The sequence below is a fragment of the Sparus aurata genome, chromosome 15 (assembly GCF_900880675.1).
Source record: "Sparus aurata chromosome 15, fSpaAur1.1, whole genome shotgun sequence".
Classification (NCBI taxonomy): Eukaryota; Metazoa; Chordata; class Actinopteri; order Spariformes; family Sparidae; genus Sparus; species Sparus aurata.
In genome coordinates this window covers 18,435,262-18,566,482 of record NC_044201.1, presented here as the reverse complement: position 1 = coordinate 18,566,482, position 131,221 = coordinate 18,435,262, and the positions used below count along the sequence as shown (strand labels likewise).

Sequence of the window (131,221 nt, the reverse complement as noted above, 5' to 3'; positions counted from 1 at the left end):
TGTGTGTGTGTGTGTGTGTGTGTGTGTGTGTGTGTGTGTGTGTGTGTGCGCGCGCGCGCGTGAACAAAGTCTGTCGCATTCGGTGGCCACTGTTTCGGTGAGGAAGAAGAAAAAGCGCTCGGTGCCGGCCGCAAGTTCACCTGGACGCGCGGGTGTCCGTGTCTTTAAAGCGCGTGCGTGTAAAGGCTAGAGAGAGAGAGAGAGAGAGAGAGAGAGAGAGGCGCGCGCGTGTCGAAATGACACGGCGAGCGCGGAAAAAGTCTCCGGTCGCAGCGAACAGGGCGAACAGGTTGAACTGCCAACAGATACACAGGCACAGGCTATAACCTGGGTGGCTCCACATATGCTTTTTACATACACAGAGCGGTCTGTGGTGCTCTGCTTTCCAGGTGATAATCACATCCCGGCCCCGTGAAAACAAAGAATGATTTCTAGTATTGTGCTGGTTTATATTAGACATGTCATTTTTTTGTATAATAAAAAAGACGAAGACGAAAAAGTATAAAGACAGTTTACTATCAAAGCATGTATACGTTGTGTGTGGTGTGTAATGACCGTGATATAGACTGTACCACATAGTCGCGTATATTCATTCACTATTATTACGCTCATGACAGAATAAAAGGGGCTAGGAATTTGCTCTTAAACCATTAAATAGCTCACAATTCCACCAAACTCCATTTAAAAAAACAGAGATTTTGAATTCAACCTAAAGAAAAAGTTTCATTTGTTGATAATATTCATTTCATTTCAAGGAGCGAGAGAAATTCATATCGGAATGTGATGTCCGGGGTCACTTCAACGTGAGCGCTGGTGCCATAAATCAGAATGCATCCATTTTTACTGCGGAGCTGTCTGCGCCGTTGAAGATGTACAGTATGGGGTGTGTAAGTGAGAGGGGGCAGCTCAGGAGGGGCACTATAGGGTCCAGTGCCCCTCTGCCTGCTTGTCTCTATCTGTCTGCGTGTAATCCACACTGCAGCCCAGCGCAGACCGTGGGAGTGCGAGCGGGCACATAAGCGCCCCGTGTAATAACTTTCAGATGTGCCTCAGGTTCGAGCTGCATACGGCACAGGGGAGGGTGTGTGTTGGTGGAGCTGTTGGTGGTGGTGGTGGTGGTGAGGGGGGGTGGGGAGTGTGGAGAGGAGGAGAAGGAGGAGGAAGAAGAAGAAGAAGAGGAGGGGGAAGAGATTGTAAATACTCTTGTAATAAAGGGGGTTTGGTAATATAAGACGCGGGGCTTAAAACGGCGTAGGCGCCGCGCATCTCGTACGCGATGCGGGCTTTGGAAGACAACATACCAAAGCTGGGGGGGAAAGACACCGCGCGGCAACCAAAAAAAGAAATGAGAAGAAGTACAGCTCGATGCTGTTTTTGGACGCAATGGGAGAGAAGGATTGGATGGTACGGGAGGAGAGGACGGAGAGATTCGCTCTGAAAGCGGCGGCAGCGGAAAAAGAAGAAGAAGAAGAGGAAGAAGCGGCGGTGGTGTCTCCGGAGAAGAAGCCCCGGAGCGGGAGCAGCAGCGGCGGCAGGAGCGGCAGCGGCGACTCTAGTGGTGCTTCGGAGACCTGGAGCTACGCGCACTGACCGAAGAGGACGCGCACTTAATACCGAGGGGGTGGGGGTGGTGGAGGGAGGCAAGACAGTAAGAGGAGGAGGAGGAGGAGGAGGAGGGAGGAGGTGATGGGAGAGAGACAGCGAGAAAGACAAGGGAGAGAGAGAGAGAGAGAGAGAGAGAGAGAGAGAGAGAGGAGCCGGAGGAGAGGAGGAGGAGGAGGAGGAGGAGGTTCAACGTCAAGGTGGAAAAAAATGCATGACCAGTGAGTGAAATATTTTGCAGGTTGCAACTCGCTGCATGGCTTATTAGACGGACCGGTGTGTGAGTGCGTGTGTGCGTGTGCGTGTGTGTGTGCGCGCGCGACGATTATCCCGCACGGGGTGATTATCCCGACGTGGCCGTGCGTCTGAGTTCAGGCAGGTTTTAAAGCGCGCGGAGGAGATGTTTCTGATTGAATTATAATAACAATGTCATGTTAAACAAAAAAGAAAAAAGTGTGAGCTCTAAAGGAGGAGACACTCTAATACTCCATTCGTTCGATGTATGTTTAATCATGAAGCCAGTTTAGGACGATTCATCTGACAGATTTGTGGATTATTTCTTCTAATCTGTAGAATTTCCTATCTACAATAATAGTTTTATAATCGTCCCTCTTCATTCTTTTCTATTCAAAGAATCTATCCGAGGTATAGTGTGTGAGATTACAGAGAGTTTTTTTGAAACTGAATTATTGCGATATTGCTGACTCGGTCTTGAGTTTTTAGAGAATCGATCTTGAGTGTGATCTGTATTGTTCAGGTTCAAGGCGGATCAGAAAGGCACCGGCAGGTTTTTTTGGTGTCTTCCTCTTCAATCCCAAATGAGGAAAACACGGAAAAGAAAGTTATCGGAATTAGATTCAATTATTTTATTTTTTTTTTTCAAAATGCTTTCGTCAGGTGGATGTAAACCCCTTCAACCCGGACGCTACGAACTCAATGCTCTGTCGGTGATGGAGAGGCAACACTCCCCCTCCGCGTCCATGTGGCCTGATAAGGATTTAAAAAACAAACAAAACAAAAAACGTGTCAATTATGCCAAAAACAGAACCGTAACGCGCAGTTAATGTGAAGAGAAAAGGCTTCGGTTTCATAGCTGCACCTTTGAAAGATGATGCCTCAAATTAAAGAATTAAAGAATGTAATTGGGGATATACGGGAGGATTTTAGCTCTCTTTCCCGGGCATCGGGTGTCCGTGGTGGCCTTTTGCTGTCCGGATGGCGACAGGCGGCCATCGTGCCAGCTAAACCTGATCCTGTAACAGGAGAAGCCTTTACAGGCTGGGTGACACGGCGGAGTGTTCTGAGCGGAGCTTAAATTAAAAAAAAAAAAGAAAAAAACATGCAGGAAGATGCGCAGACTTCATATCTAGTGTTTGATATAAGGTTTTTATGACTAATCAGCTACTGGCAGCATGTGGAAGTGGCTTAATTTCAATCCTTTGCGTACTTTGGCACCGAAACTTCCTCTGCACCCTTCAGGAACCTTTTACGCACAAAGTGGAGCAACAACTGACGCCTCTCGACGCACAACGTGTGAGAGTCCGGGCCCCGCAGCTCATCTATCAGGCGAAAAAAAAAGAAAAAAAAAAAAAAAAAACTTGTCCTCCTGATTTTAATGGAGCCCGTGTTATCCCCAATTGGTGCCCACCCTTAAAAGGGGCCCTCGTTTCACACCCCCCACGCACACATCCGAGAGCACTAACCTTGACCTCTCCCTACACCCCGCTCCATCTGTTGGCAACAAAGAGTGTTTTTCCTTTTTCTCGTCCTCCCATCTCCTCCTCTCCCTCCTCCTCCTCCTCTTCTGACTTTAGACACACACACACATACACACACACACCGAGTCAAGGCGGGACATTGATCAAAGCCCGCAGAGCTGCTCGGACTGAGGCAGCGCGCGGGGGAATCTCTATATGTAAATGGCAGCGCGTCGCTGGTTCCGTCATACATCAGTCAGGCTGCATGCTTAATGCAGTGGAGGTGCGGCGGCACTCTACAGGGAGGGCCCTGCTGCATGTTCGTGTGTGTGCGCGCATGGATATGTATCTCACATTTAATCTTTTATTTCTTCATTTGAAGAAAAAAAAAACAGACTGGAGATTATAACCCGGAGTTAATGTGGAAAGCCGCGGGGCCGCATCCAGGTGTGTGTTCAGATAAAAGTGATACAGCAGTGTATTCCCCGCGCCATATGTAGGCCACACTGTGCCATCTTTAACTTTATTCCTCACATTCAGCACTTTTATTCGCTTGTTAAGGCGGTTACAACCTTCATCAGCCGATGTGTTCTTATGTGTGCGCGGAGTGAATGGACAGCGGCGCACTTTGATGCTGCTCCATGAAAAAAAAAAAGTAAAAAAAAAAAAAAAAACGAGGAGTTGGGAGAATTTCAGCTTTTGTAAAGAGCGTGAAAAAGAGCCGGAGAGGGGCTCGCATGGCATCAGAGCGCCGGTGGTCACATTGCGCGCCTTCCCCTGCACGCACGACAGCTCCGGGGAAATTGAGTGACTGGGGGCGCATTTCAATATATGGAAATGACCGGAGGAGGAGGAGGAGGAGGGGGGCTCCTGAGATAAATCAGCTCCAAACCTTGCGCACCCCCCACCCCGCACATACCACCACCACCACCACCCTCCCTCTCACACACGCTCCTCTTCATACCTTCATTTCTTCCTCTTTCTCTCAAGCCGCTGCTTTTGTCGCTGCTTGTCTCAATTTCACAAACCCGTGCGTAAAGAAGCGCGGCTGTAAGCCGACACACAACCGGCGTTGTTTTCAAAAACGAGAATTAAAAAAGCAACTACAAATACGTTCTAGGCGCAGTGGATGGGGCCCTCCTGATTTTTTTTGTTTGTTTGTTTGTTTTCTAATTAAAGGATCTGATCTCCGTTATGTGATCAACGCGAGCAGCTGACTTAAAAATCAGCTCCAAAAACAGGGGTCTTTAAATTTGCATTCGATTACGCACCAAAGACACACAACAAAACGCAGCGCTTTAAATTTATTTCCGGGCTGCTGGAGCGATCAGATCCAAACTTAATATTAGTTATACGCAATTTAGTGAATCCTCGATGGATTCAGCGCGATGCCAAGAAAATGCTATGATTAATTGTTGCCGTTCTACTCAGTTCACCCGCACCTGTTCGCTCCGCAATTAGACCGAAGTTATTAAACTGATAGTTTGTGGGCTTTTTTGCGATTTGAATGAGCCACAAATAAAGGCGTTTTTTCGCCGAACGCATCCGGCGTTGTGACAAAAATGCAGTGTTTCTAGGATTACGCTTTTCATGTGTTTTATTTCCGATGGGAGTCAACCTCCTCCCCCCAAAAGAAAAAATCCTTGTTAAATCTAGTCCCTGGATTTCTGCGGAGGAATTCCCCCCCAACACACACACACACACACACACACGCACCCTCCACCCCCCCACACACACGCCCGCCTCACCCCCATACATACGCACACATACGCTGCACACATACACCACCACCTCCTGCACCACCACCCTTCCACCCCCTAAAGCTTTTCGCAATAAAGGAGCGGGGCGGATTTCACAACGTGCCATTATCACATCGGGGGATGTGCGCGCACGTCGTTGCGTCGGGCCGGTGGTATTAGATGAAATCAGGCGGGATTACACGGCTATAGAGCAAATTATCACACACACAAACACACACACACACCACCACCACCACCAACCCGACCCGTCCCTCCTCTGTGGCGCTTGATGCGCTTGGTGAGTTTGAGGTCATTCCATCAAAACTTTGCAAATCAGACGGATGACCGTCTAAGAAACGAGTTGTGGGGATTGTTTACGTTCACACTGAAGTCGTCCAAGACTGTAGAGTCCAGTGACTGACACGACTGTACAATCTCTCACTCTGCTGCACTGGGACCAGTTGAAAAAAAAAAGAAGCCCAGAACCACAAACACCCCGCTGCAGACCACACAGCGGGTCCCCCCCAGCCCCTCTACTTCGACGCCACACAACCCGCATCCATCCATCTGCCCGTAATGCACGGACGTGTTTATGGGCGCCGTTGTTAAGTCGTTGTTAATTTTACACTAAACGGGTTGTTATGAAGATGAATGACGGGAGAGAAATGGTCCACTTGGGACGGCGGAGTGTTTTATTCCCCCCCTGCTCTGAGAGGAGCCTATAGCTATAGGGATCTATAAAGGAAAGGAAGATGAGGCAGTCTGGAGGGGCCCATTAGTGCTAGAGATGGTGAGGTGTTCTTAAACGCATCACGGTTAGAGGGTACTGGTGGTTGGAGCGTTGACTGACGCCGACAAATAATCCCAAAGTAATCTCTAATTAAAGGCCATTTCCTGATAGCAAACATTAAGATGTGTTATAAGTGATGACGCAGACTTATTTGGCTGGTCGGTGGTCAGTTACAAAGATCAGAATCCACCTGGGTTGCTCTCTGCACAAAGTTTCTCTGACCCTCTCCTGTGCTTCCTCCGCTCACAGTGAGTGAGTCAGGGGCCAGCTGGTTGGACTGTTGTCTTCTGGAGTGAATTAACTCATCTAATAGCCTTATAATCGCTAATCTCTAGTCCCCGCCCGTCAAATATCTAAAGCTCCACCGGTTCCGAGCGATCTAGAGATTTTGATGCTCCCAACAATCTCCAAACACGGACTCCAGCGCCCCCTAGTGTCCAAAAGCAGCCGGCGTAGGAGCGCATTGGAGTTGGAAGTGGGCCCCCCACACAGGCTGAAGCCGCCGACCGAGAGCCCCGCAGGATCCAGCTGAGCCTCGGGCTCGATATGAAGGATTTTGATTTTTTTTTAAATATATATATTAAAATATGATGAGCCGGTCCACGGTGTTACAAAAAAAAAAAAAAAAAAAAAAGTGTCAAACTTCAGGAGGTGGAAGATGACACGGAGCTGCTGGGAAAACTGGGGGCAGATTTGAAGGGGGAAAGCTCAAACTGTGGAGCATTTCCGTCGTTTTTTTATTGTTTGGATGATCGCTTGAGATGAGAATAATTCTCAATTCAAATGTAAGAGATTCGTGTCTCTGCTGCGGACACAGTTTTTAGGTTTATGAGGTTAAGAATTTGAACCTGAAATCCTTAACAACCATCAACGCGTTAGGTGCGTTTTCAATCGTTGTTGTCCATCTTAAGGGAATGAAATTGATGATTTAAATCAAAAGAAAATCAGATCTCGGGGTTGTTTCTCCAAAAAATTCGGTGGGAAGACTTTTATTCATCTTATATATTTGTTTCGGTCTCCATCTGGTCTGATCAGTGAAGCACAGATCTGTCAAAATACACTCAGCTCGTTCCCTTATTATTATAACATTCCTTACAATATTTAACGTATGTCTATTATTATTATTATTATTATTATTATTATTATTATTACATCCCTAATAATGCCAGTAAGGGGCAGCCGCTCTCTGGCTCTCCGTGAGATAATTGCTGTTACATTAAACAGTGTGTGACTGATTGAGATTATTAATGCGGTCCAATAATTCCTCCGCAGCGGCTCCGGATGAACTCAGATCCAGTAAATCTCCGCCGGTTTTCTTCGGGCCGCGGTGCGAGCGGGCCCGCACCTCAGAGGGGCTCAGTGATAAATCGTGTATTTTTAATGAATATCAATAGATGAAAATGAATCCCCCTCCGAACAAAAAAAAAAAAAAAGAAAGAAAGAAAAAAAGGGAGCCAGGAGCCCGGCCGGCTATCTAATTAGATTAAGCGGCGGTGCGGGGCGGTGCGGGGCCGGACGGGGGAATACTGCGGTAATGACTGCTGCTATGACGGCAGCGGCTTTCTAATGGGCTCTGAAGCGCTGCCACGCAGTCAAACCACGGGGCCTTTCAAACCATTAACACCGAGAGGGGGAACATAACAAATCTAATGTGACATGACACCCTTCTGTTTCAACGCGCCTGTTAACCAGCGGCGACACAAAGTACCGACCGAGCCGCGCGCAGCCCCGCGTCCCCAAAACTTCTGTCTTCACGCGCTGGATCTGCGGGGATACGGCGGGGCGGGGCGGGGACTTCACAGCATGTCATTACCCTTAGTGGTCCACTGTAAGGTGATATTGTCACCGTTTGATTTTCATTAACGACAATTAATCACAGGAGACGAACAGGACGCGGCACATCTCACTGGTGCCCTCCAGACCAGGGGGGCCCAAACTTTGTTTTTCCCTTAGAGGGCCAAAACTGAGACCTAACGGTGGACCAGGGTCCAAAAGCAAACACCTGCTGTATTGTATTGTTATAATAGGATCACAAAGTCCCCTAATCATCTGACTTCCTCCACAAACCCATGCTCAAATTATGACAAATAATTTATTGACCCTACATATCTATCGTAAAACAACAAAAACATTATTATAATGTTATAATTATAATAATAATGTTTGCTAGAAACATGTGGCGGGGCCAAATTGAATCTTTTTTGGCCCATCGGCCCGCTTTGGGCAGTCCTGCAACAGACAAACACGCTGCTGCTGCTGTAGCCTCCAGCTCATAAGTCTTCCATTCAAAAAGTCACCGGGAGGTTACAGTACTTAAGAATATATCAAATTACCGCAGCAAAAACGTGTGTTAATATTTGAAGGTCACCACTAATTCTAAACTTTGGCGCTCCTCGGTTGCGAAGTGGCTCACAGAGACATCACAAGGAAGCAGAATCAACGGCGAAACAATGAAATGATATACATATTTGAGTTGAAGCGAAGAAGAAGTTGAAATGAGATGAGATGAGATTTAAAGGAAGTCACTGAGAGCCTGAAGATTTTTTGGGGAATGGTGAGTTCAGGTACGTACTGCACGGACACAGAACGCTCACGTTTTTCTCTTCTGTCAGATCCGGGCTCATTTTCCTGCCACAGAAAGTTGACACGTTCCGTCCACGTTGACATGATTGGGGTTTTTTTTTTTTTTTTATCCACCTGGAACAACAGTCAGTCTGAAACATCACTGTGGGACATTAAACTGTCTACTGGAACTGAGAGTAATCTCATTCATTTTCATGTCAGGATTTTACAGGTTTTTTGTTTTCTTTGGGGTTTTTTTTTTTGCAGGAATCATTTATCAGTTCAGAGCCGGACAGCGCTGACACTTCTCATATGGGCACGAGATGGTGTGAGAGAGGAGATTAGAAATGAACATCATCTTTTCTTTTTTTTTTTGTTTCATGTTGTTCTTCTGTGGTTTCTAGCTATTTCATGATCAGTTCATATTGTCTGCGTCTAAGTGTGCAAGTGCGATTTCATTCTTTTTTTTTAATTATTTTGCATCCACTGTGCCTACTGAGGAGAAGCCTCATAAACGCTCATTAGCATATAATCTATTTGCATTCTGAACTTTTTGTGGCGTGCCCCCCGTCAGTCTGAAATAAAGTTACCACCCCCCCACCCCACAATCTCTATTAATCATTAACATTGAATGGGGACGACACTAGTTCACAAGTTGAATATAATGGCCATAAAGGTCAGCAGGACAGCTTCAGCAAATCCTCGTGTTTATATATCTTTATATAAATCATTTCACTTCTTACTTTCACCCCCCTGTAGAGGCTCTGTTGGCCCCCCAAGCCCCCAGTATGAGGGCCAATGTTTTGACAGAGGGCTTGAAGAATCACACACATAATCTTAACACTCCATTGCTGATCATTCTGCTGTTTTTTTTTAGACTTTAAGACTTTAATGCGAATAATTCATTTCTTTAATTTTACACTCCGAATGGTTTATCAACACAACCATCTATCTACTTATATATATATACATATTATACATATTTAAAGTAAGGTGACACTGAGAGGGAGGGAGGGGGGATCACAGTGATACTCATCGCTTCCATTGGTTTTACAACCTCAGTTCACTCAAGGCACCACAAGATGGAACTGAAGAGGTGAAAATGTTTCTGCACTATATGGAGGGTTGAAGGACCGGAGACCTGCTGTCTGACATACAGTACATTTTCAACGACTTCGTGTGGTTTGTTTTATCTTTATAACATTTTCTTCTTACATGTTTTATGTACCTTATGTTCATGTATGTGTGGTTCAACCGGCTGCAGGAGGATTTCCCCGTTTAGGGACAATAAAGTTGAAAGTTAAGGTTCGACTGTGTATGTTTTACAAAACACAATACAGCCCATGAATGTTAGAGAGGTAATATGTAATATTTCTACATAACTAGACCTCTGTTGTGTATTTAGTTGAGTTGTTGAATGTTTCCTACAATACAAAACCCAAGAAATCCATCATTTCTTTCAAGGCATTACATTTGGTCACCTGTTGCTGTGACTTGAGGGTAAACGTCAGAGAGAGAGGAAGAAAGTGTGATGTAGGTAAACATATCACAAATCAGATTCACATTTCTATCTGCCTTTTACCGTAAATAGATTTTCATCAGCAACGATCCTACATTAGTTAACATATTTTAGGCACTACCATTGATTGAGAGAACTTCAGTCTGAGAAATTATATATTGTTTATTTAAATTGTCCTATTTTTAAGGTTATGGTACATGACCTGTCAAATTTTACCAAGAGGTGATATTATGCTAATTTTCAGGTTCCTACTTTTACTTAAATTTTTCTACTTAATAGGTTCACATACTTTCATTTTCAAAAAATACATTATTTTTCTCATTTGCTGCATTGCTGCTGCACCCCTTTACACAGTGTGATGAACGCTCCATTTATTTTTCAGAGTGAGACATCTGGCCTCTGTTCAATCTTTGGTGAGAGTTGCACATGTGCATTGCTTAACGGCCAGGATGTAGCCAATCAGAGGCAGAGTAGGGCGGGTCATCCTGAGGAAGGTAGTGTGATCTAAAATAACACTGTGACAGCACTAGGAACTGTATATCTGCTGACTGTCTTGAATGTAATAAATATATAAAACATATATTTATATAATGCCTTTTACATAGTGACTCACATAAGTTTAAGTTCACTTTAAAGACCTTTAACATGCACAAAAATGCTCCATAACACCATAAAGGAAAGGCAAAAAACCCTGCAAGCATAATATGTTCTGATTCTGTGGATGGCTCCAACAGGACTCACCTGGTCCCTGCTGTGCACTGTTTGGCTCTGTGGTTCGTTCCCGACCTCTTCAAGTCAAGACCCTGAACCTCAGGTTGTTCCTGATGTGACTTGCTGTCATCGCTGAGTGAGTACGATGGTTGAATGAGAGCCGAAGTAGACAAGCACTAGCATTAAAAGCTTTATCACTGGGTTCATGGTTAATGCCCAAATATGGTGAAGTATCTGTATTAAGGAGAAGAACAATACAACTCCCTGAGGCTTAGAAATAAAAGTGACCCTTACATTTACCAGTTGTTGTTTTTTTTGTCAGGCAAGCAGTTCTAACAGCAGGTGACAACACTGGGAAGAAATGTTCTAATTTGGACTGCTAGACATTCAAATCACACATCATACAATTGCTGTTTTTTTTCCTGGATTGCATGACTAAATAATGATGTTTGATTAAATGATTAGGTCAAAAGTCTGATTCCTGACTTCCTGAGCTGATGATGCAGTAACTGATGAGCTTATTGTTACAATGTTGCTACACATTTAGTCCCGCCCAAATCAGCTACCCTTATGTTGAAATGACACTTTCCTGTTGACCTTATCTGCAGGAAGATAACATTCATCTGTTTATCCCTGCTTTAGCTGATTAGAGCACGGTAGAAAGAGACAATTGATCTTTGGACATTCGTATGAATACTCCTGCTAGTGCTACAGTACATGACCAAAACGCTTGAAACTTGTTTTGGTATAGCTCGGTACACCACAAGATACTTTCTGTTACACTCCTGTGTTTGTTTGCAACATATGTAAAGCTATGTTTATCTCAGTTTTGCTGGTTCTCATTTCCTGTTTTAAAGGACCTCCAACAGACAAAGAATGGAATTATTATTAACTATGGGTTAATTAATGGTGCTCACTACTGTGTACTGAACTATTGGAAAACATGGCTGAAAAGACAAAATAATGAAATAAACAGTTTGTCAGTGTATTCTAAACTACATGTTGTCCTTAGTCTCTCCACTGGGTGGCAGCAGTGGCGTGATATGAGGAGTACTAGGGTCAGGTTGAAATTAAAATGATCAAGGATTCATACATTGAAAAGAGCTAGTGTGGCAGTAATCATTACATTTCATATATCACTTATCATGATGGGTTCAATGTCAGTTGCTAAATTATGTTAAATTAATGCAAAAGTTGGCAAACACACGTGGTTACCGTACCTTCTGCACAGTCTATTGCCCATATAAAGATTTATCTTGTCTAAAACCATGTTACCCATATAATTAACATTCAGCTGTTGTTTTTTGCCAGACCATCAATAGAAAAACCCTGAGATATTTGGTTTGTGGTCAGAAAGTACTGTGAAAACCATCCAATACTGTAGTATGATTATTGTTGCTGATTCATTTTCTGTTGCAAGTTGGTGTCCAGTGGCTGGGGCCAGTAGGGGCCCAATAACAAGTATTTGCGCCCCCCCCCCCAGCAGGCTGATTCTATGGACCCAAGATGTAAAGACAGAGCTGTAAGAATGTTTTAACAGATTACATTATTATTATCATTTTTTGCAAACCTTCTCTCTACAGCAGCTCTTTTCTTATCTATCTTTTTGTGTTAGTCATGAAATAGATGGTTCCAGGAAAATATGGAATATTACAAGTGCATTTAATATAATGATAAAAGGTTTACTTTGTATTCAGCTTTCTGTGTGTGTGTGTGTGTGTGTGTGTGTGTGTGTGTGTGTGTGTGCACGTACCAGTGAAATATTAGTCATCACCGTGACATTCACCATGTGAAATGAGGCTCCTCAGAATAATTTGAGACCACTCGGTTCCAAAAGCCAGGATCTTCTTCCACACAGTCTTTTATTTGTAAATAATAAAAATGAACTCTTGAATATAAAACATACACATCAGTAGAGCCACATCTGTTATACAAACAAGAACTGTTGCAGTGAATACTTAGTCTTTCGTCTAAAATCGTGGTTTGGGAGTGGGGAGCCATGGGCTGTAAACAATCAGTATTCCTGGAGTAATACTGACAAAGGAAAGGGCAGTCGGCCACACCGCCAAGGGTTTCAACAGAAACATCCGCAAAATATGTCTGCAAAATCAGATTTCTCATTGGCTTTAGAAGTCCAGTCCAAACCAATAGTGATAAACAGGGGAGAGGGGATTTGAGGACAAGAAAGTAAACTTTGTTCCAATTGGTTCTGCGTGTTTTTCTGCAACTGGGACAAAAATAAAGGCCTATTAGCGCCCCCTTGTGGCTCAGTGCCGCTCAGCGGCTCGAGCACATCCACAGGACGCAAATTCCCTTCAACAAGACCAGGAATGTTTGTGTGTCAGCGATGTTTTTGTTTTGTTCATAACTTAAGTTCAAGCTGCTCATCCTGGTTTGTATGTACAAGGTGTGCATGTGTGTGTGTGTGTGTTGGCGACGGGTGTGCAGTCAGATACACTCTTTTTATATTCATATATCTATATCTTTATAATTTCTGTCAAACTCATAATGATACTTCATATACATTTAGCTGTTATACACACATTCTCTATCTCTGTCTCTAGCCCCGACTGTGTTAAACTACAGTTTAGACACCTACACCCTCAGATACGTCAGGGGCTTGAGTATGCTCAGTACTACAGAACAGCACTGTTGTTTCAAAGGGTTCAAAATAAACTGAAACGAAGAGACTTTTTTTCTTTTCTGGAGACTTCCTAATATGTATATTTAGACCCAGAGTGGTAGGCGTGGCCTGGGTGGAGTTTGATCCCCCCCTATTGGTCCGCTCCTGTTAGGGGGCGGGGATGGCTTGGCTTTTCTCGGTTTGTATTCATATTCAGTACGAGCAAACTGTACAAGAACATGCAACATACAAGCTGGCCTAAAAGTATGTGGAACTAACACACATAGTCTAGTCTTTTTTTCTGTTTTTGTTTTTTTGAGAATTGTTCGTTAATTTGTCTCGTCTTCTATCTTACAAAAAAGTAGAGAACAAAACAAAAAACGAAACAAACGGAAAAATGAAAGTAACGTGCATGCAGCTTGGGGCCGGGGCGTCCCCGAGTCATGCTGCTCCCTCCTACAGGGGGAGTTTGAGTGGAAGGAAAGGGGAGGAGACCGGGGGGTTGGGGGGGGCGAGGGCTGGGCTACGGGTGTTTCTCGCGAACGTGACCTGACCTTTTTATTGTCGGTGCACCAATCGCTTGAAAACCGAACATACTCGTACACAGAGGGAGTCTTGCACCTGATGGTACCATTCTGAACTCTGGGCAAAACAAAGACAGAAAAAATGAGTCCAAATGAAAAAAAAGAAAAAAAAAAAGAAGCAAATAGTCAATTTGGCCTCTATTTTCTTTCCTCCTCTTTTAGACCGAGAGCAAAGATTTCATTTGCCTCCGTCTGACTGAAGGAGTCGAGCCTCTCTTGTGCTTGCTTTCATACATCACAACAAGGCTAAGAATGTGCACGCGCATGTGCAGGTTCCCCTTCACCTGCAGAGGTTACCGGACCGTGCCAGACCGCTGCGCCTCATGCTCATTTATGACGATACTATTACCATGGTAACACCAGCAGAGACAGCAGCCAACCTCTATGTGACGGGACAGCCGCATGTAGCTGCCTCAGTTTGCTACTCACTAACTCGGACACATTGTTCACACCACTCCGTCCTTGTGGCCTAGCAGTAAGCTTCTACTCTGATTGGCTGGAGGGCTACGAGGTGGAGGACTCCACATTGATTGGGTGCTCTGATAGGGGCTGCAGGAGAAAGTGACTTAGAAAGGAAAGAAAGAAGATGAGAAGAGAGAGGTGAAGAATGTCAGACAGAGACCCTCCACTGCTGCAGCTCAGAGGAGAAAACAAAGAAAGCAAAGCTTAGAAAAAAAAAAAAAGGCTTACGGAGGAGGAAGAGGAAGGTGTGAGACGTGATTGTCAGACTCCAGCTAAGCTTTGATTGGCTAGTTCTGTCTCTCCCTCTCTCTCTTTCTCTCTCTTATTCCCTGTCGCTCCGTCTGGCTTTTCACTGGTTGACTGAGGGCTTGTCGTTGTTGTCCTCGGGGGCGTGTTCTCGCCCTCTGCTCAGTTCTGGTCCAGTAGCGGTGGTCCATTATTTTGTCGTTTAAGGGATATTGGGGGCTTTGCTGTCGCCAATCGGTCACTAGGACCGAACGCCCGGTGGCGGTCCTGAGCTGTCCAATGACGTCTGAGACGCAAGCCGCGTGAGCGGAGCTAATGTAGGGTCCACCAATGAGGATGGCGGAAACAGTTTGTACCAGCCAATCACCGTGCTTGAGAGGTCCAGGTCCTCCAATAGGATCTGTGCTACACCCATGAAACATTTGTGGTCCAGTCGTCCATAGTCGCCCCATACTATAACCTAGTGGAGAGAATAAGAGAGATAAGTTAAACTGGGTAAGAGAAGACACATTACCAATATGTTTGTGAATAGTTTCTGAAAGCAACGTTATGTAGAAATTGACATTTTGTGTGATCTGGTGCCCCCCTTCAGTTGACCACATGATGAAAAATTGTGGTAAATACAAATCCTGGGTATGCAAGAATTTGTCAGACATAATGTAGGTGCTAACTACAAATAAAACTAGGTCATAACAATGTTACATGCTATCTTGAAGTAAACATGTATGTAACACTGTGATCCTACCCTCTCGCTGAAGTTACATAGTGCAGAAACAAGTGATAGAGGGGGCGGAGATTAGGTGGTACAAGTAACTATGTACATCATGCTGCTACACACACTCCGGGATTACCTGAAGCACCTTGCCCTGGGGACTCTCATCAAAGAGCAGGTGCTGCTGGTAGAGTGGTTCCAGGGTCTTTCGTGCAATCTTGGTTTTCTTTTTGGCTTTACAAGTTCCATTATCCAGCAGGTACACCTTAACATAGGGAGCTAGTGATGGAGGGATGGGGTTAAGAGGGAGCAAAAAGAGAGACAGAGATAATGGTGGGAGGAGGAGGAAGAAGAAGAAGAAGCAGGAGGGAATAGGTTTGTTGGATTGTGCGTGTGTGTGTTTGGGATTGACACTCAAGCATCATCAGGCACAAGTGCTGTAATTAAGTGTGCATGTGTGTTACCTGGGAGGGATTTGGAGCCTGGTTTGGGGGTAAGGCCTCGTGCCCTGATCACCTCAACCTCCAGCTGGCCTTTCTTATCCATCAGACCGATCTGAACATCACCTGTATGGAAAGGAGACAAATGCAAAACACACGCACAAACCGCATTTAGACACATTGATGCAAAATCATCAGCTACTAACTTTTAGATTCTTCATTCTCCCCCTGAAGGTGAAATACACCGGTGTGCTTCTATTTTTAGATGTGACGAGGAACACAGAGCCTCATATTTGCAGTTTGTTTTATTTAAGAACAAGTATTTGGGGGTGTCTGATGTGCAGTGGATTCGATGGAGCCATCACTCACCCATGGCAGGTGTTGCCAGTGTTTGCCTGCCAACCAGCTGACCGGGGCCTAAACCATCCAGGAAGTCACTGAACTGACTGTCGGCACCCAGCCTCATACCTGAGAAGATCAGACTGATGCACACACACACACACAAATTAATCTACATCATCACTCAGAACTCAGACTGTAAGATGTAATTAGGGGTACAATTATACATTTGGGAAAACAAACATTACTTTCACCCTATATTACACTATTATAATAATAATTGTTTTATCATAGCAGTGTGTAGTCTGCTGCATGGGTCTCTTAAAAGCTAACAATTATAAGAGGAAACCAACGGAAGCCACTTGCATAAGTGACCCTTGGTTACAGTGCTCAGTTGTTAGGTCTTTGAATGTGCTGCTGTGATCTCCAGCAGGTAATTCACCTGCTTAAATTTTTACCTGTACGGAGCTAATGTGTGATCTGCAATCATCCCAAGACGCTTTCACTTTGACCTACACCGCATATACAGTCCACACAACATGCATCGTGCGTTCACATCCGTGTGTGAAGTGTGTACGTACTTCCCCTCAGAGCTGTAGCTGTTCATGCTGCCGTCAGTCGACTCTCTGCTGGCCTGTCGGTTCATGGCCGACCCTCCCCGAGGGTACTCCACGGCCATGCCCGTCTCCACGCTCCTCTGGATGCTGCTGCTCCCGGCCTTGCCCACCTTCTTACCTGCAGAAGCTTCCGACGCAAAGACAGAGAATTAGGTCTTCGACAACTGGACTTTTGCAGGCGTTATTTTAACCAAGGCTGTTTATCAGCTATCAGACATCTCATGTCATGCCGACCCAAAACACAAAACTGGACCTGCATTTGAATTGTATATTATACTAGGCAGGCTCTAGATGATGATTTTTCCTGTCATACCTTTTTTATCAGTTCAACTCAAGGTAGTAACTCTGACAAACCTGATAACTATAGGCTGAGGTTTATCAATTTACAGGCCATCCCATGCAAATAACTACACCACAGTAACCTCACCAACATCCCAAACCACAACTTCTGTACAGGATATATACATGGCAATCTTCAGCATGAATGAACAAGGTTTCACATAAGATTGTTGGAAAATATAAATGATCTATTTTTTTTTTTAGGTGATGAGGTCACTGCAGAAAGATAACCTGGCTTAGTCAGTCCGACCCAATCTTGAATGTTTGGCAAGGATGTGCAGGTAAAGGGAGGGTTGAAGAAATAATACATTCAGACTTAAAGGAGGGGTTCAGCTCTCTTTTTAAAAGCCTGCTGGTATCCACCAAAAAAATATAATACCTGTTTCAGGTAATGGCATAAAAATATCAGATCTATGTTTTTCTTGAAAGTTAAATGACAGATTTGGCATGTACAGTATTGTTGAGAACAATAATTTTGACTCAGCCAGGCTTCTTGTGGAGCCGAACCAGCCTTTACAACACAATGGTGACAGGAGAGGGTGGAGTAAGGAAGCGTGCCGGAGACAGAGCATAGGAAAGGCTGGAGGTGCATGGAGCCTGAGTCTGTCTAACAGAGCTACTCTACATCTCTCCCCTGCATCATTCTCTCTCTGTGACTCCCAGTCTGTCTGAGTTCGGCCTGTTATATTTGTCTGTCATAAAACTGTCATAAAACTTAACACTGATGCTTTATTGGTTATTATTCTTAAACATCCTTAACTGCAAATAAAAAACATCAGAGAGGTTATTCTCTACAGCTGCTACAGGCTGCATTAATCCTCTAAAGATACAATGCTATATTATATAATACCATGCAGTGCACATCTACCCGTTTTTTTTTTTAAAACTGTCCGTCTGTCTGTCTGTCTGTCTAACTACTGCTTTACCTTTCTGTCTGTCCGCCGCCTTACCCGCCGCCTCTGAAATAACACACACAACAACAACAAAGCCAATAAACAACAACAATATCAGAAACAACAGAAACACTGGATACACTGGTAGAGTTAAACAAATGTCTTACAGTGTTAGTCACCTAAAGGATGTCTATCTGCATAAAGTTACGAGTTAGTTAAGTGTGTGTTTGTGTGTGTGTGTGTGTGTGTGTGTGCAGTGTGTAAGTGCTGTTTGTTTCTGTACAGATAAAGACACATAAAATCCATAAATAAATGCACCCATGACAAACATTTGTTTACATTTCAACAGCATGCAACTGCACCGTCTCTGCAAGATTCAGGGAAGCTTTAGTTCTGTTGTCTTTGGAAATGAAACTGTGGCTGCAACTGGAATCAGGGCCTGAGCCTCAGTCCACATTTAGCTTTTAGAGAAATGACTATAAAACTGTAAAGGTACCCTGTGGAGTCACTGGGCGATGTTCGTTCCGAATGTCTAAGATGTCTTCTTATGGTCACATCATCAACATGTCACATTACACAGAGCCGTGTGATCATTCTGATCATTTGTAGGTTGAAATAGAGTCGATACTGAATAATGTGAAGGCATTTCTCCAAAGTCATAAAGCACTGCTCGGCGAAATGTCGTCTACATGAAGACTTAACTTACAGGCATTAAATGTTTCATATATTAATCACACATAAATCCGAGTGTCCGTTATGTTAAGAGCCAGGTGAACCATCTAGGTGTCCTGTAAACGGCAGGAAACAGGCTGCACCTTTAGCTTTAGAGCAGCTTTTTGTTGGTCGGTGGAGCCGACGCTTTCTGCTGCCTCGAGATAGCAATCAGTGCACCAGACAACACCCAATTTTACAAGCCCAAGTACTTTGCTATTTACACAACGTGGGTCCTGGGCGGGAAAATGACAACTGCGTCGGTCTCAATTTTTTTTGCCGAGTATGTTTCACATGCTATGCGGTGATGATGATTTAAAAAAATGTAATCTTATTTGCAAGTCGCACAGTGGCACCTAGTTTTTTATATTTTAGTTGCACTATTTCCAAAAATAGTTGCAAGATATGGCTCAATGGTTTCAGTCTGGAGCAATGCTGAATCCTGAAAGATTAGAAAATCCTTGTTTTGTATCATTTTGAAAGAATTTTGCCATCAGAATAGTTTGAAAGATGCTATATTCACAAATCATTCCACATATAGTGGTGTTAAGAAAACAAAAAAAATAGCTGCTTCAGCCTAACTAATAAATATTTAATATCAGCCTTTTAAGTTTGTCCATCATCTGCCAAAGACTCTGAATGATTTACCACACAATATAAAACAGATTACATGCCATTCGAGGCTGCCAATCTTCTTGGCGATGGTATTATTTATTTACAGTAATTAAACTAATGTCTTCAAAACATTGTGGAGGTGCTTCTTTGAAGAAATGAAACACACAGTAACATTAAAGGCCTTAGTGAGGAACAAGGAGGCTAGACAGAATAAGTGGGCCTGCTATCTGCTACTTGTCTGCAGACATCTGCGCGATGATTTCCCGTACTTTTTTTCTGACCTGTCTGGCTGAGTTGCGAGGTACTCCGGCTGCGTCTGGATGGCAGGATGGCGACAACACGTTGGCTGAGGCTCGAGCGCCGCTTTTTGATCCCGCTTCCGAGGCTCCCGAGCGCTGTGTCTGATTGGCTGCCGTCAGCGTGCTCCATGCCGTAGATCTCGCCGCTCACACTGGTGCTCTTCATCATGTGGCGGCCTGTCGCACGCATTGCCCTGCTAATCATCGCATTTTACAATGACAAGTTAATTTCATATGACTTAATAATACATTATGCTAAAAAGCAAACATGGGATATACTACACAAAAAAACCCCAAAGTTAGTGAGTGTGTGTGGGTACCTGAAGCGTCCCCTGGGTCTCTCTGATTGGATGGACATGTAGCTGGTGCTACTGATGCGAGAGGCACTGCTGGTTCGAGAGATGGCTGACACGTCGCTGACATCACTGTCTGAGGACCTATGGGAAACGTTTTCACTGTTCCTCCTCTGGTCCTTGTAGAGCTGCAGGAAACCACCAGATGTTACTCTTAGATCTTAGTTACAAAAAATCAACATGCAGTCAGCGATTTGTTCATTTTGGTACGGCCAAACAGGAGGCTCAGTAAGGATGATGGTATCTCACAGCCATTCTTGGTTTATTGTATTATTAGTTTCAAAGGAGAGTTAATTTAACTCTGTGATCACAAAGCTTTCACACTCACACATCTTAAAAAAGAAAATATTTCAACACACTAAGCATTAGCTTAAAGTTGAATTATGTATCAAAGCTTTTATTAGATAAACTCTTTCTTTTATGCAGATGTTAACTATTTAGATTTTGTAACAGAATATGAAAGCTACTGTAAATCTCAGAGGGGATCAAGCCTCGATCACCTTTACATCGCTCGTTTAGTCATTTCTTTATGCCCGATGCTACTTTTCTACACATTTTTGTCCATATACTTTATTATTAGTGCCATTTTTGTAAGATCACGTCAGCTTGTGCTGATGATCTATTCATTCTGATTTCCATCATTCACACTCTGTCAGATGACGGAAAAGTGCAATGCATCACGAGACTGCGCTGACACGATGCACATCGCAGAGTTGAACTACTGGCATGTAGACACGTGTGAAAGTCAGGCCATCGCCATTAAACTGTCAGTTTTCTGTAAGTTAGGATCGGAAAACCAGACAGTATGGATTAAACACTTCTGTATTGGAAGAGTTAGGTGCATTCTTGAGTGACTGCCCAGTTGGAACCAATTCATTTTATTGAGTGTTCCTCACCATTACGGTAACATAATTTATTACTTTCTTAGACAGTAAATGCAATTCATCACGATGCACTTCGGCAACATTATGGCTCATGCTCTCTGGCTGGAGCCCTTGTTGTCCCCCTCCATTCTCCTGATGAGTTTGTTTTAAAGTGAACTGTCAGGCTGAATGAAGCCAAAAAAAAAAGGATCCATGGCCCACCTCCCGTTTGTTCTTGAGGGAACGGTCCAGGTCCTGTTGGCTGGAGGTGGAGGCGGCTGACACCCGGTTGGAATGAACCCTCATCTGGAGCTGACGAACACACTCCTCTGCTACCAGGGCTACACACACACACACACACGAATGACACAACTCAGTAAACTCACACTTAATCAAGACACTGCACTATAAAACTTAGCAGCAAAAAAGGTTTTTTGGAGGTGAGAAAACTTTACGTCATGCTGGACACGAAAGACAAAATCAGGCGGAAAACTGAAGTGGAAGAAAAACATAAAATAGTCCCAGCTAGTAAATATTCAACAGGAAGTTTCAGCTTGTTTGAGTAACCAACTATTCTCACACTTAAAGAAATTCATCTAACACCATTATTATATGAATAATGTGGACCCCTGTAGATAGTCACTCTGAAATTCTATCTGCATCTGCACTCATTGTTCTGCCAGTGTGTAATATTTCAGTAAATGTAAAACCCCGGCAGCCTAGCCACAACAGTTATGTCTTGGTCCGGGTGAAAAGTTGACTAATTGACTAGTTGATTAATTCCAGATAAATGGATGCCTGTGGAACTGCTAAGTAGTACTGAAAATGTATTTTTTTTTACTGTTCTAAATGACTCAACTATAGCCTGTATCTAAAATAAGAAACACCAAGTGTAGTCTTTCAGTGCATCATCCTCTAAACACCACAGGGTGGCGCCTGTAACACACAAGCTGCAGGAAGTAGGCTGTAACTGTCCATCTGAGCACAAACCATCATCTCCGTCCTCTTCACCAGTGTTGCCAGATTGGGCGGTTTTCCGCCCAATTGGGCTACTTTTGTTGACGCATGGCGGGAAAAAAATACTTTGGTCGGGTGAATAAAATTTGGGCTGCTTTTGTCCACATTTGTCGAGTTTTTAATATTGTGAAAACAGCACTCTGAACTGCGGGAGCCCATCAGAAGCGCAGGAGGAGCAAGTTAAATAGAACAGAAAAGCGCCAACCCCACCCCCCGGCTAACTGCGAGAAGCATAACTCTCTCTCCCTCCCCCCCCACCACCACCACACACACACACACACACACACACACACACACACACACACAAGGGTGTCTGGCAACTTCGTGATTTGGGCTGGTTTTTAGTGGATTGGGCGGGTTCTAAGATCTGATTGGGCTGGAAACTGTCAATCCGATCTGGCAACACTGCTCTTCACCCCGCTGCTTCAGGCTGCAGCCGACCGTGCACATGGATCACAGATAGTGAAAAATTGTGATATTGATTTGGGGTCAGTAACAAGACTGGCTAACTAATCTTGTTGTTAAACATAACGTCATGTCTACAGTTTCTCAACCGTACTCAATGTTACTGCCTTTGTATCTTTCTAGGATAACTTTAGCTTTCTAGCTATTAAGCTGGTGGTTCAATGAGCTGAGCGGACTAGTTTATCTCCCACTGCCAATTCATCTCTAAGGTTTGTCCTATTTACCGGAGGGGTGAACAATATTTGCATTGCATGACAACCTTACGGGATTGGAATGACTTTCTCTGCTGTTAATCAAACCCTCAGAAGTTACCAGGGAAACACAGTTATTGCTTTTGAAAAACTTTATATCTAAATGCAAAACATATGACAATATAAATTAATGGTCCTTTTTTTTTTTAACTCTGGTATAAACGGGGAAATGCCCATCAAGGTGTCAACAATCTGGAATCAGAAACTACACAGAGTGATGATGGACTAATTGCTGCTGACTTTCAGCTGGTGTTTTTGAATCCCAGCGAGGATTCTCAGTTTCTTTTCTTGGCAGGGTTCTCCCCAGACGGTGGAACAACGGCGCTGCGCCGCTATACGGCTAGGTCAGCGCCGCTATACTCAACAATGTTGAGCTGCTTTATAGCGGGTGTTTGTGGGCTGCCGCGGTTGACGGTGACGAGCGTCCGTCCGTCCGTCGGTTGACGGCGACGAGCCCCCGGCTGACGGAGATGATCGATCGAGCGCCCCCCCCGGGACTGACAGTGACGAGCGTCTGCACCCCCCCCCCGACTGAAAAATTTCTGGGGAGAACCCTGCTTGGGTTTAGGATAACAATAATAACTGTCTTGGAACGACTCAGCATGGATACTTGTATGAATTATCTCTCACCTGGACAAATAAAAAGAGTCAGTTTCACACACCAACGCACATACATACCTTGTTCTACGGTGCTGCTCTTGGGGGGAAGCTGTGGGAGCTGCCTTACTCTGCGGGCTGAGGAGGATGTCACTGAGGAGGAAAGAGACGAACCACCTTGGAGGTGGCCCCTAACACAGAATAAAATGATAGTGAAGCAGACAGACAAAAAAAAAGAGTTGGAGAGAGGGTTGAAAAAGAGAGAGGGGAGAGGGAAATTGAACAAAAGCAAGAAGGAAAAGAATGGGGATAAAAAGAAAAAGGGGAAAATGGAATAGAAGTCAATATGTTAGTGATCCAGGATGTTTACAGCTGCACCGGTCACTTGCTGGTCAGAGTTTCTTGAGTTAATCCTTTTCACACATTATCATTTTGAACTTCACCTAAAGGAACACAAGGAACAGAAAACAGCTGCACTTCACCTGCTGTCATTTCCAAAATCCCTTTTCTTCAGATGTGTAACATCAAGTATAAAATGGCATCAAGAAGTGACAGAGCATGGCAATAGGAAAAGCATCAGTTGTGGAAAATGAAACAGCAACATTATTCCGGTGAAACAATCAGTGGCAACAACAATATTCACACAGTGAAGCGGAGTGAAGCTCGTTCAGGGGTCGGTAGTGGGGGGATCCTGTCGCAGGTAGGAGCAGCAAATAAAGATTCAGACGGTGAAAGAACACAGAGAGAAGGTGAAAGCCTTCAAGCACAAATCCCACCAGATCTGCACACATTCATTCACTGTAATCCATTCTCACAAGAAGAACCCAAAAAACAGGGCTTATTCATAAAACAGCTACATTCTTTGAATTTTGATTATTCTGTTGAGTATGACACATGTCACCAGTTGTACTATATATAAAGCAGGCCAATCGACTCATTTAACTCAGAGTAGGACAACAGAACAGAATAGCACTATTGATTATTAATCTGTCAATAACTGATGGTGCCTTTACCTTGTGTTTTAACCAAATACCCCATAAAAGATGGTGTCTGAAGCAGATATACATACGAGACTTAACACAACACTTTCACGTCCTCTTCATCTTATTCTGATAAACAATGACCTCAAGTGTCCAAGCATGCCCACGCAACACAAACACCATAAACACACAAACACAGAACAGCAGCAGCGTCTGAATTCGTGATGTGGCAAAGACAGGTCACAGAAACACACACACACATACACAAACAGGTAAGAATATGAAGGTGTGTGAGAGAGCAGCTCTGTCCTGTTCCTCTCCACCACAGTATCTACAGCGAACCAAAGGGAAGCCGCCTCAGTGTCAGTGGGTAAGAGGGGGGGGTGGGGGACACTCATTCAAAGGGAATTCCCTCACCAAAGGGCTGCAGCGGTGCCTTCTTTCCTCTGGAGCCCCTTAAGATTGAGGTGGGCTTGATACTGATACACACACACACACACACACACACACAATAGCGCACAGTCACACGAGTGCCATACAAACCCAAAGCCCGGCAATACAGTGTGTGAGCAGCGGCATGCAGGAACAAAAGATGGGAGGGGAGATGGAGGAGGGGGGGAAAGCAACATAACACAAATAAATAAAAGGTCAGACAAATCATGTGAGATGAAACATTGCCTAAACATCTTGCTAGCAAGGTGGCATTAACCTCAATTTGTATGACGCATGGTTAATAATCAAAACCGCGCAGTAAACTGCACATACTGTCTGAGGGCTGTGGAAATGGCTCCAGCTACTTTAAGGTTATTAATGGACCGATATCCAAACATCCAACCAGGTCTCCTCATATTTACATTTGTAAGCCCTCTGCAGTCTACTTGAATAGGTTCAAACTTTGATTTGTCAGTTGTCCTTCTGCCCTTTAAATTGTCAGTCTGGTTGAACCGTTGTATAGTGTTTCTATAGTGTGTCCATGTACAATAAACAGTACTTCATCAACAACTTCTGCATGAAGATCATTCAGAAATATAAATAAATAATAAGTAGTCCATCCAGTCATTTGACTGTACTGAAACAAGCTTTTGTGGCAGTGTAAAAGTGTCTCTGAGTAATTCTTCACCCCCAGCTCAGTCATGACTACAGGGCAAACTCACAAGCCCTCCTGTAATTCTCAATTTAAGTGAAGAGAACAGTCCCTGTGTTTGGAAGTATTTCAGATCTTTCTTTTTTTTTCAACATGAGCTGCTTGTCTTTCATTATATTTTCATTAGGTCAGTGTAAATGACCTTTGTGTGAAATGGAGTGGTACACTTTTTGGAGATATGCTAACACCAACAGATAGTCCTATTTGGGACAACAACAAAAAACATTAAGCCACTAGAAGGACAGAAGGACAACTTTTGTGTACGCATTGATGTTTATTTGTAATGGTCATCAGAGATAATGATATCCTCAGGCGTGTAAATCACAATGAACTATATCAGTATGTTCTAAGTGCTATATTGCTGGCAACACGTGTGAGCACTGAGTTTTAGAGTTGTCAGAAACAGCTTCCTCATGCAGTTTCATGTTTCAGGTCTCTCCCTCTGCGCCTCCCCTTAAACTCTTCCACTTCTGGCACTGTCCTGCTGATTGTCTATATTCATTACATCCATATACATTAACTTCACCATGGTTAAAAATGTGTCTAGGACAATAAATTAAATTGCAGAGGAGCACAGTGAAAATGTAATTCCTCACCTCCCCCTATAATGTTTAATCCCGTCCAATCATCCTGTAAGCGACCTTGTGCATTACTGTTTGACATGTGCTGAGCGTACAGTACATGCCTTACCTGCTACTGTCAGAGAGCTTCCTGCCAAGAGTGTGACACTCGGGTGTTGCCAGGGTCCGAGGCTGCCTGGAGAATGGTGGATGAGCAAAGGGAACAATACGTAAAAGTAAAAAAAAAAGAAGAAAAAAAGATGGATGGATGGATGGATGAGAGGATGAGAGGATGAGGGGATGAGAGGATGAGAGGATGAGAGAGCACGATGGAGGATATTTCATTTAGAGTCTGACTCTGTCACGAGGCTGTCACCGGCCTTATAAGTTTATGATCTGGAAAACAGGAAATAGGAGGCATGCAGTGATGGATGGTGTGACAGTGATATGAATAAAGGGTGTCACACACTCGTGCTTCATCTGTAACTGTGCCGTGTGTGTGTGTGTGTGTGTGTGTGTGTGTGTGTGTACAGGTAAGTGTGTGTACCTCTTCTTTGTACTGAGGTGAATTAAAGTCTCTTGCGTAGGAAGTAGCATCAATATTCTCCATTCATGGACATGAAGATGACAAGATGATACATGTGCCGCCAAACACACACACACACACACACACAAACACACAGATACACACACACAGTCACACATCTGATATGAATTATGTACATCATGAATTCTATGTCATTGCTGAGCTAGGAGACACTTCATAAGAGAAGGTGAGGCACACAGAAGCTGCAGATGCAAACCCCAGAACAGAAAGACCGCAGGAAGCAAACTCAACACAGCAAGATTTCACACCATAACCAGTGCAAACTACCATAGGTTCAGAGAAGCCACTAAAGACCATGAAGGAAGGGTTGAAAAAAGCAACAGGACAAAAGATTACGGCAACAACAACCACAACCAGGGACGAAAACTATCGCTACAACTCTCAGCAACAAATTGCAAACTCGAAAAAACACCACCAACAAGCTAAAAAACCATACTGGCAACCCCTTTACACAATGTGAGTGACAGCATATGAAACAAAGTAGAACTTGTCAAAGCCTGTGGGACTCTTCTGACAAGTTCTAAATTGTATGTCATGTTCACTCTCACTGTGTCAAGCTCATTGACCACAAAACCAGAAGTCAAGGGTTAACAATAGGAAGCTAAATAGCAGAGAGGTTACAGGAGTAGCTTGTCACTTTATCTTGCATTTGTTGAGCCAAACTGAAACCCCGCAGTTGCAACTGCAAGATAATAACACTTCCATTCATAAGCAAGTTAAAGTTATGGTTTGTCACTTTGGGAAACTGTTGAGATGTTTATTTTTTCAACCGTGTCGGGAGAAGATTGCTGCCACTCTCATTGCTATCTGTTAAATACGGAGCTAAAGCCACGAGACATTAGCATAGCTGAGCATAAAGATTTGTTATTGAGGGGACAGCTAGCCGCGATATGTTGCAGGTAACTTTATACACCTACCAACACATCTTCAGCTCACTAATTAACATCTAATAAACGTCTTGTTTGTTTATCTAACAAAGCCGTATCTGACAGAGCTAGGCTAGTTCTCGCACTCAAAGTCTTTAGGATAAGCTAAGCTAGCTGTCTCCTGGTTGTAACTTTATATTTAACAGTCAAAAATGGGAGAAGCATGGACCTTCTCATCTAACTCTCAGATAGCAAGTGAAAAAAGTGAATTTCCCAAAATGCTCAACTGTTTCTTTGAAGGAATTCTTTTTACTTTGAAAAACAAACACTTTTCTGTTATACTAAATCTGGCTCAAATACAGTAAATGTATAGTTTTTCTTATGATACAAGATAAAGTGTCTCACTACACATTTGATCAGATTAGAAGTTGGAAAAGTTCAGGTTGCAAATTTACTTCCAGCTTGTCAAAGAAATATCAGAACTCAGCAGAGATCATTGTTAACTAAAAACACGAGGTAGAGCTTGACATCTGCCTGCATCCAATGAGACCCAACTGAACCCAGTGGATTTCAGTCAGGTTTTGACAGTATGTGTTACATTACTGAAAAAGAAAAAAGAAAAGATCATGTGGGATTTGGCGACATATTAAGAGCTGATTTGCCTTTCATAAAAAAAACTTTGGGTCGTTGGGTTTGGGTTTGGGGTCATTATAGCGTTTATGGAGATTTTGAAGCATAAGTCAAGCTCTAAGACGAAGCGGTTGGAGTCCACAAAGGGGTACCTGTCATCTTCAGGGGAAGCATGTTGGATAAAAATCCTGGGACTCTCCGGACGTCTTCGGGGCAGGGAATGGGACAAAGATTTTCTATGTGTACACATACAAAATATATCACCCATATGATCAGCAAGCCATTACAAAATCAGAAAGTCTTGTGATTCCATAATTAGGTATGAAGAATTTGAAAAGCTGCCTGCATTTCTTTGTGCCTGCGATGGGTATTTTTTGGCCACTTGGCCAGACATGGAGCAACATTAGCAATCTGGTGTTGTGCTCCACAACCGTCAAATTAATGTCCGATATTTCCTCTGTTTTTAGCTCTGTTTTGCTGAGGGAAATATCTGGGAGTCATCCAAAATTAGAGTCTTTCACTACAAAATTCCCTTTTTTGTGTTTTCTCTTTGAGCAAGAAACAGTCAACAATGTCCTTGCAGTCACATGTAGATTTGTTGCAGCAAAGACACACCAACAATATACCAATGTGTGATTTCCAGGGTATATATACTTTATCTTTTACAGCGTATTCACATTACAGAGGTATCATTTGACAGCCTAGTATGGATGAGAATTAATACATTTACCCACAACTCTTTAAACAGTTATATAGCATGTGAGTACTGCAATAAAATTGAACTTATCCTTCAAGACATTTTGATCACATTGTGGGTGATGGTTGACCAAAGAAGCAGCCCTGGCACAGGGACTTACTGGAAGAGGTTATGCTTGTATTGGTAAGGGTTGAAGCTAACAATTGAGAGGCTTGAAAGGTAATCATACTCAAGACTAGACTGTGTGAGGCTTAGCAGTGTTTGGGTAGGCTGGTTGGTGAAGCGATTCATCTCAAGATACAGTAATTAAGGTCAGGTGTAAAAAGGTGCACCGATTTGGTGGTCAGGATGCCAATGCCCATGAGCTCATACTTTGATGGGTTAATGAAAGTGCCTAGATAGTGATCCATCAATGAAATAACATTTGGCAAAATGTTTCTATTGTTAAGTAAGTGCAATTGATACTTGCTAATGGATAATCAGTTTTAGAAAATCGTTGCACCTTCAAAAATGCAATTTGAGGATTGTGGCAAAATATGGAAGTTACTGGGTGGAGCAGCAGCGATAGAGTCAAGGGTAGAGTGAGGAGGTGGGAGGCTTAATCTTCAGCTAGTGTAGGACCATTCAGAGAAGAAAAGTACTGCAAAGACCAGGAAAGGTAAGACAAGATACTACTAGAGCACTACAGGAGGGGTGCTGGAGACAGAGGCTGGTACCTTTCAGTCTCTGGTGAGGGGGCATAATTGTCTGGTGTCAGACAATTGGCGCTAGCGCTCCTAACCCTGTCCAGAGAGGGCTGCAGATCACTAGAGGCACCACAGCACAACATGCCATCCAATGGAGGAGGTGGAGACAGAAGGAGAGGACAGAAACAAACACAAAGAGAAAACACAATGGACAAACAGAAAATATGCTTTAAAAAGAAAGTCTAGTTAGATTCCTAAAGTCATAATGCTAGTCTGAGAACTAAAACCAAGACTGGTTGGCTGTGGAAAGATGGATTATCCGTCTTGTCATGCCTGTCATGAAGATGGGGTGACGTGAAAATGTTCTTCGACTGTCATGGCACAGGATGAAATGCTCTCTGCACTACTCTCCCAACCGGTCACGACTGAAGACTCACACGGTTAACCATTAATGATATTCACGCATGTGTGTGTCTTACCTAACTGTCACCTCATCTGTGAACTTTACAACGCTGTGTGTGATGGAGCATCGCCTTGCCATGACCATGCGCGATCCCACGACAGAGCTTATCTTTCGGCATGCAGGCAGCGTGGAACTAGTCACAAGATGAAAGTTTCAAAAACAGCATGCAGTTGCAAAAAGGAAAAGAAAGCTCAGATTGGAAAAAAAAAGAATCTGTGAAGCCACTGCTGCTGTATAAAATACTCACATGAAAGGAAGTCCACAGGATTAAAAAAAATAATGCACGCTTGTGTGTCTTCTACTACAAATATGCACAGTTTGGCAGCTAACCTAACTCTTACATAGAAGATTATGAAGATTTACTGCAGGTGATAACATGCTTCTCCACTGGTTGAGAATATTCACACTGGCACCACGGAACGTCTAATGGTCTCAGTATGCTTCAGACGAAGGGGCTTGTCGCGGCGTCTAACAGTAACTTTTTCTGACATGGGCAACAGGAGCCGCGTCCAACAAGTTTTGTTCAAATCATAGGATAGTGTTTGAACTTCTGTCTCACGCATTCTTTGCACAACTACATTTGTCACTTTATATGAGATACCTATTGTCCTCCTTTGAGGAGAAACTGTCAGAAAATGTGCACTGTTATGCCCTCATGCTCGATCTTGTCAAGACTAAAAGACACAAATTCTCGGAGCGATTGGGGAGGCAGTGTGATACAGTCAAGAGGAGGCTGATGGCAGAGTTTTTAGGAGGGGCTATTTTGGGCTCCCCTGGTTCCTGAAGTAAAAGTTTTGTTATTTTCTCCATTGACAGTTTTAGGTCACCCAGCACTCTCGTGGTTTGAATGGTAATGAAAGTCTCTCAATTGAATGAATTGTTAAAAGATGACTGCATTACAGAAAACAGTATGAAGTACCTTGATAACTAGCGCCTGTGTACCTAAAATTTTACTAAAACTTACTAAATGAACATCATTCTCAATTGAGCATGACTTTGAACTAGCGATTGAGACTATAAGCTTATTAGGAAACTGTTTACTATGGTAACAAATCAAGTGATGGGTCGGGTCATTTTCTCATAAGCTTAAATAAAATTGAACTTCTTGAAACCTGTGGAATCCCCCCCTGCTGGCAATGAGACAGTGTTAAGGTTTAAAGCACGTCCACATTTGCTTCTCAGATCCGAAAGCTCTGTCCATATTATCCACAGACTGTCCACAGTCAATGGGTAGAAGTCCAAATGTGCTTTTCAGCACAGAAACACCTGATCGCCAACTTCAAACTGTGTTACATACTATGTGTTGGCAACAAAGCACAGAGGCAAAATATTAGGATAAATTGCAGTTTAAATGAATTCACCATGTCTGAAGAAGTGTTTTGAATTTGCAATGGGCTATAATTTGTCACTTTGACTGGATTCTTCCCGGCAGTAACAGCTGCAGAGGCTCTTGCCTATTTATAGCTGTCTGCCAAGTCAATCTGACAAACAAAACACAACATGACTGTTACATTATCCAGGAGAGCCCAGCGCTTGCATGTTCAGAAAACACTGAAGGGATTGTTTACAGAAAATGTTGAAGTATTCATACGGAATGAATTGAAGTATTCATACAGAATGGGTAACAATGTCTACGTACAAACGCTTTGTTCGTTTGAAGCATACTGGACCCTTCACTGTGGACTTACCTGTTTCTATGTTTGTGGATACCGTTGAACAAAAGTGGCATCTTAGGTGGCAGTGTGTTATTGTGCCTAGTAGACCTCCTGATGTTAGCATGCATGCAGCAGGCAGAGGTGGGATAATGGGAGGAATGGGTGGAGGAGAAAAAAACAGGTGTGTGGGATTGTTTGCACAGGACAAATTCAATAGGTAAAAAATAGTTACAGACTTATCCAGTGATTTTGTGCACCATGTAGTATGTTATTAAACTTATTTAAAGACATGTTCATCAAAGAAGTTAGCGGATTTCCATCTTCACATCAAAACATTAACTTATACTCGATAAGCAAGGTAAAAGTCTCATATTTCATGTGTCTTCACAACAGTCATATTGTCAACTGACATGTTCCTAAACAGTGCATTTCTTGAAAAAATCACTGGCTAAGCTTGTGAGCTTTTGCAGTGTAAGCAAGTAAGAACAGGAATGACAGGAATACAAGATTCAGAAGCCAGCTTTCAGCTCTACTGACACGCATAAAAACACCCCTTCTACCACACATCCATGTGTATATACAGTAAGGTACAAATTGAAAATGTTACTATGTTATTATGCTTAAATCAGAGTGGTATGCTTGTATACAGAGGTGTTCTCAAGCGTGTAACTTACCTTTTTTCAGCTTTACGCTCAAATAGCAATGTAAGACCCATGTGATGTTGATTACAGTATACACGTGAAGCAAATGTGAAATGTCTCGATGACTCAAACTGAATCAGGATATGATCATTGTAATCAAGAGGCGAAGACAGAAATGGTATATATTTACTAGTTTGATTTTGAGACGGCCGAGGGGGAATTCTTACGGGTCCTTTCATAAAACACCAGCTGAACAACTATTTTGTGTCGACTCTGGCCCTTGTAAGCCTCACTGTCAATGTGGCTGTGAGAGCAGCATGCTGTGAAGGCTCAGTCTAAATTCAAACATGGTCCTGCAGTGTCCTCTTGTGGATCTGAGGCAGCAGTGCAACTATACAACCAGCTCTTTAGTCTCCTTTCCTCAATCTGTTCAAACTGTAAATAATATTTTAAAATGAAAGTAAACTCAATACATTATGGCAAAAATAACAAGTTAAGTGAGTGGTCATAGTCTATATTTTTGGAACTGTCAACAAATCCCACGAAAAGACCAAAGCCAACACTCATATCAAGGGATCCAACTAAAATGGTATTTTGTGTGTATCTAAGACCTGACATGACATGTGGCATGCTCTTTCAGGTCCAGTGTCCATTGTCCAAAGTTCAATTTAAGTAATGTTTGTGTGTTTCTTGAGACATTTGTTGACAAAAGCAAAACTTTAGAGAACTCTATTATTCCCCTGTATATTTTAATTGATCTTTTCTGCATTACATTATGTAACTTTTACTTCCTACATACATTTAAAATGATGTGATTTACTTTTGTAACATGTATTCTACTTTTACAGCAAAGAAAAAGAGCCTCTATCTCGGCATTTTCAATGATTAAACTCTTTTAAAAAGATCAAATTAAGAGGATATCTGACTAAAACACTAGGCACATAAACTACAACTGATCTAGAAATCCACATGTGCACATCATGTTGACAATATTGGCCAGTTTACCTGGTGTGGAGGCACTCAGCACTTTTGCCTCGCATTGACTGGTGGATCATGATGACCTCACTGTGGTTACCATGGGGATGGATGACATATGAGGAAATCAACAACAGTCAAAAAAAACCACAAGAGCAGAGGGAGAAGAGGGTGAATAGGAAAGAAAGAGAAGCTGTTGCTGATTGCTATACATACACACCACGCACATACATACACATGAGCGCGCGCACACACACACCCTATCAAACCAAAGCCATTTCATCTCAACATTGTTATAAAGTCACTTTACACAAGACAACTACGGAGAGCTACTGCATTGAACTTGGTTCACGGCCCAAAGAAAACAGAGCCAAGAAAAAGGGAAATTCAGTAAAATGAAGGGCAGAAAAACTAAACAAGGGCAAATTTAAAAGAACAAAAAAAAAATTTAATTAAACGGTGACCAAAAGGATTGAACATAAAATAAAGTTTTAGAACAAGTAACAACAGAATCTCTCTGCGGCAGTCACAGTTCCTCACATTAAATTTGCTGTCTCAAATCCACTGCGCACAAAAACAAGCCAACACCAGTGCGTTTACATGACACTCAAGAAAACCGAATTACTGCGTTAGTCTGACTATGAACGGATCTTTAAGATGCATGTATACACCTTTGTCTGACTAAAATCGGACCGGATCGGATTTCTCATAGTCAAATTACACCACGTTGATTATTCGATTGATAGTCGCATTACTCCTGCATGTATACGTTTCCAGCAGATCGGATCGGATTTTGCGTTCTGCGCAGGCGCGAGATTTTTCCCCGGGGCCGTGAGCCGGAAGTAGACGGACGGCGATGGCGGTGGCGGCGGCGGCTTTCCTCCGAAATCACCGCAAGAAAGAGCGCCATTGTGCACCTAGTTTGTGTAATTATCATGTACACCATATACGAAGTGTACAAAGATGTAGCTTCGTCTCGCTCTTCGTACGCCATCCTTCTTGAATGCCGAGGCAGCTGGTGACGTCAAGAGGTCAGCCGGAGGTGTTTCTGTTAACACTAGTTGAAATGGGTACAGCGCCACCTAGCGTACCGGGGTATGACATGCTTTCGGCCAGTAATTCGATTTTCTCACTGGCATGTATACTCGGATAATTGCAGTTGTCCGATTGAGCAGCATAGTCGAACTATGGCTGTAATCTGACTAAGCTGTGCATGTAAACGCACTGAATGTCACACAGAAAAAAAGTTAACCATTTTGGGGGTTTTTTTGACAAACACTGGAAACAACTCAGATGTCTAACATGTATCGCTAGCGGTGCTCACGTGCAAACACACACACCTGTCATCGAGGTACTCCTCCTCCTGGCGGCGACCTCTGGCAGCGTCGTAGTGGCGGGTCGGAGAACGAGAACGACGATTGTGCGTAAGCTCATCATCCAGACTCCTGGAAGGAAGTTAGGAAGGGAGGAAGGAAGAAAGAAAGAAGACTTATGTGAGGTTAGTGGTCAGGCAGTTTTGCAGCAGACTCTTGGCGGGGCTCATTTGGCTCGGCCGGTAAAAGCAGAGCTGGCAGCACTGTGTGTTCTGCATCAGACAGACATTTCATTAGTAGATGGACTCTGTTTGCTGCCTTCCAACAAACTTTCATTCCTCCCATCTTGCGCTACCATGTTCCTTTTACCTCTTACGAGTGACCAATGTCTTATAACCAGGCTGACCTCTATTTGTATCAATTATCAGACACCAGGCCAAGTCACCCACCTCTGAAGACTAACTGAATAACTTTAAATCTTGTATGCCGTTCCTCTCAATCTTAACACACAGCTGTGTCACAGGAGTGAGATGAAGCAGTGTATTAATACATTTTGGCTAAAATATGACCATTTGGAGCATACTGAATATACAACGAGGAAGTGGATTAAGTCTGCATAAACTTGTCACTATTGTAATTCATTGCAGCCACTGTGAAGCTGACCATAAATGGTAAATTTACAAATGTTTTACAGTCTTTTTTTTTTTTTCCAAGCTTAATTTGAATTAAGGTTTCATACTCAAAAAGATTTATGAGTATCACTTTAAATATCCCCCAATCCCTTAATTAATGTACAACTGATTCATGTGAAATACTGTTATTGTTCTTGTCTCGTTCTTTAACCCTCACCTCTGGGCGTGAATGTTGGGTTGGCGTGATCGGATTCGTCCCTGCTCCTCGCGGTGCGGGGACACCGAACGGGAACGTATGTGATGGGCAGGCGTCCTCTGCTGGTCCGGTACCTCCAGGGTAGACGTGGACTCCCGTTGCCTCTCCCTGCCACGCCCATCCGCTGCTGGGTGGAAATGGCCCCCCCCCCCATGCACAAAACAGACCCTCATAAGTCAATGTGAATGAGTGCACAAAAATAAGCCAAAAAGTGGAAAAAAGTGTCAAGGAACTGTTTGGTAATTGCCAGTGTGGGCATTAACAGTGCTGATCCTCTGTCGATTCACGGTAAAATTCAAGCTACAACGAACATTTATGCCTACTGGTGATGGAATAAATGGTTTAGAATACCTGGAGATCATGCTAATGGCTTATAATACATGTACATCTGCTATGTTGAAGTATTAACACAATGTTTAGTACTCTAACATAGTGTACATGCTCAACATCTCAGCATGGAGCCTGATACCACTGAACATATTGTCTGGCAACCACAATAAGACAGGCTGTCTCAAGGATACAGACTATTTCAAGCTTAGCCTAATAATAGGACTGCAGCTGGCTTATTTTTCATTGCTGTGTCCTGTATTTTTAAAATGTAGTAAAAGAGAAAAATAAATAAATAAAACAACCCTCTCTTTCTTTGTGGGGCCATCTCTGAAGATAAAAATATAAATAGAGAGACTGATCAGCCTTGAAGGGATCGGGCGCTACTGTGTCAGGCTTTGTTGTGGTACCAAGGTCACCGGTTTCATTTCCAAGAGAACAGCACCTCAAAGCTCACAGTGGGGCCATTAGTTTTGTTTTGGAAAGTGTTACCAATGTCTTTCATGTATTCCTACCATGCATGGAAATTAAAACGAAAAGTTGTTCAAAGTGATGCGGTGTATTTTTTTCCGTCCCTTATGCCTTCTTTACTTGGGCGCTCATTAAACGATAAGCACAGGCACATGGTAGGGTTGGACTGTTTGTGTTTTTTAGCCAGGATTTTTACAGTCAGGGTACAAAATTAATAATACAGCCAATGTGAAACTATGAGGCATTAATATAATCAGAGAAATGAGTTTGTATTCATGTATTCACACCACATTTTACATGTCAGTGTGAATTCTGGAAGTCATTTTATAGCAGTAAGGGGAATTTATTATTCTTTCACAACTGCATGGCACGTGTTGTATGCTCAATTCAGATCAGAACGTATCATCAGAAAAATATCTAATCGATCAATCTGATTCCTAAAAACAGTCAATCTCACCTATATATCAGTCCAACTCTAACACATAGAGACAAACACTCAGACACAAACATTTACAGTATACATTTAGTGCACTTATACATACACACACAACAAATGAAAAGCTAAGTGATTCAACATACATGGTAGAAATGGATTTTTTTAGTTTCCTAATGGTTAGGACATTAAAGTCTTGAAACTATATTTTTGATGAGCCCCGTGTCAGGGCTTATCTGAGGCAGATCAATGGCTGAGTGGTGCAGGGAGCCTGGATGCAAACATGTATTCTCTGACATGACAGTGTTCCCCATACACATGATTTATTTGTGGCGGCCCATCACACCATCATGTTTAGGTTTTCAATTTCATTTCATTTCAATTTGCATAGAATGATAACACTGTTAAAAATAGAAAAAAAAAAAAATAGTACTGTCAGACCAGATTTTACAATAACAGGTCATTTAAAAGAGGAAAGGCCAGATGTCATGGAAAGAATTTAGAGTCACTTTTTATTTTTAAGTCATTATTAATAGAGTCTTGATTCATTTCAACACAATAACATGATTATCCAAATCTGAGCCTTTCTTCAGTTTTCTGTCAGCTGGTGAAACCTTGGCCATCCAGTGGAGGGCTGCTTGTCGTGCATGGAATATATTTCGGCACAAAATTATGGAACAGTGTTTCCCACAGAATGGCTTGAAATCAACATGATACCAAATGACATCAGAACAACCAGATGCACGTACAAGCTGTGCAACAGACACGGCTTGAGTAGGCCTACATTCAATAGTAGAGGCTGCATCACAATCTGTGTTTACAGGATCGTGGATGGCGTTGTTCTCTTGGACAGATTAAAAAGAATGAATGTAAAAAGTGGCCAAAGTTAAGTCTAGGTGTGGGAAACACTGTGGAGTAAATTTCGGCTCGAAATAATGGAATACACTTTTGGCACAAACCGTATTCCATACAACAAAAAAAAGGAAAAGTGATCCGAAACTTTGCTATTAACTAATACATACACGTGTAAACCAAGCCGACCCCAAAAAACAACACCATAAAATAAAAACAAAGTTTGTGGGAGACACTGAATGTATCACTAGGAAACAATCCCCACCCACCTTTAGACACTAATGTTGTACCCTCATCAAATTCAGGCTCTGTTACACGCTGAGAACCTGAACAGTCATAGACACACACACACACACACACACACACACAGTGTATATAGACCAGACAGACACACACACACACACACACACACACACACACACACACATATGCATGCATGTATACAGACACAAATGCAATATTGAGGAAAGGTAGTGAAAACAGACATTTATATTATGAAACATAATACATTTTGCTCAATGACTGTAAAACATACATGTCCCTTTTCTCTTACATAGTGTTGCATGTATGCTCACTCACACAAATATGACAGTGCACAGAAGAGCTCATAAAGAACACCATCAAATTAAGGCCATTCGAAGAACGAGACTTACGCTGCAGCTTCTTGCCAGGGGTGTCTGTGTGTCGTCGGGGCAGGTATGGGGATGGTCGGGGCAGCGGTATGGATGAGACATCGTGGGTTTGGAGTGGATACCAGTGAGGCTTGTCGTCCAGTAAGGCCGTCTCCAGCTCTATCAGGATCTGCTCAAGTACATAATCCACATAGTAGTTAAATAATTTGTTGTTTGTGAAAATACTGTATATCAGGAAAAGCTCTTATGTGTGCATCTATAAACATACACTTGCTGGTGTTTTGTGTCAAAGTACACAGAAGAAGCGATGCAAGTCATGTTTTGAAATACTTTGTGCACTTATTTTTTAGTTAAAGCTACATCGATTGATTCTTGGGGACAGCAGGACAAGCTGACAACACGATATAGTCGATGTAGCAAACAGGTTAGCAACCAAGTACAAGTCAAACAGACACGGAGCAGCATCGGCATTCATCTGTTTATGTGTGAGTGACATGAAAGATATTCCCTCTAGTTTGGTCTCCAAGAACTCTGAGTAGACATTTGAATCTTTAACTCCTAAATGCTCAGCAGCCACATCTGGCTGTAGTGTTCAGTGGGTTTGCAATGACCTAAGAAAAACAGCTCCTGTTGGAATTAGAGCCACACCTGCATCTCAAAAACAAGGTTTTTTTGGCCGGACCACAGTAAAACCGGAGCCGGCCCTCCAAACATGAAAGTCTATCCCTGATTGACTGGATGATTGATGAAGTTTCAATGTTGGCCGTTGCTCTTGTCAAAATGAATAGCCATGAACATTAGTTACTGTAACTCCAGATTCTATGAGTATAGAGATAGCACTCTAAGGCTATCGCTAGTGGACCCACCCCTCGTTTAAGCTGACAGCACTCACTTCATTTGTGGGCCAAACCTTGGTCTCACCTTGTGTATTAGTTGAACTGACAGCTGACAATCAGCTTCCAAAAACTTTTTTTTCTTCAGCTGAACCAGTATTGCCCACAGCATAGAGGACTGCAACTATACTAAGAATTTTGAGTTACCGTTTAATAATTTCATATCTCATATAGGCTTCATCCTTCTAACCTGAATCCTAACCCTCGTGGGTTGCACTAGAAATAAATGATCAGTCCATACCACGCCTATATGTCACAGTTAAATGTACATCATAGAGACTGTACAGTACCTGATACTCAACATGAAGAAATTAAAATAACGTGAAACCTAGGGCTGGGCGATATGGCCTCAAATCAATATCACGATATATTGAGCAACTCACCTCGATAACGATAAATGAACGATAAGTAACCCCCCCCCCGCACCAAAAAAGGGGAAAAAAATCCTGTGTATTTACAGAAATGCCACTTTAAAGGACTGTAAAACTACATTGTAGTTAAGATTTATATTATTTATTTAGTAGTTAAGAACAATTGATAAGCACACGATTGAACAGCAACTGAACAGGTTTAAAAGTATAAAATATACAGTCCCTTATAAACAAATTCTAAGCTTCTCGCTTCTCGCTTTTTTTATTTCTTCGAATTGAATCACGTGGTTGTACTGCAGGTGGTGGAAGAGGTTGGATGTAAATAAATAAACATTTTGAGGGCTTCAGAATCAGAATCTAAGACATGAGACAAAATAGTAGAGAAGTTGACATTGCTGCTTAATAATATGTTAACCTCTTGAGCATTAGAGAACTTTTTTTTACCATTATTTTCTTTATTATCATATATTTTTGATAGACACAGAATCTGTTTCAGAAGTCAGTGGGTCACATGACATGGAAGCTATTGAGAGAAAAAAACAAGATTTCTGCATATTAATATTCATATAAAATAGAGGAAGCACTAGAGTACAAAAAACATAACTGTCTCATTCGTCCAGTTTACTAATACAATCTGCTGCTGGAGTCACTGGGCCCCATGACATGGAAGATATTGAAAGAACTGCAATTATTTTGTATTAATATATTTATGCTAAGTAATTTGATGACGGTCCCTAAATCAGTTTCCAGTGATTCAGTGCCATGTTCTGGGAGGTGAGCTAACCGTCCTCCTGCTGCTCACACTGGGTGAACCTCAGTAAAGTCGCGGCTGGACCCGAGTAGAGCTTATAATCAAACCCGACCCGAGCCCGTGCACGTTGTGTCCGAGCCCGGCCCGACACACTGAATGTAATTATGAGCCCGAGACCGATTTAAACCCGACAACAGTTTAATACGTGGGCTGTTATAACTGACGTTCTCGACTACAATTGCGAGTTGTTTAAACTACAGAAATCTTAATGAATAATGCAACAAGTGCCGCACTTAATGCACTCGACAAAGCCGACAAATATTATTATCACGGCCCACGACTTGTTTAAAATGGGTCCACACCTCCGACTTTCTTCCAAACCTGCTCAAAGTTAATTCTACTGTTTTTATTTTTTTCTTTACATCTTCATGCTCCATGTTGCACTTAAGCTACACAATCAGTGATGCCGGTAACGCGTTACTAGTTTTGTTATTTCCTTAGTAAAAAATATATATTTTTGCTTTCTTCTTGCGTCTCGGGGAGTGACGTCACATACGCGAGAAGTCACGTTTTCCAGCATGAGGACACTCACGTGTCAGACCACGCAGAGACACAAATGCAAACAACAATGGAAGGAGGAGAGAGATGCGCGCTTTCTAGCTGGAAATACAGTCATTATTTTGAGTGAATAAAAAACAAAACACAAATGTTTGATCAATGGACCGGCCCGGCCGAAGACAGTGGCCTGTTGCAGCCTTTGAACGCAGCATCATTACACAAACTGTCCGCGACTCACAGCGAGAGTGGGTTCACTTGATTACTAACCTGGCATAGCTGGTGTTGCATCAGCGGGCGGAGTTTGCCATCAAATTAATATAAAATAAGCACATCGGTATATGCCGGGGTAGATTAATCAAGTGGACCTAACATGTCCCCTGTCCCTAGTGGATGTTATGCCTATGACACCGAATATACCTACATGGCCAAAATGACGTTGGTTATCGTCATAAATTTCGGTATAGGTAAATTTTCGGTTTATCGCCCAGGCCTAGTGAAACCTATTGCTACAAGAAGCAGAGATTATATCCATACACTGTAACAGTCCAGCAGAGAGCACAGCAGGTGAGAAAACAGCTCTTCTTGCACCGGGAGGCCTGAGGAAGAGCCCCCAAATACAACCGCTCTGACAATACACTCAGTGCAGACTGAGTCATAGAAAAATTTAATCAAACGAATGAAAGAGCAGCGGAGTTAACAATTAGAGAAGTTCTAATCATAATTAGAAAAAGTTCTCTTTCAAATGAAACATGTTAAGATCAGAGTGGAAGTATTGTTTTTGGGTGTGTGTGTGTGACATACTGCCAAGTGCAACTTTGTATGTATGGGTCCTGTCCGGTTTGTTAAGTGCTGTTCTGTCAATGTTTAAATTGTGAAAATTAGATTTAAAATAATTCTGGCAGAAAACATCAAATGCTGAATCACCAAAAAAAACACCTTGGTGTAAAGAAGCAGCGGAAAGTAATGTAGCCTTCATGTTTGTCTGTGTGTGTGTGTGTGTGTGTGTGTGTGTGTGTGTGTGTGTGTGTGTGCTTGTGTTCGCGTGAGAGAGTGGTACCTCTCCCATGAAGGTGCTGTCCTCCTCTGGTGACCTGGGTTGGTCCCATATAGTCAGCTCAAGCATGTGGTTGCGGAAATCCCTGCGATGGACATGAGTGTAGACGAACGTCTGGTTCCACTTGGGCTCACAGGTCTTCTTCACGGTTTTCGTCCTTCGTTTGCTCTTGTCGCTGTGTTAGAAAAATACAGATCTTAACCCGTTATTAAGTAGATAATAGCCAGCTGTGTTTGCTGCTTGCCTGTCTGAACTGGGCTTCTGCCTATTTGGATTTTATGGCGCGAAATAACTGAAAGAATATGGTAGCAGGCATTAAATCCAGAAACCTGTTGATGATGTCAAAAGACAGAGTGTTTGTGTTGTTTTTTTAAAACTGGAAATGTGATGAATTTACACTTCCTTAAGGGTTGTTCTGTGGTTCTGACTCATCTAAAAGACTCCCTGTGTAGGGGTGGTTGGCATACCTGCGGTCAGGGAGGAAGTACATTTTGACGTAGGGGCTCCTGGGCCGCCCATCGGGCCGAAGAGGAAGCTCTACAGCCTGCAGCACGTTGACTATTAGCTGATGGCCCACTTTGTCATACCACAGCTTCACCTTGGTGGTAAAAACACACACACACACAAACAAATCTGATTCTGCGTCTTAATTCTAACACACCGGCAGCCCTACACAGACAAAAGTGCGCTCACTCACTGAGAGTTTGCCAGGCATTAACTGCGGAGCATCTTGGAGCATCCCGGGACTGGAGGGAGACAGGACATTTAAGGATGGTCGCTCCATCTTCTGGGACTCAAAAGAACTGGAACCTGCTATGAAGACAAAAGTAGAAGAAATTTGTTTTGAAACTCCCAAGAAGAGAGTGCCGGCTCAGGATTCAGTGAAGAAATGTGGGAGAATGAGAGACAGCGTATTCTTGTCCAACTGTAAAATGTCAAGTGTAAGTGTGTTCATAGCTGCGTATTATACAGCATTAAGAGTTCCTTTACTTGGAAAATGTTATGCAAAAAGATTACAGATCATTCCACGGCTAACCTGTCAGGAAGACATGTTATGAAGCTTCTGTGCCACTTTTAGTCTGATGGGCTTTAATGTAAAAGTACTGCTGGCTCATATACCTTCAAAATCATCCTATGATAAAGTATCATTTAACCACCAACTAATGCCGACCCCTATTTCCACACTCTAGCCATACATTGTATGTAAGACATAATAAATTTCCTGCTAAAATAAAAGATAATAACATTACTGGTTAAAGTCACGAGTAATTAAAAGTCAATAATCCGTTGTTTTACCAAACCAGGGCCCTAAGTAGTGAGCTAGCTTTCAAAACCAGCCACTTTTTTTTTTTTTTCAAAATAAAGAAAAACATAAGGACAATTTGCTATTTCACATGAGTTACATGCTAAAACAATTTCTTGGCAGCACAAATAACTTTAGAGGAGTTGATAGACATAATTTTTAAACTTTGGACAAAGTCAAGCTAGCTGTTTTCCCTTGTATCTAGTCTTGATGCTAAGCTAGGCTAGTCGCCGCCTGGGTCCAGCTCTATGTTTTACATACTAATATTTTTCCCTCTTCAAAAATGAATGTTGAACATTTAATTGATTTTGAATTACATAATTATATTATATTGCATATTATAAAATATAAGCCTTTATAGCATTTAGCTCATTTTCCTCTTTTTCTTTTATTGTTTCTTTTTCTCTCTATGTTTATGTTGTTTTTTGCTCCTACAGTTGTATTTCTCTCCCTTCTTTTTTCTTGGTTTGTTTGATTCTAGTTCTCACTCTTGTCCTGTTTCAAATACACACTACGTCACTACACTCAAATACGTCACTTTTATTTCACTATGAATGAAATAAAACATATTATGAAAATCAGTCAACACAATGGTTTAGCATAAGATAAGTATTGTATATACATATGAAATATGTAAATTATCCACCTATTGTGTTCCAACATCCCACGGCAGATACTTAGATACTTACTAGATTCTAATGGAGGGTGGGACGTGTCGGGGATTCTTGGGATATCACTGGAAAAAGGAACAGCAAAGACCATTTGAGTCACTCATACTGGCATCTGACTGGTTCAAACAAAGTTAGTAGTACTCTTGATGCACAGGCACACATGCATATAAATGTAGTAGTAGTTTACTAGAAGTAAGTAGCACTGTAAATAAAGGTTATTTGAAGTTTTTAAAAAATTGTGTGGTTTAAAAAACATGGAGAAGCAAAGGGAGGGTGTGAGTAGAGCCAAGTTCTTCTCATGACTGCAGTGTTTCCCAGACTCATACAGACAATTTTCAATCAGTCAGCCAATGATCATCTGAAATAATAATAATAATGGATGAGAACCAATAGCTCAATTCTGTCCACACCATCATCTTTTCTTATCCATCACCACTACTGCAATTACAGTAAGGGTCCCATGGGAAACACCAGAATCCACTGCACCAGCTTCATGTCGTATAAAGAAAGCATGGTAGTCTGTGCAACACTTATCAGCGTAATTTACCATTTTAAATTTTAAAACGTGGTTAAATTTAGTTTGCAGCCCCGCCACTGATATTTGGAAGGGTTTTTGTTACTGTTCTTTGGACACAAGGTGGTTTTTAATTATCTAGCCACCAACATGTCAACAAATTGATATTCTACAATATTTTTCTTTGAATTCATAGCTCAACATTTGATTATGAACATTCGCACGTTCTTTCTGAGAGTTAGATGAAACAATGGATGCCTCTCAAAAGTCTGTGCACCAAGTACAGAGCTGGAGCCGGGATGTGGTTAGATTATCTTAGCATAAAGACTGAAAGCAGCAAAGCCAATTGCCTCTCAGCTCCAGTGCTGTACTTGACATGAAAAACACAAGGTTGATATCCGTCTTTTCATTTAACTTGGAAGAAAGCAAACAAGCGTATCTCCCAAAATATTTAATTGTTTCAACTTTTTATACTTTAACATTTGATTTAAAACACAAATATTAAACTGATAAGTGTTTCATGGAGCCTAGGTTGCCTTGGAGCCCATTCCAAAATCAAAAACTGAAAACAAATGTAAATGAAATAAAACAAAGATTGCTTGCTTAATGAATGTCCCAACTATCAAACCAAGGGGAATAAGAGTAAAAAGAAATAAGCATTTTCTTATTTGACACTGTAAGTGCTGGATTTCACTGTGGGATCCTCAGACTTTACCACGAATGAAAAAGAGGATTTCCAGACGCTGCACAAACAGTTTTAAAAAGCTTGCAAAAGCAATGCTAACATTGATGGACATTTCCCATTGGCCATTTTGCATCCATTCAAGTGAACTTCAGTTTGGGTTAGTCAGAGATTAAAAGTCTCAGCTGTTTTCACAAAGTTTTTTTTTTTTTTTCTTTTTAATCAATTGGCATCCCTACTGAAAAAGGATTCAGTTCAGTTCATTTAGGGATGCAAAATGGCACCAGCAAAACCAAAAATTGTTCCCATAAGCGTGAGAGGACTAAGGGGTCCTAAGAAAATGGGCAGATTACTTACTGATATTTTCTATACACCCTTCGCGAGTGTTTGGAGAGAAATTAATACATTCAACTTCTTTTTCCCATCAAACATCAAATAAGGTTAAATCTTAATGAAAAGCTGCAAGAGCTTTCAGAAACAGTGAGTCTTCTACTGTGATATCTAACATAAACCCATCTGAATGGGCTTATTTTACGCACAACAATAGTTTAGGAAAAATACTGAAGCACAACTTGCACAGCAGATATGTTCCTCAGTATAATTTGATGCAGAGCCCAACAAAAGAATGGATCTTTTTTATTCAAAATTGGTTTAGGCTTGATTCAATCATAGGGGATTGCTGGGCCTTGGCAGAGGTATGCTCTCTCCAGAGTGCCATTCCATTTACCTTACAATTTTCTATTTATTCCTTGAAGTGTTCTGGACTATGTAGCATGACACTACTGATGTGCAAATATAGACAGAGAAGTTCAAAATGTAAACTTGTAAACTGTAAAAGTCCAAGTGATTGTTTGCAAAGTCGTTAGCTCAGTACACAGCAGGTCGTCTGAACAAGCAGAGGCCTGAAACCTGTCATCCAATTGTACATGTATACATAATAAAATCTCGATGAGAAGTTAATGATAGATGAGTGTTTGCTTGATTTTAAATGGAGTAAACATTTCTGTTTTTTTCGAATAAATGGTACCACATGACAGTTCTTTCAGGGAAAAATATATTTTGGAAATTACACACGTGTAAAGTAAAGACTAAACTATTTTGTTTTCCCAGATACAAAACATTTGCTTTTGAAGTAGAATGAGATAATGTGATGTATATAAACACGTAATTATAAAAAATCTTTTTTTCCTTTTTTATACTCTCACTTTATACTCTACTTTTAAACTTAAAATACATACAAAGAGTCATTATCAAAATATATATTTATTCTACAGTAGTTGAACCTAATGGCAAAACTAAATGCAGTTTAATAAAATATAAAAGGTAGCAATAAACCTACTACAGTAACATGTGATTTCAAGACATTTAAACAAATGCTAGGCAGATAACAGAATGTATAGATATTTCTTGTCTACATGGAATAATTAAATATTTCCTGAACATAGCTGGAAAAAAAAACATCTATTTACTTAATTTAAAGCATCTTTATAAGCTAGTTAAGACTACATCTAGAGCGCTTCTAGTAGAATCAACATAACCTAAAAGACGTTGAAATGATCTTTGTCAACTAGAGTCCCGTTAGAGGACAAATCAACTAATGTCTGACTCAGATAAACACATTCTAGAACTCGATCAAACTGCAGGCCAGCCTACCGCGCTGTGTTAATGACCGGCATCTATGGAAATATCTGACGCAGCCACCTCTCGTCTTTTATGGAGTTTATAGACGATTTTATTTGGTCAGTAACAATTCACCTTATATCATCCTAGAAATAAACGCAAGTGCTTAAAAGGGGACTAAATGGAAGCGCCGTTCTCTGAAAACTTGGCAACTCTTAATGCCAGTAGTGGCTGGCTATTTTTAATATTTTGAATGCGGTCGCGCAGTCGCTGTCAGAATACAAATAAACGTCCCTGTCTCCCGTCTTATCTGAGGTCAGCCAACTCTGAGTCAGAGCCTCACTCAACACTGCCTGGTTAAGTAAAGGCTTCAATTCAATGCAATATTTAGACTTATAACTGAATGGTCGCATTCTTCACAAATAAAAATACAGGACACTGACAGGTGTGTGTTTTATTCCTGACTTACCCAATAGGCCTGGATACCACCAGCTCCACCTGAGGCTCAGCTTGAGACTCCAGGATGATGTTGTAAACTTCCTTCATGGTTGCCCCTGGTAACAGCTTCCCATTCCACTGTAAAACTTCATCCCCTGAAATCAGACATGCATCTGCATTTCATAATTGTTGTTGATGTGTTTTATGTCAGCAATAAACCAGTTTTATATTCACCAAGTTGGCCGTGAGGGCTGCAGGTTTTGAAAACGTACATTTAAGCATAATTCATCCTTTTTTTTAAATATATTTGTTTCGTTGATAAATCCCATTAAAGGCCAAAACCAACAATGTTACTCAAGCCTTTCCAGCTTCCCTATGCAGCTCATCTGTACCAGTCAAGGCCATACAATTTTAAAAACAGGTTACAAACAAGGCTTGAGTCACTTCCTAAAACAGCTGGGCGCTGTAGCTTTTAGCCAACGTTACTCAAACAGACGGAGTCATGCGTTTGTTGGGGACTATTTTCAGCTGCAAATTGATACACATTTGGTGTGCCAGTGAGTATTCGCGGCAGCACCGCTGTGTGTGTGGGACTGAGTCATAATAAACTACTGTGTGTGTGTGTGTGTGTGTGTGTGTGTGTGTGTGTGTGTGTGCGCGCGCGCGCTCTGGTAATGAGGGAACATGTCACCAAGTGTAACAGTGTGACTCACTGATGTGTTTTTAATAGTTTATGGACAACAATGGAGCTCAGTGGCACAATGAAGTTAGCTATATCAGGCTCGCACACACAATACACAATACTCGTGGATCAGGTCACTGTTGCTTTTGGTCTTTTTTATGAGATTTGTTGACAGTTACAAGGCCAGCTTTATACTTACTGCATTTAGTGTAAAAAGATTGTTGAGAAAAACATACTTAAAATTAAGGAAAACTTGAGGAAGCGTATTTAAGTTATGACACCATAAAGCTACAAAAAAAAAAAACACCCGAAATATGTCTTTAGTAAAACAGTTCTGCTGTACTCAAGATGCAAGGCGAAAAATAAGACCTCTAAAACAGTTTTCGAAGAATTTGTGATGCTTTCAAAGGCCTTTGTTTGGATCATAAGGTCTTGTCCAGTCAAGACCTGCAAACAGCGATGCACAAGTGATGATTCAGTCTACCTGCTCTGAGATGTCCCACCACGTCAGCCAGGCTTCCCTTCTTGACTTTAGTGATGAAGGCACCTAATCTCCCTGACTCTGTTATTCTGCCTCCCACCACCTACAGAGAGAGAAAGAGAGAGTAAAGAGAGAGCAGTGCAGATATCAGTGATATAGCCGTCATATCAGACGTCGAAAAAAGTGACTGAATAAAGTTTGCAAGATTTTGTCCGCTCTGACCTTTAACCCCAGCAGAGCACCGGCTTCTTTAGGCATGGCGGCGCTCCTCTTGCTGAGGGTGATGCGTCCGATCAGATGGTCTCCCTCCTTGGACGGCTGCCAGGTTACAGGATGCTGCGACAGGAGACGACACGGGATACGTACAGATGTACTGACAGCGACGCTCAGAATGTACACAAATATATGCGCAACTTGCTGAGGAATACAAAATCAGCTACTCTTGGAGAAATATTAATACTCTAGAGTGTTGTTATTTTTATTATAACAGTTTGGCTGCAGTGAACATGAAATTATAAAGTCTAGAATATTGACTGTTGACCTGATTAAATCGTGCGAGTGTCCTTGTTGGATCAGCATGTTAAAGTTTCCCTTTAACACTACAGCTGCGATGACGACCATTTTGACAGTTTTCAAATTTGAATGTGCTTTAAACTTTGTTGAATTAAAAATATACAATGCTGATGATATCATACTTTCCCTAAAACTGTGTGTATTTTAATTCAAATAAGTTGTTTCATGTATATATAAATTACACAAAAGGCAACGAAAATGTGATCACTTTTGCCTATTTTGGCCACAGGCAGTCATATTGAGGCTTCTCTACAGTTAAATTGATACTTTTTCAAGCAGAGATCCATCTTGGTCGCTCCACAACTTTCATTGTCCATCGTCAGAATGGAAAATGATAGTTGAGGAACATAAAGTAAGGGAGACTGGGGACGACTGTAACACTTTCCCTTTCAGCATTTATAAAATAGTTGTTAAATACGTATATGGCTCAAAGGTGCACTGAAATTCAATTTCCCTAATTATGGGGCTAAATGCTCGTCTGGTGGAGATGAGTGGCAACTTAAGGCATGATGGGTTTGTTCAATTTACCCTCCATCTTACTACAATGGGATTGCACAGGATCAAATGTGGCGACATTTTCAGAGGGATAAATTAGCTAAAGTTTGCTTCCAACTTTTACGTATTGATACGACACAAAAGTGACATGTTTCTATAAAGGTATTTCCCGCAAAAGATGATCTGGCACATCAGAAGCCGTGTTCTGCATAGTGGATTCTTTGAATAAATAGAAAACAACTATGTTCTTAACACGGGCGGTGATATCTCCCATCACTACAGTCACCGAAAAATGACAGAAGGACAACTTCATCAGCAGGAGATGCAAGTGAAAGGCACAGGACCTGAAATCTCTCCACAGCGATCAGCACCTTACAGCGCCCAGGCAGTCGTACACATCGGTGAACATACACACAGATGAATCGACCCCATCATCTCCAGTGAAAATTCAAAACAACAAAACTTGGCACATTCTGCAACAGCTTCACGCTGAATTAAAAAAATGTTGAGGCTGAGGATGATAAACATTAGACACAAATAAAAACCAGTGACTTACATGCCATACGGAGGGGTCATGTGGGTAGCACTCCCAGTCGCCTGCAAGAAAAAAGAAGACTGGCTCAGACGCCGTGCACGAAGCAGAGATGATGACCTCTTTCATATCCCCATGACACATTCGCTCACACACACTCACACACACCCGCGCATACAGGAGAAGCTGTATACACAGCACATACCAGCCTGAGTCCTTTCATACACAGCTCAGCCAAATTTGGGGGCTCTTCAGAAGGTATTTGTTTACAGTGGAGAGGGTTACGTTTATTGAATATTCAGGCCTGGGCTAGAATTAGAAAATTTATCACCGCAGTGGCAGGATTCAGCCTCAAAGTAGTCTGTCGAGGCAGCGATGCTACCAAAGGACAGCTAAGCCTTTTAAAATGCTTCAAATCCCTTCCAGATATTTTACAGATTAGATGTTGCGGATTTATGCAGTGTTGAAAGGCTAAATCTAAACTTTGGTAAATCCTAACCTCGCGCTGATGGTCATAATGAAGCAATCTATTAGAATCGCATAATAAAATTAAAACATATATTTTTTTTATTCTAATCTATGCTTTCCACCTGTTACAAGTATGGAGGCTGACAAGTGCCGAAGGAGGACGTACAATTTGAGAAATGATCGATCTCATAAAGCAGTTGTAACTTAAGTAATTACATTTGCATTTAAATAATGCACTATAAAAGACTATAGAGAAGAAAGAAATGTGTCATTTAAAATGATTGCATTTACTTATGCTGTCTTTCAATGGTTAAAACAGATATTAATAACATTTTGAAATCGTAATCAAACATATTCTTTTGAAGTATATCAACGTATTTTGTTGTGCCTGCCGGTCACCTTCCACCCCACAACTTGTTTCCTGATTTAACATTTACAACATTTCGTGACTTTTCTGATTGGCCAGACTCCTGCCAACACGTTACAGATGGTCAATCATTCTATACCTTGGAAAAAAGTAACCTCGAAGGTTTATGTCACTGCATCGGGGGCTAACTTTGAAACTGTGACAAAACAATCCCAACTCACTCACTTTTTTCTGATGCTTTCAACCATATCTTACATTCCTATAGAGCCTTCTAAAAGTCCAAACGGACGATGTTGGTGAGTATCATTCAGTCTTGTTTCTTCTATAAACTCAGTGTTTCGCTAAAAGACACAAAGCTCTTTTTACGAGAAGAGAGAAGAAGCGGTCGTGAGCATCAAGGGAACAACTCCAGCAGATTTTTAAATTTATTTTCTACAACTTATTTTATTTTAAGCAAATATCTTGTAGATGAAAACTTACTTGGCAGTCGAGCCGGATGTCAACAGATGCATCTCTGTCACAACTCAGTTAGCGCCATTTGCTGATGAAGACAGCGCAGTACAGTTGAAAGTTTCGGAAAAAGCAGGTCAGTGGATTTTAAGAAGGGATTGCAGTATTATTCATGATTAAGGGGAATTTTGCGTCATCATTTTCATTTTCACTTCTTGAGCCACAATGATGAGACGTGTTTGAGGGTCTGTATCCAACAAACATGTTTTCTTATGTTTGGAGAACAACATTTGTTGGCCGGGAAATCTCATTATAATGCTGTTTTATCACACAGTTTGCCTTTGTCCAAAAATTGCAGCTTCTCCATACTGCAATTTTGATTATATTTAGATTAATTGTGCACCTCTTATTTCTTCTGTTATCAACTGTCTCTGAGCAGGATCTAGCGCATGTTCCTCATGTCCAGCAGGATATTTGAGACAATTACACAAAATACTTTATTTTTACTTTATCCCCATCTTCTGCTTTAGTCCCAAAAAAAAAAAAAAAACACAGCCTCACGGGCCGGGGGGCGGCGTTGAAATGCGTGCAGGACCTCGACAACACTGTTATGACACAGAGTAAAACAGAGCCAAGCGCTCCTAGGAGCCAGGAGGCTATGAGGTTAATGAGTTGTGACAACTTGTAGTGACATTATGTAATCTTAAAGCAAACGCTCTGACGATAGACAACTGAGTTCTCAGTTTCATAACTCGAGCGTGAATGTGATTTTGTGCAGTGGTTGAGGCCACATGGGCAAGTGTGTGTTTCTGGATATAGGGGGACTGGAAGAAGGACAGCTATCAAAAGTCAGCGTTGAATGTACAGTTAAAATCGACCCACTCCGAGGAAAGGTTGAAAAACACACAATAAAGGAGATAAAATGTCCGTCGAGAATCAAGGTGCTCGTGTGGACTACTTGTGTTTTTTCCTAATGAGTTGTTGGTGTGCGTGTAGGAGGATTCTTGCATGGATCATAACAGGATCTACTGTACTGTGACTGACTGCATATTCTGAGCGAGTGTGTATGTTTTTTCCTGCGCTGATCTTACAATGATTTACATGCCTGGACGCTTCATGGCTGCCAGCAACCGCATCTGCAAGCTGACATGGTCTCAGTCTCGAGCTAAAAAAGGAAGCAGCGTCTCGCTGCCACGCCGGTGTGTTTAAAAACCCAGCCTGACAGAACACTCTCATCCTAAACCTCCACTTGATCGATGTCAGGGCGTCTGGTCTGGGTCCGGGGGCTGGCACCGCCGGCTCCCCTTGTTCTCATCAGAACAATATATACTTTTCAATGAAAGTGTAGCTTTAATGTTGCACGAGCATGGCTACAGTCAGGTACGGTGTGTTTGGTAAATACTGTCATTGTTATAAGGTAGAAACGGATTGCTGTAGTGAACTACCATGCACTACTATGTACAAACAACCTCTATTTTTAGATCAATAATTAATGCTCATATGAAGTTGGTTAAATTCTTAGAATTGCTCAAATTTGTTGGTATAACATTATCATCAAGGGCCAGTTCTATAACATTTTGTATTGTGTGTTTTAAGGAGTGTAATACTCTGGATATGGTTATTACAGAACAACTATGTGCAACAGTATGCACATATGTTGATCACAATAATAACAACACCATCATACCTCCTTATATCCTACCAGTCTAGTCCAAATCACCATGGCTTTGCGCTAACAACAACAGCCACATCCGGGGCAGACACCTTGAAGTTGATTTTCATCGCGGAGATAAGAAGTAATTTTTATTTCTGTTTATTGTCAGGCCTAACTGTTGCGGTTAAAGCATCCCAGATGCAAAAACAGCTGGAGTTCGCGCAGACGTCAGGGAGACTGCATGGTTCTCTTCTGACGCCATGATAGCTATGCACCCTAAATGTGACGAAGACTGTGAGAGCTGGCTGAAAACCACAGAAAGAGACAGCGAGTGCGCCTTAATTTGGGGCAGACTTGTGGCAGATGGAGACTTTCAGGGGCACATGGGAAAGGTTTTTACTAATATTTGCTCACATAAGTTTGAAAACTATATCAAATTTCAGCCTATAGCCTATCTATTTTTTAATTTTTGATTCTGTAGCGCACTTGGATCTAATCAGAGAACCTTGCAACGGTTAGCAGTGAAGTGACATAACCCAGCTTGGACATGACAAGGCTCAAGTGTGAACAGTAGTGTGTTCTCAGGCTTGGGGACATAGTTGGATATGTGAGGCCACCCAAGGTCAACACCGGGATCAAGTGGGGTCAAACTGCCCCATCACAGACACACTAACACACACACACGAACACTCAGTGAGGGTTTGTCCCCCCTCAGGGCCAAGCTGAAAACAATACAATATGACATTCGGGAAAACATTCAGATACACACACGGGCTCTCACACAAACACACGCACAATGATTATCAGACTGCCAGTTCCGGCCCGCTGCATGCACTGTACACAAAAGTTAGGAAATGTTGCAGGAGGTGAAATGTTTCTGCAAACACAACCAGATGACAGAAATGATTCAAGTTTCCAAGATGCCAATGTTTTCAAATAGTTTGGTGCGTAATATTTGATATTTGAATGAAAGCTTTACGCAACAGAACAAATAGTTAAAGAGAAAGTGTTTCCTCATATCAGCAGGTTACATCAGATCCTGCTCTGATCACTGAACCCAGACAGTTAGAGGCGTCTGAATAAAGGCACTCTCACCTCCTATGATGCAGTGTGGGACTGTTCAAACACCTCATACATTTAACACATATATAAAGTGTAAGTGTGTGAAATAAAAGGCATTATATAATGGATTCTTTTAATGAACACTGCACATTGTTGAGGAGGTTTATAAATGGCTATGTGCGTTCTGAGATGTGTTTGTTATATATCCCTCATCCTAATGGCCTAATCAGGCTGATTTACACAGTGTACTTGTAGGAGACACTGTTCCTGGGCGGCTTGTGGATTTGATAAAAAAACTCACATGATGTCTACCAGGAAGTAGCCAATAAAAGACAAGCTACATAACTGTGAAAAATGTCAGTTTTAATGAATTGTTTTTGTCTTTTTTCAAGCAAAAAATTTTAAAACATTTGCTGGTTCCAGGTTCTAAAATGTAAGGACTTGTTGCTTTTCCTTGTCATGTATGACAGTAAATCAAGTCTTTGGGTTTCAGACTGTTTGTCAGGACAAAAGAAGCAATTTGAAGATGTCAATTTGAGCTCTGGGAAACTGTGATGAGCAGTTTTTAAATTTTTTTGACAGTTATATATCTCAACTGTTAACAGATGAATCATGAAAATAACCAACATATTAATCAGTAATGAAAATAACCGGTTGTTTGCAGCACTAATCAAAAGCAGCTACTAAACTGTAGCTGTAAAGTTGCCGCTTTATTTCTGGGAAGGTTTTAATTTCAAACTGTTTCCGTCCTTTTTTTCTCTTCCAGCTCACCTTCTTTACATGTCAGTCTGTAGAACTGCCACTGATACTGAAGGTGGCATGTAGCTAAGCATTTGCTAACAGTTGCCTATTCAGCATCTTTCTTTGTGTTGTGCATTTAGTGACTCGTTGGGAGGACGTTATTGGTCCTCCATTACATCACTTACTTTTTTTTGACCATATGTGAGTAATGGCTGTAGTAGTGGCTGTACTGTAATTCAAAATGAAAAATAAGACCCTCCTCTTCTCTTAAGGTTGCCTGTACAGGCCCGTGGATGATTTGTTTAAGTACTTCAAAGCTGCTGGTGTGAAGGGTTTCTTTGTGAAGGACTTGGGATGGACTTTCCGTGACGGTCCACCAGACGTGTATTTATGTATGTTCTCGAGTGCCTCGCCTCAGTGCATCTCTCTGCTCTGCTAACAGAGAGCAACAGTAGCTAACTTTAGTTAAGAAGTGGAATCCGCTAACACAGACTAAGAACCAGCATCCAGAACAACACAGAAATTCCACAGAGCCCCTGTAAGTATCTGAAAATGAAATACATCGCAGGTAGTGGTGGTGAAACATCTATGTTCTCGACATGTGTACCAAATGACATGCCCGTTTGACATGTGATCTGACAGATATGAGTGGTTATTAGGATGTTTAGTGATGACTTGTATTTACTTATAGTACTTCCTTGGCATTAGCAGTGTAAGAAACTGTCAAGCAGTGGTGAGACGGATCAGTCCCTCAAATCTTTTTCAAAATCAAATTGCCTCAGATAACTGATGTGATGGTTGAATGAACAATCGAATGAATAGATGTCGATAGTTTTCGTACCCTCCCTGTCTGAGATCAATCACACTTTTTTTCATGAATACGACGTGATGATTGATAATGTCTCTCACCTCTTTCGCTGACACTTTCGATCTCGGCATCCTCACAGCTGCTGTACTCAGGCGTGGTCCCTCCCTCCTCCTCCGAACTGCTGACGCTGGTCTGCCTCTTTCCTCCGGCCCCGAGCGCTCTTTTCGACTTGTAGGGCCTCGGCGGTGGTGGCCGCAAAGATTCCGATTGGTCAGAGCTTAACGAATCATTGCGCAGCATGCTCTCAGCCTTCTCCCGTTTGGTCCGCCTCACTATTGGTCCCTGGCCGGGGGCTGAGCCAGGGCCCAAACCAGGAGGTTCTCTGAGTTCAGGGGGAGGGGCTTGCTGAGCAAGGGCGTGTTCATGTGGCCCCCCGCCTATCGTCCTCTGACCAGGCCGCACCCCTTCCCCAACCTCCCCTAATATACCCATGCCACGACCCTGCACAGGGTGGCCCCGGCCTCCAGGAGGGACCGGCCCTGCTTGGCGAGAGGGGGCACCGCTGTGGTCCATGTGGTGGTAGCCCCCCTCTTCTGTCCGTCTTACTGCACCACCTCCTCCCACAGGATCGTGCTCCAGAGATCGTCCCTTTGTCAGCCGCCGGCTCTCTCTGCGCTCCCTGGACTCTCCCCGGAGGTCCCGGTCCATGGAGACCTGGGTCTGCAGTCTGGCCTGACCTGGCCGGCGCTCTCCACGACCAGCTCCTCCGCCTCCCCTTCCATTTCTCCTGGGTAGCAATCAATATGAGAAGGTGAGAGAAAAGAAATAGAAAACAAATTGGTGAGAATTGTTGGCAGACAAGGTCTTTAACTTCAGACACATACATGAATAGATTCTGTTTTTATATGCTGTAAATTTGTCAGACCCCACTGTCAGACTGCGTTTAGCTTCAACTTCCCTTATTATTTAACAAATAAGTGATGTGGCTTTGCATCTGTAGCCATTTCATTGCTAACAGTAGTCCTGTATTCTACTATCCATTGTTTTGTCCACCATGTCTCCAAATGCAGAATAAGTTATAACAACCATCACTCTTGCAACAGGTAAAAAAAAAAATTCTTCCTCCTTTTCAATTCGTCCTACTGCCTCTCACATCCCAGGTGCAAAATATTTAAGCATTTAAGCTCCTCCTGTGAAAGTCATGCCATGTCTGAACAGATATTTATGTAACAGGCACCTATGTCTGAATGACCAGAATCCATTACTTCGACAGATGGATAAAGCCAGCAATGTTAAATATTCCATGCTTAAAAAAAGAGCTTTAGACAGCACTCTCGCCAAATGAGGGGAAAATCTTTTGGAAGAACGCCATCCGTCCATTAGAGTTCAAGATAAGCGTTATGTTGGTTTTGCCTTTAATTTGTCCCCCCATCTATATGTGTCTTCAGATGACAACAACAACAATTATAATAATAACAATAATAATGAAGATAATAACAATAAAAGGTTTTCAGTGGTGTTGGTTGGATAACAACACTTGGTGGTATGTTACTGCAGTCAAGTATAAACAGGAAGTGGCAAGGTTTCTGTTTCATCCTTGCTACAGCTTACGTGTCTCGCGGTGGTTCGCTGCGTGACCGAGAATCAGTGCCAGGTGTGGTTCCAGGCGCGCCGGGTCGGTTGGGGTCTTGGATTGCGGTGGCGGAACCCGGGGGCGCTTGGGAGCGAGAGCGGAGCTTCTTGTCACCAGGCGTTTGGCACACAGATGGCTCGCTGATGGCTGAACCGAGGCCAGCAGGTTTCCCAGCCGGACCGGTGAACCAGTCGCCTGGCTTGGTCAGGATCTCCTGCTGCTTCCGGCAGTTGTTACACACCCAGATCACCTGGGACGAGAGGGAGAGATTACAGTCGCTGCTATACGACATGTCGCCGGATGATTTGCCCACAAGTTAGCTTAAGTACAATTAGATAATCCTATGTACATGACATACATTCACATCACATCATGTTTTCTCTCTGAGATATTTAATGCTGCTGACATAAACGTGTCCCAACAGGAAGGAGCTATTCCCCGACACAGCCTTTGAAAACCAATCTCAACCAACTACTTTGCCAACCACTAATCTGAGGCCCGGCTTCTGTCGAACAGGAAATGGAACAATGCACTTCCTAAAGAGCTGTACTGCTGCCAATGAGTGGTCCAGAAAAAAAAAGGCTTTTATGGAAGCTTTTTAAGATCACCATCATGGCAGTTATACCAGAGAGCAGCTTGGCTTCCACCGTGGGCTGCTCCTGGCCTTCGAACGAAGCACACAAAGCCAACTGGATAATGAAAGGATATAAAGCTCACTGCCAAAATCATATCTCCCATCTTCTCTCTTTTCTATTTGTTCCATCGCACATATGCACACCAACTATACATTGGCCGTGTTTACACACACTACAGCTGAGAGCGTCACATTCATATTTTCGTCTCCTCACATTTGTGACGCACGTCTGCAGTCTCGATCAGATCCGCTCACACTGCATGCTATAAATCTCAATTTTTGGAAAGCGGGTGTTTGTACATACAGCATCTCATATCAGCACATTTTGACGGTGATGACACATTCCAAGCAGCGATTTGCACAGTATGTATCACAAAAACGTTTCACTGCGCCTCCTGTATGAGTATGTGACCAATAAAAACTTTTTTTCTTATTATGATATAAACAGGAACAATGCTAGGTATCATTTTTCTAGAGGTGGTTGATACAAAGCCTGCGTAAATACAAAATTGCTGCTACTGTGACACCTTAATTTGAAACAAAATAGGTAAAACTTCCTCAAATAAAGGACAGTTCACAATCACAATCTCTATAACGAATTTATTATAATTTGTAAGTCATCATTAAAGGAAAAATTCACTAATTCCAGCTCATCAAGTGAAAATATTTACTGATTTTCTTCGACCTCTATGGAGGCAAACTGTTATCAGTTGTGGGTCAGACAAAATAAGCTGACATATTCCGACGTTATACTCCAAACAATTAATCAGTAATCAAAAAAAAATACATAAAGATAAAATTGGAAAGCAAATCAATACTGTGTTAATCTTAGTTACAATCCTCGTACTGATAATGTTGCCTCAGAACAAGAAGCTATGCAAGAACTTTGTTGTGTAAAATTGTAAAATTATGACCTCAAGTGATGAAATTAACTTCCTGGAGAAAGAAAGGTAGCGGTCGAGTCTCAACCCAGTCGTCAAATACAGATGCTTTGGGTTGGTAACGGACCAGTGGGACACACTCAAAGCGTTCCTATTTGACAACCTGTGGATGAGACTCGACAATCAATTTTTTTTGCTCTGGAAAGTTACATTTTGTTGCTTTAACTGATCTGTTCGAAGAAGCCGTAAACAAAAGCTGAAAAACTAACTTTCTGCCCCTCACCATTTTCAAAGTCGACGCAATGAACATGTTTGAAACAGTATCTTAAACATGTGCAACCAAGTGTAAATGAGGGCAGCAAAGAACTGTATTAATCCCACTGACCAACAAAGGCTGTGCAGCCATACTGTGGTCACCCATCGGATTTAATTATCACATTTAGCTTTGCTTAAACGTCACAGCTTCAATGAAGAGCTGGAACTTGCAGAATACATACAGTTAGGGAATTCTGTCAGACAGAGTGGAATAAGAGTGCACAACACTGTAGTGCACTCCAATATTTTATTCTTGTTGTTGTTGACGTCATCAAATTTAGAATAAAAGAACAATGTTTGAATCCAAAATTGGCTCTACATAAGTTCTTATCCTCTTATCCTCTGTCAACTCTCAACATGCTCCCATGACATGATTTTTTTGGGGAGGTTTGTTTTTACATTTTAAACAGGACTTAAAACTTAACTTTTTTTGTTTTATTGTTTAGGGATGCAAATACCGGACCAATACATGCAGCAATGTTTAGACCAACAATTTTTAGCTGTTGGGTCAATGCTGATATTGTTGTTTAATATGATCAGATTATTTTTCCACTTTTGAACGAAACAAAACTGTGTTAAAGTAATTCAGCCCTTCATTACACTATCTTTGAAACAGAACATATTAAATCAAACAGATTTATGAAACAGCCTTTAATACAACCTCCTCAACAAGATTCCTTGTATAAAAAATGAACTGCTTCAAATGCCATTTTAGCCTGCTATACAACTACGTACTCAATATTCGGAGTACTTGCATAACCCTACAAACTGACGGGAGGGATGTAACAAATCAGTACCTCATAAATGTGCTGGTGCAAAACTGACAAGATCAGATAAACATCAGCCTCTGCCACTGGTAAATGAAATCCTAGATGCAGATGATGACGCTGACAGCAGTCAACAGGGTAAATATCGGCCAATACCAGCATTCAGCCATTAAATTGGTGCATCTACGGGTTTGTTTTCTTTAAATCTAATATAATTTCTCACTTACTGAATTGCAACAATTTTGGCAATCCTTTATTGGCCACATATCAAGACAACAACTTGGGAAAGTAAGCCTTAATTAGCCACCTAGAGTGGTATTTATGAAGATGTACTGTATTGGTCGATTCAGACTGATGGCTTCAACGCATACACTAACGGAAATTCATTAAAAACCAAACGTGACGCCTACTGACGTCTGCACGCGTCTCGTCAACATCGCTGTCAGTTCCCATCGATGAGGGATGCGCGTTACATCCTAAAATAGATATGAGGATTCACAAGGGCCCCGCAGTCGCACTCCTGTGTTGACATCAGAGCCAAGAATGAGGGAGACTGGATGACAGGGGAAGTGAGGTTGGGCGGGAAATAAAGAGACAGTGAGAGGATGGAGGAGAGCGAGGGGAGGTTAGAGTCAGTCCCTCTCCTCCAGCCACCAGGGTTCTCATTACTCCTGAACACTCCCCGATGACTCTTTAAAGAGAGCTAAAATAAAACACTCTGGCATTGGCCAACCCTACATGGCCCCCCCACCCCCCCACAACCCCCTCTTCCTCTTCCCCTCTCCCCCCCCTCCTCCTGCTCTTCCTCTCCCTTCCATTTCTCCCTCCTCCAGATTGCTTTTGATTAAAGCCACAAAAGCCGAGGAGAAAACCGCTTTACACCAACGCAGCTATATTTATCCTGCCAAACACCCCAGCACCACCAGGGAGAGAGGGAAAACGTGTGCTCGAACACACACACACACACACAGCAAAGAAAGCAAAACACTCCCTCATGTGGGACATTAAAGCTTTGGTGAAAACATCCACCAATCTGTGATTTTTCTGCAGCCAGACCAACGAGGTGGACGGCTGCCAGATCGACACTGCAGTGCGAGTCGACTCGTCCATACATTTACAGGCAGGCACTCGTGACCGGATTGTATGTAGTCGCGTAGGAATTCCAATGCATCTTTGTAGTCTCTTCATTTCATTCCTGCATTTTATCTAATGGGATGTCATCACCGCGGATGTCAAAAGGTAGAACAGCAGTAGATAACTTATATTAAAAACCTAAAAACAGTAAACATCTTCATAATTCAAAATACTGTGAGAAACGTTTGACACTTCTGAAAAAAGTGTAATAAATGCTCAGGATATTTAAAATAAAAATTTTAAAAACTGACCTCACAAATTAAAATTTCTTAAATGACTTTTGAAGCGATACATCAGGTTGTTTTCTCTCCTCCTAAAAGGGTCAGGTTGTTACCAGCTAGTGTCTAAAGTGCGTCCTAGTTTTAGCAGCTGTTTAAACATAATTTCAACTGATTTACAATCAATCGATAAAAAGCAAACAACATTTCACGGAGGGTCAACATGTCAATTTTTACAAACAAAGTTAACATTAGCCGTTGTTGCTCACTTCTATGTTGCTTTTGGAGAAAATCACTGACTGCTTTGAAACTTCCTTTTTTTTTTTAGTTGTTGGGTTTGGAGAAATGTTATACAGGCGTGAAAATGTATATCCCATTAAATTTATAAGATTATACAACTTATGGATATTAACATTAAGTTACGGTTTTCACATCAAGATTGAGCTTCCCATACAGTATAAAGCAGTTTAGTTTAAAAATAACAAAACAAACAGATTTAATTTAACTGCAATTTAATCTGGAACAGACATTAACAGAAACAGGGAAACTTTTTTTCTAAATAACCTAATCACAACTGTAATAATGTATGGATAATGATCATAATAAACAATGAAGTGCAAACCAGTTGACCACCTCAAAAATAAACTTTTTCACTTTTTCTCCACAGCAACGTTTGAAGAGAATATTTCTTGTAATTAGACATATTTGAGGAACTCTTCAGAGAAAGTAAAATCAAGTGGTGTCCCTCTTCTTAAAACCAAATGTAGCATGATGCCTGTTAAATACAGTAAGGAATAAACATTATAAGTCTTCAGGCTAACAAAAGTTAGAACACAAGAGCTCATCCCATCATGGAGAACAAACTTCTACTGCCTTCTCCTTTCAGAACGAAAGCTTCCATCCTCTGTACTCAACACCTCTGATCGTGCCACTTGGCGTAGCAGTTCCGATATGGCATCAGACAGAGAGGCACATGGCAGCTCTGACACATCCATGACGTCAGCTGGTGCCTTCCCCGGGCTTCGCAGTGAATGCACTGCATGCTGCCGACCACCTGGTACCACCTGCAAGGCCGCATGACCACAGGAAGGTGCTCCCATTTTCTTTTTCCAGGCCTGTATATTCTTAGCTTGGATCTTCTCGGTCTGAAACTCCTCCAGTTGCAGTTGCAGCAGCAGCAGCAGCCGCCGCCGCCACCACCACCGCAGCTGTGTCGCATGGGAAAGGGTGCTTTGAATCGATGAAATCGTCTAGCCCTGATCCTTGGAGCTGTGTGGGGTGGTGGCGAAGATGTTGAAGGGGATGGAAGCGGGGAATTGAGAGATGGAAGCATATCCAAAGGCAAAACAGGAGAAGATAAACTCCGTTCTTCATCTGTTGGATCTGAAGGATCCTTCGCCCCTGGACCGAAGCTAGGCAAACAGACAGGGAGGGATTGTATTCATTTTAAAACATAACTGGCACAAAGGTGCAACATATGTCATCTACTGCATGTGCTAAAAAAGAAAAAAAGAGAGCCTGGTTCCAGAGATCTGCATTACTTCCCACAACCGCAATAATTTTAAGAATAAATACAATTAAGAATAATTGAGCAGAACAAACTGCCAAATCAGACAGTTATTAAGGTAACCAAAAAGTAATTCACAACTAAATACTCTAAATAAGTATTGTTTAAAAATATGTATTAAAAAGAAAGACAAAACTTTATTACATACAGTTGTAAATGTTTGAAACACAATTTCAGTAATTTGTCTGCCATCCTGATGCCCTCTAGTGTCTAGTTATGGCACCAACCTTATTATCAAACAGGTAGAATGTACTTCATATTTTTATTGCACTTTTTTGTGACTGACTAATTAAGTCTTCTCTGAATTATGCTCATATATCTATTTAAACATGTTGTGTTTTAGCACAGTAATCCATGAATTACTCTGCTCAAGCTGCATCTTTCTGACATGACATCTTAGCTCTGTACAATTCGCCCACATATCAATTTGAAGATTGATTGATGATATCATTGGTAGGAACAGGTCAGTCCAAATTTAAATTTTTTTGTTTGTTTGTTTGTTTTTGCTAGGTATTGTTAAATAGCTGCACAATGTGAAAGTGGATGTAATCTTGAAGGGTTAAACATAGCTTCTCCATTGTAAATCCCTTTTTAATCTGAATTATTTTACATTAGTCGAATACATACTGCAGTAACATAAGAATACCGAGAGCAGCGCACACTTAAAAACAATTTCGTACAAACAAGAGAGATATGTTTTAGAATTAGGCCTACATCATGTGAATATCTTACAGTGCGCTTGTTATTGAGCTGTAAGACTTTTTATATGATTGCAGACAGGGCCTTACTGTTAATTACATGGCAGAGAGAACATCACTTCATACTATAAGAAAACCATCATTTGGACAAATGTCAAATTTGGCTGTGAACGCTTGAAGAGGGGATGCCTGACGTAGCACTGTTATGTTACCTAGCTATGACATTCTTACAACTAAATATGCTAATAGATAATTATCTGCTTGATATAGTCCAAAAAACAAAGTTGTCAGGTCCCAAAACCTGCACTTTTGTCTATCAATTAGCTCACATCTGCCAAAAGATGGGGAAAAATGCTGGGTACAAATTACACATTGATGTAGCTAGCTAATGTTCACTTCAGAACCAGTAGGGGCATCATAAGTCTAGCGTTACCTAGCTAACATCCAGCTAGCCAGCAATGTTAGCTAGCCTAATGCCTGTTACACACACGCTAGCATTAAACTTGAGTAGAGAGGAACGGATAAAACGACTTACACATGCCAAAGTGTTGTTAGTAAGACATATGACTGACCAAAATAGCCACTAGAAAGCAAATCTTGCCCTGACTGCTGGACAGAGTAACTTCAACGCCACTGCAGGTTAGTTTTAATAGCCTTTTCCCGCCCCAGCCTCCATTAACGTTGAAAACTAGCTAGCTAGCAGTGAAAGGTTGAAGCCGCACTTACTCATCCAACTCCGACTCCATTGTTGAATTTGGGATGACGATGTCACCTTCAAAAATCCAGTCGGTGGAACTGACGGCATAGCACTCATCCCATGTGGGCCCGGTGTCATCCACACTGAGCCAAGACTCACTGAAACTTCTGTCCGACATTGTCGTGAGCAGGAGCGTGAACGTGACTGCTGCGTGACTTGGCTGACGTCACCTGCTGTGCGATTCTTCTTCTTCTTTTTTTTTTTTTTTAACCATCACTTCTTTTTGTTTATTTAATGTATTGAACTGTTTCCAGCCCCTAGTATTGACTTTAATTAACTACTACGGCTTCAGTCATAGCTATATGGCTATTCATTTATTTATAACTATTTTGAAAGTCACCATACTAAGAGAACACATCTGCTATAGAGATAAGTTTTTTCCACACTGTAAAAAACAAAGCATTTTTCAATGCAATTTTTTAAAATAAAGTTTTTCCTGTGACATGTAGGCCTATGATATATTTTTATTACTTTTGTAGCATAACAGGTAAGACCTCAGACTGGATGAATGCAGCATGCAACACATATTATTATTATTATTATTATTATTAGTAGTAGTAGTAGTAGTATTGTTGTTGTTTATCCTTTCATTCTATGTTTGAATATACTCAAAACAGCTAATTTCAGCGTACAACACTGGGTATTAATCAAGATGCAGGCTTAGTAGCACACCTCTTTCACTACAGCAGCACATCTACATTCTGTGGAGTGGAACTTTATTAAAAGACAGCTGATTAATCACAATGTAAGCATAATGTACATATGCTACAGTATTCATTCAACAATGCAATTCAGGGCAATTATCGGTGGTGTACACAAGGTGCTAGATTTCCAAAGCTCAACGCTGTGTCAAATGATCTTTTTGGTCTCTTGGGGGCAGCAGAAACACACCTGTGAACACCTTGTGACGTTGATATGGTAAAACTTGCTTGCCTGTTTGCTCATTCAGCAAAATGTGGAGCAACGTTAATCGTGTTTCGTCCAGCCGATGAATGTAAGTCCAGTATGCACTCATAGCTCTGGTTCACTGTCCATAAACTCAGAAATGTTAGACGCTTTGGCCGGTAAATCCTGCACTATGTTCGCTTGCATTGTCTTCAGGTTGTTTGGCGCCGGGCAGGTGCCGGTGCAGACAGTTTATCGGAGCTTTTTTTTGTCTGCAGCAGCTGTAATAGCGATGTTGATCGGAGTGAGGATGAATCAAAAGATAAAAAGGTGCAGGCCATGAAACGCAAAACATTGACCTTAAAGCTGCTAAAAAACCTCCACAGATATTTTACTGTGGGTTTGCCACTAGAGGCAACAACTCTCAAATTACAAATAGAAAATTGATCCATTGTTAACATAAAAACAGATCAAATCAACTTTAAGTACATTAGTATTGTTAAAACTGATCTTATCCTATCTTTACCTCGTTCTTATTGTCATCCGCGCTTTTGATTTGTTTGTTTCAAGCACGGCATGTCTTCATCTCTCCAGCTGCAAATCTAATGTACGTCTGTACTGTGGAGCTACGTATAGAATACACACATTAATAGATCAGTTCTAGGTCTAGGCCGTAGAAGTCTCTAATCAGCACAAATCAGTGCATCTCTTGTCTGTGTTTGATTATGCCAAGGCCTAAAGGACATCTCTCAGGGTTGGAATTCATTAGAAAAAACACACACACCAGACATGACTGATAGGACTTGTGACTGATAGGTCTGGGGGAAAAAAAAAAATCTAACCAAAGAATAAAATGTGTTTAGGTGTGCTAAAAAAAAATGAAACCGGAGGGGGTGAAATTAGCTGGTTGACATTTCCCTCCTTCGCTGGAGCAGTTCAGTCATTGTGCTTCCACCTTTTGTTAGAGCGCGTTGATACCGCAGAACAAATGGTAGAGTGTTTGTGGAGATATGGAAGCGGTGAGCTGTTATTTTATAAGAGACTCACTTAATCCCATAGTAATCCCTGTATTAGATCACACTCTGATGGTAAAACAAGCGCCGGAGAGGAGGGGAACAGTAGGCTGGCAAAGAGCAGCCTGACAGCGAGCTCTACACACAAACACACGCGCGCTCACACACACACACACACACACACACACACACACAGATCAAGGGATGGCACACACACGTATATAGGCGGATTGTGCGTACTCACACAAAACTGACAATTCAATAACAAAATGTATGCACATGAGCAGCGATGCACACATGCAGACACAAACGCCCGCTCTCACCCACACACACACACACACACACACACACACACACACACATAAACTGCAACAACAGCAGCAGCAGCAGCAGCGATGTGTCACATGACCACAGCGAGACCCCCCCTGAGAGGAGTTTGTGAGTGAAGGAGAGAGGCAGAGAAAGAGAGAGTGAGAGAGAGAGAGAGAGAGAGAGAATAGCTTCTCCACAGATGGAAACTAGGACACCAAACCCCTGTGTGTGTTTGTTTTTTTGCGTCCCGCTGCATCCGTGCGTGTGTGTGTGCGTCCATCTGCGTGCGTGTCTATTTGTGTCTGTCGAGGAGCCGGAGAGTGTATCCTGCTTGTGTGCACCACTGCTCATGTGTGTATGGTGCGTTCAGGGGAGGGGGGGGGGTTGCCTCCATGATACGGTGTAACAGTGAATAACCCGGTGGTGAGATCTCGGACCCTGCGTAGCTCGGTGCTTGTTTTTCCTGGAGAGAGCCGGGGGCCCGTTTTGTGTAACGACAGACTGTACAGTATGTGAAATGGAGGTCAGCATGAGGCGGGCAAGAGGTTCAATTCCCAGTGCAAAGCTCTTCACCGGTTGCCCACATTCACATTTTTTTTTTTTTTTTTACAGATTGTTTTTTTCTCTTTTTTTCTCTCTTTGTACATCGGCCGAACGGAAAGTCTCCTGTGGCGTGGATGTAAATCATTGAATCCGTTCTTGTTTTATTCTTGAAAGTAAATTAGCAGAAAAACTGATGAGAACATAATCAAAAATGTGCAACACTTGATCCGTCCAGGAGGCATCTTTTAATCAGTTATAGACTACATTATTGAAGGATTCCTGGAAACAGATCTGAGAAAGGGGAAGTGTCGGCGCGATGGAGTCCCTAAACACAATCATACTACTGATGCTCAATAGGGGATTTTATATCAGCTATAGAAGGTATAAGTGATTTTATAGCCGATAATAAGTCGTCATGGTTATAATGAATCATCATCTGTAAAAAAAAAAAAAAAAAAAAAGCATCTTTTCTAACTGTTGTGTTCTTGATATACACATATGTCAAAGTCTATTGACCAGCATATGACAACTCCAAGCACCTTGTTATCAAGCTCATTACCAGCTTCCATGTTAGGCTAATTAACACCCACTACAGCCTTCTGGGGAGGAAGGAGAGGTGTCTGTTAGTCACATCTATTATAGTCAGTGCAGTCACTCTGTCTCATTCTAGTTGTTGCACTGTACGTGACTCCATGTAGCAGCGTCAGCTTTAACCTGAAAGAATGATGTGGGGAATAGGCATATTTGCGTTCTTTCTGACAGCGAGCGGGGACAGACTGACTCGCTCTAATGTCTGTGTCAATATGGAGACAAACCAATTAAAGCATTTTCAAAATAAAGGTCCATAATTATAACTTCCCAGTTGAAATGGAACGGGGAGGGGGGGAGCAGTTTGCCTGGCTCTGTCGCACAGTTGCCGTACCCAGCTGTCGTTTTCCACGAAAGCATATCTCCAACTGAAACTACTGAAATTGGAAATGTTATGTTTCTGTTTGTGAACTTTAAAGTAGGTTAGCTGTTTTCCCCTGTTTCCAGTCTTTATACCAAGCTTGCTCTCCCTCCACACAATGCACCGACATGAGAGCGGTATCAATCTACTTATCTGCTTCTCAGGAAGAAAGTGAATAAACTCACTTCCCAAACTTCAGCTCAGCAAAGGAAGGAAAAAATTGCCAAGTTGGATCTCTCAATAAAATTCTATCAGTCACAAAAGTTTGAAAATATGAACTCCCCCAGCTTATTGTTGTCATTCTGACAGTTATGACATGACAGCAGAGTCTGTCACTGCCTCTTTCTATCTCTCCGGACCTTACCGCGTCCGCTAAACTTGACAAACCGTCACGTAGCACTTCCAGCTATCGTTAGACCTCCTGCCACTGTCACGAATTGTGCTTAAACACACCAGGTGCGCACCGCCTAACAGGTGAGACAAATACCACATTTACCCCGAGGGAGGGGAGTGGGAGGAGGGGCGGGACCAGGAAGTAGCACCAGCCAATGACAGCTTGACGTATTGCACCAGCAGCATGCGAGGCGAGCGCCGTAACCGAGGGCGTCAATAAATCCTGCGCTAAGGATGAAAGACTGCCACAAAGGAGATTAGTGTCCACAGCAGCTAATGAGGTACTATATCAGCACAGCGCGGCACCCGCAGCAAAATACACACGCACACACACACACACACACATACACATACAGTACACGCATGCACACGCACACAAAGCTCATACACAAATAAGTGCATTTACAGGCACCGGAGTGCATTGTATTTGTAGTATAACACATGGTACACTAGTCCTACGAGCAAGCACCTTGCACAATGGGCTATACACACTTTCTCTTTACAAACACACACTAGTATAAATACACACGAAGGCAATGGCTACAGTTATACAGTTGATCAATATGAGGGTCTGCACAGAGCCAAGTGAGGCCCCCCTGTCCCCGGGCCAGATGTAGCATACGTTTTCCCTGATACACACAAACATGAGTGCATCATTACCAGGTCAATGGGAGGACAACTTGAGCTCAAGCTTCATTCTCTCCTATACAAACACTGTGTTTTTCCTCCAAAATAAGGAAAGGTAATAGCTTTATGAACATGCATATGGGACAGGATGTGGTGTGTGTGTGTGTGTGTGTGTGTGTGTGTGAGAGAGAGAGAGAGCTGTAAGCAGCTGAGGGTTGTCATGACTGTGCACTTCCCTTTTCCACCACTGAACGTCTCTAGTTAGCAAACACAGCACCCGGTAATGTAAAGGTCTGAAAGTCTGAGTGACTGACTGACGGACTGAATGACTGAGTGTGAGGCCTGTGCGTGAAACACAAAAAAAAAAATCAAGGGGGCAAAGAGATGACTAAACTGAAGATGACTGTTGATTGTTAAATGAATGTTCACAACACCTCCAAATATATAGAGTCAAAAAGTCTGATTCTCCTAATAGTATCAGCTCAACAGTTTGAGTAAAAAAACATTTGCAACATTTACATGAATTTCATAATATCTCAGTATTTTGGAATATCCCCCCTTAGCTTTAACGACAGCATGCACTCGAGCCGGCACGGACTCCACAAGTTTGCACGAAAACCCGAAGACTCATGGTATCCCAGCGTGATTTGACAGTGTTTCCACAAAAGCGACTCGTGATGTCACAGAATGATTGGCCTTCCCAGTCCTCAGGTGCCCCCATAAATATTGTTTGAGTTCAGGTGACTGTGGAGGAAAAGTCAGCGCAAGTAGTTCCTGCAAACAGTTGAGGTGAACTTGGGGTCATTAACCTGCTGTGTTTGATGTTAATGACATCGACCATAATCATTACACTGATAGACACTGAAAGCAACACTGAGCTCTCTGTCTTGCACAACGAAAGTGTGTATAAGTATGCACAGTACATGCATACGGACGTGACGATGTGTCCTCCTTGACGTGACAGCGCTGTACATCCAGGGGTGCCTGTGTGCACCTGACAAACACTGTGCGGCGAGGAATGTATTTGTGCGCGTGCGGATGCCCGAGCCTGCTTTCAAAAGGGGAGTGTACAGCAACAACCGGGAGAGAGATGGCCCCCTTAAGACCAGTCAATGAGAGATGGACGTGAAGACAGACGCAGCTAGCGAGACTGGCGATCAATAGTAATCATGAGGCGCTGTGGCGTTAACAGCAGATGACACATCGCTTGGGCTTTTCTACCGCGCTGCACCCCGACACAAAGCAGCACAAAGCCATAATTCCTTGTAGGCTTGGATCAATAGATGTACATTTCCACAAGTATCAGAAGCATAGTAAGATCATTATTGTAGGTATTTTTTTGCCTTGATTTGATTAACATTCCTAACTTTTAACACACAGTCACAGTGGCCTTGCAAAGGGAGAGAGTGTCGGCTTAGGTGAGGTTGTCCATTCGCCACATAAAAGCTGCGTCTGAGGCATTTTAACCCACAGAAAAGGTGAATGAGCTTGGCTCTGTGATGCTCGGAACAAATCTATGTAAGCATGACACAGACTCGTCTCCCGGCCCACAAACACCTCCCCCAGGGCAAACTGTGACACACAACTATTACGTTAACACGATGGCAACACAACTGAACAAACACGTGATGAATGAGCATGCTGAGTCTCCTGTAACAGATTCCTTAAAGTGACACAGGAAGCGGCAGTGAGGGAGGAGGGAGTTAAACTGCACTGACCCTGGAAATAGTGCTTATAGGCAACAGACGGGCCTGAAGAGGTGTACACTGCAAGATACGTGCTAAATATGAGTATATGGACTGCCAGAGAACTGACAATAGGCTGTGGTTATACATGTTCGCTGGGTGTATGGAACAAGCGATGTTGGGAAGATCAGGACGTGTTTAGCTTAGCTTAGCATAAAGACTGGAAATGGAGGGAAACAGCTAGCCTGGCTTCATCCAAAGCTCACCAAGAACCAAGTCAGCCAGGTTCTCTGTTTTCCTGCGTTTCCTCTTTGATCTGAAAACTTCCAGCCATTTTTCTAATTTCCAAGACCAAGAGAACAATGATGAAAGAAGAAGACAAGATGTTAAAGGTCCATTCTGATGTTTTATTGCTTAAATGATTGGATGATTACTGAAAACATGCAACATAGACGTCCTCAAATTATAAGTCTGACATGTTTGCTTGTTTCTTACATTTTTCTCTCCTGTCAAAAGTTTTCCCATGTTGGACATCTAAATTTTGATAGCCTTGCTAGCCTAAGCAAACCTTTTGACTTGTCTTTGTGGAAAAACAATTACAGGTTTGAGGAATAACAATAGCAATGTTATTATTAGTTAAATCTGTATTTCCCAATATCTGCAGATCAGTTGCAAGAACAAAATGTTGTCATTGTATTTAATGTAACGGATACGTTATGTTTGTATGTTTATGTACGTACCCTGTCAACATTTCAACGTCAAATTGCGTTCAGATTACACGTACATGGGCCACCTTCCTTCTCAGGGCGAGGGGTTGCACGTGTGTTGTGAAAAAGGTTTATTTAACTGTACTTTCACTCTATTTTATTTGATCATAAAAATGATTTCATGTATCCTTCAGTGATCCCGCATTATGCAAATGATCTAGGGAAAAAATCCTCTCCCACCACTCTCAAAGTAGATGTTCTGACAACATTTCAATCAGACAATTACCATTCTCCTCTCTGACTCATCCACACCGGGAAAAGGCTCTGTTCTAAAATTGTATGGAGTGTATTTATAACACCAACATTACATCCGTGGTTTACAGCATCAGTGGGTTGAAAACACAGGTGGATAAAGCAGACATGCCAGTAATTCTGAATCAGAATTGGTCTAAAAACAGCAATCTACCAGCGCTGAGCAGTCTGAGTTATAGCCACATAAAAGCACAGATCCCCCACAGAAATACCGCTGTGGACATTACAATTAGAGAGAGGAGAGGTGTTGGTGAGCGTGTGTGTGTGTGTGTGTGTGCGAGAGAGAGAGAGACAGAGAGCTGGAGAGAGAGAGAGAAAGTAACACACAACACTCTTCTCTATAGTTTCCCACGAGAGGAGGAATCAAGACTTCAAAAATGGCCCTTTCTGTGAGAAACACTTGGCTTCAGTACAACAACACACACTCGTCTCTCCGCTGGCTCAGCCATCACTGCAGATAATGAGCCCTGAATATCATTAGCATGGCTGCGTGCACCGCGCTGTACATATCGTTACGCTTATTAGAACTTTATTTATCTGTCATTTACTTTCAGCAACAGTCTTGAGCACGCCCATCACAGCTCACTCAGAACAAAAAATAAAATACGCTACAGAGTGAGGACGACGTTAGTCAAAAAAACAACTTAGCAGCGATTTAGCCTTCATTTTTTTTTTTTTATTAAAGATTAAATTCCCAGCACGGGTGGGTATGATGTACTGTATAGCAGAGAAACCACCCTGACTACATTTACACAATGCTGTTGTATTTTTTTTATTTTTTTTTAAAACATAAACATCTGCTTAAAGTGGCGCTCAAATGGTTTTGCTTCAGATTTTAGATCGTCATTGGAAATGTCTAACAACGTTTGGTAACTTCCAAGTGAAATACATGTAAAGTTACTCTTTACCTTTAAGAAACATTTTCCCAGGAACTGACTTCAAAGATCCATGGAAACACAAAAAAAAGCACTTTATTTGAAAAGAACTGACCTGGACTCTACAACGCTGATAGAATACATATCATTCAGGCGCAGGGATATCCGTGCCAACACTTTCACTTTGACTTTGAGTGTTTAGTTTGAGTGGAGTGGAAAAAGCAGGCAGAGTAACTTGCTCTTTTGGACTGCTGTGCCAGGCAAGATTAATCAATCCCCAACTAATTAAATGAATCCATGTCAAACAGTAATTCAACCCGGTCTGCTGTCCAGCTATACAGCCAGTGCTACATAAGGCCTCCGTTCTGCCAAAACCTTCCTCTTTAGAGCCAGTGATTGTTGTACCGAGCTTCAGCAGCGGAGTGTGCCCGCTATGTACAGCACACCAAAGCACTCTCGGACAGCCATGGTGTTCAAGCCCGGCCAAGTATCATCAAAGTGCCGTTTGGCAGCTGCCCTGAGGGAAGGCAGCCAAGGCCAAGTAAGGTTTTAAACCTGACACAGCTACACACGCAGAGGAAGGTGTTAAAGGCATGTCCGCCGGGAACGTTTCTCCAGCGGCATCATATCGGATGATTCGCTTAACTCATGTTTAACCAGGCCATAAGCAAAGGAGGAAGCCATGAAACGCACCAGTACACCGAAAATGTACGAATCAAAAACCCTGAGAAAAACGCTACATAGGGTGGCCACTCTTTCAGGTTTCAGGTTTTTCGACCCCCATCCTCCACCTGCACACCCGCCTGTGAACTGTATGTACCGCGACCCCGCAGACCATGGCAAGTGTGCAACTATTATTGTCCCACTGTAGTATTGAAATAGGTTAAACAGCTTTTGTTTGCTTAGGTGAAACAGTGACAGTTTTCCTTTCTTGGCCCACTCGCTGTTAGGGTTATCACTGTAACATCCTGAAGTCTCTGTCGGTTGCCTAGCAACCTCGCAGTGATGACTTTAGGACTAACCAAAAAATAGTCTGGCATGTAACCTTCCCTAAAACTACATCAAGGTTTCTTTTATTCTCGGGTTTTCATAATCGATGAGCGTTAGTGATGCCGCTAGGTGTGATTTTTTTCTATTTCTAAAAAGTCAGCAAGCTGTTTCCCTGTTTCCAGGAGAAACTGTCTTAGGTAAGGTAAGGTAAGCTAACCGGCTACTGACTGTAGCTTCGTATCATATGGACAATAAGACTTGTATCATTCTTCAAATCTAACTCTTGGCTAGAAAGAAAACAAGCTTATATCATTAGTTGATAAAAAAAAATTAGTAACATTAGTTAGAATAATTATTGCAGTGAGATAGTTACTTTGTGTACGTCAATCTTAAACTATACTTCAAGGCGCACTTCAGCCAGGTCTTTGAAAGATGGAAATCCATTTTCCCAACCTCACTATGTACACTACATTAAAAAAAGTTCCAAAGGTTCTGAAAAGTGTGGACACTGTTTCTGAAAGGTGTTTGCCGATGTATAACTTTTCAAAGCTTTGAGCACCACATATATCCATCAAACTCTGCTCAGCATTATAGGGCTCGAAACCCTCGATAAATTAAGGTGCAGTGATCCTCTTTGATACAAATCTAACTTGTGACAGTCAAAGATTGTGAGTTCAATGGTCATGGATGGATGAAAAAAAAACAAAAGTTACACCAGTTATCAATACTTTTCTTTCATTTCTTGTTTGAACTTAAATGTCAGTACAGAGCATGTCATCATCTGCGCCTCTCCACGTGGATTATTCCCTCTTTCCACATGGTGAGTTGACACTTAAAAAAAAACAAAATTGTCCTAGTGTATTGGTTTGATCTACCTCTGAGCTCCAGATTTCAGATATCCCGGAATATCAGTATATATGGAAAACGGTCGCTGGATAGATGTTTAATTATAGTTGCAAGATGATGTAGTTTTTATTAATGCCATGCTATTTTTGCTACTGCTACTGATACAACCCTTGTTGTAACCATAATAAGCATAATGGACAGACAGAAATAGTGATACATACACACATACATACATACATACATACATACATACATACATACATACTGTCTGAACCCATTAAGATGGATTGTCTCAAAGGTTACAGGCAGAATTATGCAGCCCAGGAAAGGAAAAAACACAGCACTCACCACTTTGTCCTCCTGCAGCCCAGTCAGCCATTCATGTGTAATGAAAAGAAAGACAGAGAGAATGTGAGCAAAGATGATATCTGAAAGCATGGCAATGATCCTACAGCCCCACCAGCAACAAACAGTGTCGTACATAGATATGTGCCAAGCAGATAGTAAGAGAGCAGGAATGAATAGGCTACCACTCTGAAGTATCATATTTAAGTTATTATGGTTGGAAAAAAAAAAAAGCAACGGTAACTTTTGTGACTGGTCTAACAACTGTATCTATAACAACCGCAACCGCAAAACCAACAGGGATGAGGTAATTAAAGGAAGGTTACACATTTTGGGAAAGATGTTTACTCTCTGACACTGACACAACTACTACCTACCCCAACACACCACCCAGGACCCCACAGCTGAACTATCCCCATGTCAGGCTGTAACTAATTAGGATGTACTTTTGAGTGTGTGTGTTTGTGTGAGGTCATTAAATGCCACACCGGTGATGTAGGCGAGGGGAAGGTGTGGGAGATGGGACGTCACTCATTTCAAGAGGAAGACTCGCCTCCTGATGCCAACACGCACACACCTACACCCCTGCTGCGTGTGTATAGGGCACCTCCGGACCCCTGGGAGACCGAGACGGAGTGGGAGACCACCCCCTTTGTCCACGGCTCAGTCTAATGCCCAATTAACCTTTACCAGCTCCTGCCTGGGTCACACACATTTGTGCACACATGCGGGCATGGATCACATCTCACACAAACAGGCACACATAAACACACAGTAATACACACAGAACCCATATATAGGACATATCAATGCACATCCTGAGCAGACTGTACACTTGCTCACACACACACACGTAAAGACACACATACATGCCGCGGCTCATCACCTCCACCTGAGTCCGAACACCTGCGGCCCCCGGTGCAGCCTGATTGGACGTACAGTAGAACAGCTGCATGTGCTACGAGTGTAAACACGCTTGCCACACCTGTAAGTGCGGATTTCGATTGCATGATGGTTATGAACTCCCCCATGGGTAAAGGTTAGCAGATGAGTCAAACATACGACTGAAATAATTATCTTAGTTGAGGGTGCACGGACTTTGTAGTTCTGGGAAATAAATTCAGACTCACAAAGGTCATATTTACAATATTAATTAGGTAATAATACAAACTCAGAAATATTTATTTGATGAATATCTTTCCATAACTGAATAAACTAGCTGTCTTCAGAGGGCAAATAACGTCCCCAGCATGATGTCTGAGGCCACAAAAGGTGGCTACTTAGAAGGGTAAGGCAAATATAAACAAAGTAAAAGAGTATGAAATTGTGTTGTCCTTTGAGGACAGTTGTTTATCCAGTAGGAGATTTTTTGGTTTTCTGATTTAAATTTCTTACCCAACACTGCATAGTGTACCTTTGAAGTAATTAAAAGTCCAGGATTTAGAGGCATTTAGCGGCGTGAACTGAAACTGAACCCCTCCCCTCGAAAAACACAGAAGGCCGTCCCTGGAGTCAGTTTGGTTTGTCCGTTCTGGGCCTTTCGATGTGTTCACTGTCATCACGTCACTGCGTGGGTGTGAGACTGCGAGACTAATGTAAGCCACTCACAGTCACACCTAAAGAGGACAGTAATAAGATTCGCTCTGATGGCCTCTACATACTGACATGATTTTACCGTTTTAATAGAGTTATCGTTTAACACATTCACAATAAGTTACTTTATGTCATGTCCATGTTGCATTGAACTGTGGGTAATTAAACCAGTGAAGTCCAGTGAAGTCTGCACCACAAAAACAGACTCTTTGGAAGTCTGCAGAAATTCCGAAATTAATAAAATTATGTCAGCTCATATCATTCTCAACTGCTTAATTTGGTTTTTAGCAAAGATTTAATCATTTAAAAAATTTGGAAATTTTACGAGGGGGGAGAAGAAGGAAGGGAAAAAAACTAAAATGTTAAAAAAATGTGAAAAAATAAGTGGAAAATTATAATAAATGTACATTTCTTATATGTTTTATGGTTTTAAACCTCGACATATTATATCCGCTTAGTGGGAAGAGTCACTTGCTGCAAATCAATATAAAATATATCTGAGTGATCAACTTGATCCTTCAGCTACAAGACAAATGTAAATAAAACTATTTTGATGGGAATGGTCTCCTCTATGATGACACTGCCAACATCGGCAGGGCACAAGGGCATACTAAAATGGGTTAATGAGTAAAAAATTGTGATTTGAAAATGTAGGATTTTGTGGTATCATTAATGTAGCCGTCACCTATCATGAGATGACATAGTATACGGCAGAAGAAAATGTTGTGGTTACACCCCTTTTCTCTCTCTTACCGTGTTGGATCGAAGGGAGACTCGCCCCCCACAGCGGGCACAGAACTTGGTCTGGCAGTACGAACACAGGTTCCCGCAGCCATCTGCGAACTTGGTCTTGTGGCAGATGCCGCAGGTTGGCGCGTCGTCCCGGTGGACCGAGCCCGCTGCCACCGTGGCCTGCCGGATCACCGTCTCCCTGTAGCTGGACAACTGCTGCTGGATTCCTCTGGAAGAAATCAAAACAGGAAACGGACATTAGTGCTTTGGCATCTTTGAACGTTGATCATGTGTGCATCCTTTTTGTGCATCTCAGTCTGGACCAACTGATCAACCGACGACAAGACTTTCTATTCCTATAGCTCATGTGGCTAAAGATAGAGATAAATAAAGAAGTAAACATAGTTCTGCTCCTGCATGCTGTAGGCCCTGTTCTTGTAAAGAAGAAGAAGAAAAAAAAAAGCATGACAACATACTGCTCTTTTGATTCACTCATTAGATTCACCAGTCCATAGTAATTCCGTAAACTGTGATTTATTGCAAATCACCGGCGTTAAAGGGGGATGAGAGACAATAAAAAACAAGAAAGGAATTTGTTTATTGGATGAATAATAAATAAATAAAAGGGCGGGAGAACAGAAACCAGAGAGCGAAGGAGACAGCCGTTGCATTAAGTCCAGTCGATATCACTGTTTGTGTGTTTTGGTGCAATCAACTTTTCTTTTTTTTTTGCTATTGTTTCAGGCCGCTCTGCCGACTCAAGAAACTCCTCGGATCGATATAAGAAAGAGAGGGGGAGAGTATTGGTTTTATCTAAGGCGTTACAGTATGTTGATTAATTGGATTTCACACCGTTGAGATTGAGGGAGAGAGAGCAGATAGAGGGGAAACGGACCAGAGAGGAGAGGAGCTGATGGGCTGAGAATCACAGGAGGGGAGAGAGGAGACCCCGAACACACACTTTCGTTTTGTGTAGTCAGGCTCGTTATCTGGACTTTTATCTCAGCGGGCAGGCCGGTTACAATCGCATCCCATACTGAACATGCTCTCTACATGTACATGTAGATGTATGTGCTTTAAAATCTGGCAGGAGAGGAGAGGAGAGGAGAGGAGACTAGAAATAGCTGTGTTGAGGAGGAAAGAAAAGAATAGAGGAGATGAATGGAAATGACAAAAGAGGAAAAGGAGCAGAGAAGGGAGGAGGAAAGGTGAGAAGAAGAGAAGAGGAATTGGGGACATTTGAGAAAAAAAGGGAGGAGTAAAGGAGTGGAAGTCAAAATGAAAAACAGATATGAAGATAATAATCGCAGGAGAGTCCATCACTTGTCGATTTGAACGTGGCACCCTGGCTCAAATGTTAAAAAAAAAAAAAAGCTTCAAATATCTGTCTACCGTAGTGGATGCCGTGCATGGAAGGGAGACAGCTGATAAAACAAAAAAGCTGAGGAAAACACTGACAAAGAACAAACTCAGCCTGGTTACTGACGCAGGTACACAGAGACAAACGTGGCCACTGAGAGGAGACAGGCTGTCCAGAAATCCTCCAGCACACAAGTGAGGGTAAACTTAGAAAGCAATAAAAAGCTCTCGCCCCACCTCAGCCATTCTGTTGTTCAGTGGATACATGCATGTCCTGACAGATAGCACTTTCAAGTATGTGTTATCTTGACATTATTATCGTAATTTAATATAAAGCCTAGCTTTGGCATTGATGTGACACTGACATTGACGCTAATAAAGAGTGTATCTGAGAGGAAAGAAGGAGGAAGAGTGGAGGGAAGGCTGGATAAAAGAAGAAGAGGATTAGAGATGAGTGAAAGGGGAGAGTAGAAAAAGAAATTTAAGAAAAAGGAAGAGAAGAGGAGAAAGTGAACAATGACAGAGGAGGAGGAAAGGAGATGAGAAGAGAGGAGAGGAGGGAGTCAAACTTCTCCTTCAACAAGCATGACCTTTTCCCAAAATCTAAAACACCTCGAATAAACATTGATGACCAAATTAAAGAAACGATCCATATGAGTTACAGTTTAGGCGCAATATATCATTCCTAATATTTGGCAATCGCCCCATCGTAAAGCACAAAGTATAAAATCATAAATAGCAAATTGAACTAAAAGCTTAAAAAGACCTCTGACCTCCACAAATCTGCTGCTCTGAGCATTTAACCTAACGCCCCTCATATCATTTGCTGTGGCTGCTACAGTACTCACAGACTGGGGGTCAGCGATGATGCAGTCTCCTCCCCCATCGGCTCAGCCTGTTAAAAACTACAAATCCCAGCAGTGGGGGGGCCAGAGGAAAAATGAAGTCCAACAGCCACTTGATGGAGAAATTAACATTGTTCCTTCATGTGCAACAAGAAGAAACTAAATACACCCTGACAAAAAATCCTGCAAAGACTCTGAGGACCCAGCGGGTGAAACACAACCTGCCCTAGGAAATGTTAACACCTGCCCACACACACACATACACACACACACACACACACCTCATCTCACCCCATCTCTTCTCTTGTAATCTCTCCACAAAAAACAACTTACACTCATTTGCACACAAATTAACGCACACTCATTAACACAAACCCACCGCTGATGATGTTAGTGCGCGCGCGCACACACACACACACATACACATACACACACACACACACTTTCTGGGAGCAATAGCCAAAGGTCACAGTGAGGTCACCTGCTGTTGCAGCACCGCAGGATTCACTTCCTGCTCCACATCTCTCACCGTGTCTGTCCCAACCCCTGGATCTGTTCAGCCTAATAGAGTTAGACCGACATACAGTATGGGCAGTGTCATTAGTTATGTGTTAATTATAGAACTGATCAATACGGCATTGGTTGTTCATGGAAAGCCTTGATTACTTTGGTCAGATTTCACATGAATATGAGGGGCTTTGTTTTTCTGTATAATTATTGGTGTGTTATTTGTTACTTCAGAGGCACTATTGTTGATGATAGGTGGCTTTAATCCAAAATAGCTTCTATTGGTATTAGACTTAATAAATCCATATTGGCTGGATGTAACTACACTCAATATTAAATGCATGGAAGGGCTCAGTGCATTCCCTCATCCTCACTCTATTTTCCCTCTGTCATTCTTTAATTGGGTTCATTGAGTTTTTAGTTCGTATTTCCAAAAACTCTTTACTTTGACCTTCCATTTTTCAATGTCTATCGCCTCTTTCTGTGTTTTTATACTGTACTTTTTTTTATTTCTGTATGCTCAGTCTATTTGTAAATCCTAAAAGTACAGTTGTTTACTAAGATAAGACGTAAATGTTCAGTGGAAGCGAGAGACTAAAAAGACCGTATGAAGAGACAAATTGAGATGTCACTGAAACATATTACATTAAATAAACACCTATTATTATTGCTATGGAACTGTAATGGCCTCCGTATGGCCCCTACTATTAATCAACACTGTGTCAGGGGATGCCTCAAGGACACAAGAGAGACGGTACACACCTCGATGTCCCCACAAATTGCCAAACCGAAGCAAGCCCGAACTGAACGATCCCAGAAAAATCCCAAATAAAAGCTTGCGGAAAACAGCTGATCTGCACAAACACATAAAGACAAGCGAGCGAAAGTCTCTTTTTTTAAGCTTCCGTCAATCATAATTCCTGCAGATGTCTGACATTAAAAGCCTCATCGGAAAAGAGGGGGATTGAGGCCTCTGAGCCTCTGGAAGAGCTTTAAATGTGAAACATCATAACCTGGTCACTTCAACGCCCACAACACATAACACAGTCCGATACAGCAAATTTGCCACAAATTCTACTTTTCTGATGATGAAATGATGTCAGATAATAGAGAAAAATATAATTATTTCAGAATTTCAAATCTAACTATCCATCTCTCATCATAGTTTTAAATTAGCATACTGTCGTGTGTATTTAACAGTTAGCATGGCGCTAACCATCACGCAGCAAAGCACTCACTGAAGTTTTTTAACACATGCTAAACAGGTAGCATGTAGCCAGCTATTCCTCAACATGAAGTTTACTATCAAAATAATGTAGGCTTATCGTAAAAAGGCGCCTGCTATCACTTAAAGTTTACAAGATAAACGCACATGCTAATTGTTGGAAAAAACTAGCATAGACCAGTATATGTTGTGTTTTGGTGCTGGTCTATGCTGGTTTTCCCAGCAGGGAAATCTTTAGTGTAGCCTCCCATCAATCATCAGAGAGTATAGACCCTGGCATTGTTTATTGTCACACATGCTAATCAGGTAGCATAATCCTTCCCATGAATTCTCCATTCTAATTAGCATATGGTGGACGGTTAGCATGCCGCTAAAGTTTATGATACAAACTTTGGCTCACGTGCTAAACTGGTAGCATGTAGCCGACTGTCACTACAATGATTCCCTCAACACATGCCAGGTACTACAACACGACGTGCTAAACTGAGTACCACAGCCGACAAGCTATAGTGGATATATTTTTTATTTGGTGTCCATGTTCCCCTTAGTCAAAACAAACCAGGAAAAGGCGACGGTCAATCTTACAGAAATGTGGCGTGCTGCCCTGCATGTGTTTGCATCTTGCGATTAATGTGGTAAAGTAGGACATACTGTAAAAGCCAACACTGAGAAACAGGAGGATGAAATATATCAAGTACGACTCCACAAGCCAGTCGACCGCAACAAGCCATCAAATTCTCTCTCGCAGGTGGGGGAAAAAAAATCTTTATTACATCAAATAAGAGTGTTGGGAAATGTTCGGAGGGGGGGTGGCAGATCATTACGAGGAGAAGAAGACAGGGAGGAGGACGGAGCAAAGGAAGGGGAAAGAGAGGCAGGGAGAGATCAGAGAGAAACGTACAGTGAGACGGGAAAACAGAGGGCAAACCTCATTAAGAAAAATGCATCCATATCCATAAAAATCCATATTCAAATGTAGTAAGACACAAGGTTAAAGCAAAGTGAGAATAAGAGCTCCACTTTTCTATGCAAACACAGAAACTACAAACACACTCCCTCCACTTTCTCATCAAAACAGCCGATGCCTTTACTCTTGAACAACGTGAAAACAAACCCCTTTGTGTCCATGTGTGTCTATGTGGGTGCATACATACATATTTTAAACAAATGGTCCATGATTCGCAGCGGGAAGCCGCATTAACATAAAGTGTCTCATAATTAAGCTGTGCAGCGCTAACAAGCTCTGCACTCTGACTCCACACACACAGAGAGAAACCCAAGCATTGTCCATGAGAGTGTGAATTAAATTGGATTACATAAACTAGACACACACTGCAAAAAAGAGGATTTTCTCATTTAGCCTGGTAGGTTAAAAAAAAAAAATTCTTAGTGAGAAAAGTGAGAAAAAATGGCTTGAGATCATTTCATTACTTCCTAAGTAAATCATTATATTGAATAAAGTGGTCATTATTGTAATAAAAAATACAATGATCCCCTCTTTTAATAACTTTCTAGAGAATAAAAAACGTTCCCCCAGACTCACAAGATTGAATCATTCGTCAAATTAGAGGTTTGTTGCTGTGCGGAGGTAAACAAGAAAGACTCTTGCATTGTCATTGTGTTCTGTTTCTGAAAGAAAGTAAATAAATCCAGCCCCTTCTCATCAGAAAACCCACAATAAATGTCAACTATGAAAGCAGCTTAGGACCCGTATCTATATTTGGTAGTAATTATTACGGCTTTAAATGAAGATGCGAAGAAGCATAAAGAGTAACAAAGTCCGGGTCAAATTAAACTACACTGTGTGTGTTCGTTATACAACAGAACACATCAGCCAGCGCAACAGTGAGGCTCACTGATGGTGTTTTAATGGTCCGTGGACAACAATTGTGAGGAAAAAGATATGTCTGGCTTTGGCGTCACAGGCAATACTAAAGAGGATTTGAGGGCAGGAAGAGATATGGAAACAGAAACAGATGTAAAAAGGCAAAAATAAAAAAAAAGGGAGGAGTGGAGAGAGAGAGAGGTGGAGAAAAGGGTTGGATCATCTGGACTAACTTTATAGCACTGTGACAGATGCTACAATGCACCGTAACTCAGAGCTGGACAGCACACAGACCTTTACCTGGCAAGGACAAACAGAGAGACACACACACACACACACACACACACACACACACTCAACAAACCATCTTCTTTTTTCCTTGTTTAACATTTAATTATTTTTATGTTTTGAACATTTCAAGTGCGCTGTGCAGAAGTATGGTCTACATGCTGAGTGACAGGAATTTAAATCCGACATTTCAATGTGACTATAAAACAACAGGATGAAATAGAAGTCCTCTCTGCTATAGAACATAAATCATTCTTTTTTTATTTTACTGATGATTAAAGTTTGATGGAGGTTTGGAGAAGGTGGTTATGTAGGTGAGTGACCTTTCTACCTGGTCACCCGAACATGCTGTGTGTGTGTGTGTGTGTGTGTGTGTGTGTGTGTGTGTGTGTGTGTGTGTGTGTGTGTGTGTGTGTGTGTGTGTGTGTGTGTGGTGTGTGTGAGAGAGAGAGAGAGAGAGAGAGAGAGAGAGAGAGAGAGAGAGATTGTGTGTGTGTACCTACATTGCATTGTAGGAGCTAAATTTAGACCTTGAATCAATCTGACATACACACACATTCAGTAAGGTATACACACACACACACACACACACACTGGTCCTCCAAAGATAACGTTAGCGTTAACCTCCAGTTCTGTAATTGATAATAAATCTAAAGAAAAGAGAAAAAAACAACAATCAAAGTAATGTCTGTGAAGTCGAAGCCTGACACATCTTATTCCCCTGCTCCGTAAAGCTTCATTAAACAGTTGAACTATTAAAAAAACACAGTGAGGCACCAGCTGACGAGGACCAACGAACACGTGCACTGTCGTTTATTTTAAGTTAATCATACATCCTGCCGCCATAAATACTAGTCAGGACCAGATTAATCTAGCATTGGGTTGGAGGGTAAAAATGAGCTGAGGTCCCTTAATTGCCCATCAGGTCAGATGGCTCACGTTACTAAATGCACCTTGTTTGTCGTGAGTCAGTTAGTTTTTTAATGTTTTGCTAAACCACAAATTGATTTTAAGTATTTGCACCAGTGCAACATCCACTAAAAAAGATAAAGGTGTTTAAAAAAAATGAAATTAAGCTTTTATCATTTCAGTTCATTTAAGTTTACTACCACAGAAACTAATGATGATCTTTGACCCACAGTGAAAGTGGGGCCTTTGGATGTGGGGACTGCAATTAACCAATACTTTAATTACTGATTTATCTCCTGATTGTTCTCACAATTGACTGATTAGTCTTTTAGTCTATCAAATGCTAAAAATACCTCAAAATGCACAAACCAACAGAAAAATGTGACGTTCACTAGTCGCAACTGTTGTAGGCTTGTTGTAAAGACAAAAATAACCAGAATACATTGAAACGACAAAGAGTTCTAGTAAGCCTTGGTTTGACATGTCCCTCTGAAAGACCTAGATTTGAAAATCCACACTATCTTATCTTGTGCAACCTTGTGAGCCTGGTCTATAATCAGGACTATAGTTTGTCACAAAGGAGGTAACCCTGTTACCTGTCACAAAAACAAACAACTCCATTCAGTTTTGAGTACATCAGCCATAACTATGCAGTAAATCGTGCTCAGCTCGTAGCTTGTGGTTCTGGCAACCACACCCTACCCTCTCATATTATTTGATATGAAAATGCTTCTTTGGCGTTCTCTATTGCAGAGGCCTTTTTTTCTAAATTGCTCCATGTTTACCAGTGTTTTAAGTTACAGCTGGACAGACAGAAGCAGAGCAGTGGAAATGTGAATTCTGTTTTTTGGGGCTCCTTTCCAGACAGAGAGATGAGCACCGTCGCAGAGGACTATGGGAGGAACGAGAGCTGGGAGGAGAGAACGAGTGGGAAACGGAGAGAAAGAGTGACGATAAGGAGTGAGTGGTTGGGAAAGCAGTCGGCGAAGTGTATCCAGAGAAAGAGAAGGGAGGGGGAGGTGAGAACAGTAGAGGAGGAGGAAGAAGAAGAAAACTACAGGAGAGAGTTGCTTTGGTGAGCTACAGTAGAGTGAGAAGCATCACATATACTCATACTGTCAGTTCTGGCATGTCATCACTGTTCTTCTCTGTTGGGATTTCCTGAAACTGAGCTTGTTGTTCATTAGTATATTTTATAACCAGAACGTTCAGTCCGAATGCTTTGAAAAAGACTGTATTGCTGGGAATGAATTAGAGCCATCACTGATAGCAGACAAGATTAATAGTTCCTCTCTCTTGGTTGAAAATGTTAAAAAACTGGAAAGGCATACGAGAGAGTGTGACATAAGAAAATGATGGGAGGATGGAAGGAGGGATGAAGGGGTGGGGGAGGTGAGAGTACAGTCGAACAGCTCAGCATGGCGAGTTCTCCAACGGAAGTGAGGGAGGGGAAGGGACGGAGGAGGAACAACAGAGCTTGGCACGGATAGAGACAACCAGAGAGCGAGAGATTCTCCATGTCCCCGCTGCCATATGGTGAGCAGCCAGGCCCCAGCACAGCACATACATACACTAATGGAGAGGTAAGCATGGGGTAGGGTTCTTTATATTGTAGAGACGTAAGGTATCATTTCAATTTCAAGAATTACAAAAAAGACACTCATCACCCAAGATATCAAATAGACTACAGGTGAAGTGAATAACATCGACCATCTTGGTAAAATACAATGTTCCACTGGAAAACCTCGGGTGCTGACACAAATCACCCATCCAAACCCTGTGGCAGAGCAACACCCCCTCATTACAGCGACACTACCAGATGACAGTGGCCCTGAAACACCGTGAGAACTATCCAATCGAGTATCCGTGGGACATGCTGACAAGTCTGATCAATGGAGGCCTCATCTCGCAACCCACAGGACGCAAAGGATCCTTTGCCACAAAGATAGCTTGAAAAATGTGAAGTTGTAGCTAAAGCTAAAATTGTAGTAGTCCAGATCTGGCACTTGGCGGTCCGCAAACAGGAGTGGACCGCCCAAGTGCCATCATTCCACGCGGTATGTGGGCCGGATGAACGTGTCTGGTACAACTTTGCTATCTGAGCAAGGTCTTGGTGCCAGACACCACAGGACAGCCGACAGGTCCTGTGTCCAAGCCTCGACAGGTCAGAGCCAAGTCCTATCCACGGTGCGGCCTCCATGGGTCGGACTTCGGCAGCACTATCTCTAATAGATTGGTTCAGCTTCGCTGTCACAGGAACAGATACTGGAAATCTTTTTTTTAGCCCAAAGCAGCAACATCTATCTATACAAAATGTGCTGTAATCTCTATTCTGTTTCATTTTGGCTGAATAAAAAGCATTTTTCTCACTTATTGTGCCTTTGAATATGGCCTTTTTGTATGTGTTTGATGCAACACTTTGTACAGTATATGACCAGTTTCATAATCCCCGGATTCTTATCAGCCTATAAAGGTGATAAACTCTTTTCTTTTCCTGCAAATAATAAGGTGTTAAAGCGAGTGTAGGTGGATCTTCCATTTCATGCAAACAAATTTATTTTCTGTGTGCGCACAGACACACACATGCACACACACACATACACCCAGTTACTGCAAACCGGAAACTCATTTCTAATTCTGGCATGCGTTTTACCTTCCATTCAATTTCACAAATAGCATGAGAGGGAGGAAACTTTTTAATACTCGTCTATTATAGGACACAGAATGAGCTCCAATCAATCTTGCAGATGACTCCTCTACAGTAAGAGTGTGTGTGTGTGTGTGTCTGAGTGTGTGGGGACTAGACTAAAGATGGGTGAGAGAGAGCTGTGTGGCGGTGTGGAGGATGCTGAAGGGAGAGGTTTGAGAAAGAGTTGGACGGAGTGAAACTTTGACTTTTGAAGGTCTTCACTGAAACATCTCACAACAGAGTAACCAGGGACCAAAGTTACTTCAAAAATAAGTGTTGGAGAGTGAATGAGAACGAGACGGAGAGAGTTGGAGTGCCTAATTTGTAAATGGCCGCGAGGTGATTTTCTCTGACACTGACTCATTGTTATTTGATTCATGTCTGCCTGCTTTTTGAATATCGATCCAGGAACTGGAGAAGTGACTCATGCTCAGCCATAGAGGCCTGAGTCACTACAGTCAAAGCTGGCTCCCAATCCCAACCTGATGCCACCCTGCTTTATGAAAGCCTGGGAGTGGAGAAGGCAGTGCCAACGTTTGGCTTAGCAGCAGTAATGACGCTCAAGGACTGAAGGACTCAGCTATTTTATGTGCCTTATTTTTGGACACATCTACTGTATGCCAAGCAGAGGGTCGGAAACTTTGCGGAGTTGTTTAACTGAAACTTTAGGTATTGGTTGAGGATTCAGTGGTTCAAAACCAGTTTGGGAAGCAGTTCGGGAAACTAAATGGGAGCTTTGCTCACAGAAATAACTGGGAGGTCGGTAGCAAGAGGTGACAGCGAGTGGACACACGATTATGATTTTTGTTTGAACTTGAAACTGAACATTGTTAAGAATTGAGTATTGGTTATCTGAGGGTGTGCTACATTTTGTAGTAAAAATGCTGCAGAGAGGAGCATTCCTTATCGCGAAGCAAATTAATATCGGTAGCATCTCAAGAGCCAAATTCTTGTCAACTTTCACAGAGGAGCAATAGAAAGCACCCTGACAGAGGACATCACAAACTGACATGGCTTATGCATAACTCAGGACAGAAAGGCTCTTTTGTACCAGTCTACCGAGCACCAGCAACATCGCTGAAGTGAGATGTCACAGAGCTCAAAGGATACTCAAAGACAACACCCGCCCCAGCCACAGTCTGTTTGCGCTGTTGCCATCTGGCACAAGATGCAGAAGTATCCGCTGCCGTACCACCAGACTACTGAGCAGCTTCTTTCCTCAGGCTGTAACACTCCTCAATTCACCATCAGCGCTCGGCTGTAAAAAATAGTTTCAATTTTGGAATCTTATCTGGTGAAAAAAGAAGAAATACCAAATTGTTTTAATTTGCTTATGCATAATTCAAGTAGAGGCATCAGTATTTAATTAAGATGTTTCATAACCAGTCCCTTGCAGTAAGGTAAAAAAAAATAATAATACAATGAACATTTGAATCTAGTTTTTTTATTTTTAGTAATATAGTTTCACATAGATTTTCAACTTACTGATTGTAGGTTGGTAGAACTGGTGCTGAATTTGCCAGAAATAATGACAGGCAGAGAGGGTGTCTGGTGTCAAAGAATAAAAGACATGAAACATGTTCTGATTTTCATGATTATTTTTAACCACTGTGACTCAACAGATGAGGCCCCCAGACGGATGGAGCATACTGTCTATACAGTCAGCAGCAGCTGTAATTGTGTAAGCTATTGTTTAAGACCTTAGCATTATTGTTCAAGATTGTGTTAGAGACTGTGTTGTATTCACCCCTTCATCTTCATCATTTAAAGGGATCTATTGAATGTCTTTTTTTTTACTTCACACAGCGTTGTAACAAGGGAGATGCGAATCACACTTCAAGTGGCAAGATAAGAAAATAATTTTTCATCATGTTTAAAGCAAATCATTAGAACCTACGCAGTAATCACATTGATTTGAATTCAACCAGTGTAACCTGATTCTAAATGAAGAGTTGCATCGCATTACTTGCGCAAGTTTTTTAGCAAACATATACCTTTTACAATGTTTCCAACAACAGAGTCAAATTGATGTCATGACTATCGTTCAGTTTGGCTCACTAGCTTCTATTTTTAGCAAGAAAACAGCAATAGCCTATGAGAAAAATATTCAATTGTGATGAGTCCACTGCTAACTCGTTATACACAGTTGTTGCATGCTGTTGCTGGCAAACTTGTTAATGTCCGTACAGTTGGTGCCATGAGCTGTTTGAGGCCGACGCAGTCTGCTAAAATACTTGAGTGGTCAAATTTTGGCGAGGCAAGTATTAGCTTTGCCCTCAGTCTGACCACGTTATTTGATTTGGTGCTTAAAAAAAATTAAATCACACTTCACAATCGCTTCAGTGTCCATAGTTCATTTCAGAACTTCTCCAAGCAGAGCATAGTGCTTTATTTATGTTTGCCCTCCATGATATGACGCTCACCATCACCATTTCATAGTTTACCACAAGCTGAGTGCTTATATAATCCCCTTATAATTGATCCCAATGCACTTCAGTAAATGTTAATGAGCACACCATGTGTGTTACGGTATGCATGTTGTCTTATAAATCCTTATAAGCACTGCTTTGAGTAAAATATAATAATATCAATAATGATGCCTATAATGTAACGTAGCTGCAGCTTAATACAATTAAAGGCTCTCCAGGACTTTTTTCAGGAACTGTGGACACTCCTCGTGTCACTCGGGATGTATAAAAGGCAGAGTGGAGCAGGGAGGTGGCTTGAAACACATACTCTGTTACCAGTTGTTGTCAATGAGCCAACAACAACAGACCCCTCGCTGGTCATTTTATCGATTACTGGCTCCACACTCCCAACCTGGACTTTTAAAATAAAAAAGGACCAAGGAGCAACAGTCTAGGGACCATAGGAGGCTGTTCACTAGCTCTGCTGTGCTGGTCAAGCTACAAAATACGTCGCCGTTCTCGGGTGAGTAGACGTTCCAGAGCGCAGAAAGCTGCTGGACAATAGCGCACAAAAAAGAGAAGAAGACAAAAGTGTGAGAAGAAGAGTGCTGGAGAAGACGCTCACACCTTCAGAACACACACACTTGCAAATTGGACAGAAATCTAAGGGAGGCTATTTTTGGATTACGTTTAGGACGAGATAAAGCACAAAAAGTACAGACGACCGAGGGAGAGAGGATTCAAGAAAGGGAAGAAACAAAAAAAAAAGAGCCCAAACTTCCAAGAAATGAGAAGTTAAAGACAGATAGAAGAAATGATAAAATTAAGGAGAGACAGAGAGAGAGGGTGGGATGGAGGGAGGGATGGGAGAGAGACAGAGAGAGAGAGAGAGAGAGAGAGAGAGAGAAAGAGAGAGAGAGGAGGGACAGATGGAGAGAGCACCAGAGCCAACAGCAGAGCTAAGTGGGTAGTGTGCTCCCCAGACAGCGCTCCATATGGCCTGGCAAAGCCATACACAGCCAGGCAGCACAAACACACATATACACAGCATGTATATGCACAGACACACGCAGCATGTATACACACACACACAAACACACACGCGCACGCGGATACCCAAACACTCCTCGACACAAACAATCAGATTCACACACGGAGTGCATATTCGCACATTACCATGTACCCACAGATGTACAGAGCTCAGTCTGAGGGGGATGCACTCTTTTAAAGAAATGACAAAACCATCCCATTTAATATATGTTTAATGTTCCTTTGTTTTAAGGTACCAATTTGCATCGTTTAAATGCTGACATTTACTGTGAAGTCAAACTGTAATTTCCTTTTCCTACGAGCGTAGTTGAAGAGGAGCATTTGTTTGTTTTTTTCCCCCTGTGCAGCTTTACGAGAGGCGACTTCTCAGCTGCATTTACCTACTTATCGTGACGTGCAACAATTATTTGTGCTACATAGAATGGAGACTTGTCAGGGTACGGTTCAATTTCTTTTTTTTTGACAAACATTGTACCCATATGTTTGTCCAATACTGCAGCTGTCCATAAAGTGTTCATTAGGGTGGAAAAACAAGGTCCCCTTTGACTGGTATCACTCTATGGATGGCTTTCACTCATATTACAACAAAAAAATTGTACGTATGAAACTGTATGAGCTTTGATTATCAGCCAATCCTCTTCAGGCAAAACCCAGATGACAGAGCGGAGCAGCCAGACCTTGGCCAGTGATTTTTAAGGAAACACGTTTGCTATTCAACTCTAAGTTTGCGTTTTTAATTTGATTTTCCTAATTTCAAAAGCTCTTGGTCTTTCACAATAAGAGTCCTGGATAAACCGACGTATACCAAGTAATATACTTTGCAGGTGCAGGAAGCTAAAACTCACAAAGACACTTTCACTAACAGGCCATTAAAATAGTTTACACTGTGTTATTTTAATGATTCCCTTTCTTTTCTCTGTAAAACAACTTTGGCCATCAAGTTTTATAAATAAGACCCAGGTTGAACGTGTAAAATTTCTACCTGTACAGTGTGCTTACAAACCAATAAACTCATGTAATCATAAAACGGTCACAAACTCTCTCAAACATACAGACATACAGAAATGTGTGTGTGCCTCCCCCGGCCCCCCGCTGGAGCAGAGACTCATGGGAAGTCCAGGATAACAGCCAATCCCTGAAGGAAGTGAGGAAGTGACTCCTCGCCAATCCCAGGGGTCACAGAGGTTACTACAGGGCTGCTGGGCCATTGCCATGGTCCCCTGCTATCAGGGGACACCTGGCCAATCACATTCGGCGATGTGAGGTGTAAACACCCTCACACTGCAGTACGTTCACGTTGCCTTTTACAGAGACAGGGGGTTCGGTGTGCAGACATGGGTGGCTGGAGGCAGGGAGCGGGGACCAAAACATCCATACACATGTGAAAAGTGATGGCCGAAATCTGACCAGTGACAAAAAAGACAAATATAGATCAACATACCAAGTGTTGAATGCCTAATAACCATGTGATATTGCATGGGGTGGAACAAATGCTAATTTAAAATGCATCCAGTAACACAAGGTCATTAATAATACATATTGTGACATTGTGATTTTATCACTTGAAAGCCTTGCATATGGTGATTAACTACAGCTTAAGGATTACATGTTCCCCTGCAGACTGAGAAACTTTCACAACTCCTGGGCTTATTAAAAGTTTTAAAAGCCCAAGAGATGAACTCAAAAGTACACAGTGGTCAAGTTTAAAACGAGTCTTCTTTTTTTTTTTCTCTTACGGCGCTTTCAGATTGCCGGCAGCTCAATCAACAGAAGTCCGTTCTGTCTTGACTGAGCCGATCAACCTGACAAACGTTTGGCAGGAGCTGACCATCGGCAGCCAGGTTTCCCTGCCCACTTAATTTACTACAGACGTTACAATGATTCTGCGAATAAACATTATGCCTTCAGAAATACACAATGAATAGTTAATGTCTGTCATCCAGGGTTTCCCTCAGCTTTTTTTTTAAATTGCTGAGTGAGATGACGCTATCCTTCTACGGATATTTAAAAAAAGTTGATTTTCGAGTAACAACACACCTTGTCAGTAGATGACCAGGTGATTAGCCAGATTCCAACTATGACCTGTCAAAACTTCACAAACACAGTAATTTGGTGTAACAATTTGTAGCAATGTACATGTATTAATCACTTTTTTATTAGTCATATGTGAGCAGATTGTACGTGACGTGACTTTCCCCATCTCTCTCAGTTGCCTAAACAAGCCTGTTCGATACAGCTCGACTATTGATTCGGAATTTCCGCGACAGTCCAAAGCATGTGACTTTGTGCACGTTCTCGAGTGTCTCGCTCTGCTAATAGAGAGCAACAGTAGCTAACTTTAGTTTAGAAACTAATTCCGCCAACATAAACTAACGACCAGTTTGCAGCACAACACAGAAGTGCCACAGAGGCCGTCCGAAGTGATCAATTCAAGTTTGAAACAAAGCTCCTTTGAATTTCTCCCACTGTTAGCCATCCAGCTAATTAGCATTACTAACTGAGCTAAAAATTGTTGACTTAGCCTACGATAAGCACTTAAGCTAATCACTGACAATAGGTAGGTGCAACTTTGTTTCTTTTACTCTCTAATTGTACTGTGTAGCCTACTTAAAGTCTGATAGACACAGGAATAAAGATCCAGTACAGTGAGATGATAACTCTGAAGTGCGCTGCTAAGGCCTGAATTAGCACTGCTAATTAGCGACTGCTGTGTTAGCAATGTTAGGGTACCGACACAAGCTCTGGCAAGAAACTAGTGATGGGGGAAAAAAAATCGATTCTTAGAGGCATCTTGATTCTCTACGCTGAGATGCAGACCGGTCAATAATCCAAACTTTAAAGCCAAATTCTCATCACCTGTATCAATTTCAAGACCCAGAGGTCCGCTCCTTACGGCTGAACCAATTGGACGGAGAAAGGTAACAAACGTAATAAACATTTGGAGGCAATTTAATCAATTTATTTCAATAATGGATCATTACAAGTACACTATGTTCTAAAAGTAGCAAGAAAAAAATACAGAAATGTACAGAAATCTAAAATGTTGATGCATCTTGAAGCATCAACACTCATTTTATAATTGCATCCTCGCCCTCTGAATCACAACCAAATGGAATCAAGTGCCTCAGGATTTCCACCCCTACAAAAAAAATTTTAGTAAAACTAAACCTGGGAAATGGATGTACTGTACCCAAAGTGACACAACACCACTGAAGCCTTTGTGTTTTTATTTTTTTAAACATAACAATGTTTATTAGTCCTCACATAGGCTAACAGTCATAGACAATTATTACACAATTGCCTCAAGGAGCTCCACCGTCCTCTTGTTTTAGTGTGGTCTGCATTAAAAATCACTTTATAGACATGATATTATCTCAGTTCAGTGGCCCCGGCAGGAGGTGGGAATACTGACTGTAATGCCTGGTGAATTATGTCGAGAGTAGTGACCAGAAAAGGCACAGATTGTATAATGTTATAAATGGGGGCCGTATTGTGGGATTCCTCAGAGAAGCAGATGTGCTCCAGCTGACTTACTCCGTAATCCCACTTCACTCTCTGATCCAGCGACGCACGCACGCTCCAACACACACATACATCGTCCACAGATAAACAAGCTTTATCCTTTGATCATTGTGTGGCAGGGAAAAAAAGAAAAAAAAAAAAGAGACATTACTGGCTGCAGAAGTCGCTGCGAAACAAAAATGCATGGAAACCGGCATTTCGACGTGCAAATAAGCCAGCGGGGACGGAGATGCCTCATATAACATCAAAGAGTGAAAACGACAGAGTCTGTTTCAAGTAACAGTTGCAATTCAAGTCTGTATTAACAACCGCTGATCAAATAACCAGCCACACACACACACACACACACACAGAGAGAGAGAGTGGTGAAGGAAAGATGATCACTGAGCTGAGCCATTATAAAGAATTGCTCCTGACCAACCCATCAAGCATCCAATTCACGCTAATTGGGGACGAGATGGAAGGCATTGTCTCAGGAAAAAGCTAACCTCTAAGCTCGGGAAAGGGATGAAAGTGTTCCACGAAATATCATGTTGTGGGGATATGGTTCGGGTCCGCTTGTCCCGTTTGAGGGAAGGCTCACTGCGAATCAATACAAAGTTGTTCTGAGTGATCACCTTTATCCTGTGGTGAAACACTTCTATCCTGCTGGGAACGGTCTCTTCAGTGATCACCATGTCCCATCCAGAGGGCTTGACTGAATTGTGTGATGAGTATGGAAATTATCTGAATCATACGCTACAGCCGTGGCAGTCAACGGATCTCAACCCAGCTGAACGCCTGTGGGAGATTTTGGACTGACAGCGCTATCTACCAATGTCATCAAAACACCAAAATATTGAACACCATCAGGTCGAATGGAGATCCATCCCTCCAGCACAGTTCCACAGCCTTATAGAATCAATCGCAATGTGCATTGAAGCTGCTCCGGGTGGCATGTGGTGACTCAAAGTGGCGGTCTTCCCCTTTAATTTGTATTCTGGCACCAGTGTGAAAAGATTTCGCAGTTCCATCAGACTCAGATTGCTTTGTCCCGTCACAACCGGTAACAAACCAACACGTTACCCCTCTGTGATTAGATGTGGCTTACCACATTCCTGCTCTGAACTTGTACTTGACTTCTCCACTAAAGATTGTGTACAGTCTTGTGCCTTTGACTTTGTATCAATCCTGTTTTAATTAGTGATTCAACTGGTGCCCATCCAAATGCTGAAAATGCTCTAATAGCTTGTCCCCTAACGCTGTCTGTTCAGAATATTAATGAGTTCTTACTTTCACAACCCTGCGTGACCAATATAATCCTTCCTGCCTTGCGACCTTGTTGACCTGAAAAAGCCCATTAATGTAGTTTGATGCAAAGTGGGAAAAGATTGCAGGCATGGATAACTTAACTAGTAAGCACATTTTTGTGGGTGTGCCATGAACACATTTAGCTAGCTTCAGGGTGCTCTTAGACTGAATCATTTATTGTACAGTATCTTAGCATGCTTAGCTCGCTCTTGCTTACCAGCAAAGTGAGGAAAACACAAATGAAGAGTGAAAGTCTGGTTACTCCAGCATTTAAAAACAGCTAAATGTTGGAAGCTGTTTTAATATATAAGCCTGATCGTATTTATACACCCTTTCTTCCTGAGTATTAACTGCTTCCAAAAAGACGCATGGTTGGTAGAAGTTTAAACATCCCACAAAGTCAAAATCATGTTTTAATCACATATTTCTTGCTCTGTATCTCACCTTTGCACCCCTATCAGACCGAGCAATGGCAAAACAGTAATTTTGTTCATATTCTTGTTTTAGTTAGCTTTCTTTATCTTGGGAGTGTATTCCAATTGTTGCATTCAAAAAACACTTTATTTATTTCTATGACACTGCTACTGATGTGTAATAATAGGGAAAACGCAAGAAGTTTGTCTTTCTTCTGGGGGCCGTGCCTCGGGGGCCCGTTACTACACAAACACACAACTTGATAACTTTCACTGATTTGGTTGAAACCGGATCATATATTTTGGAGAAAATATTTACCTATGATGTACCGCAGCTACTCTCTGCCTAACCTCTGGACAGACGACTTTACTTGTGGCTAAAGCTACAGCTAACGAATGCTAAGCAGCAGCCTCCCAATGAACACCCACTGACCGGTGCTGTACGCAGCCTCTGAAAACAATGGAGGCCCGCTACAGTACTGACACTATTAATGTAGTTTCCTGATGTCAGACAGATATCAGTAGATTTGTTGCAAAAGTAACTGCTAACTGCTGTTAAATGTAGCTGCCACTAGGTAGTTAACAGTTTTTACAGGAAAGCGTAACTATAATAGCACCCCACAAATCGTTTCACGGCAACTTTAAGAGACAGAAGTCGATGCTACAAATAGCTATGTCTCTCAAATAAGCAGTATTGTCTGATTCGCGACCAATCAAGCTGTGAGCCAGCTAGCTTTGAGAGCCAATGTAACTGGCCATGGCTAGGATCTTGTTAGCTCTCTTGCCAAAGAAGTTTGCCAGCTAACACTGCGAGTAGTGACAAGCTTCTTGCACCACCTAGTTCACAAGGATGACCATCACTGTGCTACTGTTTTTGACTTCCATCTCCACATATTGATAATTTGGACCTTTCAATAAATGGCTGGCAATAAAAGTAAGCTGAATAGCGTGAATTAATATACTAGGGCCAAAAAACAGCAGACTCAAATGATCAATGAGAATATTCCTATATATTTAACTATTTACTATGTTGGTCAATACAATCATACATCACAGCAGTCATAAATAATTCATCTGTTGTCCAGAGCTCATGTTAGATTCCAGATAGAAGCAAGACTTGAGCAACCTGTGAGACACCCAGAGCATCTGAATCCAGTCTAAGAAGCAGTTCTACGAAGGAGTCCGACGACATCAGCTAGTCTCTAATGACTCAACAGTATCTGGACTGGACTTATCACACCGACCGTGTCCATCTTAACGGCGGAAGCTAAGGCGTTGCCGTCTGATAGATGGCAGACAGCAACTGGGCTTTGGGTGTATTTAACAGGATGCAAAGTCATTCAGAAGGTAAAAAAGCGTGTGGCGTCATTGATTGTATATCCAGTGACACCAACTGAGGTATATTTCCTAAATATAAAGTGAATCAAAAAGTCTACACGAGGTGCCCGTGGAATACCATTCCATTCAGAGTATCATTCAAATTGCATAATTATGGCTTGAGTCATCCTCTATATTGTTGACTCATCCGAGGTGTAAAACAGATTTCACAACAAAACATGGACGTGAGGCAAAAGGACAGACTGCCAGCTTTTAATTAGAGGTTGTTTTGGGCCACAGGGGTGAGATGACGTTGAAGTGACGCAAAAGCAAACATTAAAACACATTTTAAAGTTATTCGAGGGCCACTGTCAAATTCCATATCAGCTAGTTGATACTGAGTCGTGGTTGAATACCAACTGTTGTCACTCACCGGACATCGTTTTGCTGCGGAGGCTTCTTCTGCCCGACCAGGTTCACCGTTCTCGCTTGGATAGGCTTTTCTTCTCTGAAACACATGAAGTTAGGAAAATGCTTTGAGCACTTGTTAACTTTTTAACAGAAGTTGCTAATGGAGGTCAACCATCGTCCTATCAAACATTACAGCACTGTGAACACTTCTTCTGTCATACGAATTAATAAAGTTAAATCTCAGCATAGTCCGGATGCTAGCTAGGATGCACTAGCTAGCTAGCTAGCACTAAAATGCCAGTATTTTGCCTTTCTACTCTCGTAAAACCTTGTGTTTCTTAGGTTGTTTTCTGTAGCTGGTTCTAGTTGTGTTCTTGCTCCTAATAAATTGTAGATTTCTTTTTTTAAGGCATAGAAACTTTTAGCTGTGTCAGTAGAGGTATTCTAAATCACCTGAGTTGGAAGGACATTGCTCTCACTCAATCAACTGAACCAAACCTAAAAAAAAGGAAACGCTCTGAACACGAGCCAGACTCGTAAGAAAAAGCTCATTTGGACTCACTGCAGTGTTGGAGATACCTTTAGGCCTACGACAACAATGACATGCTTTCAACATGTCCACTGACACGTTCACAGCGTGATTCAAAACCATCTCATCCATAAACATGAACAGTGACGGGCTCTGATCAGGCTGATCACAGAGGAAACTCAATAGAGAAATCCCTGCCACCGCCCACGCTGTCTAAAAAAGAAGACATGTCTTTTTTTATTGTCAGTACTGTGTGGAACCCTCTCATTATGAGACACTTCTTGCATGTTAGAAATGTGTGTTGGTTCCACACAGATTCTAACCATCTCCTGCTGTACTGACTGTTTAAAATTAGTGATTGAGGCCCTGCATATTTGACATCATTGGGTTACATTGGTTAAGTGATACCATCCTGACATGAAATTTAGGTTTGGGCTATTGCTGGAGTTTGGTGTTTGAGCACAAAATTAAAGGACCGCACTGACACGTTTGCAAGTTTTAACTGCAAATCAGTTTTACGCTACATTTTCAACTGTGCGTTACACCTTTTTAAAAACGTGGATGTGTTCTAACATTTCGTACGAATATCGAAAGCAACTTCTTAAACACGCTTAACATCAAGTCTGCTTTATTTTCTTTGTTAAAATAGTAAAACAGCTGAGGTGCAAACCTTTTAATTCTAATGTTACTTTTTCAAGATTGTCATGTTGTGTTGAAACAAATGGAGGCCCACTGATGTCTGAAAGCTGTGGAGAAAACCCATTCAGATATCTATCAGATGGTTTACACAGTGGTTAGCTGCATTGTTAAATCTGTGTGACTTGCATCTAATACATGTCATCCAACAGATTTGAATCAGCACCAACACTGACCCGTATCAATTCCGTGTTTCCATTAACGGTTGAATTCATTCACCATAGGCTGCTGTTACCTGGCCTCATGTGACCTTCCTTAAAAATGATGCCAATCACTTCCACAAGGGCATGTAATGTAAATTAGGGGAAAAAAAGACATCACAGATTATTAGTATCAGAAACTGTATCGGGAGGGAAAAAGTTGATCGCTGTGTCCCTAGTGGTTAATGGCCTAGAACCGGTAAAACCATCGGTCTGATCTATTAAGGTCACTGTGGAATATAAGACAGAGCCCAACTGATTTTCTGAGATGGTTCACAGCGGTGTGAAAACTTTACACGGTGACGTTCATACACACACTCACTTCATTTAGATATCAGATAACAACATTGATGTTATGAACTTCATATAATACATCATATGGAGATCGGCAAAGCGATGACAAGTATCACAATACACTGCATTGTACCTTCAAAGATGCAAGCATACGCACGAACACCACAAACCTACGTAACGTTTCTCATCTTCTCGCGCTCTAACAGTGGATACGCGCAGAAATATGCTAGCTCTCTTTAAGACAAAAACATGCAATGGATTCGAGAAGGCCGATGCAGACATGAAGCGAAAAACACCTCTGCTGATTTTCTTCCATCACTTGCGGTGCAGTGAAGACAGCTACTGTATCTTACCTGCTGAACTGTCAATAAGTTTGATCACTGGGGCTCGAGTGTACCGACGCTCACACCTCGAGCAGTCGTGACTCTTGTTCTATGTCTTGCAGGTGAATTCTTATGTTTGTAACACAGCGAGGGAATGCTGCCCATTGATCACTGATGCTCTGCTGTTTTGCTGTAGGGAGGAGCTTTACTGTACTATGTTCCTGTACTTAACTTTTGCATTTATGTAACAGGGACTTAAGCCTTTAAAAAGACAGAATATCGTTTATGAATCTGTCTGTCTGCACATGAAATTCGTATAATTTTTCCCGTTTACCCTTATGATAACTGTTGACAGGACGTCATTGTTTACCCACAATGTATTTACCATTACATCACCGTTGCTATGGCTATATACCTACAGGGAGGTTTGCATACGCGTACTGTGAACCCGTACGCTTTGACAGAAAGAAGACCGATGGTGAGCATGCCTCAAAAATGCTCGTTAGAGTAGTGTATTCTCTGCTTCCCTGCATTACAGCCCACACTACCCTACTGCTAGTACACTCACCATGCATGTATTAGTCAACCAGTGCAGCTTCTCAGTGCAGAATCCAATCGCACACACACACACACACACACACACTGCTCAGCTATGGCGCTCTCCATCCAGAGTGATTCAGTGATGAAAGGGGGGAAACAGCGCTGGAGCCAATATAGTTCAAGACATGTATGTGCTGACAGGCTGCCCTTATTTGCAGCCGCTACAGTGTTGGCATGGCTGAATCCAACGGCTTCTAGTACACGGATGAAAATGATGCATAGCCACTTAGAGCCGGAGCTATATATTGGACATTTCCTTCTTTAGATGCAATGAATCGATCTTCCGTTTCCAGTGCTGGGCTATCAGTCCGCACAGAGGGCTTAAAATAGAACAGGGGACGTAAGGCTTGAGGAGCGCCTCGCTTAGGTGGGTCGGTCTATCTTTTTTTTTTTCTATCTGCCCATCTATGCATGCAGCTCCACACAGAAAACGTAAGAAGAGGTTTCAACTTGATGCATTTTTTTCCGGGCAGCGGGGTTGGATGCGAGGTTCGTTTTCTGCGCCGATCATGGTGACAAATAAATCTGGAAGGAGAGTTTTGCCCATGCATGTATGGTGGTGGTATAGAGGAGGAGGAGGAGGAGGAGGAGGAGGTGGATGCACACAGTCAACATAAGCCACTCCTGATTCAAAAATGATATGACACAGGCGCCTTTTTCTCCCCCCTGTTATAGGCCTTACTGGTTCTATAACAGCCTGTGTGATGTCTGTTGCGAGAGCACTGGCCTACATACAGTGCATACGGCTGGGAAAGGCTCAACCGCACCCCAGAGCTGAGAACAGCAGCTGTTGAGATGGATGCTGCACAGATAAAAGCCAACAGGGAGGGCTTTTTTTTTTTTTTTTTTTACTTTACACTACTCTCAACGCCACGCTTCGGCAAGATTTTTTTGCAATTTCATGCAGCATCCATAAACGAAAAAAGATATCTCAAGTTAAGCCCAGACATTCCCCGCTTGACTCTGGCGTCGGCGTGAACGACAGTGTGGTCGTATCAGAGAGGCAAGTGCGGATGGGAAATTAGTTCTTGTGGAGAGGAGTGTGATGCCTGCTGACGATGATGGGGCTTGGTGACACACCCCTTCATCCTCCCACCAACCAACCTATGCTTTCCTCCCCTCCTCTCCTGAGCAACTTGCGCCTGACCCACCGCCACACTCACTGAGCCTCTCACGGGAGCAGCGAGAATCTGCAAAACTGGACGGGAACATGGTCCACACTGGCCCCTGCATGTTTTACTCCGGCACACAGCTGTAGCCTGTGAGGGCCTGTGACTAACTGAGAGAGTGAGTGAGTGATTTCTGTGTGGACTGACCTGCAGGATGTAGACACACACACACACACACACACACACACACACACACCAACATTACACACATGCATGCATGGTCAGATACAGTGGAGTGATTGCTGAAACATCCATAAGAGAGAGAATGGAGGTGGATGGACTTCTTCAGAACGTAAATAGCCCAGGCCCAGTCTCTCTCTCTCTCTCTCTCTCTCTCTCTCACACACACACACACACACACACACACTCTCACACACACACACACACACTCTCTCTACTCTCTCTCTCTTACTTTAACATGGCCTCCTCCTTCGCCTCTTCCTCCCGCTGCCGAGCCAGCACAGCCATGATGATCTTCCTCTCATCCTCCGTCAGATGGCTCAGGTCCGGCTCCGGGATGGCCGGGGCGACGGGTGGGCGCGGGCCGCCCCGAGGGCCCACCGAGGCGAACATCTTCCCCACCACCACCACCACCTTCCCTCCCTCTTCCCCCCCTCCCCTCCTCTCCTCTTCCTCCTCCTCCTCCTCCTCGCCTCGGTCGGGATCACGGATAGAAAACCCGCTGGCGGAGCCCACGGATCACGACATGGCCCACGGACAAAGCGGCGGTTGGAGCGACTGATGCGGAGTTCCCATGGCGGTGGCGGGGGGCACCCAGGGCGGCGGCGGCAGCGGCGGCGGCGGTGCTAGCTCCGGTAGTAGTAGCAGCGCTGACGGAGGTGGTGGTGGTGGTGGTGGTAGCGCTTCGGTTCCCGGTTGCCGTTTTTCAGCCTCTTCTTCTCCCTCTTGCTGCTCCGCTGTCTTCTCCCCCCACCCCCCTCCCACCGCCCGCCCGCCCGCCTCTGCCCTCCACCACCTCCGTTTTACGGGGAGCCCATATCTCCGGCGGTCGGTCGGGACGATGGCACACGGGAGGGGGATCTCGCTTCCTTCCTTCAGGCCGGGCAGAGAGGGGGGTCCCCTGGACGCGGCTCGGGTCTCCGCTCGGTCCGTCGGGCTGGCTGTGTGGCTGCGGGGCGAGGCGGCGACTTCTTGTTTTCCAGCGCCGCCGCTGATGCTGATGCTGCTGTCAGGGAGACGGAACCGTCAATGGGACCGCAGCCCCTCAAGCGCGTTCACTTCTCTCGCGGCGGGAGCGCGCAGCCCTCATTTGAGAATGGGGGGCTCCACTCACCGTTAAGATGCGCGCTCACGCCAGCCTGTAGCACACGCAGGAAATAAAGGGTTTCTTAAAGGTGCACTGTGGGTTTCATAAGACCTTTACAACTCATAGAATAACAACAGCTGTAGTATATAAATCCCATTAAATGTATTGTTAAATGAATGGATAATAATTTAGCCTGAACGACGCTTTCATGGTTTATTTCAAATGGCTTTTTTACAGAAATAAAACACCCTTAATATCTGCCAACACTACATGTTTACTGAAATCATATATTTTTTTTTAATTCCAGTACAATTTCAAGAACCCACATTTTGAGGATTGTTTCATAAAGGCCAAGGGGTTTTTAATCTGTGGATGGAAAAAAATCTTTAAATTCTTTAAATTCAGGCCCTTGAATTAGAAACTAAAGGATGGCTTTATTATATTAACATCTATTACTTAAAGGGACCTTTGAAACTTATATTTCAGCACTTAATTATTTTCATAGCCTACATTTTATTGTCACTTACTCTTTGTCTTATTATCTTTCTCTATTAAATCTTGTTTAACTCTGTTGTGCGATACTCTCTATTCTAGGAGCACCTTTAACTCCTTGGGGATCAATGAAGTATTTCTAATTCTGCTTATAGGTACGACTTCAGGGGTATACTGGGGCTTCATTTTAAAAGTGTTAATCACAAAATTAAAAAATGAATATCTAATAAGGGGGGTTTAATGGATGTTGCATGGGTTAAAAAGATGTAGAAGCTTTTGTTGTCCAAATAAAGCACAAACCATTACTGAATGTTCACCTTAAATGAAAGACTAAGGCCCTTTAAGATATTACATTACAATTTTCATTTTATTTTCCATCTTAAAAACCTCTTAAACCATGCAGGAAATCAATTAAAACGCCTTAATATATTGCAATTACTGTAAGTTAATTACATTCTCATTACATCATTAGTACGTATTTATGGCAGTAAGTAAGGGATCCAGTTGCATTGTGTATAGTGCAGTGTGGTACTTGAAGAATCATTTAATAGAAAAAGCAAAGACAAAAATACTCTGGAGTCTCTTTATCATACCCCAAACATTATTTCAATGTGTCAAGGACAATAGAGCACAAGTAGAATACAATGTATAACATAATTGCAACCAACAAAAATAGTAAATATTGCAGAATAGGAGAGTGTAAAGTGATACGACAATGGAAAATGTCTTTGAAAAAACTCCAAAATGTTACATGTACCTCTATAAATGAAGTGGGTCGAAATCAAGTGATGAATGCAAAGCTGTGTGTCAGAAAAAAATGAATGCAAGTCTAAGGAACCATGTTGTAGTGTTGTCTGAGACCCTTCACAGTGAGAGTGTGCACTCTCCTCCTCCTCCTCCTCTCTCCCACCAATGATTGCGTGTTAGAATGACGCGCATCCCCCTTTTTTTTCTCCTTCCTCCCACCCTCTCGCTCTCTCTCTCTCTCTCTCTCTTCTCCCTCCACTCCTTCCTCCTGTCCTTCCTCCTTATCCATCCTTCCAGCACATACACACACACACACACACACCCACTCAAACACAAACACACACACACGACTTCCTCACGCTGTAAAACAATCAGAGGGGAGCCTGAGGTTTGCTACATCGTCATGCACACATATGGCTATAGGGTGACATTTACAGTATGTCAGTGTACAACATTTTAATTATGGGCTGTGTGGTCTTGGGAGGGGTTCCTAAATGTTCCAACGCACTATTCAGATGCGTGCAAATCTGCCATAGCTCGGACGTGAAAATCACACAAACCATTGTGATTTTGAAATTGACAGCTAATGGGATCCTGTACCAAAATTAGACTCTGCCACATTTCTTTCTGGAACCCTCAGGGGACCCTCAGGGGATCCTACACGCTGTGTTGTAAATCAGCTGAGTCCAGGTCAGACAGCATCTGTGTGAGTTCATAGAGGAATGTCGAATCAGCTCCTAAGTCTCTGTTCGTATTTCAGAACCATGGTCAGCTCACTGGACAGTGTTACAGTGTGAGGGGAGAAGCAGAGAGCAGCAACTGAGAGCAGCAGTGAGAGCAAGTCTGGAGCCAGTAGCATTTCGGGAGAGCAGGCATGAAGAATAAAGACAACCCGGGCTTAGCGCGAACCCTTCATCACCACCACCATCATCATCATCATCGTCTAACAACACGCCCAAACCAACAAACAATATCCTGAACATTACTGCGGGCACATATGCAACAACGCATACTTGCTCAACAGCTCTGACTCAGCCTAAAGGAGGTTCCTATTTAGGGCAGCAGTCTTCAGGGAGCGAGCTGAATAGTTTACACATTCAACTACAACTTTCTCATTTCAGTAAGTTACTTTCTTGTGGATGTCTCACTTCCATGAGACAGCATAGAACCGTCCCCCTTCCAGGAATGCTGCAAAACCAGAAATGGCGAAGAAGACGGAAATGTCCACACTTGCCAAAATGATTGATAGACCATAATATAATGTCAATAGAATGTGATCTGTTTAAATGAGGTGTAGCATGGTTTTCTGTGAACAATATCAGGCCTGCTATTCAAAACCTGTAGTGCACTAAAAGGTATTTGAAAAGGGACCCGCAACTGTGAGTATTTACAGCAGATCTGAGAAGCATCCTCTGTGAGTGAATATGAGTAAACCTGTGGGGTCTGATAATGTCCATGGCCATGCACTACAAATGTGTGCCAGTCAGCTAGTTGATTTCATCACAGACTTTTTTGACAATTCAGTGTCACAGAACACTGTTCATGACAGACTTAACAAGCCTCATGTGTCTACCGCCCTGTGGCTCTTAGCCCCATTCTGATGGAGTCTTTCACGAAACTTGTTCCCCAGCATGTCAAAGGAGACATCCAGGTCTGTCTGGACCCTCACAGGTATACCGAATGTTTTTTGTTAGATTTTAGCTTAGCGTTCAATACAATCTCCCTATGAAACTGATGGGCTAACTAAGCCCTCTGGTCTTTGGTGGTCTCTCTCCATCTTGATATGGACTTCTTCACAAGCAGAGCCCACACAGTTTGGACTGACTTAATACTAGGGGTGGGCGGATCGATCCAAATATCAATAGTATCTATACCAAGGTGAGTATTGGTATCGGATCGATACTAGTGTGATGGGATCGATATTTTTGTTGTAGTTTCTCTTCTATAAGTTCAGCAAATCACTTGTATTTCTTCACAGAGTTTGTGTGAGTGCAGTGTCTCTCTCAGTCCTTAAGCGCAGCGCTCCTCTTCACCTCTCTCACTCCGCTCACTCAGGTTCACTGTAACTGTAACTCAAAAATATATACTTATATTTAGATATATAGCCTACCTTAAGAATATAATAACCCTTTTGTGTATCTGTTGAAGAAACATTAGTATTCCTATTTAGGCTACATGCAGATAGGTTATAGAGTTAATTATGTTAAATATAATTTTCTTATTTGGCTAAAATCTTTGTCCTGTGTTTTATCGTTATCATAATCATGGTCAACTAATTAAAGGCAAAAGTACAAAATCATTCCTTGATCAGGAAAATTCAAGTAAAAAGTATCAGTATCGGTATCGGCATCGGCAATACTGGCCCTGTACTTACTTGGTATCGGATCGATACCAAAATTTGCAGTATCGCCCACCCCTATACCACAGCCCGCCTTGGCTGTGTGTTAAGGCCCCTCCTGCTCACACAAACTTAAGAACACCAAATTCTTTACATATTTATGTATTATTGAAAAAGTTGTTCAGTTTTGTATGAAGTGTAATGGAACTACAAAAACCACTTACTCAACAACTTACTTTTTTTCTTTTTCTTTTCTTTTCTTTTTTTTTACCACTGGTTGCTTGCATTTAACGTTTAACTTTCAGTCCGATGTGCTTTGCTTTCTTTGTATTTGATTGGCATTGGTAAGATTTACCCTGTATATTTAAAAACAAACAAGACAAAAACAAACAAAAAAACAAAAAAACAGTGTCATGAAAATGGAACAAGTTAAGCATGCAATTACTGTATGTTTATCTCTGAAGATTTATTTGAAGAATAGATAGGTGGGCTCGCTATATTTTTTTTGCATTTATCATATCATAACAAAAGTTGAATGTAGTCTGCTGCATGTTATGTAGAGAAACAGGATTTTATTTTGAAAGTGTTCCAAACGGTTACTGTCATATCCCGGAAGTGCTGTTTCGTTCTCCTGAACTTTACGACGCTTACAGTCAATAAACGCGCTCAATATCTCCGGACGACAGCCAAAATAAAGCTGCATGCACACGGGACAACTCTCAGGGTATGTACAGTAGGTGCAGTAGGAATTTTCATATAACGAATAATTGAGCACATTGTTGAATTTCTCATGTAAGCCCTGGCTCGTTTCCTTTCTTGGCCGTCCGCGGTTTAGCAAGCCGGCCCACAGACATGTTAGCCGGAACCTGCCTGCCCCCCTTACGGTTCGGCTTTTTCTAATGCGCCTCGGCTCAAACACAACACAAGCTCACCGAGAGAGACAGCGAGTTTGATAACTAACAGCAGGCAGAGATATTAGCGTTTTTTATTAGTAATATCATTATTATCGAACATGTCCTGTGACTGCTCAACCCACTGGTTTAATATAACCTTAGTTAATATGACTGGAAGTTAAATTTTCATTCAAACAGCGTCAATAAATAACCAGAGATGAACTTGTTTTTCCGGGCACGTCGCACTTGCAGGTGTCAGGCTGTTCTGACAGAACACGTGACTCCACCCTCAAACTTTTCACTTTGATGAAGCTGCTTTAGAGTCAGTCAGTCTCACCCCCAGCAGCCCAGAGGACTGTGATGACAGACTGTGGAAATAAAAAACAAATCGGAGGTATGAGACAACTATTTCACCAGTTAGTAATGTATGATATTTTATAACGTTGTCTGGGTATTATACATGTACTGTACAGCAATATATGAGTACGGATGTTTGCTTGAGAAGTCCCGGGTCGGAACATCAACAGCGTCGCAGCTGGTTTGATTCTCAGGATGGTCCCTTGTTATTTGGATATTTAAATCAAGTTGCACTTAGTAATATTAGAGGAAGCGAGACACAACAAAAGAAGATTTATTACTTCTGATTTTCTCTGATGTTTCAGTTGATCAGCAAAAATAAAAACAATGAACGTGCCCACAGCTAATGGATGGAAAGTGTATATACAGAGCACATTCACACTACCTTAGACGATGTGTCAAAACACTGAAAGGGAAATACTACTAGAGATACGAGAGAGTAAAATGTCAAAATGCTAATTGAAATCCTACACACATTTTTTTTTTTATAAGAGATAAGAAAGATTTAAGGAAAAGATTCACATGGATGGAGATGAGTATGAAAGGTTCGGTCAGAGGCGGTTGAGAACGTAAAAATGTTCACACTGATCATAAACTAAAACAATTCGCAGACTGCTGCAAGGTGACCTGAGATGTTTCAGTTAAAGATACTCAGAGCTTTGACATTTATTTACAGTTTTTTTCTGGTGACCTGCCATTTTTCATGAAACTGAACTTGTTCTGCACCTAAAGTTTAATGAGACCTTATTTGAAAGTGTTTATGAGGAATCATGACGTTGGAGCAAACAGAGCCAGGAATGCAGGAAATTAAACCCGCATCCTTTATGTCACTTATAGCCACTTTAAAGCCAGTGTCTACATCTCGTCTCTCCACATTTCCCTCTCAGCTGATTGACATGTTGCCAGTGGTGGTGGTCCATGGAGGGGCGGGTCATATCCCGAAGGAGCGGTCAGAACTGTCCACCTCGGGGGTGACCTCGGCAGTCCGAGCAGGGTATGCTGTCCTCCGCGGGGGAGGCAGCAGCATGGACGCTGTGGTCGAGGCTGTGACCTATCTGGAGAACAACCCCGCCTTCAATGCAGGTTGCGTGAAAACACACACTGCTGTATGTGCAACGTAAAATCCCTGTTCTTACATGTGCTGCATCGTTCTTCCACTTGGACTGTTGATAAGGTGCCAGTGTAGTCATACACATATCCAAAGCTGCATATATGTCACGTTTTTTTTGTCCATGTATTTCTGTTTTATCTAACATCTTATATGTTCTGTATGTCTGTAACTTATCCTCAAACACTTCTCACCATATTTGTGAATGTTTTCATGGATTATCTGTTTTCCCTCTTTCATTTGTCTTTGACTAAGCTGGTTATGCCGTAATGTTTTTTTGTCCTTGAGAGTTTAGAGTTTTTTGCTTTATTAATAATACCCTCCATCTGCAGTACAATTATTTCTAGCCCGTTTACTTTTGCCCAAATATTGAATGGAGTTGCTGTTGGTTAGTTTTTCTGTTTTCTGTCATTGTGTCCAACACTTTGGTCCAACCCATAGCTGTTCCCAAACAGTGGAGAGGCGCCACTCACAAGGAAGAGCGCATGAGGATTTTCTGTTTACCCTGATCTTGTATTTCTTTTTGTCGGATATTGTGTTCACTTATTTGTAGTGTAACTGCCAGTGTACAGTATGTTTGCCTCTTGGCCAGGCCACTCTGAAAAATGCACCTGAATATGTCCTGGAGCAACTAAATGAAAAAGTTAGGAGTTTGTCCCCAGAGTCAAGACTCTAGTTTATTAATTCTCAAATCATATTTCAGGTTGCGGGTCAGTACTGAACGTGAAAGGAGATGTGGAGATGGATGCCTTTGTGATGGAGGGGAAAACACTGGGTAGTGGTGCCGTGTCTGCTGTACGCAATATAGCCAACCCTATCCAGCTAGCAAGACTGGTTATGGACAAGGTATGTGCATGTAAATATAGAATGGTCAACGCATAACAATGTACGCACACACAAAAAAGGATAAACACACTTTATGTGCAACCACAGGTTCTATATGTATACACTCCAGTGTTCAACAGAACAATCGATAGTGTAAAAGCTTTATGATGATTCTGCAACTACTACTACTGAAAGCATGACGCAACTATGATACTTAACATTCAGATGCAGTGGCATATATTGGTCTGTTCATGTTCTGCAAGATTTAAGAACATTATTTTTATTTAATTCAGATCTTTGTCTAAACTTTGCTAATGCTAACAGATTCTTTGCGGTCTGCAGTGCAATCATAAAGCAACAAAGAAGAACCTTTGTTTTGCAATCGAAGTTTGAAAAGTGACCTTAAAACACAGTCATTGCTCTCCAAGTACAACAAGGCTTTGTCATAGTTTATAGGTGTGTTTTTATTGATGTGAACTTTGATCGCTTTTTCAGACAAGTCACCTGTGTCTGACAGCAGAAGGTGCCAAACAGTTTGCCCGGTCCATGGGTGTCCCTGAGGTGCCCCAAGAGTCCCTCATCACTGAGTACTCCCGCATGCGGTGGAGGAAGAACCTGGCACCTGATGCCAACCCTGTGGAGTGCCAAATGTGAGACGCAACATTATTTAAAGCTTTGTTCCGAAAGAGCTGTGGTCCATTAGAAATGAGCTGTTGTTGTACTTCGCTCTGTAAGCAGCTTCTTCAGTCTCTCCAGACTGCAATTACTTATGAGGAGCAGCAATCAATCCTTTCACTGTCTCACCAGATCAGTTGGCCAAGGGGTGTTGAATCGGTGTTGCTGTCCGGAAATAAAATAGGATACACCTGGGGTATTTCTTCCACAAAACTCTTCTTGAAGCCTCTTCGTCTTCACATTTAGGCCGCTTGAAAATCACAGTGATGGCGGGTTTTTTTTTGGTTTCTGCGTTTGAAGAGGGAGGAGCGAGGATGGAGGAAAGCATAATAAACTGAATGAAGAGGCCAGACAATTTCTACACAACATAATTAAATACACTACGTCCTTGTCGCGGTGTTAACTCCTCATATCTCAGTTTCTCCTGATGAAGTAAAGATTTATTGGAGTTGTTAGAAATGAATTATGCAGCCACAGTAATTTGAGAAGCTTCTACGGATGTTTGGTCAAGTTTTTTCTTTGCTTTGACTCTGGGTCATCATTGTTACAGCTGCACTTTCCACTAAAGAGCAAGACGCATGCCTTTCTTAGACTACCAGCAGTGAGGAGCTGATACTCAAGATGAAGCTTTCTTTGTTGGAGTGTTCCTTAATCTGGCTTCAGCTTGGTATACCTGGGTAACCAGGTTACTGGTTATGCCTTTAGAATAAAATGAAGTCATCCAAACATGATTCTGCTGTCCCTGTGTGTTTTGTTGTGTAGGGGGAAGATGGGCACAGTTGGAGCAGTGGCAGTTGATAGCCAAGGCAACGTAGCCTGTGCGACTTCCACTGGTGGGATCCTGAACAAGATGGAGGGACGAGTGGGCGACACGCCCTGCATAGGTTAGTCATCACACACACAATAAAAAGACTAACAGCTACGGTGAATAATATTACATTTGTTACAATGCTGGGAAACCTTTTGTTCTGGCATACATGTGGATGCCACTTGACACTTACCACCCTTCCAAACACTACACCACCTCATGGCAGTGGCCTTCCACAGCAGGGCCGAGGAACATGACAACGAGTTTAAGGCACTGAACTAGACTTCAGGTTCCCCAGATTTTAATCTGAGCGAGCATCCATTATTCGTGCTGGAACAAGTCGGATCCACAGAGGCCACTTCATGAATTGGACTTGGCTCTGGGCCATCAAAGGTGTTCCATGGTGTCTGGCTCCAGGGCATTTGCAGTGAATCCTTTGTTTCTGGTGTGTTCCACAGATGCTCTGTTGGATTGGGATCTGGAGAATTTGAAGGGGGCCACTGCCATCGGGGAATGCCGTTTCCATGAGGGGGTGTACTCGGTCTGCAACAGTGTTTGAGTGGGTGGAGGGTATCAGGTGGCATCCGCATGAATGCCAGGACCCAAGGTTTCCCAGCAGAACATTCTAACTCTTATCTGCTCTTCACTATCATCTACCAGATGACTGTAGTTGTGTTTCCAAACATTTCAATTCTAGCAAAATAAAAATGCAGAGTAGACATTTTTTTCTTTTTTTTTTGAAGCGGTTTGAAACTAATAAACTAGGCTATGCCAGGAGCCGTTATACAGGGTTAGAAGAGGGCGAGAACCATTAACAAAACCAGCTGCCAACTTACAGTAGACCTCAAATAGAAAATGAAACAAAACTGGTTACCTTCGCCATCTATGAGGGAATGTGGGAATGAGACACAGCTTCATCTTCCTCTCTCAAAGAAACAGCTTATCAGTCATGTGATCCAAATGTTTATAATGTCAACTTACTGGCGTAAGGGTCATTCAGATTTTTATTAATTGTGGGGGGGAACTTGAGGAAGCTTCCGAATGATCCTGTTTAGAATGTGATATTTCAAAATGACTCTTAAAAACACATGGAAACACAGCATCTGAGCTCTACGTTTTACAATGCAGAAAAAAGGTTGCATCTTGTCAAATGCTTTTGGAATCTGGTCAAAAGGTCTTCCAGCAGACAACCAGTGTAATACCAACAGATATTCATTATGTCAGAGCCACAACGCTGACTGACTTATACCAATAACCCTAATGTTGCATGAGTAATATGTTATTTGAGAAGATAAGTATAGATTGGTGTGGCGGGAGCTGAATCATCAATACAGTTATACTACTGAGCTTTAGTAAACAACAGCAAGCGAGTTTTGGCCGCTTCAGCCCTGTCTAATCTGTCACTATCAGTAAATGAGTGATTAGACTGTCATGAGTCAGTGGCCAAGTCACAGCCTCACTCTCTGAAACAGACGTCTGGCTTTAACAACAGAGGCTATCTGTTTAAGATAAAAAACGAACACACAAACTCACAGATGATTTGAACCAAAATGTCTATATGACTGGGAACCTGCTATGGTCACTGTCTGTTAATCATAGCTTGTATGCTGTTAAAGTCCAGAGTGCTTTAACTGCTGCTCCTCTTCCGTAGTAATGCTGTCAGAATGGAAAATTAGAATATTCTGACACGACTGAATCATAGCTTTGATAAGTGATTAATTAGGTGTCAAAGTTTGCTTAAATTGCTACAGATTATTTCAAAAATAATGGAAAAGAGTTAAAGCATTGCTGTCCCCTCTAGTGAAATGGATGTGTAACTGCATCCTAAAACCAACTGCTGCTTTTTAATCCTTTGCACTCACAGCTTTGTTATGAAACTATTGAAAATGCATCTTTACTGAATTTCTATTCTCCCCATTTACCACAGTGTGTTTCAATCTGTAGTATTTTCAAAGCCTTTTTCATTTTGTCAGTGCCTTTGAAATTCTGTGTGTGTGTGTGTGTGTGTGTGTGTGTGTGTGTGTGTGTGTGTGTCAGGGTGTGGAGGTTACGCTGACAACATGGTGGGAGCAGTCTCAACTACAGGCCACGGAGAAGCCATCATGAAGGTTGTTCTAGCCAAACACATCCTGTACCAAATGGAGCAAGGTAACACACACATGCACACACATGCGCGCGCTCACACACAATTGTTACACAAAATGCATGCACAGTGGGGTAGTTTAGTTAAATTAGATTTCTAAAGGCAGTTATAATAATGAGAGTTAGGAGCAGGATAATCAGATAGCAGGATAAAGCTAAGTTCACACTGCAGGAATTAAACCCTGATTTTCCACTTGCCAACAGATTTTGGAGATCACTCACAAAAGATTAGAGGCTGGCTGGTGAGCGAGTGAACAGTACAACGATCTCACGACTTTGAATGTCATGTAGTGTAACCAAGGCACACTCAGCCGATATCACCTCTCCCCCAGAGACAGTTATTATTAGAATTATAGTATTAAATAATATGAACCCGAATTAATTCATGGATCACTGTACATCAAATGCAAGTAATGATAACTTGCGCAAATGGCTGCATCCTCTCTTTTAACCGGAACTGGTGCTTGCCATGGTAACAGGGCGCTATTGCTCTGTCTTGAGGGGTTTTCACATCGCTGTGCGGTAACCACTGACTTTGCTTGACATTCTCTCTGAGTGGACGGAGCAGGGTAGCCGCCAGTCATCAGCCACGATCGGAGCCTTTACTTCAGTGTTTTTTGGACTACATGTCTTGTCCTTTCTGTTCGCAGGTCAGTCAGTAGAGGCAGCCAGTGATTTAGGCCTGGCCTGCATGAAGTTCAGAGCGGCTGGGCTGGGTGGGGTGATCACAGTGGACCCTCAGGGACACTGGGCAGCTCGCTTCTCCAGCCGGCAGATGGCATGGGCTGCAGCCCAGAAGGATACCCTGCACTACGGCCTGTACGAAGGGGAAAATTTCACCCAGAGCATTGATGTTCAACACTGACAGAAAGTACAAACAATAAAATGTTCTTATTTTTTTTTTTTTTTTGTCTGACATTTTGCACAAATGGGACAAAACCATACTCTACAAGAATAATAAAAGTACTTAATACTAACACAAATGATAGTATACGATGCAAAGAGAGAGGTGTGAGCACACAATCTGTGATTTGAAGAAACACAGAGGAAGGCTCCACTGATTATCCCCATTACAACCCTTCATGAAATTACCACCAGCATGCAGGCAGCTTTTTCCCCTGCTCCCCCTGAAATAGACCCTGACAGGACTGTAGAGACCACATCTGGAAATCTAGCAGCATCTGCAGCAGGAGCTCACTGACCTCCAACCTGGAGATGTGTTGTGATGAACTCATCATCAAACAACAATATGACACAAAAGTGGATGGAAAAAAAAATAAATGAAAAAAATGTTTTATCAACATCAGACATGTTTTTAGCCCCCAGCTAGATAATGTCTTTTATGGAACTGTCTTTCTCACCAGAGTTTAAATTCATTAAAATACAGTGTTGTAATAAAAGTACGTAAAAGTCATACTCTGACTGCCAGTGAAATAAATGAATGGAGCCGCAAAGTGTAGTGAAATACCTCACAAATGTACCTAAACACAATACTTGAGTAAATGTAAAAATATTTAATTATGTTTATTAAAAATAAATAAAATCCACGTGGGCTACAAAATGTATGCACAACTCCTTTACATCTTAAACAACAAGTGGAAGCTCAGACATCCATCTGCAGCAGTCCCCCAAGTCATTAAACTAATTCAAGCTTTAAATGTGTTCATTTTGGATGATTGAGGACATTTGGTAGATGACATAGTTATATTTCAGATTTTAAACTTTCACAGCAAAATTATTATTTTTTGTATTAACTTCAAAAGCAATGATTCGGAAATTGATTAGACTTGAGCTTTTCTTTTTTTAACACGGCCAGTATTTTTAAAACAAATTAAACAGCAATATTTTTGTGTAAGTTTGATTTTTAAATGACCTTTTGTCAGAAATATGCGTTGTTTGAGAAGTTGGAGTAATAAATGGAAAATCATGTGATCATATTTCTTATTCATCATTTAGTTGTGTAATTACATTTGTATTATTTCATAGATGATGAGGATTTGCACCTCGGTGTTGTCACAGAATCCGGGGCTGTGTCCGAAATCACTAATTTATTCCCCACTCCCCAGTCACTACATAGGGACTCCGACATAGTGGACTACACAGGGAGCTCATCTGCAGAAGGAGAAACACACTTACGGACACTACCTCCATGCGTTCGTCCGCAGCACAATGCATGATGGTAAATATTGCTTGGTTAGTGACCATCGGTTGCACACTACTTTTCATTGTGGGATACTTTGAGTGCACTATATAGGGTATAATATTTCCCACTAGATATTCAGACAGCACTACAAAATGGTGTAGTCACTATGTCATGCACTATATAGGGAGTAGTGAGTGATTTCAGACACAGCCCGTTTGATTTTTCTGCAGCAGCGATGCTGTGTTACCGAGCCAGAGCCAGTATTTGTTAGGTGCTGCTGATCGGATGATGGTTGTCAATGCTGAAGCTTTGTGTTATGAAAACAGTGATTATCGACAATAAATGCCTTTAATCTTTTAACACTGTGGGCTTCATGCTTCATTTAACCAGAAAGGCTGTGTGCAGAGGTGAACTGATGTGTTAAGAAGCTCTGACTGTATGTTGCCCTTTGGATCCACTAGGTGGGGCTGTTGTACAAATCAACTCTGAAACACTCCTCACACAATGTCAGAACTTCTGTTTCGGAAATGATCTCTCTGTCAAACCCTGAGCCACTTTGTTTTTTAAGTTTGTATTTAAAAAGACTTGATAGAGATTTATAATAACTTCCCTGGCAAAAGTCCAAAGTCGTCTTGGATGGGAGCAGACGTCTCTCTCCAACAGACGAGTTTGCAACTTGTCATTTTAGCCTACTTGTGCATCACTATTTTTGACTTGTCTTAGACTTGAGATTACAATCACAATAACTTCCCTGCATTGTCATTGGACACTTGTGACCTCCATGTCAGGAGGCAGTGCAGTATGTGATCAGATTCATCTTTTCAGTGCAGTGTTATAAATAAACTCTGGGTGCTGAGGAGGTGAGAATCAGCTGCTATTTTTATTTTTTTCCCCCCTTTGGCTAGATTCCCACAGCACGCCTATACTGCTGACAGACGTCAGGATGCTTTTGTCCCCTGGTTTTTGGAAAGACGGGAGACATCGACAATGGCAACAGAAATAAAAACAACAGGGATGATCTACATAAGAGTGAGATTTAATAAGAATGCAGGCAAACCTGACACTTCATTGCAATAAAAGAAAGAGTAAGGCTAATTCTCACCTTCAGAGTCATGCATAATAGAGCGCATGCATAGCTGGAGAGGCAGGAGATGGAAGTAACAGGAAGGAGGATGAGGCCAATGAGAAAAGGCAGCGGTGTAAAACCATTTCTTTACAGTAAATGTTATTACTGCATGAAGTGGCTCTGAGCTTGTATACCTGAGGCGAACAGAGTCTCTAAATCACCTTCCTGATGCTGCTGTGGCTCTACATGAGTGAACAATGAAAGGGAAAAGCTGGGCTCAACTTTATATTCCCTCTGACTCAAGTTCCTGCAGTTTGTGAGTCTTTTTCTACAAAAGCATTTTCATTTCTTTTACTCCACCGCTGTTATTTTAAAGGGTCAATTCACCCACTTTACAAAAACATGGAGAAGACCCCCTCCGTAGTCCTTGACCTAAAAGTATCAAAACATGCAGATAGTTCTGGTTTATTTCCCTCAGGTTTTAAGATACCGCTGCCATAATAAACGTCAGAAAGGCTACTTCAACTGACCGTCCCCAGTTTCTCCAGTTCGTCAATAGGAATCTGTATTCTGTCATCGATTCTCTGCTACTTCACCGGATCAGTGAAATCTGACCTACAGTTTCCTCTCCTCCCTCCCTTTGTCTCCTCTCTGCCGTGTTTGCATTTCTCGTGTATACGAAACACACGTACACTTAGATGTGCCAACACATGCCGCCCTCAGCTCCCATGGTCTTCCTTCAGTAATGTACACTGTATGTATAAACTGTTTCTCTTGCACGGTCTTTTATTTAGATTGAAGTTTTTTTCTTTTCACGTTGAAAAGGTTTGAAACGGACAGGCCTTCTGACTGTCATTGCCATCCCAAGACCCACACAGCTACAGTATATGTGGCTGAAAACAGAAATGACATGGACAGCCTAGAGGTAAAAATGAAATAATATAAACCCAGAATGTGAAATTGAACGAACCCCTCATTGATTTTCATGCACATAAGCACATATTGAATTTGATGCCAGCAACGTGTTCTACACAAGTCGACACAGGCGCAACAAAAGACTGGACAAGTTGTAGGTCGCTCCAAAAGCACCTGTTTGGAACGTTTCCCAGGTAAACAGGATCATTGGTAACGATCAAGACATGATTATATGAAGGACATTACTATGCGGGCTCAGAAACACAGTCCGCTTGCAGCTTTTATTTACATTTCACACAGCTGCTTGTCATACGATGGTATGATGGTGATTTCCTGTTTTGCTCTATGATGTGATCAAGCTGTACACTGGTATTGTGTCTTACAGTAAAATGTGAGTGGGATATCCTCTATAGGTCACTCCCTCCCACCACTGCTTTGAGTGTCAACTCTCTTACCTAATCCCCACATCCTTCTGGTGCTTGGAGTATAAACACTTACTCCTTCAACCTGGACATATTTTATCTGCATTCTGATCCTGACACCAGTAGCTTCTGCTCAGGTTTGTGTCCTAAACAAAGCAGTAATGAGGGTGGTGGAAAAAGCAAGCAGCGCCGACGAGTACTGCAATTTCAGGTTGAAATGCGTGAGATACGTGTGTGTGTGTGAGTGTGTGTGTAATTGCCTGTGATATGCAGTATCTGTCGAGGGAAGCAGTTTGACCCTTCATCCTTCACAGCGAGGAAATGTTTGTGAAGTGAGGACATTTGGGCTGACTCTCCCTTCTTCAAGGGGCCAGTTCAGGGTTAGGATTTGGGCTTGCCCAGGGTTACCCAGACAGCACACAGTGCAGGGACAAAGGCTCTCCCACCCTGAAGGCTAAAAAGTGGGCCATGGCAAGTGTCACATGGGACAACTCGGCCTGTGTTTACTTACATTAGACGCAACAGTGTATTTTGTGCGACCTCATTGTGTCACTGTCACTGCACATATTTGAGGAATAACCTTGTCTCTGGTAAATGTGTATATAGGCAGTATAGTACACCAAAAGTCAAAATAAAGCCTGGCTGAGTGAAGAAATACTCGGACGCCAGAGCCTGCGTGAACATCACATGCCTACCTCAATACACATTCATCTGACGCCACATGATTAATCTTGTTTTACAAACATTATTAGATTAAATGTAGGACTAAATAGCAGGTTAAACTGGCAAGTGTCTTCTTTAGAGTGTGATTTGAGAATGTGTTTTCAATTGAAGCTCCTCGAAAGTGCAGCAAAAACGCGTGCCCCCTTTACATAACCAACGCTGCCAGCCGGGGAATATGTATGCACATAAAAGGAGACGTTGCTATTGAAGCATTCTCAGCTGATCCGCACGGAATGAAAAGGACATCAGCATACAGTTGACCTCTCAACAGTCAGCAGTGTGGAGGTTGATGCAGCCTCTGCAAGGTGAGATAAGGCCCCCGCTATCCTCTCGTCACTGCCGGGTATCTTATCTCTCAGTTCTGTTCAGGCCCAGTGGGAGAGACCAGTGTTTCAGTTTTTCATTTTGTTTTTTTTGTTTTTTTTTTATTCTATTAGTTTGTGTCCAAACAAAGGGGTAATGTGGGTTGGCAAATGCATAGATTTCTTTGTAGGAGCTACTGTAGATTTCATGTCCTCACGTGTACATACAGTAAAACAAAAACATTGTAGGCTGAACTGTGTGAAGATTTAAGGTTAAACTAGAGAGTAGACAGTCTTAAAATATCTGAGTATTGTCTTTCTCTGTCTAATGTGTTGCCTCTGAGTCTGCAAGGTGAGAAGTGGAGCCAGTTCTGATGCGGACAACATGATACCGGAAACAGTGTAGTTAATTTCACAATAAGAGCATTTAACGTACTGTAAAATGACACCAAGTCATATTTATCAAAGGTTAGGGGAATGTTCGACTTTAATAATCGTGTTAAAGTCAGCCTATGAATACTCTCTGTGTGCTGTATTTTACATATGTTGCTTTTTATTCCGAAAGGAATGGCCGGAAACGGATTGTTGTGGTGGCTCACGATTCTGGCTTAACTCGACACCGGTCATTGAAAATAAGGGCCGGACTCCGTCCACTTTTTGCTTCCTACAAAAAACCGTCCCGAGTTAACAGCGTTCAGTCTCAGCTGGGGGGCCAGAGGGAAGAAGACTCCAGAGACTGAAAGGAAAATGAAGAGGAGCGACATCTTCCGATTTCCTGAACTTTTAAAACACTGCTAGTCATCACCAAGTTCACCCCCCCCTACACCTCCACCCCCTCCCACTCCACTGGAGTCACTGAGGACAAGTGGCCGGCATCTGCAGAAGACTGCATTCATTTTGACTCACACCAGACTTTTTTAGACATTTATGTCACTGTTTGTCAAAGTCCACCAGGAGTGACCGCATTTGAAATCATCCTAACAACGACGTCGCGTAGAGAGACGAGGCTGCTCCGCTTGTCTACAACTGCTGTCCACCGGGACGAGCTGACGGTGAGTTCACTTACCTCCGGACTGGTTCGCACGGGGCTTTACTGTGATGCCAGACTCCGTTCAGAAAACCATGGATTTTGAGTTGACATAGCTTTTTTTAGCACACTTGCGTACATTGTATGGAAACATTCCAAATATCACACGCATAACAATACAGCACTCATGAATTGGGCATGGAATTAAAATAAAATGTTGTGCCAATGTCGACAAAAAACTTTTTTGGAGCAGTAGTGAGGCCAATGGGTGAAATATAAAGAAGCCGAATTTGGTTTTAGACACACTAGAATATTAAAATGCCCTTACTTGGTTTTCATCTAGATTACAACCATGCGCATAATCGAAAGAAATCTAAATTGATAGATTTTTGTTATGTGTTTTGTCAGAGCAGGACAGGACCGAGCGTATCCCCGTCAGCTCCTGCGTTTCACACCAGCGGAGGAGCTCGGAATGGGGTGCTTTAATTAACTGTGATGCCTGTCAAAAGTGTACTTCAGAATATAGAATAGCTTGCTGAAGAACAAAATGAAGTGGTCACTCCAAATACATTTCTCATGGTGTGGGCGTACAGCACGTTTTAGCGTGTTAAAAAGAAAATTTTTTTCCCAAAAATACCTTGAACAAATGCATGTCATGAAATCAAACTTCCAGTACATTGTACTGTGTGGTAATATACTGTAACATCCTACTGTAAACAGGATGCTGCACTCATTTTTCCATGAAAAGCCATTTTGAACTAGAGTAATCAGATCACACTGAGCTGTTTTTGAGAAAACAGTCTGGTTATTATGTTTTTAAAAGAAAGGAGATTTTCATTGTGATTAATCATGGAGGGAAAAGTACACTCATATAGACTATTGTCTCTAATTTATACATCACATGGTTCTGAATTGCACAGTCACACAATTTTTGATTCCAAGTAGGCTATTTCCAAAAATAATGTGAAGTCATTATATCTTACATTAATAGAATGTGTCTTGATATTTGAGAAATAAGTAGATTAGTAAGAGATGTGTAGGGGGGTTAACTATTTGAACTTGGTGCGTTAAAGGTTAGGGTCCCCTATAGGGTAATATATTAATAAGATTTAAACCAGTGGATAGGAGCTTCAAAGGTTCAAGGAACGCTTTGTAATGAATTTTATTTCATATTGCCGGTTGTTCATCTTTTGATAATCACCAACTGGAGGTCATACGTAGTTCATTCAGTCATCACGTACCACTAGATCACTGAACGGTTCAATCCTAAAAGTACATTTAAAGTAGTTAATCATTAATCTGCATGGGCTGCATATGAAAGTGACCCTCTCAGCCCTGTCCATTCATCCGACTCTTTCCTCCCTTGGGATGGCAGTCGGTTCAGTTCCCAGGCAGAATGAATGTGTGGAAGACTGAGGGAAAAGCTTTCACAGTGAGTAATGTGTAAGTATCATTCCAGCGGTGCAACGCTGAACTTAAAATCATTTTCTTAAAAAATCCTTACATCAGTTTCATTGGGCATTAATTAGAAATTGCTAGTATTTGAAAATTCAATCAAAATGCTGTGAGGTGCACTTCCTGTAGAAAATAGCTCAAAATGCGATTTATATATCATATTTCAGTCTCTTTCCCTACCTTAACTATCCACTATCCTGTATAACCTATGAGTAGTCCAATGTGCTAATGTACGTGCTTTTCTCTTCTCACTATTCATAAAAAGGTAGTTGTGAGAGTCAGTGAAAAGTGTTAGTATGTAGCAGCAGAGCCAATGATCTACTCGGGGCACTGGGATGATTGTGACATCAGTTTGTTAACCAGTAAGTTGAATAACAGTTTCCCAACACCTTGTCATAGTCTTTCCATTGCATTCCAGTGCAGCATCTTCCCTAGTTATTTACAGTACACTGAATATGTGCTGTTGCTGTAATGGTTACACAGGAAGTCCTTTAGTTAGCTGAATGCAGTTTATGTCCCTGTGTGTATGTGTGTGTGTGTGTATGTGTGTGTGTGTGTGTGTGTGTGTGTGTGTGTGTGTGAGCTGGCTTGTTTGTGTTGATCCAGGCCTCTTGGCTCTTTGTGTTTGAGGAGGGGTCTCCGGCCTCGCAGGGCTGACCTCAGGGTTGCCATGGAGATGGCAGGAGTGACTTCCTGAATTCTCGGGCCCATCCCGCAATACGTTATAGCGCAGGGATCTGGAGTCGAACTCAAAAAAGGGAGTGGAACAAAAAGGGTGGAAAGCGAGGACAATTCTATTTTAATGGGATTGTTCATTACATACCAATGTAGACATGCTGTACAATAAAAGCAGTAAATTAAAGACATTGAAGGCGTTGCAGTAAAGCTAATATGAATTCAGGTTGAAGCAAGGAGAGATCAGACACCAACACAATGCAACTTTGAAGACATGTGAATGAGAAATCCTGTCAGACTATAACATACAGTCACTTTTATCCTTTAGCCATGTTAATGTAATGAGATAGCTTGATTATGCATCTTCCATACATCTATATGCATACAATTAAGTTAAAAGCATCTAAATAATCATACCGTGAGTGGAGTAGCATGTAAAGTAATTAGGTTGGTTCTTGCTCTTTGTCACCAGTGGTAGACTTTACACATTAGAAAAAACTCTGGATGGTAACTGAAAACTATGGGAAAACAAGAATAGGCTACTTAAAACAGGGCAAGTTAAAGATATAATATATAACATTTCTGACTTGAATGTCTAAAAATGACCTGACCTTTGTTATTTATTGTGGAGGTGTGGTACTTCCATTATCCCAAATGTTCCCATGTATCCCAACAATGTTCAAACACAGAGAAATATTTCAATTGTATCCAGTTAACGGTGCGTTTCATTTGTTAGCCTGTTGCTAACATCCAGATAAAAACAAGATGATACATCAGAGACTGAGGAAGGAAGTCGGCAAAGATAAAACATTACCTTGTCTTTGAAAATGAGTTCAGCCTGAGTCAGGTCGGATATATTTTCATCCGTAGTGTTCATTGTTGAACAATGACGACGACAACTCCCATAATCCCCAGCTACTTCACATTATCATCAAACAAGGTATTTTTTCCTGTTGTTTTGATTGAGAGAAAGCCATTTATAGATCTAGCTTTACATCTTTGGAAGAATGCTCATTGGCTTATTTTATGAGACTTTAAAAATAAGATATATATCACTCTCATGTTTGTGCATAGAGTACACAGCTAGAGTAGGGACGTGGTTAGCCTAGCTTAGCTCAAATGCGGAAAGTTCGGGAAATGGCTAGCTTGGCTTCCTCTAAAGTTTAAGTGTCAGTCTACCAACACCTCTGAAGCTCACTGTACACGCCGTGCTGTACATTGTTTAGTATTTAAACAGATGTTTGCAACGTACATTTTTTGTTTTAATTGTAATAACCTGCTGTATTTTTAAAACGTTGAACAGAGCCTGGACAGTTGTTGCTCCTGCTTCCCGTCTTTAGCTAAGCTAGCAGGGCTAATCATTTTATAGCTCTAGGCTTGTGTGTCAGTCACAGGCATGAGAGTGGTATCAATCTTCTTATCTCACTTACTAGAAAGGAAATGTGTTTTCACAAATGTTGAACAGTTGACAGTTGAACATAATACAAAACTTCAGATACTGCAGCTGTGAAAAGGACACTAAAGTCTGCACAAAAAGAGTGTTGGCAGGTGTCAGGCATTCGTTGAGAAAGACCAGCGGTTTATTATCAACTTTTCCTACATCATTGCTAAACATAGTTTCCTGCAATCCCCTCGCACTCTTCATCCCAGGGTGTCGAGGAACATTAACCCGCCGTTTTTGCCCTTTAGGAGTCAACATTGTTAATAATCAGAGTTCTGGTTTCACGGGCCACCAACTCTGTTAGTATTCAGGACCCTGATCGGAATATCCGCTGGTCCGTTAAACTGCTGACAGAGAGTGATGTACAAGGTCAACTCGTCAGAGAGAGAGCTGAACGGTGGAGGGAAGGGAGGGTGTTAAGGAAAGGACAGGATCCGTGTTATCAGATGAAGAATGGAAACTTGCAGGATAAGCTCCCATGCGCGCACACACACACACACACACACACTTACACACTAACGCAAAGGTCGTAGCCACTAGCAAGTGTTTTTATGAAGATTAGAAGCCAAATTGTAATCAAATTAGGGTACAGATTAAGATTTGTTTAATTTTTGAATGCTACTGTTTGATATCGATCTAAGCCTGGTGATTCGAATAAGTGCTCAAATCGTATGAGAAATTGCACAGATGTTGTGGAAAATCATGCCCGTTGACATCAGAGCCGAGGCAGGAAACCTATAAATGTAAAATCTACTAAGCTGAGCAGTAACTAGTGGAGTGGAGGGTTAACTTGAAGCTGGAAGAATGCAGGTACTGAGTCATCAATTACAGTTAGGAGCGTGACAGCAAGTTCTCGGTGGAGGTCACAGTGTGTAGCTATTACATATTAAAGAGTTTCTACATCTGCTAGATGAGTATGGCTAAAAGTTTGGCTCTGAGGGAGACGGTGTGTGTGACTGTGTTGCTTTTATCAGATAACGGTATCTTGGCGCTCATTGTCTGTTGATCTCCTGTAGCTTCCTCAGTTTATGTTTAAGTTTTTACTTTGTGACTTGTCAAGTCACAGCAACGCAGGATGAGTTCCCACTTCGCCTAACTTAATTTTTCCAGGAATCCAAGAAGTAGGACTGGGAAGTATATCGATTTTATAACATAATCGTGATATGAGACCAGATATTAGATATCATTATATTGTGACATGACACAAGTGTTGTCTTTCCCTGGTTTTAAAAGCTGCGTTACAGCAAAGTGATGTTATTTTATGAACTTACGGGACTGTGCGACGTGTTCTAATACTTGCCTTTATTATACTTAACCTGCTATTGACAATTTACTAACTGTGCGAAAATGGGTCTGGAAATATGCACCATGTCAGGCATGATGTATCCTGAAATACTAGTAAATAAAGTCTTTATGAATCTATAGTCTGAAGGGTTGGGGGGCCCCAGCGGAGCTGCGTTGCCCACTGTGCTTGGTCAATAAATGAAAGACAATGAGCTCCCCAAGAAATGGATCACCAAAACGAACTCTCTGTACAATAAGTAAAGCTTTTATTAACAGAGAGTCCACGAAAAACAAGATCGCAGACAGACACCGAAAAATAGGGTTGTGATCCAAAGACCAGTGACTAAGAATGCCAAAAAGAATACATTGTACTTTAAGCTCCGGGATGATGAAAGTCGAGAGAGGCTGCCGGACTTCAAAAGGTTCATTCTGGCACATAACACAGTTAGAGGTCATCTGAAGTGCCAGGGTCCTTGATATACCCTCCCTTCTAATGGTGTTTAATCTGGCACACTGCGTCTCTCATTGTGTTAGACTATTTGTGATATATCAGAAGTGCCTCTTGAGTGGATGAAAGAACACACAGTCACGGTGATTACCATACTTTAAAGGTTTCCTCTGCAGCAGTCTTAAACATCAATTTATCACCATTGAATTCGCTGTCACGTCGGCATATTTACTGTACACAGGTCAGACCATGAGAGCCTGTACTGTACCTCGCATCAGTGACATTAGTGGTGCTGGTGTTTCTCAAAGTCTAGCCAGGTCTTCCATAACCCTGCTGATACTTGTAATGTGTGTGTTCTGTCTCTGTCTCTTCTTTACTAACCTTGAATAATAAGATAATAAGAGTTTGAACAAATACTTATTTACTCTCATTCAGAAAGCTGTAATGAGGAGATTGGCGATAGGCGTCAGGTTTCTGCGTTAGCGTAGTTTAGCAGGAAGCAAGGATAAGATTAGATAACAAAATCCAGCACTTCTAAAACTCATTAATTAATATATTATGTGTCATTAATCCAAACTGCATTTGAAGCTTTACAGGGAAACATATCACAACTGTTTTTTGGCAGCTGTAGCAACAAAAAGTAACAGCTGCTAGCTTGTCTGCGCCTTGCCGGGAGGTGTACCAAGCGTTGGCGCCATTGTTAAGTAGCGGCCAAACTGTGTAATAATGATCTTCACGTGACACACTGAGCCCTAAAAGACTTTTCCCCATAAGCTGTCATTATGATAAAGGAAAATCTTTCAACTTTGGACAGAGCCAGGCTAGCTGTTCCCCCCCCAGTTGTAGTTTTAAAGCTAAGCTAAGTTAAGCTGGGCTCTGATTATTCGCCTGTTATTCAAACCTTTTTTCGCCCAAACTAAAATGCCACCCTGGTTTTGGCGGTGAGTGGTGTCAAGAGTTGAGACTTTTTTTATCGCACTGAGAGCTGTTTGGCTGGATTGCAAGAAAGTCAAACTGGAAAAGTGCACCTTAGTCATGCACCATCAGTTGTGTACTTTTGATAAGACTGTTACAGATTTTTGAACCGCGTTCAACAGTGATGGAGAAATTTCTAAATATTGTTAAACTGTACAAAGACTTTACAGTTCATGTATTTTTATTATATTTTTTAAACCCATGCATATGTCTCCTGATATTCTCTGCAGTGTGAGACCAAATCATTTTTAGTTTGTCCTTTCTTCATAGCTCACACTTACATCAGTTGATTTGAGGGATTTGCTTTTTGAATTATACTCAATTTGTAGTTTTTGACGTAGCCTGGGATTGAGCCTTCCTCCTCCTCTCGCTCTCTCTCTCCCTCTCTCCCTCTTCGCTCTGTGTGTTAGCCCGTTGCCAAGTGCTAAGAATCTGGGGAATGCGGGATTGCAATGTTCTGATAAAGTTTGCTTTGTTCCCCAAGTGACCTGAGCGCGAGAGAGAGACAGAGAGACAGAGAGAGAGAGAGAGAGAGAGAGAGAGAGAGAGAGAGAGAGAGAGAGAGAGAGAGAGAGAGAGAGAGAGAGAGGGAGAGAGAGTAGTACCCATAAGTCCACACACATGCATACTTGCACACGAGCAGCTTGTTATTCTTGAAAAAGACACTGGAGCGTACCGGCACGGACCGTAATTGAGACATACTGTAAATCAGACATACCGTGAACACAGTAACGCACATTCATCTAATTAGAGCTAAATAACGCAACTGTTGGAGAAGAAGCCTTCCCGAAGCATTGTCCAACCAATCCATTATGCTTATTTACAATAGACTGCCTGGAGTTAAGAGCATTCAGGCAATACAGGACCAAGAGTCAAGGGCTCCCGATGCCTTCAGGGATTACTTCAAGGGCCTAGCAGAGATTTATGAGTTCAGTTCGTCTTTTGACTCAGTTTTTCTGCAGCTTTGTTTCCGGAGATTGACTATCTGAGTCCCAGAGGTAAAGTAAATGCAGATAAATAAAAAATAAGACATGAAAGAGGTCCAGACATAGTAAACAGTTAAAGCTAAACCGTTACTAAGACTTGATCAAAAACGCAACATCCAAGAGTTTTTGACGTTTGCACAAAGCTGGCCAAATCTGGAAATGCGGTATCATGTCCTGGTTGTTGAGACTGAAACAACAGTGGCCAGGCTCAGGAACTGTTTTCCAGAAGCGCTGTTCCACGGATTGATTTGGTCTAAAGCAATGGTTTGTCATACTGAGAATTATGCCTATGTATGTCGAAGTGTAAATGAGAGGATCGATTTGAATTGATCCGTCCGAAGATCACAAAATCCATCTACCAGTGTTAGCACACTGGTGTGAGCAGTTACCTGCGCGCTGTCAAGCATAATTACAGTCACAGAGCCGCTAGCATGGTTGCGGACTGAGATGTGTTATGATATGATATGATGATTTCAGAATGAGTACCATAACTGTGATGTAGCAGATGTGAGGATCCCAAAGTGGCTTTGTGACTCACACTCCATTCAGTTTAAGTACGTTAGTTAAAAAGCGTCGCCGGCTTTACAGCGGCTTCACACTTCAGCTCTTTGTTAGTGAAAGAGACGGAGGGAATGGGGGAGAAAAAGGCATTCCTGTCTTTATCTCGGCACAGGACACACATGTGATTACATGCTCTCTTGCTCATTCACTCTCCAGCTCTATCACACACATACACTCTCTCTTTCTCTCTTGTAAACACACACACACAAAGGCACATTCATGCTCACGCTCACAAAGACGTGCAAACTCTTATACATGCACTGTGCAGTCTTTCTCCGTCTCACTCTCTCTCTCACTCTCCCAGCCACACACACACACACACACACACACACACACACACACACACTCAAAATAAGTTATCAAGGCTCACTTGTGGGGCCCATGCCATCCTTCACGCATTTAAACGAGTCCAGTCACACAGCATGGCAGTCAAAGGTGTGTGAAGGAGACTTTGTGTTGCAAACATATTATATGTGGTGCTGCAAGAACCACTTTCTGTGTGTGTGTGTGTGTGTGTGTGTGTGTGTGTGTGTGTGTGCGTGTGTGTGTCTTAATATAAAGAAAAAGGATGAGAAATGCAGCGAGTGAGAAAGAAACAGGAAGTGAACGTTTGGGTTGAGGGAGCAGGGTCAGAAAGGGCACTATGGGAGTCCTCCACATTCAATTGCATGAGAAGAAGTAATTAGGTGTGTGTGTGTGTGTGTGTGTGTGTGTGTGTGTGTGTGTGTGTGTGTTTGTGTGTGCGTGCGCTGAGCTGTGGGAGTGTGTATGATGGCTAAACAGAAAGGCTGAGTTGTGTTTACATGGTAAATATGTGTGTGTGTGTGTGTGTCTCTGTGTGTGTGTGGGCTGGGAGTTAAGGTTGTGGAATGTCACATGCTGATAGAATGCTTACTGGACAACAAAGCCAGGGAAAGAAAACAGAGTGGAAACCATTAACTACACTGGTTACTGCCCAGCGCTGTCGTTACAGTAAAACACAAAGAATGAACGTGTGTGTGTGTGTGCGCGCGCATGTGTGTTACAAGTGGTTATAACACTTGGATGTTGTGTCAAAGACGTCTGCGTGTTGTGTTGCAGAGGTGTCTTCTTAAGCTAGCATGCTAACCAGCTAGCCATGGCCCTGTCTCATGATGCCACTTTATATCTCAAGAGGCAGTAGATTGATGCAACACCGATTATTCATAAATAATCACCAAACTAAAACGTGTATAAAATCAAAGAAAGAGCTTCGAGTTACCAGAAGAGCTTTTTTTTTTTTTTTTGAGATTTGAGTACGGCACGCATACTGGACATGGGAGTGACTGGCACAGGGAAAAATTGAACAAAAATGTCGTTATTTCTGCTGTTTGAACCATTATGATAAAAGTAATATGTACACAAAGACATTCACATGTATTAAAAAACGGTACGGCTTTTTAATGAAAGGCAATGTAAAATACTCTGTACACAGTATAGATTTGAAAGGAACAGCACCGGTATAATTTTTCAGCCGCCCTTTACTTTCGTGTGATTTATTATTCCGCTCAGGGCAGAATCTGGTGTCGACAGGTTTGAGGATGAGGGCAGACAGCAGAAGCGGTGGAAGGGACACAGACGGGAGGTGTCAGCTGAACAGGAAAGTCACCAGTGAATTTCTTTGAGTCCGAGTTGGCAGCGGGACAGAGGCTGGATTTTTCCAGTAGAGCTTTCTAATTGTGTTCTTGAACGCTCTGTGTCCTGTATCGTTACATGCTGTGTCAACATTAGATTGTAACACTCAGAAAACATTTTCAATACAAGTAAAATACATGCACTGACTGACTAACTTTTTAATTTAGGTTTTAACTAAACTAATTCCTCTTTTTATTTGTATTTCTTTGACAAAACAGAATGTGAACTTGTTTGATTGCAGGCCTGCATGTTTGCATGGCGTGTATGTGTGTTTGTACCTGTAGGTGCCGCGTCCTCTCCAGGCTGGTTGGCAGTCAGGGCTACTGTAAACATCCTTGACTGGAAGCTGGTGTTAGGCTTTGGGGCTTTCAGTCGGATGTTTGCAGCAGCCAACTGCTAGTACCATCGCTGCACCTCACCTGCTGTACGCCATCAGGAAACTTGTGTGAACGCGCACTGATACGACACGCGTGTAAGTATAGTGACTGTCTTTGGATCAACTGCATAGACAGTTGAGTCAAAGAATGGTTACAACAACCTGGGTTTTACTTCCATGTCTCTTCCCATCAGTTTAACTGGTTATGATCACATTGCACTCGATAAAGTCATTGCTGGGATTTCAAAAGCAGGCGAGACAGCGGCAAAGCCTGCAGGACAACAAACACGAGTTTCAGATTAGCTTCACTGTAGTTCTTCATGAAATGTCAGTCGGCCACCTCCAGACCACCCGGCTGCCAAACCAATGGCAGCTGGGTGGCTGGAGACGGCTCATTACACCAGTAACTTTATTTACTTGTTCATGCAAGGTGACTGTACACCGAATCCCAATGTTTGTTTACAATAACTTCCAAGGAGAAAATCACTGCATCATGCACTGTTTTACATCCAATTTAATTGTCTTTTTTCTTGATGATCAAAATATTTTTTTTTAAATGCATGTTTGATACTCAAGCAAGTTTGGAGACTTAATTTACCCGCTGGGCCATAAACTAAAGAAAAAGTCTGAGATGTCACTGTCAGGTAAAACGTTGCAGCTAGTGCTGAAAATGGCAACAGAGTTAAACAAGTTGAATAAATGTGTGCCTTTTTGAAAGTGAGAAAAGGCCGGCCCGTTCTCACACCCAGCGCATCAAATGCAGCTGCCTGGTCAGTGGCCCAAAACTTTGAAGCCTGGCACTGTAGTCAGTTCTTGAAGTGCCCCTCTGGTTGCAGTAGCACACAAAAGCAACAAACGTCATGCAGTGGACTTTCCCCTAGGAGATCTGGAGTTCACTGCCCACATGTGATCAAGAGTCAAGAGTGATTATTTTTTAAGTTATGTCACGTAATTAAGTTAACGTTCGCTTGTGACATAACTTACGTTGTCTTACGTCCGTTAGGTTATGCGAGTTACAAGACTGAATGTAGTTATCTTAACTCAAAGTATGATCTTAATCCAACTAAATGTTTTTTGTGCCTAAACGTAACCAAACCATGACTGTTTGATGTCATAAACAAAGTCGTAATATGTCATGATATGTGACCCGTTTGTTAACAAGCTGTATTTTAGAAGTCTTACCAGCCATTACATGTCATGTGTTATTGCTGAATTGACCACATAGCCCTTCATGGGCAAAACTGACTCGAGATGGGTAGATAGAGTGTCGGATAAAAGCTAAAGACCACTGAACAAGCTGAATATTTGGGAGAGAACGTGTTGGAAAAGGCACAAGTTGCAGCTCTATGAGTGACAAAAGCTTCATCTTATCATGGGTGATGTCTCAATTCTTAGGAAAAGTAAATATGTACCAGTAGAACAAAGCAGAAAAACTGGAGAGAGGAAAAGGAGTTTGATTCCAGGGAGAGAAGGCTGGCAGTGATAGTCGTCTCCATTCAGGCCATTCAGTTCCCAGTAGATGGGAGCGGCTTCATCCTCTCCTGAGAGACGAGCACAGAAGTGGGGAGGAGGGGAAAGGAATTGAATGAGAAAAGGAGAAGAAGAAGACGAGCATGGAGGGGGAAAAAAAGAGAAAGTTAGGGAGATGAGGTGAGGATGGTAGAAGGTAGAAGAAGACATAGCGGGGGAGACAAAAATGGGGAATCCTGAATGACTTGGTCGTGATTTTCTCTCCCCTCAGCAGTCGGAGCTGAAGGGAAGTGGGTGTAACATATACTACAGGACCACAGACAGGGAAGGAAGGAAGGAAGGAAGGAAGGAAGCATTCTAATATTACAGACCCCCCACCCCAGCCCCACATTCATCATGCCATGAATGAAAACATGCTGTGCTTCTTGCAGTTTCTGTCTAAACAGTCTCAGCGTTCCTTCCTTGGTGCTGTAAAACCCAGCAAATACAGTTCAGCTCTTAAAAAGGTCCAAAAGAGCTCGTGATGCAGCAGTTTATTTGTTGCCGCTGCAGTATTTAGACAAAACTAAATCTCACTTCAGTTCATTTCAAACAATCCAACAGATTTCCTGCCAAATCTGTCTCAGCAGGGGGGAACATGTACATTTGGAGACAAAAATTTGTCTACACAACATTTTGTTTTACTTTTCATACTTTTCCCTAACATTTGCTTTTTCTCTTGCGAATAACTGAATAATTTCATCTCTTCAGGCCAATAAAATTTGAACAGATAAGAAGAGATTGGAAATGGCCACTCTTGGCATTGCAGTGAAAATCTACCCTGCGGGTCGACCAAGTATTCCATATGTTCCTTAATTTCCTTGAACTGTTTAAATACAGTATATATCAAATGTAGTTGTGACTTTGTCTTCAAACCATCCCATCATCTGTGATGCGTTTCAAAGACATTCTCTCTCTCGCTCTCCCTCGCGCTCTCTCTCTCTCTCTCTGTCTCTCTCTCTATCTATCTATCTATCTATCTATCTATCTATCTATATTGTCCTTTGACCGCTGAGTTCCAGGAAGTGTAAACATCCTACACTCTCGGCGTCCGCCCCCTGGTGGCCGGGAGTGGGACTGTTTGCACTGCCTGGCTCAGCAACTCAACTAGCAGCTGAGTAGAAACATTGCAAATTTCAGTGTAGAATGCAGATATTATATTTTTTTCTCTCATAATATAATTTATCCTGTACTTCTTGTTACTGTCGAGAATTTATGGAGAGAGTATATTTTGAATCCCCCGATAACACGAATTACTAAAAGTCCTACATTACAAATTGAACCTGTTGAGTGT

The 131,221-nt window shown here is 42.1% G+C and overlaps 3 protein-coding genes across 13 annotated transcripts; 1 reads left to right on the top strand and 2 right to left on the bottom strand.

Moving 5' to 3' along the window:
• Nucleotides 1–12,451: 12,451 nt before the first annotated feature.
• rims1a (regulating synaptic membrane exocytosis 1a) lies at nucleotides 12,452–101,245 on the bottom strand. Of its 10 annotated transcripts, XM_030442824.1 has the most exons (36): nucleotides 100,727–101,245; nucleotides 96,526–96,600; nucleotides 76,467–76,674; nucleotides 74,124–74,135; nucleotides 56,646–56,917; nucleotides 55,136–55,821; nucleotides 49,509–49,549; nucleotides 48,107–48,220; nucleotides 47,888–47,987; nucleotides 46,753–46,876; nucleotides 45,021–45,038; nucleotides 43,486–43,532; nucleotides 42,191–42,306; nucleotides 41,961–42,091; nucleotides 41,497–41,668; nucleotides 37,888–38,035; nucleotides 37,504–37,560; nucleotides 35,113–35,278; nucleotides 34,291–34,395; nucleotides 32,981–33,040; nucleotides 31,368–31,445; nucleotides 29,696–29,812; nucleotides 29,247–29,336; nucleotides 27,986–28,069; nucleotides 26,278–26,334; nucleotides 25,861–25,926; nucleotides 23,128–23,237; nucleotides 20,939–21,057; nucleotides 19,821–19,981; nucleotides 19,483–19,697; nucleotides 17,909–17,941; nucleotides 16,608–16,770; nucleotides 16,057–16,169; nucleotides 15,712–15,813; nucleotides 15,387–15,526; nucleotides 12,452–14,995 (listed from the first exon to the last, which is right to left on the bottom strand). In XM_030442824.1, exons 1-36 carry the CDS (start codon nucleotides 100,885–100,887, stop codon nucleotides 14,777–14,779), a joined length of 4,680 nt encoding a protein of 1,559 aa, XP_030298684.1. In that variant the 5' UTR covers nucleotides 100,888–101,245; the 3' UTR covers nucleotides 12,452–14,776. The 10 variants fall into 10 exon arrangements, with proteins under 10 accessions (XP_030298684.1, XP_030298685.1, XP_030298688.1 ...); XM_030442825.1 differs by lacking the exon at nucleotides 26,278–26,334 and having other exon boundaries at nucleotides 19,471–19,697; XM_030442828.1 differs by lacking the exons at nucleotides 25,861–25,926; nucleotides 26,278–26,334 and having other exon boundaries at nucleotides 19,471–19,697.
• Nucleotides 61,112–64,266, bottom strand: LOC115597125 (uncharacterized). The gene is made up of 2 exons (XM_030442835.1): nucleotides 63,608–64,266; nucleotides 61,112–62,028 (listed from the first exon to the last, which is right to left on the bottom strand). The coding sequence occupies exons 1-2, from the start codon at nucleotides 63,754–63,756 to the stop codon at nucleotides 61,527–61,529; spliced, it is 651 nt and encodes a 216-aa protein (XP_030298695.1). The 5' UTR covers nucleotides 63,757–64,266; the 3' UTR covers nucleotides 61,112–61,526.
• Nucleotides 101,246–105,735: 4,490 nt separating the features above from the next.
• Nucleotides 105,736–114,469, top strand: asrgl1 (asparaginase and isoaspartyl peptidase 1). Of its 2 annotated transcripts, XM_030440858.1 has the most exons (8): nucleotides 105,749–105,882; nucleotides 106,304–106,445; nucleotides 107,296–107,491; nucleotides 108,220–108,362; nucleotides 108,837–108,991; nucleotides 109,779–109,900; nucleotides 111,862–111,972; nucleotides 112,617–114,469. In XM_030440858.1, the coding sequence occupies exons 3-8, from the start codon at nucleotides 107,305–107,307 to the stop codon at nucleotides 112,829–112,831; spliced, it is 933 nt and encodes a 310-aa protein (XP_030296718.1). In that variant the 5' UTR covers nucleotides 105,749–105,882; nucleotides 106,304–106,445; nucleotides 107,296–107,304; the 3' UTR covers nucleotides 112,832–114,469. The 2 variants fall into 2 exon arrangements, with proteins under 2 accessions (XP_030296719.1, XP_030296718.1); XM_030440859.1 differs by lacking the exon at nucleotides 106,304–106,445 and having other exon boundaries at nucleotides 105,736–105,882.
• Nucleotides 114,470–131,221: the final 16,752 nt, after the last annotated feature.

Coding starts and splice junctions, on each gene's coding strand:
- rims1a (XM_030442824.1), bottom strand. CDS start 100,887: ATGTTCGCCTCGGTGGGCCCTCGGGGCGGCCCGCGCCCACCCGTCGCC. Junction 96,601..100,726: donor AAGGAGGAGGCCATGTTAAA/GTAAGAGAGAGA, acceptor CATGTGTTTCAG/AGAAGAAAAGCCTATCCAAG. Junction 26,335..27,985: donor GCTTCCCCTGAAGATGACAG/GTACCCCTTTGT, acceptor CCATGAATGGAG/AATATTGATGCTACTTCCTA.
- LOC115597125 (XM_030442835.1), bottom strand. CDS start 63,756: ATGTCGGACAGAAGTTTCAGTGAGTCTTGGCTCAGTGTGGATGACACC. Junction 62,029..63,607: donor ATGGAGTCGGAGTTGGATGA/GTAAGTGCGGCT, acceptor CTGTTTGCCTAG/CTTCGGTCCAGGGGCGAAGG.
- asrgl1 (XM_030440859.1), top strand. CDS start 107,305: ATGTTGCCAGTGGTGGTGGTCCATGGAGGGGCGGGTCATATCCCGAAG. Junction 107,492..108,219: donor CAACCCCGCCTTCAATGCAG/GTTGCGTGAAAA, acceptor ATCATATTTCAG/GTTGCGGGTCAGTACTGAAC. Junction 108,363..108,836: donor CAAGACTGGTTATGGACAAG/GTATGTGCATGT, acceptor TCGCTTTTTCAG/ACAAGTCACCTGTGTCTGAC.